The sequence below is a fragment of the Triturus cristatus genome, chromosome 4_2 (genome assembly GCF_964204655.1).
Source record: "Triturus cristatus chromosome 4_2, aTriCri1.1, whole genome shotgun sequence".
NCBI lineage: Eukaryota > Metazoa > Chordata > Amphibia > Caudata > Salamandridae > Triturus > Triturus cristatus.
Genome location: NC_140586.1, coordinates 381,563,213 through 381,707,391, shown reverse-complemented (window position 1 = coordinate 381,707,391; position 144,179 = coordinate 381,563,213). Strand labels below are relative to the sequence as shown.

The 144,179-nt window shown below is 44.0% G+C and overlaps 1 long non-coding RNA gene across 3 annotated transcripts; it reads right to left on the bottom strand.

The window, feature by feature from the left end:
* Positions 1 to 42,569: 42,569 nt before the first annotated feature.
* Positions 42,570 to 114,124, bottom strand: LOC146833924 (uncharacterized). Of its 3 annotated transcripts, XR_014960288.1 has the most exons (5): positions 114,047 to 114,124; positions 113,523 to 113,624; positions 110,179 to 110,282; positions 68,766 to 68,908; positions 42,570 to 44,035 (listed from the first exon to the last, which is right to left on the bottom strand). It is a non-coding gene; the product is annotated as an uncharacterized LOC146833924 (long non-coding RNA). The 3 variants fall into 3 exon arrangements; XR_014960289.1 differs by lacking the exon at positions 110,179 to 110,282 and having other exon boundaries at positions 113,391 to 113,624; XR_014960287.1 differs by lacking the exon at positions 110,179 to 110,282.
* Positions 114,125 to 144,179: the final 30,055 nt, after the last annotated feature.

Below are 144,179 nucleotides of genomic sequence, written 5' to 3'. Positions count from 1 at the left end.
GTGAGTGTCATGATACATACTTTATTGCAACAGGATGGGGATTCAAGGGAGGAGAGGATCCAGTTTTCCCGGGAGTGTATTATATTTGTGGGAATAAGGCTTATTACAGGTTGCCTGACCATTGGTATGGCACATGTTATGTTGGTCTGGTCTTTCGAAAGATTTTTCATATAGATAAGATAGAGGATGTAGAACAAATTAATTTACTAACACGCTTTAAGAGAGAAACCTGGTCGGAAATTGTAGGAGATATTTTTGGAGCTTTGATTCCAGCAGTGTGGATTTCATTAAATGCGTATGGAATTCGGAGGGTGTCAACAGTGGTGGATCGCTTATCGACAAGCACCGCTGGAGGGTTTCTATTGGTGAATACGGAGATGGTTGCCTTACGCGCCATGTCTATGCAAAATCGACTTGCCCTTGATATTCTATTGGCCAAAGAGGGTGGAGTCTGTGGAATGCTGAAGGTTCAACATTGTTGCACTTACGTTCCTGACGAAAGTAAAGATCTAAAGATCTATATCAAAAATATAACTGATTTGCATGAAGAACTAGTACCACTGGAAGCTGAAAGTATCTGGACTAAAATGGCTAATAAGATGATTGCTGTTAAGAACTTTATAGCTAAAATAGGTAATACCATAATTGGTAAGATATTGTTTCCTTTGACATGTGTGATTGTTGTTTTATTGATACTTAGATTAGGGTGTTTGTGTTGTAAAAACAGGGGAGGGAAAAATAAAATAATGAGAGGGATAATTGAAAAGAAGCAATAGAGGTCAAAGAGAGACCCACAAGAAATAGAATTAGAAGAATTTAGGGAGAGTGTATATCTGGATTCGAAGAGAGATGATGAAAGAGAGTCTGGTGTGTAATGTTGTGTATAAAAGACATTTCAATTTCTCCTAAGAAATGGGGACTACATTTTTTTTTTGGGGTTGGTTTTTGTGGTGATTATATATCACCAAAGGGGGGATTGCTGGAGCAGGGTTTTTTGTCAAAACCCGAACATCAGCTTATATTTTTAAATGTCATAATTAAAATTACTAATAAATAATTACTAGATATTAATTTTGTTGAAGTTTCTGACTAATCAACCTTACTAATGAAAGAATTACACGTGGGGATGCATTTGTGTTGCTTTATTAATACGTGAACTAAGTTGGTGAGCAAATTAATAAAATGAGTGTTGCTAAAGTGCTATTTGTTTCGTGTTTGCGCTTTAAAATAACCTGCTTTAATGCTTCTTTATGTCGCAGATGGCTAGATAATTACATACACATAAGGGTATTAGTGGGAATTAACACTGTATAATCATTACGATGTAGTAACGTTGTTTTGTGTTTAATTAAGATTGTCCATTCTGGCCTAGTCAAAGATGGCCGACATTTACAGCCTGCATTCGAGTAGCTGAAATACGAAGAGAGGCCTCGCTGAATATGGATGAAATCCTGACTTCGGCCTCTGTCTGTATTAAAAGTTTCCGTGAGGACAGCAGCTCCGGGCTTGTTGCCAGTTGTCACCAGATATCCTTGGAAGAGTAAAAGGCCACAATGAACTTTGATAAACTTGCGGTGGCTTCACTATGATTCCGAGGAAGAGCATTCATGGATGTTACATTTTTTAGTTTGAGCTTCCTTCTTCCGTGTTTTTATTTTTGAGATTTTCGAGAGCGGAGGTTTTTTCTAATGTTGCGAGTCAACATCCTTTCCTGCTCGCTCTGCTCAACGGCTCAACGGACGTCTAGAGTTTGTTTGTAACTTTTAATATGTTAGTTTTCCTATAAATATTGTTAGACTAGAGAGGGTCTAAGGCCACTTCTTCCCGAACCTATGCTCGAGAGGATCGACGCTGATTGAGAGGACGGCGACTCGGGAGACTTTACCGAGAGACCTGTCCTGACCTAATTACGACATTTAGCTAGAATAGGTAATTATGAGAATAATGATTTTGCTATTGATTGACTTTCCATTTGAACTAATTTAGATAAAATAACCTTTTGTTTGAATCACAGTGTCGGGTGGTTATTTCTTTGTCATTTATTGAATTTTCAAATATGTTTTATTGTTTAAATCATGACTCAAGACGTAACAATTAGGTCGCATTGACCTCAGTTTAGATGCAGATAGGTTTAGGAGTTCTCTCGTATATCCAGTGTGAATAGAGTAATAGAATGAATATTATTGTGATGGGCCCTAGCGTATGATGAGTGTATGTGCGTGTGACTGTGGAATTACTCTGTCCGTGGAAGTAGGGAGAATTTGTATGCTCTGATCTGCAGCAATAATTGATGTGCTTAGGTCTGGTGTTAAGATTTTTCCTAGTTGCAGAGTGGTAGGAAGAAGTGAGGAGTGATTAAAAAAACATTCTGGAATCCTCGTCTAGGCATTGAAGATCATCCATCCATCTTATCGGCCCACTCCTATGAATATCAGATAGGCCTATCATGCTAGAGCAACAGAAAGAACAGGTGTGGATCACTGGAAGTACTAACTTAAGGCATTGGGCTCACAAAACATTTTTGAGTGGTGCTAATACATGTCCTTGATGGTGAAAAAGACAGTGCTTGGTGCAATCCACTTTTGCCCCCGTATTTTGAAAGAAGATTTTTGGAGGGGGGTAATGTGTGACTATAATGTTTGTGCAGATTTGTTATGTTGTGTTTTGTTGTAAAGGCGATGCATTGCATTGCTTTTGTGCTGGATTATTGTATTGAACTGCTGTTGTGTTTAGTATGGCTGTTGTGCTCTGTTATGTTTATGTTGCATTCTTATTTCGTCATTGTACTGCATTGTGTTTTTTTTATTTTTGAACTATCAAGATATGTGCCACATTACTTTGAAGTTCTGGGGACAAACAACCATTTACCACTGCCTAAGCTGGTAAAATACCACTGCTAAAGCTCTTCAACTATTTCAGAATCTAGTCAATTCAAAACTGCAGCAGAGGCCTATCTTAAACTAGCATGACATAGGCTCTTGAGTAACAATTTAGAAGCTTCAGAGCTGCAGTTTTGAGTCTCATAGAAGAACGACCACCTTGGTTTCTATTCCACTCACCTGCATGGATCCCATGCACACAGACAAACAATGCCTCTGGAAATAGCATGGGTTCACTTTGGCAGGGTCTCGACCCTATGCGCTGTCCTGCAGGTTTCCTTACAGAACGGCCACTCAATACAAAGTCAGTATTTTTGCAGCATAAGCCACCCAATGTCAACTCGCAAGGCCTACAATTACTTAAAACCTAACAAGCATTGACACATTTTGATAAACAGCATGGTCAAAAGTAAAAAAACATCCAATTACATTGCCACAGCAGCCGTGTCATTTTCTATATGCACACATGCCTCATTTTGCAGGCAAGCCTACAAAATGACATGGGACATTTTTAGGTCTCGCCTAGCGATGCAGCACGTATGTGCTGCCATCGCTTTGCGAGGCATGTAGTATACACTGTAGTGTGGAAGCTTTGTGGAAGTTCCGCCCACTCTCTACCCATTGGCTTTTATCTTAAGTGCTGCCTTCCGATTGGTTTGAGGCTTGTTAGTCTCTCTTCAGTCATCATTTGTATCCTTCCACGGCTACTGGCCCCTTTACTCCTAACACTATTTTCTTTTAGGTCTCGCCTAGCGATGCAGCACGAATGCGAAGCCATCGCTTTGCGAGGCATGCAGTATACACTGTAGTGTGAAAGCTTCGTAGAAGCTCCGCCTACTTTCTGCCCATTGGCTTTTGTCTTAAATGCTGCCTTCCGATTGGTTTGAGACTTGTTAGTCCCTCCTCAGTCATCATTTGTTTCCTTTCCCGGCTACTGGCCCCTTTACTCCTAACACTACTTTCTTCCCTGTCTCCCCCACCAGATCCCTCCTCGCCCCCTCCCTCAGTCTGTGACTTCTCGCCCCCCGCACCCCTACTCCCGTTCGTGTCTTTTTGTGTCTTCAATGCAATAGGACTCATGTAAATCACGACCTGCTTTGTTTATGTTAAGCGTGCAGTGCGCACTTTCACTTTCTAAGCAGCCGGACAATCGAGCCGGTGCTGTTTGTGTCTTCAATGCAATAGGACTCGTGTAAAGGAACCGGGAGGGCAACCCATTGTTTAGCACCTTTGCCACCGCGCCCCACCATTGCAGTCAAAGGACGGCCCTGCTGAGAGACCGGAGGCAAAAGAGTCGACCTCCGAACAATCAGCCAGTGCCGCCGGTCCGCTGAGACAGCTGTGACCCAAAACGCCTGCTCCGAAAATCCTCACATGTTTAGTAACTCGAGGACTGGCTGCGGGAGAGGTTAGAGTGGTGGATTCACTTGGACACAATCTTGCCTGCATACTATGCCTCAGAGTAAAGTTGATTGATTGATTGAAACATAGACTAGGAATATGATGGAATTGAGAAATATGAAAGATAAAATACCAGTAACAACATCCATTGGTGCGCTGCGCATTGACTTTTCAATAGCACATTGTCAGCATTTTTGCTCACTGTTATCTTTGATATGCTTATGATGCTATGTCTGTGCCCTGGGATCTCTCCATATCACCAATCATTTTTACTTCTGGAACCCCAATTTTGTGAATCAACAAGATCTGAAATGATTTTTCATACGCGGTGATGTCTCCCTGCCAACAGAACACATTGGCTTTCTTGCAAAGGCAAGGTGTTTGAAAACAGCGCGAGGCCAGATGATTGTAGAGGGCCCCCTTGCAGTCCATGGGGGGGAGGGGTGGAGGCTAAGATTTTGTTACCTCACTGACGCATTGGTGTAACTTGGAGCAGCATGCATGCTGTGTTCATCGCACATTATTCCTCTGTGGTGTCACCCAACACAGACGGCAGAAGATTTACGGGCATATTTGAGTTAGCACTTATTCTATGACTTAATAACACACTCAGCAAAGACCTCCGCGTGTGATATTTAGCAGTATAAGCTCGCAATTTCCACGTCACTCATAACAAGATGTTTAGATTTCCGAATGCTTGGGGTGCTTTACTGTACAGAGCTACCAGTGCAAGTTTTAATTCTGAAGTTTGCAGAAAGGGTTCCATGACCCCACTGTGCAAAATGTAAGAGCATTTACAGGTTAGAACATTATTTTAACTGCGCAATTTCTCGTATGGCTTGGAGTTCAAGCCGCTCATGCATATAGATGCCTTAAATGTATACAAACAGAAAACTCTGGAGGTGTTTAAGCCAGACCTAATGTCGTTGCCAGTGCTTGTTCAACCTTGACATTCCAGCTAAGGTTAGCCCGATCTCAAACCATATCAAGTTTTGCAGATCATATTTGTTTCGCAGATCATGTTTCAAGTTCGGCTCGTGTATTTCTGGAGTACAGAACACGCTTCTGTTTCAGTCTAGCTATTGCTCATGATCAGTTTCAGTTTCATACCACACTGTTCATTACCTCCACATTCCGCTGCTGCTCCACGTCCCTGAAAAAGCAACACAAGCATTTGCAAAGCTAGCTGGTCCCACTTATGCTGCCAGCCTTTTGACTTTGTCAATGCATTAGCTTTGTCAAAGCATATTGGTTTTTCTAAAACTTTATTGTTTTGGACTAACAGTTACCTTAACCCCTTTCCACGGCGCCCCACTGAGAACAAATGCTCTCTTCATCGTCCCTGACAAAGCAACACAAGCATTTGCAAAGCTAGTTGGTCCGACTTATGCTGCCAGCCTTTTGACTTTGTCAATGCATTAGCTTTGTCAATGCATATTGGTTTTTGTAAAACTTTATTGTTTGGGACTAACAGTTACCTTAACCCCTTTCCATGGCGCCCCTCTGAGAACAAATGCTCCTTTCATCCGGTTATAGCAGTTGTGTAAGGCTAAATGAGAAGAGTTAATATAGCACCCAGGATAATGTGCTGCATGGCTAAATACTTTTAAGATCCTAAAGGCGAGACCATTGCATTGCAAATGCTTGTTTTACTTACCAATCTGAGTTGGTTGGATCATAAATATGAAAAAAATTGAAAATAAGTAGAGCTACTGTTCTTTTTTTAAGGAACAGAAGTCAGTGGAAATGTGCGGTAGTTCTCCCCCACTAAAGCAAAATGCTTCTGGGCGTGGAAGCAATGGAGGAGTGAGTGAACGAAACAACAGCGAGTGGGCTGATGGAAGGGAAAAGCAGCATAAATGTGAGCAGTAGAAGAACAGTAGCTAGACAATAGTGAAAGGTCAAAACCCTGGACAGAAGGGGCCTCCACGATCCCGAGGATCTGCTTGATGCAGCTGCAGTGGACCAAAGGTACCCAGGCATCCAGAACTACGGTGTAGGTCATCCATGGAATTGTTATCCAAGTGATGAACCGGAAGTGACTCGGTAATTACAGCCTCCCCCACATCCTTCCTCCCTCCACAGCCTGTGTGCCCGAAAGATACTACGAGGCCCGAATTGTAGTGAGGTGAAAACAAAAGAAGACTCTTTCTTAGAAAAATCGAAAACCGTTGATGTTGTGAATTTGAACGTGAGAAAAAAAGGCCTACAGGGAAGACAAAGCATTAGAACGCTCGAAATTAAATGACGGGAAATAAGACTCAAACAAAAGTAATTTTAAAAGACATATCTAGGATAGGGAAACAGGTACGGGGGAATAAAGAAAACAAGGGGGCATCTGAATCAGCGCAGAGAGAGCACTAGTAAAGGGCCTGCGCACGGCATGCCTTTCGGGGTGAACGAGAATCGAATTTTATGTAACATTGTTTTGAAATATTCTACTCTTCTCTCCCACTAGATCCATCCCAGCTGCTCTCTGTGGGAGATCTGTGATAAACCGTTCTGGTACATTGGCGTTTTCTTGCTTTAAATTACAGTGAATCAGATTGAAGCCATCAGAGTGGCAGCTCACAGCTTTCTTGCAGTAGCAGTAGCCTGACATAAGACAACAGTAAAGGACACACGGGTCTGACTTCGTGATAGACGAAGAATAACGGATGAGATGCCATCTTTTTTTTACATTTTCACTGAAATGTACCATGTTTGAGGAAACGTGCTCAGAAGGTTGATGTTCAGTCAGCTCTTATAGGATGTGTTGCAGTCTGGTCGTATGTATGTTTGTGGTGTTTGGGTTATACAATTGTGTGTTCAGTATCAGGTGGGTATTATTGCAATGTTGCTTCGGTATTTGATGCATTTATGCTATTTTGATGATTATTGTTCAGTCTATAGTTACTGACTTTTAAGGTTCGATCTTATGTTAATCTGTGTCCAGTTTCAAGTGGTGTTCTTTACCCCTTACACAGCTATCCGTGCACCCACATGTAACATTCTTATGAGCGCCTTGCGCCACTTTTGCCTCACTTTTCCCATGTTAAAAGTGACGCAAAAGTGGCGCAAGGGGCTCATAAATCTGCCCCATTGGACCCAACGTTGGCGAATTGCACTCTGATATACATACAAAAAAAAAAGTTATCAAACAGACAACCACCACACTAAAGACGAAAACCTTCACACAATGCAGTAAAGTATCCATGTACTGGGGAGAGAATATGGCCTAATGGCTAGGGCGTTGGATCTCGAAGCTGGGCAACCGGGTTCGATATCTCGAAGCTGGGCGACCGGGTTCGAGTCTCGGCAGGGACGCTCAACATTCTGTGATTCTAGACAAATCACTGAGGGGCACATCAGCAAGGTCTTTATCTCTGCTTTAAAAGCCAGAAGAGCGGAGATAAAACCATAGCCCTATCAGCAAGAGGGTGCTAACATGCATATTCGCATGTTAGCACCCTTTTTCACTACGCCTACCTTTGCATCTCTAATGAGATGCAAAGTGGGCGTTCCTGACATTCACTACATGTCAGAACATCCATAACGTGGCTTCGCGCTATCAGCAAGGATGCCCTAGCATTTTAGCAGACGTTAATTTTTGGAGAAAACTGCTGTTTTCTCCAAAAACTAACGTCTGCTAAAATCTTGACTTAGCCACCCCTAACATAGGGGGTGGATTCTGCTGATACGACCACAGGGTCGTATAAGCAAGTTTATCGCCGTTTTGCAGGGAACATCGCTGGAAAATCAACGATGTTCCCTGCAAAGCGGCGATTTCCCCGCTATTGCAGGAATTTTTATCGCCTTGCAGATACGCGTTGCTATTAACGCGATATCTCCGCGATAAAAACCTGCGATAGCGGGCATTAGGAAAAGGAGCGCTAAGCACGCTTTGCGATAGTTATCGCAAAGCGTTGCTAATATGCCCCTGAATCTCCCTGTGCCTAACAAGAATGAATGTGTCCCTCTGTAACATAACTGGTGCTCATGTAAAGCGCTCTGATGCCGCGCTATATAAAAGTCCACACACAATATCGCCAGCAAGTGCGCACAGTCTACCTCTCTCGCGAACCTGATTATTGTACATTAGGAATGCACTCAGGAAATATTCCCACCATATGCACTAATGCCCCTCTTTGAAGAACAAAATACAACTAAGAAGACAAGATAAAGTTCTATTCTTTAATTACACTAATACTCAAAGTACGGCCCACGGTCCGCATGTGGCCCTCCTGAGTTATACATGTGCCCCACAGGTCAACAGCAGCACTGGTTCTGCTAATTACTTGACTCAGCATTAATGTTCAGAAATGTGGTAAATAAACGTGCACTCATTTATTTACAGGTTAACTGAAGTTAAAGAAACAAAGAAACTAAGGTGCCCTGCACCACTTAACTTTCAGAACATCTTCATTTTTAAAGACATCTTGCAACAAGTGTGCAATAAAATGATAGTCTTTTCAAAATTCAAAAAGTGTATTTCATTAACATGCAGAAGCGTTTCACCTTAGTACATCAAATTATATCAGGGCATTGAGATATATTTTTAAAGTGATAAGTTTCAAACATAAATGTAAAAATATCCATGGTTCCTTCACTCCACCCTAACAACAATGCGAATAGAGAATAAGAGGCAAGTCAGTTATGTGCACACCCTGGCTGGCCTGCGTTGCTTTTATACATGGACTACATTACAGCGTAATAAATAAAACACAAAAGGTTATCTGTAGCGCACATCCCAAAGCCATGTATTTCTAGGTCCTCTTAAATGTTATAATGAAAAATAAAGATGAAAAGTGAAATTAAACAATTGCCCGGGAATCACACAATTTGGTCAAGTGGGGAAGCCAGCATTGAGACTAGGTTTTCTGGTTTCACATTTAGCAATTCATCCACTATATGTACATTCTTCATGTCCCCTATGCCCACCTTGCATACCCCCCCTGACTGCCAACATGCGGCGCCACCATCACAACACAGACCAAACATTTTGGCCCCTGGAAAAATGTTTGCGAGTACATATACTCTAACTTACGCTTAGTGATTCTTCCAGGTACACAATGATCAAATGACAGGTCCCGGGTGCAATTGTTGTTACAACACTGTAATTTTGCATAATCTCTGGAATTATGCATTTTGAAAATTATTTAAAAGCATCCAAGATGACACCATTATGCCACCTCACATACACAAATCATCCATTTGGGGGGAAAAAGCTATCATAGGAGCATGAGAACAACGCAACTGAGACACAGCAACAACATGATCAACCTGAAAGTGAGCAGCTTTTGTTTACCGCGGGCACAAATAAAATAAAGCCATCTTGTGTTATGTTAGACCTGTCATTCTTAAGGTGGTCTTTACCCCAACATTTTGCTTTTAGCCTCTCATTTTTGCTGATTCTATTTGTTGGCCTCAGGACTGCTAACCAGTACTAAAGTGCATGTGCTCTCCCCTAAACATAATGACATACCTGGCATATTTGTTGTACTGGTAAGTCCCTTCTAAAGGGGCATACCATATACTCAGGGCCTCTACTTCAAATGCTACTAGAAGGTCGGAGCCCTGATTGTGCCATCCACAGAAGCAGCCTTTCAAACCAGTCTCAGACGTGCCACTGCAGTGCCTGTGTGTGCAGTTTGCTGCCACTTCGACTTGGCATTTAAAACTACTTGCCAAGCCTTAAACTCCACTTTTATTACATATAGGTTGCCCCTAAGGTAGGCCCTAAGTAACCCTAAAGGCAGGGTGCTATGTGAGTAAAAGGTAGGGCATATACCTTTATGTTTTACATGTCCTGGGAGTGACAAACAGCCTATATTCTTTCATTGACCAACATTGGGAATTCCTTAATACACTTATAAGCTCAAATTCCTGATCAGAGAAGAGTGGCTTTTTCATGTTTCATATGTTTGGAATTGTAATGATAAATTCTCCTTACTTGTGAAGTTGGATTTAACATTACTGTTTTAGAAATACCACTTTTGGAAAGTGGACATTTCTCTGTACATACTGCTCTTTCTGCCTGACAGCCTGTCTCCAAAATACTTCTAAGTTGGGTGACAGATAAACTTTGTGCATTACCTCCAGACAGCCACAAACACAGGACGATGAGGCTCATCAGCATTCTGATGGGTCTTCCTGGGCAGGGAGGAATGAGAGGGGCTGACACATACACTTCAATAGATAGTGTGCTGTCCGCACACAAAGCACTGATTTACACCCCAGGGTTAGCCTGACAGGGAGAACTTGGTTGAAAGGGATCCTTGTGCACTTCAGAGAGTTATTTTGAAGTCACCCACAAATCAAAGGCACTATTGGGTATAAGTACTGGGTCTCTGACCCCCTAAAATCAGGCTATTCTGGATCTTGAACTGAACCTCTGTCAGAAGGACTGCTGTACTGCGTAAAGGGCTCAACTGGCCTGCTTTTCTGTTTGCTGGGCTGCTGCCTGCTGCTTCCTGACTCTGCCTCCCCTCCAAGTGATCTCCTAGGGTTTGCTGGATTGCCTCCTGTTTTCTGAAGTCTCAGGGAGACAAAAGACTTCCTACAATTCTGCTGATGCTGCTGGATTCTGCCTTCTGTGAGTCCTACCCTTGCTTGAGGTGCCCACTGCATGCTCTGGGTGTCAGAAGTGGGATCTGCAGCTGTTTTCCTTAAAACCCGACGCATTGCATCAGATGCGTAAGATATTCCGGCGCACGGTCCTTTGACGCAGAGGCGGCCCAACGACAGAGGATTTGCAGCCTGTGCGGCTCAATGACAACACTCTGTACTGCTCGGCGACAATGCATTGCATTCACTTCAAGGGAGCTCAGCACTGATGCAGGACCCACTTTGCACGGCTCGAAAATGACACAGTAGACTCTCGACATCGACAAAAGCTCCATCCAAGGTATTTTTTCAGCACAACCTGTATGAGTCCTGTAGCCAGCCTGCCATCAATCGGGGTTGACCTGAACATTGGATTTGCACCGGTCCCTCATGACGTCAAGTAACCTTTTGACTGCTAGTGACTTATAAGCACATTTTTGCATTTCATCCATAACAAAATCATATCTCAACTTCTACTGATTGGAGTTTTGTTGTTTTAGTCTTATTTTGCTCAGATACATATACATTTTTTTCTCAACCTTTGTGGAGTCTGTTTTGTGTGTATTCATTGTGTTACTCTTTGTGTGTGTGTGTGTTGCACAAATACTTTACACATTACCTTTACAAATAAGCCTGACTGCTTTATGCCAAGCTACCAGAGGGTGAGCACAGGTTATCTTATCATGTATGTAGCTTACCCTGATTAGAGTATTGGTTCCTGCCTGAGTACCTACCTCAACTAACCAGGAATCCCATGTCTAACACTGGTGATCAGATATGAATATAGGACTTGCGTTTGTGCAATACCATATAGTAACTAATTGTTCACTACAACTCTATACTGAGACCAATTTGAGCCTTTTTCAATTCTCCCTTTTCTGACATCTGTTGTTTTTTTTCCCCAAGTCCTTTTGCCTAAGTACCATTTTTCTCTGCAACATCAGTGGTTCTACCTGCAAGATAGAATTTGAGCTGGCTAACCTGGAAGCATGCATAGCGGTTCAGCTCAAGGGGTTCTGCCAGGAGAGAGAGGCATGCCAAGACATTTCCGGGCAATCGTTGTGCGTTATAAGTCACTTCATTCATTCATCCATTCATTCATTCATTCATTCCACAAGGGAAGCGCTAAGAAGGCAGACCTTCTGAAAGCCTACAGAGCATGGGCAGAGTCTCACCAAGAAGGATTCGTGTCTGAGGAAAGATCAGAGCAGGACCCTACAGTGGGTCTTGACATGCAGCCTCTGGTGGGGAGGAGAAATTTTCTCCCAGTACTGGCAGTCCACTCTAGAGCAGGCAGTAATGTGTCTTCAAGGAGCCTTTCCTCTGAGGAGCTGGTGGACAGGAGGGAGGAAACTAAGGCTAGAGCTTGCCAAGATGGAGGAGGACAAGGAGCAGACCCTTGCCCTTGGAAGCTTGAGAAGTACCAAGCCCTTGAGGGGAAGAGGCTAGCCATAGAGGTAAAAAAGATGGCCCATGAGATAAGCCTCAGAAAGCTGGATATTAGAGCCTTCCAAGTGGGGTCCAGCAACAGCAATATTGGTGGCATCATACCTGCAGTGTCTGCACATGAGTCCAAATTCCATATCCCAAAAGATGGTGCCTGGTTACAATGTGGTTGACAGCCTACGAAGTGGCTTTGAAACTGCACTGGGCCCCAGAGGTGTCCTTGGGTTATAGTCTTTTGCAGTACATGCCCACGTTGGGTAGGGACACACTGCTTACACTAGAGGTGGGGGACCAGACCAACTACACTGCCAGGACCATTTTAGTCAGGAAGTTCGGGTTGACACCTGAGAAGTACAGAATGGTTCAGGCTTGTCACAAGCTCTCTACCCAAACATGGGTGGATTGTCTGGATTATGCTCATAAAGCACAGACGGGCGGGGTGAGGGGCACCAAAGTAAATGATTGTGAAGGGATGTACAACTTGTTTCTGAAGGAGCACGTTCTTGATACTTGTTTTCCAGAGCTGTGCCAACACTTACTACACATCAAGCTTCCTAATGCCAGGAAGCTTGCTGAGGAGGCGGATATCTGGGTCAGCACCAGAGTGTCCAAAAAGGTATCTGAGGGAGACCCTCAAAAGAGTGGTCAGGGTCCCAGCCAGAAGGAGGGGGGGGAGATAAAAAGACTGAAGGATGAAGGAAGTGGAGCTTAAGGCTCATGTGGAGATGATAGAGTTACCTGATTGGACCTGTGCCACAACAAGGCCCATGGCTGCCCTGGAAAGGAATCAAGAATGGCTGGAGCCTGGAATAATAGCCTAGCCAGCTGCTAAGAAAGGGAAAGGCAAAGGGTGTGGTAAACCAACCCCTAAATGTACCTCAAGTGAGATGGGTAGGGCACCTGTGTTGGCTGCCTCGGAGTCCATTGAAGAGGACATTGTATCCCTTGGTGACCGGCCTGAGCTTGCTGGATGACTTGTGGAAGGAGGACCCACCAAGGAGGAGTACTGTAGGGCACAGAGGGAGTGCCCAACCCTAGTGGGCATGAGGCAACAGGCTGAAGCCCAAGCAGCAAGTGATGCATTTGGTAGCCACCACATACACTGGGAAGACAACTTCCTGTACAATGAACCTAAGGCTCCTGGGCATGGGACCTCAAGGGCCCTAGTGGTCCACCAATGCTCTAGGGTCTTTCTATTGGAGCTGGCTCAAGAAATTCGCTGGGCAGGGCACCTAGGCCAAGACAAGACCATTGCAAGGGTTGTCCTCCACCTCTATTGGCATTGGATCAATAATTCCTCAGATGTGTTCTGTAGGACTTGTGTTACCTGCCAGGCCAGCGGAATGACAGGGCAGAGGCTTAAAGCCCCCCTCAAACTCTTGCCTGTTGCAAGCACCCCCTTTGATAGGGTGGGCATCCACATTGTAGGGCCTATGGATCCCCAGACTGCATCAGGCAATAGGTTCATCCTGGTTCTGGTGGATCATGCCCCTGGTGGGGATTTTTACCTAAGTGGGTTTCCAAAAGGAGGTTGAGTCTGACAGGGGCACAAACTTTATGTTTGTGTATATGCAGTCGATGTGGAAGGAGTGTGCGGTTGACATACAGGTTCTCCACCGCTTACCATCCATAAATATCAATGGGTTTGTTGTGATGTTCAACAAGACCCTGAAAGGCATGATCAGAGGTCTGCCTGAGGCATTGACAAAAAAGTGAGATTTCCTCCTACTATGCCTGTTGTTCACTTAAAGAGAGGTGCTACAGAGAACATTGGGTTTCAGCCAATTTGAGCTGTTGTATGGGCACCCAGTAAGATGGATTCTGAGTCTGGTGAATGAAGGGTGGGAGCAAGCTCCCATAAAGGTACCACAGGATGTTGTGAGCTACATGCCAGCCTTCAGAAGCCAGATGTGTAAGTTATGGAAGCATGCTTCCAGTAACCTTGAAGCTACCCAGGAAGGCATGAAGTAGTGGTATAACAAAGATTCTGCCACAGTGGAATTTTAATCTGATCAAAAAGTTTGGGGGATGGAGCCGGTAGAACCCAGGGCCCTTCAAGACTGCTGGAATACACCATATGAAATGACTGAAAGAAGGTATGAGGCCACTTACCTGGTGGTCCTCAAGACCCCTAGCCCATAGGGTGCTGCATGTAAATCACCTCACACCTCACTTGGAGAGGTCTGAGCCCACCATGCTGTTGATGACTGATGGAAAAGAGAAAAGAGGAGAGTCAACCTCTCTCTGACCACTTGGACTTGAAGGCAAAAGATGGGCAGAGAAGGAGTAATCCTTTTCCCCACTCTAACTCCTGACCAACAGTGAGACTGCAACCAAGTATTTGGACAATACTCTTCTCCGTTCTCCCTTGTCCTTGGGACTACCCACCTGTGTACCCATGATATAGACACAGGGGACAATCTCAATCAATCAATCAATCACATAATTTGTAAAGCGCACTACATTCCCATGAGGGTTTCAAGGCGCTGAGGGGGGAGCTGCTGCTATTGGTCGAAGAGCCAGGTCTTGAGTTATCTCCTGTAGGTCAGAAGGTCTTCGGTTAGTCGCAGGTAGAGGGGGAGGGTGTTCCCGGTCTTGGCGGCGCAATGGGAGAAGGACCTACCTCCGGAAGAAGTTCTCTGGATGCGTGGGACCGTGGCCAGGGCGTGGTCAGCGGAGCGGAGTTTCCTGTTGGGTACGTAGAAGGAGAGTCGACTGTTGAGATAGGCTGGGCCGGTTTTGTCGAGTGTCTTGTGTGCGTGGATCAGGAGCTTGAAGGAGATTCTTTTGTCGACGGGGAGCCAGTGCAGGCTCCTCAGGTGGGGGGTGATGTGGTCGCGGCGTGGGATGTCGAAGATCAGGCGTGCCGAGGCGTTCTGGATTCTCTGTAGTCTGTTGATGAGCTTGGACGAGGCTCCGGCGTAGAGGGCATCTCCGTAGTCAGTCTGTCTCCCTGTTAAGAATAAACCTTACATGTTGTCAGATAAAGTGAGGTCCAACATTAAGGCTGATGTGCCCAAAATGCTGGAGTTGCAAGTAAAAGAATCCTCCAGTAGCCACTGGTTCAGTCCTGTGGTTCTGGTACCAAAAGCTGCCCCAGCGGGCACCACACCTGAATTGAGGTTCTGTGTGGATTACAGGATGCTATATTCTGTACACTTCAATAGGTAGTGTCCTTTCCACACACAAAACACTGATTTACCCCCAGAGTTAGCCTGGCAGATAAGACTGGGTTAAAAGGGATCATTGTACACTTCTGAGAGGTCTTTTGAAGTCACCCTCTAGATCACAGGCACTTCTGGGTGTAAGTACTGGGTCTCTGACACCCTAAAATCAGACACTTCTGGATCTTGAACTGAACTTCTGTCAGAAGGACTGCTGTGCTTCCTAAAGGACTCAACTGGACTGCTTTTTCTGGAAGGACTGCTTTTCTGCATGTTGCCCTACTGCCAGCTTCTCTCTACCTCTGCTGGATGGACTCTGCCTCCCCTCCAAGTGATCTCCAAAGGCTTTCTGGCTTGCCACTTGTTTTCTGAAGTTTCAGGGACACAAAATACATCCTACAATTCTGCTGGTGCTCTTGGACTCTGCCTTCTGTGAAACCTACCCACGCCTGAGGTGCCCCTCAAAGCTCTGGGCCTCAAAAGTGGATTCTGCAGCTATCTTATTCGAAATTGTATCTACTGTGTGATAAATTCTTCTGCATCACACTTAGACGCCGACACGGAGGCTGCGCGACAAAAGTGGTTCCACAACCTGTGCGGCTCAACAACGACACTCTGCACGGCGTGACAATGACATATTACATTAATTACAAGGGAGCTCGACTCTGTACCCCCTTTCTCCGGCTTGGCGGCGATGAAACAGTGGACTCTTGATGTCGACAAAAGTTCCATCAAAGCTATTTCTTCAGCGGGACCTGACTGGGGTCCTGTTGCCAGCCTCTTATCGAATAGGGTCAGCCTGAATTTTTGATTTGCACTTCTCCCTCATGACCTCAAGGAACCTTTTGACTGCTAGTCACTCATAAGCACTATTTTTGCATTTAATCTTTAAAAATTCATATCTCAACTTCTACTGATTGGATGTTTGCCTTTTTGGCCCTATATTGCTCAGATAAATATTCTCTATTTTACTAAACTTTGGTGTATTCATTGTTACTGTGTCTTTGTGTTACACAAACTATTTACACATTGCCTTTGTAGATAAGCCTGCCTGCTCTGTGCCAAGCATCCAGAGGGTGAGCAAAGGCTATCATATTGTGTATCTAGATAACCCTGACTAGTGCGGTGGTTCCTGCCTTGCCTGGGTGCATATCTCAGCTAACCAAGAATCCCATTTCTAACATGCTAACTATCTTATTCACGCAGACTGTTCTGGGAAATTTTGAGTGTGAAATGCATCCTTTTTGTATTAATTTATTTTCTTGGGTTAAACAGAGGAAGTGCGGTAGAGAGTGAGGCTACTTTACATAGAGTATGAACTTCTTCTGCTTGTTCTGAAGACTCCTCCCTGTGCTTTGTCCAGCCCTTGGATTTTTGGGATTAGGATCCTGGGGGAAAATCATTACTCTGCCTTTATATGTTGTCTCCAGGCCTTGGAAGTTGGAATAATAAAAACAAATTTAAAAATGAAGTAAGCTCAGTGCCATTCTTTGCAAAATATTTGTGTTGGCAGGCAGCACATTTTATGTTCCTTTTTTGTTTTGTTTTTCATTTTGTTTGTGTCCTATAGCCTGGATTTCAAGTTAGGGGGCTGCAGGCAAATCCATGTGAGATTAATGGAAAAATGATATTTTTGGATGGTGGAAGCCTGAACAATTTTGTCTTCTTACTGTGTGTATTTACTTTTTGGAGATTAGCCTGCTGTGGGCCTTGAATGCACTTTTAAGGTATATTTCACATTCCCACTGCTTGTGTGCTAAAGACATTTTTATCATTTTAGTGTCCTGTGGATGTCCTTGTACTCCTGCCAAGTTTAGATTGTGGTTTTTTTGCCTAAATGTGCCTGTGATGGCTAGGTTTGGGATGACTTCTGGGGTCCAGGGCCATGCAGCCAGACATTTTTATATGTTCTTCCCAATGTGCATGCCCACCATTTTCTCTGTGTGTGTCTGTCTGTTTGTGTCAGGCAGTTGATTAACTGTTTTTCTTCAACTTTTAAAATTATTTTTGCAGTTATAGTTGTTGCCTTGTGCTGTTTGTGTCTGGGGCATTTTAAAGTTGATTACATTTGTTTCTCACTATTTCTATTTTCCATTGCTGTTATTTTATTTATGGTTTTGTTTGGATTTTCTTTTACATCATTGATGCTGCTTTACTGGTGGTTTTACTAAAGCCCACCGATTGGCCCATTCACATTTCAGGTGTATAATTATGTAATCCTTTCTTTTCCTTGCAATCCTACAAGTTTTTGATTGAGGAGGGGGCTGTAGTGGTCTCAGGACCCACCATTTTGTGGGACCAATGTGTTTCTTGTGGTTGGCCATTTCCTCTTTGTTCTTCATACCTTCTTCTTTGTTGGCCACGTGGTGTGAACACCATTGTTTGGAGCCAGTTGTGTGTGTGTGTGTGTGTGTGTGTTTGTGTGTGTTTGAGAGAGAGAGAGAGAGAGAGAGAGAGAGAGAGAGTGGAAAGAAGAAAACATGAAAGAAAGAGACCAGAAAGGAGCAGGGCTTTTTTGCCAGAACTGCTTTTCGTTTCTAGTCTTGTCTAGACTGGCTATATGCATACGTTAGTTTACTCGAAAACAAGGTTGTTGTAGCTGTGGCTTGCTTTTGAAATGCTTCTCTCTCAAGAAAGCATTTCATTTGCCCTTCTGCAGCATAGGCATACTTTTAAAGATTTGTGAAATCACTTAAACTGCAACAAGACTATGAACTCCGTAACAGAAGGCAATGCATGTGAAAAGCTGCAAAAATGTGTTTTCAATTTGCTGCCTCATAAAGACAACCCATCCCCACTAAACCTCACTACCATTGCTGAGAAGAGGATACCAATGACAGCAAACAAAATATTACATCAAAAAAATTAAATCGCCTGTACTAGCCGAAAGCTATTTAAACACTGGGCGCATAGCTACCGTGTTAGTCCACCAGGAGAAGCTTTCATACATCTTCTGGAAAATAATCAAATTTCATGTAATGCATCAAGCATTTTCAAAACTGTTGACATCCTCCTTTTATCACTTCTCTTCTACTTTGTTGTCCTAGTCAACTTTCTTCAAAAGGACCTGGGGGCATTCTTACTATTAGTTCACACAACGCAGCACAGCAAAGACTCTTTCTGCACTGCGTTGCATGAAATGGATGGAGTAGAAACTTTCCACATTTAGAATGATATGAAGATTTTCTGCTCTCTCCTTGCTATGGCACACTGTGCACTGCTTAGCGTTAGCGCAGGAACCCTTGCCCCATAGTGCAAGGGTGTCTGTGGTACAGGCAGGATAGTGTTTGTGCAGGAAGAAAAACCATCCAACAGAAAACAATCCAAAGAAGAAGTAATGAGAAGATATAAAGATATTTTGGCACAAACCCAGGTTTACAGCATTTGCAAATCTGGGTTTGCATCAAAATACATGGGTGGAAGCTCCACCCATGTAGTGCCTAAGCCAACACAAAGTAACACATGGTAGTGCAGCATGTGGCTTTGAGTGGCTTAGTATTTGCCAAAATTGATTTTGCTTAGTGGCGACAACTTAAAAGTGATACAAAATCAAAGTAAATCTGGGCCCTGATGTTTAGTTGCAGAAAAGTACGGATGCCCACCTACTCTGTTCCTGCAATTGATTATAGCAGAACAGCACCTAGAGACATCCAGCTTAATCTGGAAGCTACATATGCTTTCTTGTTATTTTTATATGATAAGATGAGGAGAGATGCTAAAGGTCTCGCCTTCATTAAAACTACATAAACAAGAGGGACCCTAAAAGTCTCATCTTCATTTAGATTAGGCTCCCTGGGTATCTGTACACATAGCTGAGTTTGCATCAAAATTCCTTTAAAACAAATATGTTTTTTTTAAAAATGTTAAGTATGATAATTTCAGTTGTTTTAATAGTTCTTTGTGTGTTCCAAAAGGTACATGATTCTCATCTACCACCATGAAATTATGAAACTGTGAGTTTTGTAAACCATACCTTTTGTCTGCATGATTTGGAACCATCATACACGTGTTCTGACATCTGGAAGACACACTGCAGCAAGGGATCTAATGTTGATTGGTCTGCAGCTCCCTTTCAGAATTTACACTGTGGATTGAACAAGATGGCTTCTCCAATTTACCGTCAGTTGAACGGTGGCAAGACAGTACCAGCTCTAAAATGACCCTTGCCCAAGGTTAAGATGACAGAAACAGTAGAGTTTATTGTATTTTAGTCCATTATTACATTTGTGCAGCACTATATGATATTAGCGCGGGCTCAAAGCTTGGTCCTGCATGGTGAGATAAGATGTGCCCTTTTTTGTAACTCATGACTGGGAGATTGTATGTTTACGATATAACCTATGTTGGAAGCATTGTGTATCACGCATTAGGGATGAAGGAATGTTCCAGTTGTGTTTCTGCACACTTGGTGCTGCACTGAAGTAAATCAGTGAAGCAGAAAGGTAAAGTGAGGTGCCTTTATAAACACATAGGTGGATATTCTCAAGGACTTCTCGCCGAGTTAGCGGCACTTTATCGCAGCCAAAGTGGCAATAAATGTATCGCCCTATTCACAAGCTGGTGCTAACAGCCGATATCACCAGTTTTCCTGTGATAGCAGCCGCAAAAAACATCGCCACGGACGACACCGGCAACTAATGCTAATGATATGCAGAGTAGGCATTCCCGTGCAAAAAGCTGCAACAACACCACTTCACAACATTCTCAACGATCAGCCAGATCAGCGATAAGATCCCAAAACATGCGTTAAGGCACAGTAGCAGCAGGGATTTAACACCTGCTCTTACCTGGTGTTAAGTCGGACGACAACCTGCACCATAAAAGGGAACCCAGCCCAGAGTCACACCTGAATAACAACAGATGCCATGGAGCTACTGATCATGCAGCTCGGAGCCCCAAGAGGGCCACAACACCCACCACCACCACCCCCAGGCCCACCCCCCCCAGATACCCCCCACCCCCCGTACTACCACAGAGGCAGCGCAGACAAAGACAACGGACCTTCAGAAAACGCACCAGCCCCACAGACTTAACACCAGAGAATGTCATTGCCCACTACAGGCTCAAAAGGACAACCATCCTCCGCATTTTGACCATCATTGCCCACAGACTGACGGTATCAATACAGCGGACAACCAACATCCCTCCGCAGACAAAGCTGCTGGCTGTGCTGCACCTCTGGTACCTTCCAACCAACAATCGCCAGAGTCGGAGGAGTCTCACAGCCAGCCCTATCAAAGTTCCTCACACATGTCTTGGATGCCATCATCAGCTTGATACCCCAGCACCTTCACTTCCCCCACACTGCACAGGAACAGCTGGAGACCAAGCAAGGCTTCTATGCCATAGCTGGCTTCCCACACGTTTTGGGGGGGCAATTGACTGCACACAAGTACTCCTCGTGCCCCCTGCCGCCACTGCACACAATTACCGCAACAGGAAGCACACGCATTCCATCAATGTGCAGGCAAGTGTGGACCACCTGGGACTCTTCACCAATGTCGTCGCCAACTGCCCAGGCAGTGTGCATGATTCCTTCATCTTCCGACAGTCCATCATCAACCAGCGCTTTCAGGATGGCACCTATGGGAATGCATTGCTCATTGGTAAGTACCAAATGAACACACCACACACCTCAACTCCACAATCATGCAACTCACAACTCTTGGAATGCACATTTTACAAACTCACATACAACATGCCAAACAACATGCCCACCTACCACACACGACAGCACAACTTACTGTGGTAACCTGGGCTAGCCATGTACACAAGCCATCAACAGCATGGCACCTCAGCCACACAATAGCAGAATGTGGGGAGAGGGGGGAACCAGGCATGTGCGAAGGAGGCAAGTGATCCATGAATGAGAATGTACACAATGCCAAGTGTGGTGTGGATTTGCTGGCCAGACTGCAGTACGCAGACCACAGACATGTCCATGTCCATGTTTTTGGAGTATAGTGGACAGTGGACACAACCATGTCACCTCAGCCAGTGGGGAAGATCGCAGAAATGTAGCTTGTTACGTACCCCCCCCGTAAGCGTGAGCGGGGTGGGCTGGCCCACTCCGCTCACGCGTGGTAGGGGTGTGAATAAAAAGCACGTTGCTCTGGGCATGGTTCTCTTCCGGAATGGCCAACGTGTCTGCCAGGGCAGCGCCTCTCACCCCGCCAGAAGGCCGACGCCGTGAGCTGTGGTGCCGGCGATCCTGTGCGTCTGCTGCACCCCAGGCCACTGGTCCCCAGACCCGTCTTGGCCGCCCCTGGGCACCCAGGCCTCACTGCTCACCTGCCGACACCGGCGTGTGTCAAAGAGGGCCCACCACATGCCGGTGCAAGCTCTAAGCCCGAGGCCCATGACCTTGGCAACCTCCTCAGACCATCGCTGGCCTCTGCGACACAGGCCCGCAGCACTCCTTTCTCGTTGACGTATTCCACTGCTGCCTTTGGCCTACACTGCGGTCTAGTAGGTCACACATTTGAAACTGAGTCTTGATATCATGATGGCCGAGTTCATATGTTAATGAGATGTTTGATATCACTGTACTCCCTTCGATGTTGGTCCAGCAACTCTGTGCATAGCATTCCAACGACACGTGTCTGTGGTCTCTTGCTGACTACTTCCTTCGACCTACACTGCAGTCAAGTAGGTCACACATTTGGAACTGAGTCTTGATTTTTCAATGGCCAAGTTCATATCATTGTACACAATGAGAGGAGTAAGAGGAAGATGTGGTTCAGTCCGGAGGAAAAAAGGATCATCGTTATGGAGGTGATCGTACACTACCAACAAATGCTCTGGTGCCACTAACTTTGTGCATCGCAAGTCAACGACATGTGGCTGTGGGACCCTGCTGACCGCTGCCTCCGGCCTACACTGCGGTCAAGTAGGTCACACATTTGGAACGGAGCCTTGCTTTCTTTATGGCAGAATTTATATCATTGTACAGGCCTCGTCGCAGACTGTATCCCCTTTCAGCTCTGGTGCCACTAACTCTGTGCCCCAAAATTCATGGACACTCTCTGGTTGAACTTTGGTGACAACTGAGTATATGGCCAGGGGGTTGTCTTCATCATCATGTAGCTGATACTGACTTGGTGTTAAGAATGAGTCCCTGGAAGAAAACAGTCCACTGTCCCCCGAAACACTCTGCGACATTCACCTTGGACATCGATGAGGACCCGCTCAGCTCTGGTGGCCCTACCTCGGTCGACCGCAAGTTACCGTCCCATGGTGGTATGCCTGTGCCGGCCGCAGTGCATCCCGGGCCACTAACTCTGTGCAGCTCAAGCAATGGACTCTTGCTGTTTGAACTTTGAACTTCTGATTGTCTGATCACTGTTGTAGTTGTTGCCAGCACCAACCACTCCCTGAGGGCTGGCTTACACTCACCCCACAACCATCCAGCAAAGGCGTCACTGGACATGTGACCCTGGCAATAAAAGGGGCCAGGTGCACGTGCCCATAGCCAGTTCCACAAACTATCTATCTCCATCCGTGTGGTCATTATGTATGCATGAGAACCCCGGGCCAAACCACATAACATTGTGCTGTGTATAGCGGAAGCAACCATGTCACCTCAGGCAGTGGGGTAGACCTGGGACATGTAGCTGTGTCGTACCCCCCTGTAAGCATAATCGGAGTGGACTGGCGTACGACAGTCCAGCATAGGGGTGTGGTTAATCAACCCTGGGCTCTGGGTGTGGTTAAGCTTTGGCCTTGCCAAGGAAGTAACTAATGCGTGTGTCTCTGTTGTATCGTCGGTGCCACCCGTCCCGCAATGGACAATGTTGCAATATAGCATGCCCCCGGAGTTCGTGCTCAGCCGAAGGGGTAAATGAGGGAGCGCAAGCCCGCTTGGGATCTGGGATCATACATGCCAACTGTTGTGTGTGTCGCTATTACTGCAGCATAAACCAAAAGTCTACCCTCAACCGCATCACGAGTTCAGCCAGCCAGGAACTCTACATCTGTGTCTGCCCTATCCTTACCATAGGCCTACACACGTGGCCGCCCACCTTCAATGCACAACATCAAAGTGTCGTTGTCAGGCTTGTGGACATCCGCAGACAGGCATGACAAGGGTGTGCCTTAGGAGTGCAAGTGATGCAACTGCGCTGGGCACACTAGTAAATAGGCTCAGGGGGAGGGAGGAGCAGCAGTGAAGCTACGTAATACACATTGATGCCGCTCATTTGCTACAAGCAGTACATGTCTAACAGGAAACACTAAGTCACACATATCACACACCAATGAACCAGTGAGCCTGCCAACACATCATGCAGAACCAACTATTGACTCATGTCTCTCTGCACTGTTACAGGTGACCAAGGATATGCACTCTGCCCTTGGATGATGACACCCCTCCGAGCCCCGAACACACAGGCCCAGAGGTACTACAATGTGGCCCACAAACGCACCAGGGGCATCGTGGAACGCACATTTGGCGTGTTAAAGTCACGTTTCAGGTGCCTGGACATTACAGGTGGAAGGCTCCTGTAAAGCCCATACATCGTGTGCAAGATGATCGTTGCATGTTGTGTGTTGCACAACATATGTGTACGCACCAATGTCCCATGGCTACAAGTGCCAGATGCACTGGATGATGATGAGGAAGATGAGGCAGGTGGACCACACCCCACTGCAGTTGCAGCAGGAATAGCCCGTTGGAACACCATCATTGACAATTTCTTAACATGAGCACGTCACATTGTCACAGTCCTTAGCAATCATGGGACAGTACAAAATTACCACAGGCACAGTATGTGCAAATAAATTCATTCTAACACACATTCCCTGAGTGCATGTCACTTCCCTGTACAAGCACATTACCCTGACAAGTGAAATTGCAACATGTAGTGCTAACAATCTCAAGAATTGAAAATAGATGGTGGGTGTGTCACCTCTGTACAGAGAGGCTGTTTGGGGTGTCACGTATTCGTAATGCCATTTCTGTGTGTCAAAAATAGTACGGAATCCCACTCATCAGCATTTCACATATGTCCCAAATCATTACATATAGGCTGTCATTTGTGACCTACAATTGAAAACAGGGCTTCTTTTGGGGTCAGATATGTACCACCATAATGCAGGGATGCACCCTGTGACTCACGTCCCACAACACGGGCAACATGGACGTAAGGGGGAATCACTGCCCCTACATTCATCCATGCTTTCATACTTGATTAATCATAGACATGACACATCTGTGTGTATTAGAATGTATTATTCACGTTCAGTGGAGTGTTGAAGCTGTCTTAGTACTGGGCCATGCAGACAACACTTTACAATGTTGCCCCGTGGAGGGCCAGCCAGAGTCCTTTAGGGATTGACAAGTTACTCGGAAGGGGAAGAGTCCAGTCAGCAGGCTGATTGCTGTGTCATTGCTTTGCAAACTACTTATGGCAGTCCATGTCGAGGTGCAAGGTTAGTGTTGCAGAGTGTAAAGGGGGACAGTGGAAGGTGTTATTCGAGGGCATGATGCAGAGGGCAGAACCAAGCAGAAGGAAGCCATATGGCAGATATGAATGCTACTGCTTCCTACTTACCACTAAGGCAGATTCATCCTCATCTCCGGCCTCTGACATTTCATGTGCCTCACATGTGGGTGGTGGTGTTTGGTCTGCAGCACTGTGTGACACTGACACATCAGGGGCCGGAGACGTGGATGTAGAAGTAGCAGAAGCATTCATCTGCGCAATGTCTTGTGGCATCACTCCCATGATGAGGATCTGCAGGGCATGGAAGATCCCATCTACAGCTTTCTCATGTGCAGCCGTGGTAGCCATTCTTTGCGCCTGTATCTGCACCATGTTCTCCATGACCCTCTTTATGTTTCTCAAATCAAGGATGACAACGCTGTAGCCACTCTGACTAGACAGTTGTTGTTGTCTCCGAGTCATGACTCCAGCAACAACAGCCATGGATTGTTGGAGGGCATGGGGCAGACTGTGGGTGTCCATTAGGGAGTGTAAGTGGTCCCTGATGGGACTTAGACACCCACATATGGCATCTAGTTTGGCTGCCATGAGTTCGAACCCCACCGCACCTGTTCAGCCAGCTCCTTCTGGCAGTCTAACACATGGCGTTGGAACGCCATGTGTTCTTCGGTGAGGTGCTGGGAGCCAGACGTGATGGTGTTTGCTTCCTGCTGTGTGGTCTGTGCAGGGGATGGGCTCACCTCGATGGTGCTGGGCTGACCTGCTACTGGAGGTGGGGTGCGGAGGCTGTCCATGAACCGTTGGAGTTTGTCTTGGTCAATGTTCTGGGTGTCATCTCCATCATCATTAACGTGATGTAGGGTCTGCTCTGCAGGAGGTGTTGATGGTCCCTCTGCAATGTGAAGGGGAGATACAGTTTCACAGTGTGTTCCAGGTATGTTGACGCTTTGGCGAAGCTTACATACAGACTGCAGGATGATGTACATTGTGAGTGTTTGTGGGGAGATGCCTATTTGATACGGGACAGTGGACATTTGTACTCATCAGGGATGTGAGGTTGTACTCGTACATTGTCATCTCACAGTTTCCTGTTATGCCAGATGTGATTGGCCATTTTGGACACACATGCGGCACCAGTTGTGTCCTGTGTTCTGTTGTGAAAGTGTTGCAGTTTGTACCAAATTGTTGTTAATGTTGATGTGCTCTTATTCTTATGTGTGTGTGCTGCATTGTGGGTGAGTCGCTCCTGCAGCTCTGATTTGGCTGCCCCTTATCCCTTTCAGGCAGTGTGCCTTTGACTTCTGTGCTTCTACAGTGCTGAGATGTAGCGGACTTGGATGAATTGGGCTCTTGGTCGAGTTGTGACTCTGGGGCATGGTTTGTCCGCAGATGTGTTGTTGACGTCAGGGGTTGTTTGTGCACGTGGATGTGTCAGAGTGTGACCTGCTCCTTTCCGGATGTGGTCCACACTCAGCCACCTCAGTGTCGTGGCATGCACAATGTCATGATGATTGGACTGCAGCCATGCTAATCATCATGTAGTGTCACTTGCAGTGTCAGTGTGGCTCACAAACACACATCTTTGCTGGGTTTCACACGTGTGCATGTGTTGGTGGTGGGATTGGTGATGTGTGGGGTGGGACCCCTTTGAGGACATGAGGTACGGGGCCTACTAGGTGTTTGTATGTGTGCTGCAGTGTGCCACGGGGATCAGGGATATGATCCAGAGTCAATGTGGGTGTCTAGTGTACTCTACTTAATCGTGCATGAGTGCCATTGTGCCCATCTTCCCCTGTCCCCCCAGTCCCTGGTCGGTACTCACCCTGTTGATGTTGTGTCACGTCATGTTGAGCAGTGTCTGGATCCACAACTCCTGGCACCATATCCCGACTGATGACTCTGGCCACCATTTTCTCCATGTCATCCAGCTCCTGGTGCCGCTGGATCCCCACCTCCAATGAGCGTTGCTGCTTTCATGTTGGTATCGAGTTTTTTCTTGGTTTTGCCCTTCACATCATTCCAGCGCCTCTTGACCTCTTCCATTGTCCTCCTCAATGCTGCAACTGCATTCACATGGTCCAAGATAGTCTGCCATATGTGCGTCTTTGTTGCCAATGACACGTTGGAGGTGACGAACAGTTGTTGGTAGTGTTCTATCACCTCTGTGACGATGATCCTGTTTTCCTGTGGACTGAACTGCGTCTTCCTCTTCCTCTTCTCCTTGGCCTTTCCCGACCCCGAGGTTCCTTGCTAGTCATCTGGGGGGCATGGTGCTACGCAGTTTATTTTTTTTTGCCTTTTATGTTGTTCTGCTTTTATAGTGCATTTTCCCCCATGACGCGTGGGAATTGCAGGCCTGTCGCTGGTTATCGCTGATTTTTGTATCACAATTGGCCACATCAAAACTTTCGTGTTTCGCGCTTTTTCGGCGTCGCGTGAATTTTAACACGGCCATTTGGCACGTTATCATGAGACTATCGCATGGTGCCGCCAGGTTGAGAATACAACGTTATCACTGCGTAATTTTCCCATGATAGACTGCGATGTGCAAAGTTGCGTTAAGCTAATTTTGGAATAATTATCACACATTATTGAGAATATCCCCCATATTGTATCCCACATTGGTTCTATTCTTGGATCAATCATTGTCAGTTTATTTGCACTGTCTATGTTCAGGGGTACTCTTGGTTTGGAGAGAGTTTTAGGCATGCAACATGGAGGCCATCTTGGAAGTACAAAAAACACACTTACATGATGACTGCCTTTTTCCATTACACCATATAGTGTAACACAATGTGGCAGTTTTGGCGAAAGTATTATAAGTAGACGTCCAAGATGGCTAGGCCCCATTATTGGCTTTGCCAATTCTGACTCAATTAAAGAAGCATTGGCAAAGCACGGCATTTTGGCTTTGACAATGCTTGTGTTTGTGGCAAAGTGAGGTAGATTGGCTTTGCCAATGTTTGTATTTATATACAGTCACTATTTGGCCGCTCCTTATTGGTGTGTCCCGATAGAACACTAAATAACAACCAACTCCTGCTCCTACTTACATTGCCTACAACTATTCTTTTCCTTTTCGGCCCCTTTCTTATTCAAGTCTTTATACTGCTGTCCCACAAGCATTGTAATCCCCAAAAAGTGCATTCACTACCCCTCTGTGTCAGACTTACACGTTTCTCTTTCACACCGCATCTTCTCTTGAGTTTTTCCAGACAATTGTCACACGTTTGTTTATGTTCTAATACCCACTGTACAAATATTAATTAGAAATTCAGTATGTATCGGTACCCTGTGCTTAATTTGTAAATGAATGAGTGCCAGTAGCCCAAAGCTCTGCTCAGAAGCCCACGGCAAGTGATATTAAATGCTGTGCGCCGAATACCAAGGTGGCATAGTCTAGAATCCACCTCAGGCCTCTCTAATCCCCTACCAGATGTTCACTCCCCCTTTAACTCACTCTTGCAGGTTCCTGCTTTTTGTGACGGAATTCCATCTTTCTCTTCCTCCTTTTTTCCACTTTGTGTGCTTTCCCCTCACTTGCTCCGGCAAATGTCTGATGAGAAAACAAACATAAGTGCTGGGTCCCCACAAATGAGTGCTGGTGGCCCCCACCGGCTCAAATTAAGCATGGACTGTACCAAAACTGGGATGCTAATTACAGTACTGGATCATAAAAATATAATTTTAAAAATGCAATCAAATAAAAAAGTGGAATGACTCTGGTGCTGCCAGTAAGACGACCGAGGCATTTTTGTTAGATGCGTTTGTTAATCTACTGAATTTGTATAAAATCAGCCAGTGTAAGTGGATATGTCTGCTGACGCATTAAACAAAGAGCCCTGAGATCTCTGGCCAGCCGTTTTACTGTATCTCTCCATGTGGCCGATGCGCGGCACTCGGAGCCTGTACAGACAGCTTCCAATAAAGAGCACTGGAAGAGGCTCCTCGGTCGCTCTTGGACATGCAGAGACACCCCCAGAGGTCGGCCATCTGATTGTGAGGAGTGTTTTTTTTTAGCACGGCCACACAGCTCCTCACCAAGGGTTCCATTGTCATAGGACGAGCATTATACAAAGAGGCAGAATAAAAATGCCTTCACCTTTTGAAAGGGTAAGAATACACTGGGACTCCTTTGTGGCCAGCATGAAGGTCATTTTCCAAATACATTATGAGTTTGTACATCCCGCATTTTTTTTTTACTGCTTGACATTATTGACAGACTATTTGTCGCCTAACCCTCATACACCATAATGTTTGAATGCTTCTTCATGCGTGTTTTCGCTAACGTTACCAATAAGTCAGAGTTCTGATTCTGGATACTTTTGTTGATGCTCAGTGATTTGAGAAGATCATGTGTCATCAAGTGACTATACTTATTGCACTTGTGTTGGAGGAGGTGTTGCTGAACATTGATGTACCTCAAACATGGAGGATGGTAAAGTTCTCAGAACAAAATCGCTTTAAAATATTTAATTTATAGGGTTTGCTGTCACCTGTCTCCTCCCTTTAAAGCCTTTAGTGCTCCCAAAGGGCTCGGAATGCTGCCGCTTGAAGTCACCATGCAACCTCAAAATGCCTCTGTTTGAAAAGTTGACAGACAACAGGTATCTGTGGAACCATGGGAAGTGTTATTTCTTTAGTCCACACGCACCTTGTTCCGAACAAACCCTTACATGGATGTTCCATGCATCTGCTGATTGCATCTCCTGTTTGCACTAGTTTCTTTACTAGGTGCAAACTAAAAAAAAACAACAAGGAATGGCAAAACCTTTAGGGTTTATTGGCTTTGCCAATGTTTTAGCCATTATGTACAGCATCCCCTATATTCTGCCCCATTGGCTAAAACAAACAAGCATTGGCATAGTCAATAGGTCTCGCCTTTGGGACCTTATAAGTATTTAGTTATGCAGCACAATATCCTTGGTGCAACAACATCAACTGTTGCATGGCTAAACACTTATAAGGTCCCAAAGGCGAGACCTATTGGCTATGCCAATACTTGTTTAATTGGGTCAAGAGTACGAGGGACACCTGCGCTAAACCACTCACTATAGGGAGGCACTGCACAATGTTTTGGGCTTTGCAGGAAGTGGATCACTTGGTTGTTTCAGAAATGTTCGTATCTTGGTGGGGCAGATAGGTTTGTTAAATTTTGTTGTCCTTCCCTCAGTCCGTTACCACCAACACAGCACCTGAAGTCAAATTATTTGCATACAAATTATGGTTCCAGGAGATGTTCTCCAATACTACACCTGGAAGTTTTCCTGACTTGCAACAGTATAACCAAACTTGAGGGTTTTGTTTGGATAAAGTGGAACAAGGTTCTGTATTTTAAGTTCAAGCATCGCATTTTACATTTCAAATGTTTTACTTTTCAGCGGGGTGCTTTGTCTAGTCACAGAAAACAAGGGTGCAGTTGCCAAAATTGGGTTGAAGACGAGATACACTTATTGTCCCTTTGTCCAATTTATGCCTTCCAGATGTCAAAATGGCTCCGGCAACTGTGGAGAGCCCTAGGCATCCAGAACCTGAGGTTGGAACTGGACCTAGAAAAAAACTTACATTTTAAGAACTTTGATGTTCGCAGTGTCACATTATCTGATATCTCCAAGGACAATCAGATGCTGTTTTATTGATCAATGACAACTATGTTTTTATAAAGTGTGTGTGTCTATAAATTTTCTTCACATTGTGTTTTATTGTATTTTAAAGTTTTATGGGTTGTAGCCTATACCGACTTACCACATTTGGATTTAGGGGAGAGGAGTTGGCCTAACAGCTAGGGCGCTCAACCTCGGACCTGGGAAGCTAGGTTCGAGTCTCAGTAATGACGCTGAACATCCTGTGATTCTGGGCAAATCACTTAATCTCCCCGTGCCTAACAAAAACTGAATGTGTGTCCTCATGTAACGTAACTGGTGCTATGTAAAGCACTCTGATACCTGATTCAGGTCAATTTTGCGCTATATAAAACTCTGCGCTGCGTAGGCGAGACCTAAAAAAGGAGCTATTACACAGCGAGCAATTCATTTTATAGGTGGATGCACCATTCGTGTGCGTGCCTACTAAATGATGCAAGTTTTTTTTTTATTACTAAGCTGGATTGGTAAATAGAAGAAATAAGCAGTGCAAAATAATTTTTCTAAAAGTTCAGGTAGGACTAGCAACACTGATGGCATGGGCGGGGGAAACAACAAGGAGGGTATGGGTGGCAGGAAGCAGTACTAAGGGAGCAGATGGGCTAAGCAACACAAAGCAGAGGACAGAAGTAACATGGAGAGGGTGGGTGGAGAAGCAACAGAGAGAGAGTGAAACGTGGAGGGGCGGGGAGCAGCATACAGGCAAGAATACAATATGGGAGGAGCAATACACAAGGGTGTATGCTACATGGAGGGGGTGGGGAAAGAAACATGGGTGGTAGAGAGTAACACAAAAGTTATGCAGCGCAGTGCTACAAGCCATCTTGCTGTGCTTAGCTGAGTCATTAAGAAAGTACAAGGATGCATTGTATTTACAGCAATACAACAGATCCATATGCTTTACTCTCAGCAAGCGCACAGTTGGCTGCCTAGCACTAACATAGGCACCCTTGCACCATGGTGCAAGGGTGCCTGCATTGCAGGGATGATTGCTTTTGTACAGCAAGGGACACCTTCCTGTACAAAAAAAATAACTGATGGCATTTTGCTCCTTCTAAGTGTGCAGCAGAATGCAGCACACATTGAAAGAGGAAGTAACAAGGATAAATAAAGATATTTCTCCTCGCTGCACCACTTACGAAACCTTCTTATTCTGGTAATGCGTCAGTTTCTGAGGGTTTCGAGCGGGAATACCCACAGCAAAACCCATGGAACGCCGCTTTTATGCAGAGTAATGCGTGAAAGAGGGCCATATTTACAAGGCCATGGAAAGCCTTTATGTGGCCTTGTAAATATGGGCCATCACACTGCGCCTCCTGAGTGTCACAAAAATGATACTCCGGCGGTATAAAAGCACTGCAGGGGCATTGTAAATATGCTCCATAGTGTGGCTGGGGCAATAAGTACACGTGGGAAACCGATGGAAAACACATTCACTCTCATTGAATGCTTAACTCAAAAGAAAAAAATAGTTCTTGAAAAGCAAACAGTGGAAGTAAACAAGTAATGCATCCATCCTCCATGGGAGAGACAAATACTAGAAGAGGAAGGAAAAGAGCACATAAGCTAATGAATGAAAAGCAAGCAATTTAGAGGGACAGTAAAGCCAACCAATGGTAACCAATGGGTGGACTCAAAGCCCACTATAAGCTGGCAATAGGTCTTTTTACCAGCCCAGCAGTCAGCTTGCTCGAGACCTAAACGGTGACAGTAGAATCCTTTTTATAAAAGTTATTTTGTTTTTCAGATTTCTTTAAGCAGGAAATTACAATCAACTGTGATGCACAATACCATAGTGGAGATTCAGCCAGGGTTAAAAACAATTCATGACACCATATTAAAGTGTGTAAATAGGCCCATTAAATGTATCTTTACTGCCAGGCAAAGATTCATATTTTATAAAAGCAAGAAAGAAGTAATAATTTCTACATACAAATGTCAACATTATACACCACTAGTTTGCATATTGAAGTCAACCATCATAGTAAGCAATTTTTTTTCATTAGCTTCAAAGCAGAGATTGATGCCATATTCTTTCAAAAGCTTTGATTCAGTAAAACTGCAGAAGATCTTCTCAGTTTCAGCTCTTTACGCCCTACTACTCTGCTCAGGGAGATTTGGAATGGTAATGTGCCAATCCTGAGTCCCAGAATCAGAAATGGTGAACAATTTCTACACTTCCACATGAAATTTACTCATACAGAAATGATGCAAAGATGATGGCCTATTCACAGTCCAAATTCTGGGTTAGGGGTCAGTTTTTGGGCATTCCTGGGTGCACTTGCTTGTAAAATGTGGTGCACTTGTATGTTTGTGGGGATTCACCAGTAAATTTGCAGGTAGTATCTTACCTTGGAAATGTTTGCAGATTAACTCCTATCTAAGACATTATTAAGTGTCTGCGCAGGATAGGAACTTTTGTATATGACCATATTTTGTGTGGTATTCTCATAGATGTTTGCCTTCTTAAACTGTACTTGTTTTTGTTGTCCATAGAACTCTGCACATTTTACTCCTGCCAACCAGTGGTAAAATGCTTGCGCTCTTTCTTTTAACTATGGTAACATTAGCATACACCTAATTGGCACATGTAATTTGCTTATAAATACCTAATATATGGTACTGCAGGTACTTAGGACCTGAAAATTACATGTTACAAGTGATCGTCAACACTCATTGTTCCACCAACTAAGTAGCACTGTTTCACATGTCTGCAGGCCTGCTCTGTGCATTTAGTTTTAAAATGCCATTTCGACCTGGCAAACTAAACCTTTTGCCAGGCCTAAACCATCCTTTATAGTACTTATTGGTTGCACCTAAGGTGGACCCTAAATGCCCATAGGGGAGTGTATATGGTATTTAAAAAGTAGGACATGTATATTTCATGGTTTACATGTTCTAGCAGTAAAAAACAAAAACGTTTTCCACTGAAGTATGGATGGCTCTTCCACTGGTTTACATTACAACATCTTATAATGCTTAAATTCAATCTAGAAGCAGCTAGAAAAATGATTCAATGACACTTTTTAATAGTAACTTAAAATCCAAATGAATGATAAAGTCGGATTTTAAATTACTATTTTGAAAATGACACTTTTAGAAAGTTATCATTTTCCAGCCTTCACCAAATGTGCCTTTCTGCCAGTGTCCATGGTCTCTGGACTGATGAATGGTTCCCCTGTTGCGAGATGTGAATTGCTCCCAGACAGTGGACAAAAGGCTTGGGTGTGGAGAGGTGTTTCCTACTTAAGAAGGATGGCACGGAGAGCCGTGCCCAGCCCCTTTCTGAGCTTTAAATGATGCCTACCTTATCACTGGCAGATATAGCTCACACCTGACCTGCCTTCCTTTGCCTTCCTTGTCAGCTTGGCTCCAGACCCAGTGATAAGGGGAGCTGTCCCTGTACTGGTTTGGAATGGCCACAATGAAGGGTTTGTCCATTTCCATAGCCACACCTCTGGGAGGGCACAGGGAGTTCTTGCCAGGGGAAGAAGGGTTCTGCCATGTAGGTTTTAGAGACAGAGGGGTATTGTGGGATAGCTTACAGTAAAATGCACAGGAAGTGCTACTAAAGTGGGTAGGGTGACTACTGAGAACGTGTACTGTATTGGCTAAGGAGTGGCCAGTTTCCCTCACCCACAAGCTGGCACTGGGCATAAGAACAGCAACCCCAGTACCCTCCTGAGAACACTCAGGGAGCTGTGAAGAATCAGAATGACTGATCTGCTGTCTGAAGAATCTGAAGGAAGACTGGACCTGCTTGCCCTGAAACCAGGACCTCAGAAGTGACAACAAGTTTCAGTTGGCCAACCTGTTTGAGCTATAGTGACACAACACGCTTCCAGAGGACTTTCCTGAAACTGCAGAATTCCAATTAGACCTGCATTTGACCATGCTGCTGGCCTCTAGTGGAGTGTGTCTTGAACCCTAAGTGCTGTGCCAAGGTACTGGACCCCTGGCTGAAATACAAGCCAATATTTTAGAAGAGGAAAGAGAGAGATTATAAAAAAATAATCAAATAAAGTATTTTCCTCACTAACTTATATGGAAGCAGAGGCAATTTCAGGTGGCAGACAGTCAAAATGGAGCTCTTTTTTGCTTAAAGAATCAGGAGTCCCCCACCTGAATTGAGTCTATTGGCATGTATGAGCTGGTGTCAAAGTGTGATCCTCCTGAGGTTACCTGGAACCTGGGATTTAACAACGTTTTGCAAACTTTCTGCTCTGAGAACCAACGGGGGACTGGCACCAACCTGTGAAGCCGATCCAACGAAGGTGCATTGCTGTTGTGCAAAAGATTCAGGTCACTCCCTCTGCAGTCCTGCTCCCAGCAGCAAATCTGACCCAGTGGCACTTTGTGGAAAAAGTGTCCAACTCATGGGGCCCTCTTCAGCCACAGCCTACAGCTTTGCCCATTGGAAAAATCCAAGTTTCAAAAAAGTGACTAAGTCCGAAGGTAGGAATCTTCACCAGACAAAGAAGGGAAAAGTATCTGGCTGGCAGGGGACCTTGTCTGGGTGTAAATTTCAAAATTCTACCCTTTGGAGCTTTCCCGCCAAAAGCCAACAGCTTCACCGGGACCTCGTCCAGAGACTATCCGGTGACATAGAGCCCTCTTCGGCCATTGCCTGTTGCCTAGCCCTGCGGAGGATTTTTGACGAGCATTCCAGGTAAAACATTTCACCAGGGCAAGCATGGTCCTTGTACCCAAACCATCTTCCATCGCGGTGGGTCTTAAAAGTTATCAAGCCTCAGGCACAAGCAGATGAGTGTGGCTCACACATATTGGTTTTTGGTGCTTTTTTAAACCTTAACCTTTAAACATTCTTAACTCTGGCTTTACCTATTGGAATTTTGCAGTTTGGTGTCTTTTATTGTTTAAAATATTCAATTTTTTTGTAAATTGGCTTGGGATTTTTCTTCTGTTGTGTTTTCATGTTATTATTGTTTGAGTACTGCATAAATACTTTACACATTACGTCGAAGGCAAGCCTGACTCCTTTTGTGCCAAGTTACTCTAGGGTTAAGCACATATTTTTTTAAGGACTTGTCTAGTTTACCCTGACAAAGAATATGATTATTGTTTGAGGTGGGTCCTCACCCCCACCTCAACTAATACTCCAATTTCTAACAGGAATGGAATACTGTAAATAGCTGGTGTCAGAGGGAGGTAGAGCTGCATGCTGCGAACTTGGAACTAATGTACGGCTAAACCATCCTACTACAATAAATAATGGATTCCACGTAGATATGTAGAAGGAAGTGGTGACTATTGAAGCTGTGTAAATTTGACAGGATTTATGGGGCAGTGAAAAGTGTGAAGCTGGTCCTTTAGGTGATAGAAACTAGGGTGGCTGTGTCTGTGATTGAGCTAATGAAACTATATTATCGCAGAATTGGATACTTTCAAGAGCTGTGCATTTTTAAAAGTTGGACCCACAACTGTAACTCCTGCACAATCTTTGAAGAAGCAATTCTTTAGTTCTTAGGGGTGCCTTTGGTGTTGTCCACAGATTCCCTACTAGACAAAATGGAGGGAAATTGGAGAGAGCCTGGCAGAGCCGGCACAGTGTTCAAAGCAACATGGAGAAAACAATTCTGGGTGGAATACAGCTGGTGTGACAGAGAGCTGACTGTTGGACTTGGCCCTTTTTTCAGGGTTATCCCCAAATGTTATGCCTTCCTCCTGTAATTCTTCTGATCTGTTTTTGGTGGCTTGAGGGTTCTCGGCACTTTACCATTGCTAATCAGTGCTAAAGTGCATGTGCTCTCTCCTTGAAAATTGGTATGATTGGTTTACACCTGTTTGACATATTTAATCTACCTGTAAGTCCCTTGTACAGTGGTATCCCACATACCCAAGGACTGAAAATTAAACGCTATTGGTGGGCCTGCAGCATTGCTTGCGCCAACCACAAAAGTAGCCTTTCAAACCAGTCTCAGGCCTGCCACTGCAGGGTGTGTGCGCGCAGTTTACTGCCACATTGACCTGGCATTTAGAGGTACTTGCCAAGCCTGAAAGTCCCTTTTTACTACATATAGGTCACCCCTGAGGTAGGCCCTAGGTAGCCCTATGGGCAAGGTGCTGTGTAGGTAAAAGGTAGGACATTTGCCTTTATTGTGTGTGTGGCATGTCCTGGTAGTGACAAACACCCAATTTAATTTTCACTACAGTGAGTGCTACTTCTCTCATAGGTTAGCATTGGAAATTCCCTTATGTGTCTGTAAGTGGTAATTTCTGATCTGAAAGGTTTAGTGTTGCCATGTTTTGTATGTTTGGAATAGTGGTGATAATTCTTGGTTATTGGTGTGGGCGTAGTTTTCATTGCTATTGTATAAATGCCCTGTTTTAGAAAGTGGGCATTTCTATGTGCTTGTGACTCTTTGTGCTTTGCAGCTTGACTCCACTCAACGTCTAGGACAGAGTGACAGCTAGGCATTGTGCATACTTTCCAGACAGCTATCACACAGGGGGGTTGGGTTGTAACAGGGTTACATCTGCATACTAAATGGTCTTCCTTGGCTAGGAGAGAGGGAGGCGTGGTGAATCTAAACATTTGTATAGGCTGTGTCCTGACTTCACACAAAGGGCTTGTTTATTGTTTACCCCTACTCTATGTCTGGAGCAAGAGCTGGGTTGAAAGGTGGTGTTGTGCACTTCTAAGGTTCTTTTGAAGTTACCTCCACATCAAAGACATTTTGAGCATAAATACAGGGGCTCTGACGCCATGATTTTAGACACTGCGTGGGACTTGTAACCAGATGTTGCTGGCTGTACATGCTGCACCAAAGGGCTGCTGTGCTGTCAGAAAAGATCATAACTTGGACTATTTTTGTTCTGTTGTGCTGACCTGCTTGCTTGTTTGGCTGCTATAGATTCTGCCACTTTGCTAATCCCAGTGTGCAGGTCTGCTGCCTGCCTGTGCCTCGTGCTCCACAGTGTTCTCAAGGGACTGGTGGCTGCCCCTCCCTGCTCCCGTGGAGTCTGGAAGACATCCAGTGGTAGCCAAAACTGGCCATGAGACGCCAAGCCCAGCTGCCTATTACCTTCAAGTTCAGCACATGGTAAGTGCCTCGTAAGGCCCTGTGTTTTCTCCCAGCATGTGGGGAGAGCCTGACTAGGGAAACTGGCACCCTTTGTTGAATGGTGGCATTAGTGCATGTTGAGTGCTTCTCCTTCGGTGCCCCAGAATCTTTGGTAGACTCATTGTTTCCCGGCACCATCTCTCTCTCTCTCTCCCCCTCTTTCTCTCCCTCTCTCTCTCTGCAGAGAGAGAGATAGGCAGCCGCCCACAGCGAGGGTAGACCCCAGAAAGGAGTGCCTTCGTGAAGACTGAAGCGCAGTGCAGTGACCCTAGTTCCCCCCCCTGAGAACCATATAGTAGTGTGACAACCCTGCTACCAGCATGGCTTTTAAATGGGGTATGGACTCTGTAGGGGCAGTGCAACTGACTCGTGGCCAAGGCAGGGACATGTTGAGCTTCCCTGCCCCATTGACCGCACACTCGCTAGCGCTGCTAGCTCTGGGTCCACAGTTGTTATACCTAGGACGTGTTAGGTGGCAACACGCATACTCGTGAGATTAATCGCACCCATTCCAGAGGGGCAAGTCTTGAATCTCCCGCCATTCCTTCACTGGGGTAGGCGGCAGTGACTTTATTAGTACACAGAGAGCGACCTGACAAGGTTGCCCAGCCGAATCTTGCTGTGTGGTGCACCTGTCTCCCCGTGTTTACTCCTACCTTGGGGGCATTTGTCCTGCAGACTTGGGAGTAAATTCTCTGGAGAGGACCCCGAAACAATGCAGGCAGTGGTACAAGCAAAGTGTTACAGACCTTACCGTATATTGATAATAAGAGTGCAGGTGCTCCTGCACTCTATGTTGGTAATCTGAGATTTCTGCATAATACCTAATAGGAGCATTGTGTCCTGTAGCCTGATGGATGAGGTTGTCGGTATTTATATGTAGAATGTGTTGTTTTGGTGGCTCATTTATGTTCTGCATCTACCCACTGCATTTTGGTGCCCCAATGTATTGATGTGTGTCATTTTAGGCCTGGTACTGTTCAGGATAGAGAATACTATTTAAGGTGACTGCCTAATAAGCAGTGATTTTTTTTCATGATGCTTGCAACGTATAAGCTTTTTGTTCACATATTGCACGCATTGGGCTGTTTTGACAATTGCCAATTGGCAAAGTAATCACTGACTTCTGATATTTTGGTCAATGGTTTATGTATAATATATTTTATATACTATTGTGTGGAGTCTTTTTAATGGTGTATTTATTGTGTCACTGCTGTGAGTGGGTTGCACAAACGCTTTACACATTGCTTCTGGGATACACCTGACTGCTGTGGCCAAGCTGCCAAGGCGGTGATCAGGGGTTAGCTTAGGTGTGTAGCTCCCTTACCCTGACTAAGAGTGGTGGGTTCTGCCTAGCTTAGCGGCATACCCTAGCCAACCAGAAACCCAATTTCTAACATTCCTTTATCTGTGAGGATTTTAGGGATAATATATTAAATAGGCCAATCCATACAAAGTCGATGATATTAGGTGAGAGCCAGGGTAAGTAGTGTGGATCAGGGAGTTTATCTATGATTGGTGCTTTACTTAATGGGCTTTGAATTTATTCTATTCATATGGCTGCAAAGTCTTTATGCAATATTTAGTCAATTTAAATTTTGAGCTTCCCGTCTGGTAGGAAGCATAGGTCTAAGAAATAGCTATATAGTGGTTATTAATTTTACTTCACATTGTTTGTCTTACTTGAATAAACAAATTCAGAACTAAATGTGTACTTGCATGAAATTTATGCATGTGGAATAGGTATTTGTTGAATTCATTAAGCAAAAAAATGCCTACAACTTTGAGTACTCCTGGAAAATTTGTGGCTATCACAGATTGTAAATATCATGAAAGGCAGAAGTTTAATCCAAACATATATGTCGCTGCTGTGTTGCAGCAAATACTGTAAACTGTGAACTTAAGAGTTTATTATCTTCCTCTAAAATTGCTGCATCATAAGTGAGAGGCTGATGAAATATTTAAATATTAAAATTGTGCATCACTAAAAGCTCATCGGTCTCCAAGTGTTCAAGACAAAGGGACTAGATAAACATTAAGGATGAACTTAGAGATGCACTTTGAGGTGCACTGAATCTGCAATACCTTCTTCATGCAGATTGAGTGTTGAGTGTATTCCAATTCAGAGCTCCAAGAAATGAGAAGTATTTTCAGCCAAGAAATATAATTTTTTTCCAGCTGCCTCTTATAGAATGTTAAAGGACTGGGTGACTGGTACTTTCGGATTTTGATAGTTGTGCTCCAAAGTTAATATTTTGTTCTCTAGAAGGTAAGCAGGGAAGCTTAGAATGCATTTGCTTGCAAGGGCCCATGTTGAGGTGTGTGAAATGGGTTATGGAATTGTTGAACCTGCTGGTGAACTTCCTGTGCACTCTTCCCTAACATTCATGGCTGTACTCTTCCTTCACAGCTGGCATAGTTGAGGATAGTTGTGGCCAGGTGGGATTAATTTAGGATGGGATCTCATTTTCAAAATTATCTGATGTAAAATTGGCTGGGAAATCTCAGTTGTGTCCAATGAAGATGGAAGTGAGAAACAGAGAGCTTACCTTAGATGAAGAGAGTGTTCTAAGGTTGTGTGTTGCACCTTCCAGATGTAGTTTTCAGTCATTTGTAAATGTCAGTCTGTTGAGGTGCACCAAGTTCCGTTGAACTTACACGAGTGTGTCAGTGTTTAGACCACTGTGGTTACAAATTGAGTCAGTGATTTAACAATTTTGTCATTTGTGGTTTCCCTTTTAGTAGATCCCTCTGATCCTGTGCAGCAAAAATAATGGAAGTGTTTCAGGACCAAAATATGCATTTTGACTTCAGTGTGTATCTAGGAAATACTGAATGCTTCTGTTGTGAGTGCATCGGGGGACTGAGTAGTAGATTTATGAGCAATCGTCTGCCGCTCTGGTCTCAACTTATGATCTTCTTACTAGCTTCAACTCATCTCACCTTGTCTACTTCTATTTGGACACATTCCAATTCTAGTTCCTTCTAACTCAAAGCACTGGAACACTCATCCGCTCTCTGTCCATTCTGTTTCTGCTCTACACTCCTTGTTTTCTCATCTAAAATTACACTTCACTATAATTCTTCTAGCTCCTATGGAAATACTATTGTCTTTTGAATTGGCTTGTACTTTTCACCTACCATAAATCCCTTTGGTAAAGGTTCTTTATAAATCAATTCAATGAAAAAATAATATTGAGTACATCCCAGCATGGTGCTTAAATTCAGAAGTGCTCTGGTGTGATACCTCACATCATGTACAGAAACAGGTTAAGAATATTACCTGATTTTCATGGCCATGAGTAGCAGAACTAGTAAAGGAGTGGTTCACATGTGAAGTGTGGTGGTAATAGGTAATCAGATAATCGATTCACAAACCTATTCACAAAATGAGCTTTAAAATGAAATAGTCGATGTAAAAATTCACAGATAAATAGCATTATCACAACAATCTACCAGCAAATTTATTTTTGGGGATCCATTAAAATCCATACCAAAATGTAGGTATTGCATTAAAAATGTGTTGGAGAACAAAGTATCTAAAGAAGATAGAGAAAGTTGGAAATTATGCAAATATTTTACTAAGCTTTCAGCAATGCAGGAAAGGAAGAAAAACAAACCAATCCTACACAAGAATACAGTTATACCTACTTTCTTAAGGGGCCCTATAAGTCTGTGGAAGTACAAATTGTTTATGCTGAGTGGGGACCCAGACATCAGGCAGTGGTGAATGGTCCTGTAAACAAAACAACGTTGTGGAGCAAACCTGCACAAATGCAAAGCCTCGATATGCTGTTTTGGCTAGCAAGTACTCAGGGTAAAGAGATATTGGGGTGAAATAATGCTTTACGTGCCAGCTGCTACTGTTGGCAGCCCCGGTATGACGTGGTGTCTACAGATCAGTACTCTTTCCAGTTCACTGTTTATACGCTTTCAATGGTCTTCAAAATGTTTTTTTTATAGGTAACACTCCCCAAATACATCCTCATGTGAGATGTGCAGCTTATACATCCATCATGCAGGAACCACTTGCCCATGTCATGACCCTTACTGTGGTCTACAGCATAAGAGGACTCAGCCCCTGGCTCAAAGGAGGGTCTGCATCCAACAGCCTTCAAGTCATTGTTTTTCTATATCAGTTCTACTCCTCCAGTGGGCTGGAGCTGTTCCTCAGTCTATTTGTGAAGATAGTATCTCTGATGCCCTCCATATGTTCCCCTCAGTCTTTGATCCCACTCACATAGCTTCATTGGTGTCTTGAGATATTGCAGGGATCCCAGCCTCAGTGATGTCTTCCCCCTCAATCCTTGATCCCCCTCATATCACTTCTCTCAACATCCTGGTTTCTCGTCTAATCCAGATTCAAGCAGCATCTTCTTGTGAATTGCCCTGGATTTCCTCTCCCAAAGGCGTATACAATTTTTGACTTCCTGTCATTATCCCACCATGATTGTGGAAAGAACTCATTGAATCTCTCTTATGGATCAATCATGCTTCCCATTCTTACTAGCTCACCAGTGGAAGGAGCAATCACAAATCCACTGATTGGCCCTTATGTCTTGGATAGAGTATTAAAGCATATTCCTACCAGTTTTAGTAGGATACAACAAATGTGTTGCAACAAAAGCAAAAGTGTTTGACCATGGTTTACAAGACAACACAATGGACCTTTAAAATGTCAATTCCACCTCCACTATCAAGTTTTGACTTGCAGTTATGTTTTTTCACTGTTTAACCACTAGCCTGCCATCTAACACAACATATCAATGATTGTAAGAAATTAAATTATTGTTGAGAGGGGTGGAATCCCTCTTCAAGCAATGGCCATAATTCTTGCCAGGGTGAACCACAAAATGTCACTAAGCTAACCTTTGCTTAAACCTCTGGTAGCTTGGCACAAAAGCAGTCTCGCTTAACTTAGAGGCAATGTGTAAAGTTTTTTATGCAACACACAAACAGTAAGAAAGTAAAAACAAAACACAAGACATATCCCACATACATTCAGAAAAAATGAGCACATTTTAACAATTAAAATGACATCAAAACAAATTACATTTAATCAGTAGAACCAGTGTTATGAATTAGGAAAGCTTTTTGCTACAAACAGCTCCAAAAAAAAACAAAGAGCCACCATCAGATTTCTGGTCACACGGACTGGGGTCAAGTCACAAGAAGGCCAACCTCCATGCAGCACTGCTCGGATACAGTCACTATGATTGCCCTGGTCAAGAGTTATCCTAAGACTTAGAAGAAATTCAGAAGATTTATTGGAGAAGGTAGAAGCCTCAGCAGGGCCAAGCAGCAGGCTGTAGCCAAGAGGAGCTACTGGAAGTAGTCTCTGTAAAGTGATCGGCCATGGTGGAAAAAGCTCTGGGCAGAAAAAGCTGGATTCTAAGGCTTAGAGATTGTTGTCGTTGTCGATAGACTGCTGGTTGTTTTTGAACCCAATGAAGATTTCTACCTTCGAACATAGAGGTTTTTCAGGAGCTCAGAGTCACCTAGCCGGACAAGGCTGCAAGCTGTAGCCGAAGAGAGCTCCATGAGGATGAATATTGTTGTCTCGAAGTACAGCTGATGAGGGTTTGCTGCTGCTGAAGAGAAGAACGTAGCTGGAGCTGTGGCAAAGTCAATCAGACCAGCAATGCACCTTTGTCAGATCATCTTGAGGTAGGTTGTGGTCTCCTGTCAGTTCTCAGAGCAGTTTTTGCAGAAAGATGCTCTAAGTCTCAGGCTCTGATTTTGGGTAGGACAAGACCACTCTAGCACCATGCCAAGGGTCTAGGACCTGGGAGGGAGCACAAGTTGGGACTTGGATTCACACTAGCAGGCACCAGAAGCAGCAGGAAGGTAGATTGCAGGTCACTTTGGCTTGTTGTATCCCTGTAGCTCACACAAGAGGCTAGGCTGTGAGTCCTTGGAGTACTCTAATGTTCTAGGTTTCAAGCAGCAAGTCCAGTCTTCCTTCCTCAAGCTTCCTCAGGCACCAGGGAAGCAGCACAGTCCTTCCAGCACCAGGGCAGCAGGACAGTCCCCCCAGCAGCAGGGTGGCAGGACTTTCCTTCTTCTGAGTCTTTCACAGGTCCAGAAGTGTTCTGATTTGGGGTCTGAGAATGCCTGAACTTATCCCCAGTGCCAGACTTTGTGTGGGGGGCAGCACCTGGCCCATCCCCTTCCTAAGTTTGGCTCCCAAATGTCTAGGGGCACAAAAGGCTATTGTCTGTTTACTTTGGCTGTGCAGGAGACAAAGCCCTTTGAAGTGTAAGCTGGGCTGGGTAAAGCTCCACCCCAGCCATCCTGGCCAGATGGCCCAGCATGTCCACGCCTATTCTTCTTTGTGTCACTATCTTGGAGGAGTACACAACCCAGAACAGCAGATTCATATGACCTGGGCTACTGGCAGAAAGTGAAAGTGGATTAGGGCACAAAAATTCCAACTTTCTAGAAGTCTCATTTTACAATTGTAACTTAACAACCAACCAATTAAAGAAGATTACAAAATACAATTCAGTAGAGACCAAGTATTTTTTCCCAAGCCGAAGTTAGCACTTATTAAATGTAAATCTTTCAGAGAGGTAGGTCTTAAGATAGTGAAAAACATAATTAAGAGTTTTTCACTACCAGAATAACTTAAAGCCTCATTTTTGAATTCCATAGACCACCATTCACCAGATACTTACAGGTAAATTAAATGTGCCAATTAGGTGTAGGCCAATTTTGCCACGTGTTATGGAGAAGGCACAAGCACGTGATCATTTGTTAGCAGTGGTAAAGTGCACAGGGTCCAAAAGCACAAAAAAATTAATTCAGCAAAATAGGAGGGGTGAAGGCAAAATGTTTGGGGGACTACCAACCAAGGGTGTGGGGTCTCACTCTGATCATTACTAAGCCCGTATTTTCGCTATGTTTCTGTTCACAGCCTTGATAAAGTTACTTTACAGTAACGAAACACGTGTCGGCTGTCTTTTGCTACCTTACAACCGGGCTGTCCTTGATTGTTCTCAACCGTCAACGTTCGATAAGTTCCAGGACTGGGACTTCGTCTTTGACCTATGCATCGGCTTACAGTGTGCTCAGTGAAAAACACTATCAATTAATACAGAAAATGTGTTTTGTACTGGGAAATTAATACTGAAAATTCATTTTGTACTTGGAATCAAATACACTGTATTTGGTTGTGTTTGGAGTGGTTCCACAAAAAGTAATACTGAAAATTCATTTTGTACTTGGAATCGAATACGCTGTTTTTAGTTATGTTTGGAGTGGTTCCACAAAAGGAAAATCAGTCTTTGGATTGCTTAACATTAAACACCTTGTACAAGAATATATGTGCTAGTGATGTTCTCTCTTTCTGAACAAATTGTACTTTACCTTTGCTTTTTTGTCTAATTGACAAAATAAGAAAATTACTTAATATATATGACTTAAAATAGCCATTCCTGTCATACTTACCTTGAAATTATCATATTCCTTTTTGACCATCAGAGTGCCGAGGTACAATTCTCTTTAAAATCTAACTCTGATCATGTTGTCTTGTCTAGCCATGGTCTCATTTTACACTCTGTAAGCCAGACAGTGAAATGCTTGTTTGAGCAGTGTCACATACTTTATGTTATTTCTAAAACATTTATATTTAGCACATTTACAAATCATGAAACCTAATTAAATATAAAGCTATAAACAGGGTTAGCAGTTTCGACTGATAACTTATTGTGAAATTTGGTGGTGTTGTCCTGTGTTTTCCTAACATTTTCACAGTTGGGGCATATTTACAATTAAATGGCGGAGCGCGGTGTTACTCCAAAGTTGGTAATGCCGTGCTTCGACAGTGTCAAAACGCAGGGATGCACCGTATTTACACAAATACGGCACACCCCTAAATTTCCGTTAGCATTGGCAATGAAAAAGCTACTAGCACTAGGATACCTGTGCTGCAAGAGCGATTGTTTATAAGCAGGAAGGGACACGTTCCTGTTCATAAACAATCTTAACAGGCGATTTGCTTTACACATGTGTGCTGCAGAATGCAGCACACATGGAAAGAGCAATACATGAGGAGAAATGAAACATTTCTCCTTGTATCACCTGTTTAAGACCAGGTATTTCCTGGTCTTATTTCTGGCTCTGCCTCATACCTTGTAAATATGGGGCAGTGTTAAAAAGGAATGGGTGTTGCGGCAGAACCCCCACTGCAACACCCATTGCACACCCCTTTCATGCTAAGTGCTGCATGAATAAGGACATTATTTTCAAGGCGGTGTTAAGCCACATTAAGTGGCTTAACTCTGCCTTATAAATAAGGCAAAATACTTAACACCACCAGAAGATGTCAAAAAGTTATGTTCTGGTGACGCTAACTCCTTGTAAATATGCCCCTCAGTATCATACAGCCACCCACCCACCCACCAACAATATATGCAAACTAACCTTGATTGTCTAGTATTTACAAAATACACAGTTATTGATGTTGTTGCAGTGCATGTACAACCTGAATGTATCATTTAAAGGAACAATGTTGGAGGGTGAATTGTCTCCCTTTAGGCAGAATGTATGGTGGAGTTCTGCTTCACTTTGCTAAACACGTCTGTATTTTGCATTGATTTTATCTACCTCTGTTAAGCTCTGTCTGTTTTTCAGTCTCTCTCTCTTTCTCGCATATATGCTCACTGCCGCTCATACCCTTTCTGTACTCTGCCTGATTTCAAGATAAATAATGGCCCAAGTCTTCATCCAACTAGAATTTTGGTACAACACAATACCTGCTCACATTTCATGATAATTCACATATTCCCTTTGTTGGACTTGGCCCTTCTGGCAGGTTCACCCCTGAACTTTTTTTGCTTTTTATTGGTGACTTGGTGTGGTGATTTTTGGTTTCTGCGCACTTTCCCTGTGTCCCAGGGTAAAGTGCGTGCGCACTCTGAGTGCATGTGGTGAGATAGGCCTGCACTCCCATAGGAATGCATGGGGAATGTATGTGTCCCTAGTAGTTCCTGATGCGTGGGGTGTGCAGGCCCGAGTTTGGTATGTGCGGACTCGTGTGATTGAATGCTGCGCGATGATGTGTGCGGCGTGCATGTACCTAGTATGGAAGTGCCACTTCTAGAAGTGGGCACTTCGGTGTGAAGTGTAAAATGTGTGGCTTGTCTGGCGATTGGCTGGTGGAGGTCATGTGACGGACTAGGGAAATCCCCAGGGTCAGGAGGAGTCACCCAGTGGTGAATGGGGAGTTTAGCATACTGATGGCTGGGGAGGAGTACACCTGGGTCCTGAATAGGACAGGGCTTTCCCCACACAATGCTGGCTCCGGCCCCTGTGGTGCGTCTGATGACCCTGGCCTGCCCAGTGAATAGGGAGAGGGGCTGAGCAAAACAAAGTGCTCAGGAACCTGTTGTAACTGGTTCGCCCCTTCCTCGCACCTTCAGACAAAGACTTTTACTGTATAAAAAGGGGCTGTGTCCCCTTACAATTGGTTCTCTTCCAGGATCCTGAGGGGGGCTGCTGCTGCTGGAGGCCAGGAGGAACCGCCACTTTGGACTGCCTTCCTGCCTGGAGGGCCCAGTGTGCTGGCCCCTGGCCCAGCCTTGCCCCCTGCCCACCTTCCTAAGGACTTTGCTGGACTTTGTGGTAATTCTCCCCTAAAGCGCTGGGAGCGCTTTATTTGTGTCCCCAAGTGCCTGGAGGCGCCTTTATTTTACATATAGCGCTAGGAGCGCTTTATTGGATGCCCCAGCGCGTTTAGAGCGCTCCTGTGTCGCCTCTTTCCAAACGAGGGAATCCCCGGCGTAGGGATTCCCCCCCTCGTGCTATTTAAATCGGCGGGTGCCCACCCCGCATTGTGGTGTGCCCGTGGGTGTCCACCCCGCTAATTTGTTTATTTTACGGCGGGTGCCCACCCCGCCGTATATCGCATCTACAGAGGGAGCCTACCCCTCGTTGCCGCTGAGAAAGTCACCGCCGCGGCCCTTGTGCAAACAGGAAGCCAGGCAAGTCTTGTGGTGACGTGGGCGGGGCCTCGTCTCAACCCAGAAGCAGACGGGAGGCCACCCCGCGCTCCGGTGCCGCCAGAAGAGGTGCCCCGGTGAAGACTGCAGGGAGTGAGCCCCGCAGACCGAGTTCCGCCTGCGCCACCTCTCCCCCAGCCGGTGAGTAAATACAGGGAGTCCGGGTGGGGAGAGGCGGGTGCAGAGCGGCCCCGCTTCCAGAGGCTGCTCCAACGGGACCACAGCGTTGGTCCCCGAGCGCGAGTGGCGCTCCTACGAAGATGGCCTAAATTGTTTCAGAGTCCGTAGGGACTCTAGTTTCTGGGGGCAAGGATTCGTCACAGAGCCTCACAAGCTCCCATGGGCCCGCATTAGTTTCCTTGAGCGCTGGTGCGCTCCAACGGTCCCACATTGCCGGTAGAGCCTGCGAGGCTCCAACGTTCCTGGGGGCATGATTATTTGAGAGCCCGCGAGGCTCCAACCTATGCGGGGGCAGATCATTGAGCGCAGAGGTCGCTCCAACGTCGGGGGCAATACGTTAATAGAGCCCTGACAGGCTCTAGGGGGCATATTTGTTTCAGAGCCTAGAAGGCTCCAACGGCTGAAATACTTGTGAAGAAGGGCACAGTGGTGCCCACGCTCCTTCTCCCAGTTGCCCAGCACTTAGTGGGCAACTGCTACGTGTAGGTTGTGCTTTGTGCGCCCTGGTTTGCGCAGCCTGCGCAGGCGCGCCCTGACTTTTCTGGACACAGGGCGTCCTTGCCCCTTCAAGGCCAGTTGGCCTAGGGACTGCCACAGGTTGTGGCTAATGTGAGTTTGGCGCTATTCTTCCTAACCTGCACCTCTGAATGTGTTTATGCGTCATGTGCCTTGCTCTACACCTCTGAATGTGATGCATCATGTGTAATGTGCGTTTACCCCTATAGGTATTGTGATACTTAGGTGGTTGTTTTCTTCCTAGTACAGGTGGTACTAGTGAGGTCCTGATTCCCTGCGCAATATTTTCCTAAGGTGGTTAGGGTTGCGTAGGTGGTACTTACCTAATACCAGTAGTTACTGGTTGTGTGCTATATATGTTATTTTGTGCTACAGTAATTTTATATCCTATGTTCTAAGTGCTAATTTCTACAAAGTGCTAATTCCTGACAGTGGTCCATGTGGCCCTGTCCCCTGTATATATAATCCCTTGTAAATTCTGCCCGTGCCTGTTGGCACATTGTAAAGTGTGTGTTTTTAACTAATGTGTTTGGTATAATACAAAGGTAATTTTTATATAATACCTTGTGTGGAGTTTCTTTTGTGGTGGGCCTTGGGTGTTGTTGCTGGGTGCGCGCGCAAACGCTTTACACATCGCCTCAGAGATAAGCCTGACTGCTCGTGCCAAGCTACCAAGGGGGTGAGCAGGGGTTATCTTTGGCATGTAACTCCCCAGCCCTGACTAGAGTGGTGGTTTCTGCCTGGCTTTGGCGCAAGCCTCAGCCAACCAGAAATCCCATTTCTAACATTGGTGATCAGCGGTGGGATGTGGACTTGCGTTTGCGCTGTACCGCAGCAGCAGCTGGCTGCACTGCAAAACTCTGCATTTAGATAAATCACATGGTATAGGGATTATTGTTTTAAGTTTGTTTTTAATTGCCATTTCTTTGGAAATGTGTTTTTGTGCACTGTGAGTTAGGTGTCCCTAGCTCGGGAGGGTAGATCATCCCCCCCCAAGTGCATTGTGTTTTCTGGATTCACCAGAGGGTGGGATCCAGTGGTGGCAGCGTAATAGTGTCCAGTACATTTGTCCCCCGCCCTGCGCCCAGAGTTGGTACCTGTGTCACGTGGTGGTCAGGTTGAGGAATCAGGGGTGGTAGAAACTGCCTTACCAGTCCGAGGGGAGGGTTGTGTGTGGATGAATGGTGTGTGGCACTAGGCAAGTGAGTGTGAGTTCTCTGGGATAGAGAGCTTGCTGAATCCTTTGTGAATTGTGTACTCCTGTTAAGCTCAGACCCCTAGGTTCCCTGTGTGATCTTTTCTCTAGAACGTCTGCCAGAATGGAGCCTGCTTTTGATCCCAGTGATCTAGTTTATTACAGTATGCAGGAGTTGGAAAGGTTCTGTAGAGAGAGAAACATAGGGGTGAGAGAGTCAGACACTGTGTACGAACTGAGGAACCACATGATTGGATGGCAAGCAGGTGAATGGGAACGTGAGCGCAGTGAGGAAGAAAGGGCCCGGGCCTCACACCTGGAGGGTGGTGGGTCTGTGGGGAGCCCTGAAGATTCAGAAGAAGATGACAGTACCTGGACGCCAGTAGAGAGTGAGGACCCGATAGGTAGGGAGTCCCTTGCTGGGTCCAGCATAGGAGATAGCACCTCATCCCTTTCCCTGTCCCCTGAGCATAGTGGTAGTTTTCTGGATTCCCAAGTGAGGGTGGAGTCCAGTGGTGGCAGCGATATAAAGTGCAGTACAGAGAGTCCCAGTCCCAGTTCCCCGAGTGTGGTACCTTGTTCCCGAGAGGAGGAATGTAGGTTGAAGTTCAGGGGCAGTAAGAAGCTGTCTCACCAGTCTTTGGAGGAGGCTGTGGAGGAATGTCATGATGCCCTGGTGGACTGGCTGGTGTTTAACCCGGAGCAGGATTTGGATGGAGTACTCAATATGATTATCAAAGAGCAGATGCTCAGTAGTTGTTATCCCGGGTTGCGCCAACACCTGTTGAGGTATGGCTCTTTTTGTCCATGGAAACTTGCAGAGGAAGCAGAGCGCTGGGAAAGGGCCAGAGGTCCTCTAGAGTCATTAGTGAGTGATTCCAACAATAGTGGGTCAGAGATCCTCCAGCCCAGCGTGGTGGAGGAGGCTCAGTGTAGCCCAGCTAGGTCCCAGGATAGCGAGGAGGGTGTAGGGGCTTACTGCCTGGCTCAGTGGAGCGGGAGTAAGGGGGTGACCGAGGGTCCCCAGATGCCCGAAACCCTGCCTCAGGACTTGGATGGTTTCATGAGGGAACACTAAGTTGGGGACCTAGGCTGTCCTGTTAGTCCACTTGAGGAAGATCTCTTAGTGAGTAGAGGACCTGGAGCGCCTGTAAACAGGGCTCCTGTGGTTCTGGAGTCTGGCAGTACCGCTCCAGTAGGGAGGGTACAGGAGTCCAGCGTGAGGAGTGATCGGGGGATGAGTTCCCCAGTGGAAGAGCCTGTGGGTCAGGGACTACCCAGTTGGGCTAGGATCCTGTGTAGTGACCAGGGTGGCACCACTTCTGTTCTGGGGGATCTCCGCGCACTGTCAGGTGGACAGGGGACAGAAGATCAGCGCCAGACAGACAGTCGCTCGACATATGTGTCATTTGATAGCCTCAGGGGGATGGAGTGTAAATCCCCCAAAGTCCTGGAGTGCCAGGCAATTATTCCACCAAAGGTTCTAGGCCGGAGGTTGGAAGGCCAGGTTCGGGGTCAGCCTGACCTGAAGGGTGGGACGTCTGTAACCAGCGTCCCGACCGGTTCTTCTTCCAGAGGGGTATAAAGATAGAATATCGACGGGAAAATATCGACTAGCATTAATATCGTGGTAAGAATATCGACTGTGAAAAATATCGTAATAGAAAATATCTTTTTAAAAAATATTGTTTCGTGAGAATGACAAAAATATCGTCATAAAAAAATATCGATGAACAGAATATCGTTTATCAAAATGTCGTTTCATATAATATCGACAGAAAAATATAAGTTGTTATAAAATTTATAAAAAAATATGTATTATGTTTTTAAAAAACTTACAAAACTCCTACTAGTAATAATATGTGTTAAAAAATATTTTCTACAAAAGAATTGTTAAAATTTTAGTAGCGGGTTATTGGTATTATAGGGGATAAGGGTGGGTAGTAATTTAAAATTTGGTTTTTAAAAAATGTATAAAATATAAACAAATTAGAAAATATTTAAGAAATCCAAATTTTAATTTGAAATTTCGAATTCTTCACGAAATTAAATTTGTAATTAAATTTTATAATTTCAAATAAAAATTTTAGGAGCGGGTTTTTGGTATTATAGGGGATTAGGGTGGGTAGTAATTTAAAAATGTAGTGTTTAAAAATTGTATAAAATATTAATAAATTAGAAATTTATAATGAAATCAAATGTTAACCTCGAAATTTAAAATTTTACACGAAATTTATTTTTTAATATTAATAAAAAATATTAAATTAATATTGAAGAAGCGTTATTTTGGTATTATAGGGGAATAGGGTCTAAAAAATAATTTAGATAGAAAAATTTATTTTGTTTACTAACCTGCACATTTCCTGACTTATGTTGGATTGGAGTTAGAATAGTAATTTATTATAGTTTACTATCCAGCACTTTCCCTGAGTTATGTTATGTTTGGAGTTAGAATAGTAATTTATTATGGTTTACTATCCAGCACTTTCCCTGACTTATGTTGGATTGGAGTTAGAATAGTAATTTATTATGGTTTACTATCCAGCACTTTCCCTGACTTATGTTGGATTGGAGTTAGAATAGCAATTTATTATGGTTTACTATCCAGCACTTTCCCTGACTTATGTTGGATTGGAGTTAGAATAGTAATTTGTTATGGTTTACTATCCAGCACTTTCCCTGACTTATGTTGGATTGGAGTTAGAATAGTAATTTGTTATGGTTTACTATCCAGCACTTTCCCTGAGTTATGTTATGTTTGGAGTTAGAATAGTAATTTATTATGGTTTACTATCCAGCACTTTCCCTGACTTATGTTGGATTGGAGTTAGAATAGTAATTTATTATGGTTTACTATCCAGCACTTTCCCTGACTTATGTTGGATTGGAGTTAGAATAGTAATTTATTATGGTTTACTATCCAGCACTTTCCCTGACTTATGTTATGTTTGGAGTTAGAATCGTAATTTATTATGGTTTACTATCCAGCACTTTCCCTGACTTATGTTGGATTGGAGTTAGAATAGTAATTTATTATGGTTTACTATCGAGCACTTTCCCTGAGTTATGTTATGTTTGGAGTTAGAATAGTAATTTATTATGGTTTACTATCCAGCACTTTCCCTGACTTATGTTGGATTGGAGTTAGAATAGTAATTTATTATGGTTTACTATCCAGAACTTTCCCTGACTTATGTTGGATTGGAGTTAGATTAGTAAGTTATTATGGTTTACTATCCAGCACTTTCCCTGAGTTATGTTATGTTTGGAGTTAGAATAGTAATTTATTATGGTTTACTATCCAGCACTTTCCCTGACTTATGTTGGATTGGAGTTAGAATAGTAATTTATTATGGTTTACTATCCAGAACTTTCCCTGAGTTTACAATTTATTTTTGATCAAAAGGGTATTTAGTCCTCTGTAACGCGTAGACCCTCGGTTTGAGTCGTCACATACTGTAACTACATATTCTGTGGGAAAGTTATGTCAATCCTGGCTGCGATATTCCACCTTAGCATCTGTCAAAGTTCATTTATCGAAGTTACATGACAAAATAGATTTGAATTATTTTGTTAAAGGTCCTGTGGGTGGCAGAACCAAAAGGTGGGCGTATGCTATTTACAACGAAGTGTGGAAATTTTCGCAAATTGAGGCGGCTTCAAGATTGAGAGCTATTGACCAAGCAAACATGGAAAAGGTTTTAGCCGTTATAGATAACAGCATTAGCACTCTCTCTTCCAGAATTTATACATTAGATAATATTGTTTCGTCAGTTGTTGATATTGTGCATGATGATATGTCTGTGTTATATAATGGTCAAAACCAGTTGCGTTCTGTTATGCAGTTTGCATGGACATTGCAGACGTTAAAGGCAGGGAGGGTCCTTGGGTTGTCTGCTGCAATAATGTTCTCTTTTCACCCCCGCACGGGCGGCTGGATGTTTCCATCTGGCCTTCGATTTCAACCTTGAAAGCAGAGTTCAACAAGTTGAGCAGAATAAGAGCTGTATTGTCCCAAAAAGAGGTGTCATTGACTTCCTCTCGTGAAACATTTGTCCTTCACGTTGCTAATACGCGCACTGAGGTACAGGCGGTTTTGAATACTGACCTCCCCCTACATTTCGGAGCTTTGATCCTAACTATTTTCAATGCCTCGTCCACGACCGGCCTGGCTCATTTTTTTAAACTTGTAGGCTCAGGCCTCGTGACCTCTTTCCAAACTATTTTTGGTGTGATTCCGGCATTTTTTCATTCGATTTTCTCGAGCATCTTTGGAGGTGTTCCGCTGCTTCTGGCGCTGGTGGCAGGTGTGCTGCTTTTACTTTTCATACTACGGAATGGCTGCTGTTTCTGTGCCACACGAGCACCTGTCCCGTCTGCATCTTCTTCGTGATAGGATGCTTGACTTTTATGGTACTCTGCCATTGGCGACTTTAAGCCTGGCATATGGATTATCCTTCAGGTATTCCTACTTCACCTGCGTGCAACCTGTATTTCACTGCCTGGATTGTCCCTTTGAATGGCCTCTGGATTTGTGCTTGACCAACACGGTGTCTCCGGTGCCGGATTTCGATCGACTGATGAGGCCCTTAGTGTCTCACGAGTTGGCCTGTTCTGGTGTCCGGATTATGGCTTGTGGTGTGGCGCATGGTATCCTGGGTAATTGGGACATATCAACGGCTGCCTACGACTTCTTGGCTATGAGCTATTTAGAGGAACATTCCGGTTGCCCTCTGATTGTGCTAGAGGCTCCGATGGTTGAAGAACACGTATGTTCCTTTTCTTTAATTAATTGGATGGCTGAGACTTTTAGTGGCCCTGCAAACGATTTTTTGTTGGAAGCAGTTGCCACGTATGCTGCCTATACATTCATGGATTAACTGAACTATCCTCCTTTGCGCCTGTGCTACTGGACAGCAACCTAGCGCAGCATTCATTTTTTTTTTCTAATCATTGTGTTACTTATAGTATTTGGATGATAGTAGTTGTTAATATATGAAGTAAATTGTACATTTACTTAGCAAGTTTAAATAATTTTTGTCAGCTATCTAAGTAGACATGGATAAGGTAGTTAATAAATGTTTTTACATGTAAGTTTCTGGTCGTTGTTGATAAGTTCAACATGTTCTTTTTTCACTCTAAAGAAGAACACTTTTTAATTTAGGGAGTTTATCTACTTTATGCTAAGTTCGAATGAAAAAAGCAATGGGATTTTACTTACTTCAAGTGTAGTATGACGTTTTGTAGTTGTAGTCGTAGGTTTGTATTTTCTTCTCTCAGCAAGGTAACCGTTTTTCTCCAAGTTTGGCCCAAAAATGGTAAATTACGTTAAGTGTATAATTGTTTTTATATTAGTGAGTTAATTAATGGTAGCTTTTGATTGGTTCAATTAGTGAAATTTCAAAATCATTGGTCGAGAACGTTATTTTGAATTAGAAAACCGTTAAATAATTATATGTGTGAATAGTTTTGTAAAGTAAAATAGTTAAAAAAGTGTGTAAAATAAAAGAATAGTGCATATCGAGTTGGTAATAAAAAGACGATATTTTTTGTATATTTCTATAAGCAGATAGGTCGTCGATGTTAGTGTAGTCGATATATATGTCTAAGGTCATGTTATTTAAAATAAAGTCGATCATGTAGTAGTCGATATTTATGTTGTCGATATTAGTGTGAACGATATTAGGGTTGTCGATAAAAAAAAATCGATATTTGTGTGAATCCTTGATTAAGTATAGGATGACGATATTAATGTAAGCGATATTTTTGTGACGATATTTATTTCTGACGATATTTATGTTAACGATATTCCATCATGGAACCTTCCAGAGGTACCACCCCAGTTGGTAGGGAGCAGGGCTCTGGAAGGGGGTGCAGAGGGTGGGAGAGCCCACCTCTGGCCCCGGTACAACCTAAGGGGTTAAACCCTGGGTTGGAATGGCGTTCTAGGTGTACCCCTCGCCAGAGGAGGAGGAACCCTAGGAGAAGAGGTAGGGGGAGGAGAGCCTTCCCTGAGACTCCTGGTCCGCCTGAGGGTGTAGACCCTAGGCTGGAGAACCAGTGGCAGTCTAGTCCTGTCTTGCAGAGAGGAAGAGTGGAGAATGGCCGCTATGTGCCAGGGGTTACTACCCCCCACTCTGTGAGTAGGCAAGGACCGGTGGCACCTGGGTGGCCTAGGGCCTGGTCCTGGCCGCGGACAGCTTGGGAGTACCAGTGGGGTAGCCCAGTTGGTCCAGACAGTGGTGTTAGAAAAAATTCCATGGGTTCACCGTGGCGTAGAACCGGAGGGTATCCCTGCAGTTGCGGGCCCGCGTCCGTGTTCTATCGCCCCAAGCAGGGAAGTCCATCACGGTGGTGATTGGTCTGCCCTGCGTTTTGGCTGGAAGGGGGTTGTGTTGGACTTGGCCCTTCTGGCAGGTTCACCCCTGGACTTTTTGGCTTTTTATTGGTGACTTGGTGTGGTAATTTTTTTGGTTTCTGCGCACTTTCCCTGTGTCCCAGGGTAAAGCGCGTGCGCACTCTGAGTGCATGTGGTGAGATAGGCCTGCCCTCCCATAGGAATGCATGGGGAATGTATGTGTCCCTAGTAGTTCCTGATGCGTGGGGTGTGCAGGCCCGAGTTTGGTATGTGCGGACTCGTGTGATTGAATGCTGCGCGATGATGTGTGCGACGTGCATGTACCTAGTATGGAAGTGCCACTTCTAGAAGTGGGCACTTCGGTGTGCAGTGTAAAATGTGTGGCTTGTCTGGCGATTGGCTGGTGGAGGTCATGTGACGGACTAGGGAAATCCCCAGGGTCAGGAGGAGTCACCCAGTGGTGAATGGGGAGTTTAGCATACTGATGGCTGGGGAGGAGTACACCTGGGTCCTGAATAGGACAGGGCTTTCCCCACACAATGCTGGCTCCGGCCCCTGTGGTCTGATGACCCTGGCCTGCCCAGTGAATAGGGAGAGGGGCTGAGCAAAACAAAGTGCTCAGGAACCTGTTGTAACTGGTTCGCCACTTCCCTGCACCTTCAGACAAAGACTTTTACTGTATAAAAAGGGGCTGTGTCCCCTTACAATTGGTTCTCTTCCAGGATCCTGAGGGGGGCTGCTGCTGCTGGAGGCCAGGAGGTACCGCCACTTTGGACTGCCTTCCTGCCTGGAGGGCCCAGTGAGCTGGCCCCTGGCCCAGCCTTGCCTCCTGCCCACCTTCCTAAGGACTTTGCTGGACTTTGTGGTAATTCTCCCCTAAAGCGCTGGGAGCGCTTTATTTGTGTCCCCAAGTGCCTGGAGGCGCCTTTATTTTACATATAGCGCTAGGAGCGCTTTATTGGATGCCCCAGCGCGTTTAAAGCGCTCCTGTGTCGCCTCTTTCCAAACGAGGGAATCCCCGGCATAGGGATTCCCCCCCCCTCGTGTTATTTAAATCGGCGGGTGCCCACCCCGCATTGTGGTGTGCCCGTGGGTGTCCACCCCGCTAATTTGTTTATTTTACGGCGGGTGCCCACCCCGCCGTATATCGCATCTACAGAGGGAGCCTACCCCTCGTTGCCGCTGAGAAAGTCACCGCCGCGGCCCTTGTGCAAACAGGAAGCCAGGCAAGTCTTGTGGTGACGTGGGCGGGGCCTCGTCTCAACCCGGAAGCAGACGGGAGGCCACCCCGCGCTCCAGTGCCGCCAGAAGAGGTGCCCCGGTGAAGACTGCAGGGAGCGAGCCCCGCAGACCGAGTTCCGCCTGCGCCACCTCTCCCCCAGCCGGTTAGTAAATACAGGGAGTCCGGGTGGGGAGAGGCGGGTGCAGAGCGGCCCCGCTTCCAGAGGCCGCTCCAACGGGACCACAGCGTTGGTCCCCGAGCGCGAGTGCCGCTCCTACGAAGACGGCCTAAATTGTTTCAGAGTCCGTAGGGACTCTAGTTTCTGGGGGCAAGGATTCGTCACAGAGCCTCACAAGCTCCCACGGGGCCCGCATTGCCGGTAGAGCCTGTGAGGCTCCAACGTTCCTGGGGGCATGATTATTTGAGAGCCCGCGAGGCTCCAACCTATGCGGGGGCAGATCATTGAGCGCAGAGGTCGCTCCAACGCCGGGGGCAATACGTTAATAGAGCCCTGACAGGCTCTAGGGGGCATATTTGTTTCAGAGCCTAGAAGGCTCCAACGGCTGAAATACTTGTGAAAAAGGGCACAGTGGTGCCCACGCTCCTTCTCCCAGTTGCCCAGCACTTAGTGGGCAACTGCTACGTGTAGGTTGTGCTTTGTGCGCCCTGGTTTGCGCAGCCTGCGCAGGCGCGCCCTGACTTTTCTGGACACAGGGCGTCCTTGCCCCTTCAAGGCCAGTTGGCCTAGGGACTGCCACAGGTTGTGGCTAATGTGAGTTTGGCGCTATTCTTCCTAACCTGCAACTCTGAATGTGTTTATGCGTCATGTGCCTTGCTCTACACCTCTGAATGTGATGCATCATGTGTAATGTGCGTTTACCCCTATAGGTATTGTGATACTTAGGTGGTTGTTTTCTTCCTAGTACAGGTGGTACTAGTGAGGTCCTGATTCCCTGCGCAATATTTTCCTAAGGTGGTTAGGGTTGCGTAGGTGGTACTTACCTAATACCAGTAGTTACTGGTTGTGTGCTATATATGTTATTTTGTGCTACAGTAATTTTATATCCTATGTTCTAAGTGCTAATTTCTACAAAGTGCTAATTCCTGACAGTGGTCCATGTGGCCCTGTCCCCTGTATATATAATCCCTTGTAAATTCTGCCCGTGCCTGTTGGCACATTGTAAAGTGTGTGTTTTTATCTAATGTGTTTGGTATAATACAAAGGTTATTTTTATATAATACCTTGTGTGGAGTTTCTTTTGTGGTGGGCCTTGGGTGTTGTTGCTGGGTGCGCGCGCAAACGCTTTACGCATCGCCTCAGAGATAAGCCTGACTGCTCGTGCCAAGCTACCAAGGGGGTGAGCATGGGTTATCTTTGGCGTGTAACTCCCCAGCCCTGACTAGAGTGGTGGTTTCTGCCTGGCTTTGGCGCAAGCCTCAGCCAACCAGAAATCCCATTTCTAACATTGGTGATCAGCGGTGGGATGTGGACTTGCGTTTGCGCTGTACCGCAACAGCAGCTGGCTGCACTGCAAAACTCTGCATTTAGATAAATCACATGGTATAGGGATTATTGTTTTAAGTTTGTTTTTAATTGCCATTTCTTTGGAAATGTGTTTTTGTGCACTGTGAGTTAGGTGTCCCTAGCTCGGGAGGGTAGATCATCCCCCCCAAGTGCATTGTGTTTTCTGGATTCACCAGAGGGTGGGATCCAGTGGTGGCAGCGTAATAGTGTCCAGTACATTTGTCCCCCGCCCGGCGCCCAGAGTTGGTACCTGTGTCACGTGGTGGTCAGGTTGAGGAATCAGGGGTGGTAGAAACTGCCTTACCAGTCCGAGGGGAGGGTTGTGTGTGGATGAATGGTGTGTGGCACTAGGCAAGTGAGTGTGAGTTCTCTGGGATAGAGAGCTTGCTGAATCCTTTGTGAATTGTGTACTCCTGTTAAGCTCAGACCCCTAGGTTCCCTGTGTGATCTTTTCTCTAGAACGTCTGCCAGAATGGAGCCTGCTTTTGATCCCAGTGATCTAGTTTATTACAGTATGCAGGAGTTGGAAAGGTTCTGTAGAGAGAGAAACATAGGGGTGAGAGAGTCAGACACTGTGTACGAACTGAGGAACCACATGATTGGATGGCAAGCAGGTGAATGGGAACGTGAGCGCAGTGAGGAAGAAAGGGCCCGGGCCTCACACCTGGAGGGTGGTGGGTCTGTGGGGAGCCCTGAAGATTCAGAAGAAGATGACAGTACCTGGACGCCAGTAGAGAGTGAGGACCCCATAGGTAGGGAGTCCCTTGCTGGGTCCAGCGTAGGAGATAGCGCCTCATCCCTTTCCCTGTCCCCTGAGCATAGTGGTAGTTTTCTGGATTCCCCAGTGAGGGTGGAGTCCAGTGGTGGCAGCGATATAAAGTGCAGTACAGAGAGTCCCAGTCCCAGTTCCCCGAGTGTGGTACCTTGTTCCCGAGAGGAGGAATGTAGGTTGAAGTTCAGGGGCAGTAAGAAGCTGTCTCACCAGTCTTTGGAGGAGGCTGTGGAGGAATGTCATGATGCCCTGGTGGACTGGCTGGTGTTTAACCCGGAGCAGGATTTGGATGGAGTACTCAATATGATTATCAAAGAGCAGATGCTCAGTAGTTGTTATCCCGGGTTGCGCCAACACCTGTTGAGGTATGGCTCTTTTTGTCCATGGAAACTTGCAGAGGAAGCAGAGCGCTGGGAAAGGGCCAGAGGTCCTCTAGAGTCATTAGTGAGTGATTCCAACAATAGTGGGTCAGAGATCCTCCAGCCCAGCGTGGTGGAGGAGGCTCAGTGTAGCCCAGCTAGGTCCCAGGATAGCGAGGAGGGTGTAGGGGCTTACTGCCTGGCTCAGTGGAGCGGGAGTAAGGGGGTGACCGAGGGTCCCCAGATGCCCGAAACCCTGCCTCAGGACTTGGATGGTTTCATGAGGGAACACTAAGTTGGGGACCTAGGCTGTCCTGTTAGTCCACTTGAGGAAGATCTCTTAGTGAGTAGAGGACCTGGAGCGCCTGTAAACAGGGCTCCTGTGGTTCTGGAGTCTGGCAGTACCGCTCCGGTAGGGAGGGTACAGGAGTCCAGCGTGAGGAGTGATTGGGGGATGAGTTCCCCAGTGGAAGAGCCTGTGGGTCAGGGACTACCCAGTTGGGCTAGGATCCTGTGTAGTGACCAGGGTGGCACCACTTCTGTTCTGGGGGATCTCCGCGCACTGTCAGGTGGACAGGGGACGGGAGATCAGCGCCAGGCAGACAGTCACTCGACATATGTGTCATTTGATAGCCTCAGGGGGATGGAGTGTAAATCCCCCAAAGTCCTGGAGTGCCAGGCAATTATTCCACCAAAGGTTCTAGGCCGGAGGTTGGAAGGCCAGGTTCGGGGTCAGCCTGACCTGAAGGGTGGGACGTCTGTAACCAGCGTCCCGACCGGTTCTTCTTCCAGAGGTACCGCCGCAGTTGGTAGGGAGCAGGGCTCTGGAAGGGGGTGCAGAGGGTGGGAGAGCCCACCTCTGGCCCCGGTACAACCTGAGGGTTAAATCCCTGGGTTGGAATGGCGTTCTAGGTGTACCCCTCGCCAGAGGAGGAGGAACCCTAGGAGAAGAGGTAGGGGGAGGAGAGCCTTCCCTGAGACTCCTGGTTCGCCTGAGGGTGTAGACCCTAGGCTGGAGAACCAGTGGCAGTCTAGTCCTGTCTTGCAGAGAGGAAGAGTGGAGAATGGCCGCTATGTGCCAGGGGTTACTACCCCCCTCTCTGTGATTAGGCAAGGACCGGTGGCACCTGGGTGGCTTAGGGCCTGGTCCTGGCCGCGGACAGCTTGGGAGTACCAGTGGGGTAGCCCAGTTGGTCCAGACAGTGGTGTTAGAAAAAATTCCATGGGTTCACCGTGGCGTAGAACCGGAGGGTGTCCCTGCAGTTGCGGGCCCGCGTCCGTGTTCTATCGCCCCAAGCAGGGAAGTCCATCAGGTGCCCCGGTGAAGACTGCAGGGAGCGAGCCCCGCAGACCGAGTTCCGCCTGCGCCACCTCTCCCCCAGCCGGTGAGTAAATACAGGGAGTCCGGGTGGGGAGAGGCGGGTGCAGAGCGGCCCCGCTTCCAGAGGCCGCTCCAACGGGACCACAGCGTTGGTCCCCGAGTGCAAGTGGCGCTCCTACGAAGACGGCCTAAATTGTTTCAGAGTCCGTAGGGACTCTAGTTTCTGGGGGCAAGGATTCGTCACAGAGCCTCACAAGCTCCCACGGGGCCCGCATTGCCGGTAGAGCCTGCGAGGCTCCAACGTTCCTGGGGGCATGATTATTTGAGAGCCCGCGAGGCTCCAACCTATGCGGGGGCAGATCATTGAGCGCAGAGGTCGCTCCAACGTCGGGGGCAATACGTTAATAGAGCCCTGACAGGCTCTAGGGGGCATATTTGTTTCAGAGCCTAGAAGGCTCCAACGGCTGAAATACTTGTGAAAAAGGGCACAGTGGTGCCCACGCTCCTTCTCCCAGTTGCCCAGTACTTAGTGGGCAACTGCTACATGTAGGTTGTGCTTTGTGCGCCCTGGTTTGCGCAGCCTGCGCAGGCGCGCCCTGACTTTTCTGGACACAGGGCGTCCTTGCCCCTTCAAGGCCAGTTGGCCTAGGGACTGCCACAGGTTGTGGCTAATGTGAGTTTGGCGCTATTCTTCCTAACCTGCACCTCTGAATGTGTTTATGCGTCATGTGCCTTGCTCTACACCTCTGAATGTGATGCATCATGTGTAATGTGCGTTTACCCCTATAGGTATTGTGATACTTAGGTGGTTGTTTTCTTCCTAGTACAGGTGGTACTAGTGAGGTCCTGATTCCCTGCGCAATATTTTCCTAAGGTGGTTAGGGTTGCGTAGGTGGTACTTACCTAATACCAGTAGTTACTGGTTGTGTGCTATATATGTTATTTTGTGCTACAGTAATTTTATATCCTATGTTCTAAGTGCTAATTTCTACAAAGTGCTAATTCCTGACAGTGGTCCATGTGGCCCTGTCCCCTGTATATATAATCCCTTGTAAATTCTGCCCGTGCCTGTTGGCACATTGTAAAGTGTGTGTTTTCATCTAATGTGTTTGGTATAATACAAAGGTTATTTTTATATAATACCTTGTGTGGAGTTTCTTTTATGGTGGGCCTTGGGTGTTGTTGCTGGGTGCGCGCGCAAACGCTTTACACATCGCCTCAGAGATAAGCGTGACTGCTCGTGCCAAGCTACCAAGGGGGTGAGCAGGGGTTATCTTTGGCGTGTAACTCCCCAGCCCTGACTAGAGTGGTGGTTTCTGCCTGGCTTTGGTGCAAGCCTCAGCCAACCAGAAATCCCATTTCTAACACCCTTCTAAATGTTGCATAAATTGTCAAGCTTGTCCCTCCTGCTTACAAGATTATACCTTGTGAACCTTACTTTCTTTAAGTTTAATAACTTTTTTATGACAAGCATACAATAGTATTACACAGCAAATAGGCACACAGTAAAACTGTTGACGCAAGTTTTATTCACTAACAAAATGCTTTTATTAATAATGTGTAAAGCTTACATTTAAGTAACACACATGCTAAATGCAAATTTATAGTGGGTAATTATCCTTAAATATTATAGGCCCGTAAATTCATAAAAGTGTTGATTTAAGTTAGCCTAACTGTTGTGTCATGTTAACTGAAAAATAATACATTAAGACTGAAAGATCTGTTTTTCACATTGAATAGTTTGCACACAATATTTTTCTCTATGTTTTAAATGTTGTATTTTAACTGTTAGTAAATAGACACTTGTTTTGTATTAGACAACTGATAGTGAGTTCTCAACGGGGGAAGAGGAGGTAACCAGAAAAATGATTCATGGAAAGAGCTGCCTGGACCGCAAAATTTCAACGATGTAACTTTTCAAAGTTTAATGTCTGAAAGTCTATTGTGACTGTATGGCAACGTGCGGGGTGTGTCTGTTCCCAGGAGTTTACTGAAATTCTATGTGAAAAATGTAATGTTGCAACATAGAATATTGTGTGTTTATATTAGTGTGTGTTCCTAGAGTAGCAGCTAGATTCCTAGATTCCTTGATTCCATCCCCAATTTTCTGTCTGTAGACACAGTTTTGAGTTTCTGATGCCTTTCTTCATGAGAGGTTGCCTTACTTAGATTTTGATGAATTGTCTGCTAAAATTTTATTTGAGTTGAGAATACTTTCCAGCTTATTATGCAAAGGCTTTATGCTTGCACATTGATTCTCTCTTCAGTACTTTTGATTGGGTTTCTGAACTGACACCTTTTCCTTTACTCATTATTTCAATTTAGTTTAGGCTAGGGAATTTTCGTTTATGGAACATGCTAAATGTATTTTACTATATTAACTGTGAGTCTAAAGAAAATGCTGTTCTATTTTTTTATCAAATATCGATTGATGGATGATATTACGTTTTAATGCTGAAATCAGAAGATTAATACCTAATAAAGAAACAGATGAAAGACTAAAATAATTCAAAATAAAACCCTTTAACTCACACTAATTCTCTTTATTGACTGAACTAAAATACTTGTATGATTTATGGATATGAAGATGATTGCTCCTTACCTCTCCTTGTTGACGAACAAAGGTCCATATGGCCAGTGGCAGAGGTGATTTAATGAATATACGTGAAGACTTAGATATATTGAAAACCCCGCTCCCTCAAAAGGAGCAAATTTAGTACCAGCAAATGATAACCTCAGTGATGTCAAAATACAAACTATAGTTCAAGAGTATAAGAACCAAGAAGAAAGGATGAAAAGGGAAAGTAAGAAAGGAAAAGGCAGAGAGGAGAATATAGATAATGGGTTGAACTGGTCAATGTAATAACTTAATAGAAATGTAATAAAAGGCATGCATAATATGTTATTCCTAACCTTATTTAAGTTATTTACAGCACAATGAGTTTCAACTCTATGGTTATCACATATATGCTTCCACCAAGCCTGAAAGGAAATTTAGTAGCATTTTTCCAAGAAGATGTTATTTGTCTAAATGCAATGAAAGTGAGAGGATCCAACAATTTTACATTATATGTACTATTATCACGATAAGATGGTATATGGAACTTAAGAAAATATTTTCAAAGGAAAATGGTAAATTAATATGAAGAATCTTGGAGCATTGAAATTATACTAATTTCCAAAATGCATTAAAATACTTACAATGAAATAACATGTGACGAATTGCATCTTCCTCATTTCTTTTATGTTTGAAAAGCTTTATTGGCATTTAATAGAGTACCAACATATCAGCAGCATAAGAAGAAATAACCATAGAAATAAAATAAGTAAGTTTGCTGATATCTATAAAAGAAGCATAAAAGCCCTTTTTTGGGGGGTTTATATGTACGAGGGAAGGAAAAGAAGGAGTGGAAGGGAAAGCAGTGGGAGGAGGGAAGGAGAGAATAGGGAGTACTAACATTATGAAATAGAAAAATAAAGCAAAAGAAGGCATACTAGGTTACATACCATACATAAGCAAAAATAATTTGTCAAGGAAATCAAAATGTATAGCAATTTAACAACCTAGAACATAAAGAAACAGAGATAATATCATTCAAGGAGGTTTGAAATTTTCAGAGGTTAAGCATGAGACGTTCTTTAGTGCAATTCGGTCTAAATAGATGGTGAGAGGCAACCAGAATAAATCTCTATTAAATACTGGCTTATACAGGGAGGCGAAAGCAACGTCCCGTCTGTGGAAATGACATAGGGTATTCCACCAATGTTGTATGGACAGTTTTGTGAGGGTTTTCCAGTTGAGTGAGATGTGCTGAAAGGCGAGAGCAAGCATGAGATCAAAAAGACCATGAGTATATGGGGGAAGCTCTAAAGAGTCAGAAAGACTACCAGCAAAGAGTAGTGAAATAGAATAAGGAATGGAAATAGTGAACATACGAGAAATGTATAACCAGACTTTCTCCCAAAAGTCAGAAACCGAAGGGCAGAGAAAGAGAGGATGTAGGAGATCAGCATTAGAAGAGCCACAAGTCCAACAGTTAGAGTTAGTAGAAGAAGAAAAACGAGCTAAAGAAACAGGGGAGAGTTTAAGTCTGTGGTTAAGAAAAAACATAGATTGAGTAAGAGAGGCAGAGCGAGAAATCTTTAAAGATCTGGTCCAAAGTTTATCCCAAAAGGCAATAGACCATTCGCATCCCAGATCCAATTCCCAAGAAAGTTCCAGTTCAGATTTAACGCGATCTGGATTAGGAGCTAAAAAGAATTTGTATATAAGAGAAGGTTTGTGAAAAGTATGGAGTATTTTAAGGAGAGAGTTTTGGACAACAGATAAGGGAGAGGTGGGAAGAGAATAATAAATGTCAATGATGATTGTCATAAGTGTAGTGAACTTTTGAATAAAGGAACGAGGGCAATGGAATAAGGATTGAAATTGAGGAAAAGAGTAAGGAGAGACACCGTCGAAAAGATGGTTAACCCATATAATACCTTTTAATCTCCATGCCTTCCAGAAAATGGGCCTGTTATTTAAGAGGATAAGCGATTTATGCCAAATAGGGGACTCTAAGAAAGATTCGCGAGAAATAACAATAGGGCGGACCAAAGGTTTCAATAAGGAACAGGTATGTCTAAATAAGGGAAGAGAGGTTTGAGAGGTTTTGGTAGAAAAGCGAATAACTTCATTGAAAGAATGGGGGAGTAATAAGATTTGTTCAATGAGGAGCCAAAGAGGAGTAAAGGGGGAGGGGTCCGATATAAGCCATTTTGAGGCTTGGCGAAGTGAGAAGGATTTATGTTAAATGCGAAAATTCGGGAAGTTCATGCCACCGTTGGACTTTGGTTTGCGAAGATAGGATAAAGCAATTCTGGATTTTTTATTCTTCCAAAGAAATCTATAAAGACATGAGTCAATACGCTTGAAATAGAGAGCAGGAATGTGAACAGGAAGCATGGAGAGGATGTAAATTAAAATTGGAGCAATCATCATTTTAATCGAATCTAAACGACCCCACCAAGAGAGAAAAAGAGGGTTCCAGGAAGAGGTTAGTGTCTCGATACGAGATAAGGCTGAAGACATATTCAATTTGATGGAAGAGGTGATGGAATTAGAAAACCGAATGCCTAGGTATTTAATCTTTGAACTATTCCACGCAAATCCAGTAGAAGAGAAGGAGTGGGGGAAACAGAATTTTGTGAGAGGAAGAATTTCAGTCTTGTCTGAGGCAATTTAATAACCAGAAACTTGTGAAAAGGATTCGAATTCAGATAATAAAGGGGGAATAGAGGTTTCAGGGGAAGAAATAAATAAAAGAATATCGTCTGCATATGCAGAAAGTTTCAGCTGATGATCGCCATAAGGAAAGCCGGAAATGGAATCATTGTTATGGATAGAAGTCAAAAAGGGTTCAAGGGCTAAAACGAAAAGAAGAGGGGATAAAGGACAGCCTTGTCGAACGCCACGTAGAAGAGGAAAATAGGAAGAGACATGACCATTAACTAAAACCGAAGCTTTCGGAGCAGAGTATAGTAAGGAAATGAGTGATATAAATTTAGGACCAAAACCATGCCAATGTAACGATGCAAACAAAAAAGACCAATCTACTCTATCAAAAGCTTTCTCTGCATCGACTGAGATAGCGGCCAAAGCAGTGTAGAGGGAAGGAGCTTTATTTAAGACATTGAGAAAAAGCCGAGAATTGTCGGAAGTTAATCTACCCTTAACAAAACCACATTGTTCTTTACCAATAAGATGGGGCATGAGGGGATCTAAACGCATTGCCAGCAGCTTAGCAAATAATTTATAATCAACATTAACAAGGGAGATCGGATGGTAAGTTTTTACAGTAGTGAGAATCACGACCATCTTTAGGAATGAGGCAAATAGTGGCTTCCTGAAAGGTACCCTCCGTCATCCCAGTTGAGTAAAATGATTAGAAAAGTGATAAAAGTTTGGGGAGTAATAGATCAGAAAAATGTAAATAAAATTCAGCAGAAAATCCATCTGGACCAGGCGTTTTCCCTTTAGTAAGGGAGCTTAAGGCAGTGGAGAGTTCTTTGAGTGAAAGATCTTTTTCAAGATCAAAAAAATTAAGATGGGAAGTAGAAGGAATAGGAAGTTTATCAAGATAAGTCTGAATGAGAGAAGAGGAAGGAGGAGAGTCTGGTGTATAGAGGTTCTGATAAAAAAGTTTACATTTATTAAGTATTTCCTGATCTTTATGCAGAAGGGAGTTATTGGAAGAGTAAATAGAATCTATAAGCGTACGCTCTTTACGAGATTTGAGATAATTTGCTAAGAGTTTCCCTGTCTTGTTACAACCACCATAAAAACGAGCACTACTGCGGAGGAGCACTGATGAAGCATTGTCAGTAGTAGATTTGTTGAACTCAATCTTAGCTCATAGCAATTCAGGTGAAATAGAGTTTTTTGAGGAAGTATAAAATTCATGCTCCAAATGCTTAATATGTGCTAAAGTGGATTTCTGCTTTTGAAGAAAACGTCTCTTTTTCCTAGAAACAAAATCTATGATGAATCCTCTTGCCGTAGCCTTAAAGGAATCTCAGATGATATGGGGGGAGGAATTTGAGTCGGAATTGAGCTCGAAGAATTCCTTAGCAAAAGAGCGAAAGGAGGAGGAGAAAAGAGGATCAGTAAGTAGGGAATCATTAAAACACCAGCGAGAGGACTTTAGACGGGGAGGAAGTAAATCAATGTCTGTAACAACTGGGGCATAATCAGAAATAACTATGGGTTCAATAGAGGAAGACAGCAAATTTTGATACAAGGATTGAGAAAGAAAGATATAATCTAGGCGAGAAAAGGGAAGCATGAGGAGGAGAAAAGAAAGAATAATCAAGAGTGTCAGGGTGAGAAAGTCTCCAGGAGTCCATGAGATGTGTTTGAGAGATGGTATCCATAAATTCTTTGTGAGTTTTATGCGGAGTGAAACGGACTGTGGATTTACGGTCAAGAAACGGGTCAACAATTTGGTTGCAGTCACCACCTAGAATGAAGAAGTCATCTCGAAATTGAATACATTTTTGTGTGATCAAAGGCCAAAAGGTACAATCAGGTTGTGTAGGACCATAAATGTTGTAAACAGTTAAAGGAACAGAATTAATTAACATCTTCGCTGGAACCCATCTACCTGCTGTGTCATTTTCTTGTGATAAAACTTTACATTTCAATTTTTTATGACATAGAATGACAACACCATTTTTTTTATTGGTAGACGGAGAGAATAAGACCGTACCCACCCAGCTTCTTTTTAACTTAAGTGATTCAATTTCTGTAAGATGATTTTCCTGCAAGAGAACTATATCGGGGTTATACGAGGCAAGGTGGGAAAGGATTCTCTGTCTTTTAATAGGATTGATAAAACCCTTTACATTCCAGGAGATAACTTTGAATGTAAAACATTAAAAATGTAAAAGATTTATACAAAACCAAGTAAGCAATATTATAGAGATATAATGATAGAAGAAAAAGAAGCAAATACCAGTAGGGAAAGAAAAAACAAGGAGGGGAGAGGAGGGGGACAATTAGATGAGTAGAAAAGGATGGTAGAGCCAATAACGGATAGGAAAAAGGAAGGAGGAGAGGAGAAATGGAGAGGAAAAAGAAAACCAAGGAGAGACAGTACATATCCAATAAGGATGACTGAAGGAACATACCTGAAGGGGACAAAAAGAAACACAACTGGGGCAAGGACGACACACGAAAAGATGAACCAGCCGAAACCTGGAGAGTCCGGACCACTTCAGGACTAGGAAGGGAAGGAAAACAAACCCTATGCATTGGGAATAGGTGGACAAACCTATAAGGATGTATAAAAGGGATACATTAAACATCAAATATACAAAGGGAGTTGCATAATACAGACCAACAGACATATAAAAGCAATGAAGAGTAATAATTAAGCAACAATGGACTAACATTAAACTAACAGAGATATAAAAGCAATGAAGAGTAATATTTAAGCAACCTTGGACTAACATTAAACTAACAGAGAGAGAAGAGAAAAAAAAATTAAATAATTAAATATGAGGATGGAAGAGCATTAAATAGACAATTAATAAACCATTAGAATGAACGACTAAAGCTAAGTCATACTGGAAACATTTTAGAAATTTTCTTCACCAAAACAACAGAAGGAATAAGAAAAATCTTAACATGAACCCTGTAAAGGAGAAAGACCAATGTGATTAGCCGTTAGAAGAGCCAGCAGTATCCACAACGTTGGTAGTGTGGATGTGAATAAAATTCTTAAGTTCCGCAGGATCTTGAAAAGACCAGGTTTGGTTTTGAAAAGTCACCTTAAAAATGCACGGATGGAAAAGGCCATAACGAGCGCCAAAAGAGCGGAGAGGTTGACGAAGATTAAGGAATTCCTTTCTTCTGGTTGCTGTAGCATTAGAAACATCCTGAGAAAGGAACACCCTCTGACCGAGCCAGGAAATTTGTCGTTTGGCTCTAGCTGCAGACAGAACTGAAAGTAAATCAGTAAACATCAAAAATAGAATGATGACACCTCTCGGTTTAACTGTAGAAGCAGAAAGTGAAGGCCGAGGACCAAGTCTGTGAGCTCTCTGGATACTGAGGGACATAGAAGAGGGCATGTCCAAGAGTTTCGGCAAAAAAGAGGAAAAAAAGGAGACAGGATCATCACCTTCTAAAGCTTCAGGAAGCCCATAAATGCGTAGGTTATTCCTCCTATTTCTATTTTCTAAATCCTCAGTGTGTTGTTGGAGGTTACGAACCTCTTTTTCTAAAGAAGAAAGTCTCTGAGAATCTCCTTGAACTACTGAAAATCGTTGTTCCATAGAGGATATTCTACTTTCCATTGTAGACCATTTTTCCTCAAGTAATTGCATTTTGTTGTTTGTTTCTACTACAAATAAGCGCAAAGCGTGAATTTCTTCCAGCGGCAGTTCCCTGGAAATAGGAGATGATGATTTGTCAGGAGAGAGAGGATCGTGTTTCAGACGTTTAGAAGACACAGATGGTGACAACAGTTTATTAGTGGTAGATTGTGAAGCAGAATTGCGATTGGAAGCTACTCCAGGCAAATTACTGTGCACAGAACCGCATTGCCGGTGCGCGTCTAAAATGGCGGACGCAGCTGAGGGGAAAGCATCTGCGGCATAAAAAGATACAAGCGGAGCGCGCTTTGCAGAAGAAAGCAGCTCACCAGAACCCTCACATATTCTGGTGACAGCAGGGAACGTTTCCGACAATTATTGGTGTGAGAAAACACACCTCCGAGTCATGAACAGGTCCCGATGTGACGGAGCTACTCCGTCAGGCGGCCATCTTGATTGGCGCCGTAGTCACGCCCCCATCTTCCTCATTTCTATATGACCAGCAAAAAATTTGGAACAGATTATCAAATGTTGAAATATTCACTGAAGTAAACAGCAATCTGTTATAAATGAAAAAAGTGATTGGGTGATATTGGCTGATTTAGAGCTCTTGATTACCTTAAACTAAATCTTGTCCAAGTCTTTGGGTCAAATTCAGGCTGAAGGTCTTGTTGCCATAAGAACCTTAAGTTCATCAGGGCTTGTGAAGATTCATATAGAGCGTAACAACCCTTGGCATATTGCCATTCCACAGTAAGGGCCAAAATGTATATTTTGGCGAAAAGGGTACTCCACTGCAACGGCAAAAGAGTACCCTTTCTGTCAACATAATGGTCCACCCACCCAATTTAAATGTGAGCAGGCATCTGGTGTGGTTACATCCCTCTGATGGCCTGGCAGAGTAAGGGCTGTCGGAGGTTGGCCTGTATGTCCACCCACCTAATTTTCATGGGCTGATATAGAGCTCAGTTTTCACTGCCCGTCACTGCCAGGAAATCCCTGAGGGAGGGCAGTGAAAATTGCAAAAATGCCCCCCTTGGCATGGGCAATACCTCCCATGGCAATAGGAACCTCTTTTTTTTTTTCAAATGCAAAATCCCACTTTGGGGTTCTGTTTATGAAAATAAAATAAACATTCTACCTTTACCATACTGCAAAGTTACAATACATTGGCAGGGACCACCTTGATGGTGTTTCCTGTCAATGGTTGAAATGTACGCTAGCCTGCCGGACATTTCAAAATTTGATCTTTAGGATCTCGGCCAGGTTAGTGGAGTAATTTACAATGTCACCTTGGGAGAACACCGCCTGGCCTCCAAAATATAAACGGGGTCCTAAATGAGGAAGGCTTCTTAGTAATACATTATTTGAAGAAGATACACCAAATGACCTAGCTAGATCAGCAGAGAGGTATTCTCTCATCAATAAATACTCTCACAGAAACATCTCAGGCAACATATAAGTTATCTCTTAATTTTTCTTGAGCGAGGAACCATCCCATATTTTATGTACCCAGGAAATGCCCTTTTCTTTCCAATGTTTCTAACAGAAGGAGTTGTTATGGATTTGTAAGTATATGATAATCCAAACTAGAGAAGAGTGAAAGTAACTAACCAGGGAGTTATCAATAAAAATATATATACAGTTATTATAATGTGTATATTTTAATGAAAGACATTTTTGATGACGTTGCCAATTAGCCATATGAACAATTTCCTTTAAAATAAAATGAGGGAAGAACACATGCTGACTCTTTCCCCATGTGGGTACTGGAGAATCATCATGGTGAAATAATATTATACCTGTTTGTCTAATAATAAAGGAAGTGTGATATGATGAAAAACAAGGGTGTCTAACCTCACCTTCAGTGTTAGGTTTCCTAAGATTTATTAAAGAATTTCGAGGAAATCAGTTGTTCCATAAAACGTTTGAACAAACACTATCCAACAGTCTAAAAACATACTTTGGAATTTTAAAAGACAGCATTAAAAGAGAAAAAAGTATATTTGGAAAAACCATCATGATGATCAAGTCTACCCCGCCACGAAAGTGAGAGTGGGGGCCAAACTGATAATAAATCGTGTAGTTTGGATTTTAGATATAAAGCATTTAGCTGAAGCGTTTTCTTGAGTGTAGGTGCTGGGTATTTAATCTAATTTAAATGGAAACATTTCCTGAAATACGTTAAAAAAATCCATTTAGCGATCCCTGAAGAGACTGAAAAGAGAACACTTGCCCGTTAATCTCAGAATGAAGAATCCATTCAGGAAAAGGGTAACTTTGGAATGGGTGAGTGAAATGCTTAAATGATGCCCACAAGTGTTTAAATGGGTGGAAATGCCAGCAAACTGCACACATTTGGAAGTAAAACTTGGGCTACAGGTTGAGGGCTCACATAATCAATGCACTCACCGGCAGCGGACTCCCCTCCAAATGCAGGCAGGAGCAGAGTGGAGGACGTACTGTCAGACAGCTAAAAGCTTGAAATTGCGGATTCTACCTTGATATAGTAGTTTAATGGCACAGAGCAGAGGTGCGTAGGCCCTGGCTGGAATGGACTGAGTATCATGATACCGAGAAGGGCTCAAATAAAGAAAATGGGAACTTAAAACAATATCTTTTAAGATAATTATTGATTAGTAATGTCAAGGTGAGTAAAGGACTTTGGCTGTGAGCATCAAGAAAAGAGGAACTGTTCCTACTGAATGATAATATAAGGTTTATAGCATAATGACTGACTGACTACAAAATGCTTTCCATCAGCCCATTTCTTGCAGGCCTGAAGACAACCCTAGATGCGTGTCTTTTTCATGTTTGGCTGCTGTTAATTAAGGATAGAAAGGATTTGCCTAATAGGAGCCTCCAGTCTTGCAATACAGATCTAAACATCAAAAAATAGATGCATATGAAGAGGCTTATCTAGTCATTAATTATTTTTTTTCTCTAATTTTTTTTTTCTCTAAATCAAACGTTTTGAAATAAACCCTCTTCTTTACATTTAAACTGTGTACTTATCTCTTCAAATCAAGAACGACGGGCATTAGAACAATGCATTTCTGCATGATTGTATTTTAATTGTTGTCCAACCTGTCTGCCTTTATATGCCCTCCCAAGTGACACCGAGGTGTATTAAAGAGGTATGAAGGTGACCCAGATTCTGCTTAACAGATGTTTGCTAACATTTTAGAGTTGTAGAAGCTATTCCCATTTATCATAAAATGTTATCATTCTTAGATTTCTACGTAAAGGCCGGATTCTAGGGTGTTTTAGGGTGAGTGCATATACAGGAATGTATTCAAAAAAGTTTGATGCAGTGGCACTTCAGCACCACAAGAGAAACACTAGCGGAGCGGTGTAAACAGGAATGGGACTATATGACAGGAATGATCTTGATGCATGACATATCACTGTATTGCCAATGAGGCCTGTCTGTTGCTCTGCGTGGACAGTTATTCATCCATTTTTGCGTACTAATGGCACATTAACCTTCTAAATGCTTATGTTGCTTCACTATCTTTAATCCCTTTACTGCTGATGCTTTTCCACCTCAGTGCTGAGGCCTTTTTTGGCTATTTGGGGTTCTTCACACTTGTTACTCAATAACTTTTTTCCACATGAGGAGTCCATGCAAAATTTGCGTCCTTTTGTCCACCATCTTCGGGATTCTAAACGTGCACAGATTTTGTGTGTTCCTCTGGAGGGGACCTAAAAAAAGCCTAAATATAGCAAACGTTTGGAGAAAATGGGAAAAAGTGTTCTGCATAAAGTGCCTGATTTTTCCTAAAAATGGCATCAATTAAAGATTTGCTGTGCTAAAATCAACATCTTTCAGGAAAGCTATTTTTTACCACAGTTTTGGCATTTTTCTAAGAGGTAGTCCATTTTTTCGAATTTTTCTGCTTTCATCCTACTTCCAGTTCGTGGTGGAAATAGATCTGAAACCAAAAGGTGATGGTGGAAAGCTATACCTTTCAGAAAAGTTGACAAAATTCTCAATTTAGCAAGGGGTAATTTGTGTAGATCCCTCAAGGTGGTGTTAAAGAAATTAACTGTTGAAATGTAAATATATTGAAAATGAGTAGGGAAAAACTCATTTGTGACAACATTCTCCTCTGTAACTTCTTGTCACAATGGCCATTTTACATTAGCTATAAGCCATTACATCTGCTAGACCCTTCTGGTTGCGGGCTATATAGGGTTTGAAGGTTCTCTAAGAACTCGAGGTACCCAGAGCCAGCAAATGAGCTGCACCTTTCAGTGGTTTTTCATTGAGTACATAGTATATTGCAATTCATATTGTAAAATATAAAAAGTGAAAAATGGCTATGAATGAAAACTATGTATTTCTGAAATGTACACCAGATGCTTAGCTTCGAAGCAATAGTTATTTGCACATCACTGAATTTGTGGGTACATCTGCTAGCATGTGATCTAAAGGGCTTTTTGCAAAATGTCTTCTTTCTTACATACTGCAAATGCAAATGTTCTACTATTCTGTGTTTCCACATGTCTCCCAGTAATAATGGTATCCCACTTGTGTGGCTGGACAACAAAATATACCTCAAAACTCAACCTAGAAACATCATATTTTACCCAGCAGAATATATGCTTTTTGTGCAATGTGAGTAGTTGCAGATTTTAGGCACTAGTTCACCTGCCACCCAGGCAAACCTACAACACTGAGACATTTTGGGAAACTAGACACCTGGTGACGCCAGGGTGGTTTGATATGCATGGCTCTCACCAGTTTTCTTTTACTCAAGAGTCTTTGCAAACCTCAAACTTTGGCTAAAACACACATTTTCCTCACATTTATGTGAGGAAAATTCCTAGAGCCAGCAGGGAGCCACAAATTTCCTACCACCCAGCATTCCCCAAAGTCTCATGATGAAATTGTACCTGGCTTGTGTGGGTAGGCCTAGTGCCCATGACAGGAAAGTGCCTAAAACGCAACATGGTCACATGATATGGCCACAAACAAACTAGGGAAAATGGGAGTCCCTAGGGGTGGATTGAGGGTGTTTACCCAAAATCAACCCATATGAGACAGAATGGGCACTAGACAGGGGGAAAAATTGGCCTATAATAAAGAAAGTGTTAATTGTGCTAAGGATCAGATTGTCGATAAACACACCAACCCTTTTTTATATGGCATATAAAAAACTCTCTAGTGTCTAGTGGCCTCTCTGCCCCCCTATGGGCAGATTGTAAGTAAAGACCTACTGTCTATTCCTGGGGGAGCAGAAAGACTGGTAGGATCATTTTGGAGGTGGCAGCTCAGCCAGAAACCTAGGTGGACTGCCCCCACCCCTTGCAGAAATAAAAAAATCTCTCTGGTATCAAATGGGCTTTCTGTACCACTCGAGGGACAGATTGGAGGTAAGGGCCTCCAGTCTGCCCCAGGGGGAAGAACGTTTGTTGGGGTCATTTTGCATGTGGGGGGGCTCGGTCTGATTTGAGCCTAGCCGCTCTACCACTTGATATAGTCAACAACAAAAAATCCCTGACGTCTAGTGGCATTTCTGCCCCTGTGCCAGCAGATTAAGGAGTAAAAACCCACAAATTGACCCCCTAGTCTGTTTATGCATTCTATGCGGCATGGGGGCGAGCATGTGTGGGTTGGTGCCCCCACCACTAAGTATATGAGTGAACACCTCCATTCGGCCCCAGAGTGGGCAGAAAGACAAATGAGGCTTGGGGCAGGGGGACCATAGGCCCATGGCTGGGGCGGCTCTCTCCCCACATAAAAACTGCAAAGAAAAATACCATGGTGCCTAGTGGTCTTTCTGCCCCCCTGAGGTGGCATATTGGGGGTGAACACCACCATCTGTCCCCCAGGGAGTCAGATAGTTTAATGAGGTAGGGTGACAGGAGCACAGACCCATACCCAGGCGGGGCACTCGCCCCACAAAAAATGGTACAAAGGAAAATACCCTGGTGTCTAGTGGGCCTTTTGCCGCCAGGGGACAGATGAGGGTGAACCCTCCACCAGCCCCCCAGGGATGGCAGAAAGACTAATGTGGCTTGGGGAAAAGGGGGAACACAGGCCCATGTCCATGGGGGCCGCTACACCTCGCAATCCTATTCCTTGGTGCCTAGTGGGTGGGCCCCATCTTGGGGATCGCCCTCCTGTGGTAACCCCAAACAGGGGTCCACTAGGGAGAGTTATCATTGGAAAAGGGAGATTCTCCCCTTTGCAATGATTCTGAAATATGCCCCCCGAGCACCGACTCAGTGAAAGTGAACTAAGCTCATTTCACTTTCACTTTGAGTGGAAATTATGCCACTGTGCATTTTGACAAAAATAAAGACTGCTCTTTCCCAGCACCTCAACCTGAAGAATAAAAAGAAACTCTTGGATGCAAGCACCAGAGGGTCCTTTAGAGCCTACAGCAGCATCTGCGAATGACTGACTGATGCACTAAGGGGGAGCGTGGGCATCAGCCATTGGGCAACACCCACACTTAAAAGTTTAACAACAGCCTCTCTGTTGCCCAACACAGGTGATAAAACAGCATTCATCATTCTAGTATTTGTTTTATTTTACAAGTGGTGCCGTCACATGTAGATCAACCACAAAACCTTAGCAAGCAGCATGAGCTGAGCGACAGCATCATGATCCTCTCCTACCTCACCCTGATAACATTACTCCTCCTGGTGACCCATTCCTGCCATAAAACATGACTCTTGGACTGAGCGAGGCTTTCTATTTCTCATGCTTCCATGCTTCGTTAAAACCCTGCATTGAAAAGTAATACTGACCTATTCATTCGGATTTGTCAAAGTCCTTCCACATACTGCACAGCTCCATGCCCAAAAAACAGTACTCCAGACTTCATCCAACTCCATGCTCCAGATTGTGCCAGGCAGCCAAAATAGTCTAGTCCTGGTTGCATTCTGACTGGATGTTGGAAATCTTTTGTGTGGTATTCCCCAGATTTTTACCTTCTGTAACTAAACCCCTTTTTGTGGGCACAAGGATTCTGAGCACTTGCTAACCAGTGCGTGTGCTTTACCTTACTGACATTGTAAAATTGGCATCCACCTAATTGGCACATGTATTCACTTGTACATCGCTAGTGTATGGTGCTGTATATACACAGGGTCTGTAAATGAAATCTACAAGTAGACTGTAGCACTCATTGTGCCACCCACTAAAGTAGCACTGAAAACCATGTTTCGGACCTGCCATTGGAGCCAGTAGTGCTGTTCAGTCACCCCAAGGATAGGCAATAAATGTCAATAGGGCAGAGTGCATTGTATTTAAAAAGTAGGACGTGTACTTAAGTTTTACAAGTCCTAGCAGTGAAAATCCTCCAAAGTTGGTTCTCCCATAAAAAAGCATTAGGTTGCATTATAACTCCTTATAATGCATAATTACTGTTTGGCACAGTTGCAGGGATTCAGCAGAGAAACAGAATTATGCCAGGACCACAGGACTTCTGAATGGGAGGACTATTTCAATACACCACATTAGCCCCTGTGAGCCCAAATACTGACTAGCTCATAATACCTCACTTACTGGCACATGCATCAACAATGCCATTTGCGATTCCTTATTAGCGAAAAATAAGGATTCGCTAATAAGGAATAGCAAAAGGCTATGCATGTAGAAATCGCTTACAAAATAGCGATTTCTAAACATTCCTTAATTGCGACTCGCGAATTGCGAGTCGTAATTAAGGAATACCTCCCCATTTATTCCTATGGGCCTAGAGGCCCATAGGAATGAATAGGAAGACTTTCTCGATTTGCGATTCTCAATTAGAGAATCGCAAATTGCTCATGCAATTTCAAGGGTGTCAAAAGGACACCCTGTTACACCCCTGAAATCTGCATATGAGTACATCTTGCACACACACATGCCCTAAGGGCATGTGTGTGTGTGAAATGGAACTTTGAAAAATGCACTTTAGTGCATTTTTTAAAGTTTAAACAAATTACCATGAAGTTCAACTTCATGGTAATTTGCTCCCCCTATTAGCGAAATCGCTAATATTTTTACTTTAATGCATTGCATTTAAGGAATCTCAATTTGAGATTCCTTCAATGCAATCGCAATTTAATTAATCGCAATTTAGAGATTACTTAAATTGCGATTTTTGCATTTGGGATGATGCATCCCGAATGCAAAAATACCGGTCGCAATGGGGCAGATTCTGAGAATCTGCCCGTTTGCGACCGGTTTTTGCTTTGATGCATGTGGGCCTTACTCTCCTAACTTTCCAGAGAGGCAAGTGAATTGGCATCTCAGAACACAATGCCAGTCCTCACTGGAACGCAGGAAAATAGTTCAGTCCCTTTCGTGTTTCGGATTCCTGCATCATCCACAATAAAACAAAGAGAGGCGCGTGGAAAGTTTATAAGATTTATTAATTCTGTTGTGCTATAAATCAACAGAATACTGAACAGGGCCAGCAGGCTGTATGGAATGAAAAACCCTTCATTGATAAAACAAATCGTTTGCTACTCTAATCTCCCTATGTTTAAATAATACGTGAGCTCAGTAATTAACTAAAAAGATCTGTGGAATTAAAGCCCGGCCAAGTACCTTGTAATGATTCGGTGTTCTGCATCTCAGAGTGTGCAATGCAGAGGTGCAAGGTGCACGGCCTTCATTCTCGGCAAAAAATCCTCCTCTGACTTTCAAAGGGCAACTCCCGTGTATATGATTTATAGGTGCTCTGAGAAAAACAGCATCTGAATTCTAGTGGTGTGTCTATCAAGCGTTAAGTAGCTAACCGATCACCGGGAAAATGAAAGCACAGTGTTTGTTTGACCTTGTATGATTTGTGCAGGTTGAGTCTCATGCAGCTGAACTAAATAACAAACATGCACCCATTATTAATGAAATAAAATCCCAGTGAAGAAATAAAATGTGCAACGTGTGCAAACGAAAGGCAGCTAGTTACCTGCACCAAAGTTAACATAAGGAAACATCTGTGGGACCTGAAAATGTTTAGGGACTCATTGGAATACAAAATTAAAATCCAAACTAATGATCAAGTCAGATTTTAAAATGCTATTTTGAAAATGCCACTTTTAGAAAGTTGGCATTTCCCTTGCCTAAGCCAAATGTACCGTTCTGCCAGTGCCCAGGGTCACCTGTTAATGGCTCACCAGGTGCATGATGTGCAGTCCTCCCAGACAGTGGACAAAAAGCCATGGTGTGAAGAGGTGAGGGTCTTACTGATAGGATGGCTAGGTGGGAGCTGTGCCTCTGCCCTGGTTGCACACCAAAGGGTAGCCTGGGGCCTCTACCCTGCCCATTCTGACTACAGAAAAGGCCTGTCCTGTCCCTAGCAGATGCAACTCACACCTGGGCCTGCCTGCCCTTTGTTTTACTAGCCAAGCTGGAGTAATAATCAGGGGAAAAGGAAGAACTAATCAGAACTATTTTTAGAGTTAGACAAAGGGATGTCCCCCACCTATAGGCTGTCACTTGACATAAAAATGTCATCCCAAGAATCCAAAATCAGAACACTCCTGGACGTTTGAAGACTCAGAAGAATTACATTCTAAACAAAAACTGACTGCCTCACACGGCTAGCTAACTAAAGGATATCTCATTAAAGATCTAAGACAGTGGTTCCCAAACTTTTGACTCCCGAGGACCCCATTGAGTCACTACTGGAAGCCGGGGACCCCCAAGCAATCTGTACTATTTAAATTTCAAACATTTACACAGTCATTCACAAAAAATACACAAAGAAGTGCACACCAAACAAATACTTGAATTACTAAAGATGTTATTATTTTATATTGAGAATGTTTGCAAAAATCAAACATTTTTAATGGTATGGGAAGGTTGGTGCTACATCTTGGCGACTAACTTTTCAATGTTTGGTTTTATTTCGCGGTGTGAGGCTCCTACTCCTGCCATGGCCAGACTGGAAACCCAAAGCAGGCCTGGTAAATGTTGTCAGACCAGTCCCGGTACGGTGCACACCAAGTGCAGTGAGTGAGCCTGACCATTACAAAAGGGGATTTGGAGGCCTCTCCCCCAAGAACATTAGGGAAAAAAGGTGCATTCTACAACACATTTGTCATTATATATTGAATTGTATTACATACTGTGCACCAGGATATTACAATCTGTGTTGGGGCTCTTCAATGATTCCCTCACTATCACCCTCCAACGGTGACTCTTATCTCTTCATAGACCGTCTGTCAAATGTATTTCATTTGTTTCATAGCACCTCTCACACCAGTGTAGGGTGTCATAGCACTTTTCACCACATACATAAAGAAACAATGAATCATACGTGTGTAAATCGCTGTATAGAGAATGTTACATTAGATAATGAGGACTTCAAGGTGTAGGATTCACATGTCATACATACTGGTAGGCTTTCCTTAAGAGCGCTTGGTCTGGAGAAGCACAAACTCAGGATTCAGAACATAACACAGTGTTTAGCATTGACTTTAATAATAAGGATATATTTATACCCAAACGACTGGGAAAAAAAACATAACTTGCTGACTTGTGCCATACAGTTTGCATGCAGCTCTTTGATGACAGTTTACAGCACACTATGCTAGATTACGATTGTAACTTATTAACTTCACAGTGCCAACAGACTCTCAATGACAAAAGCAGTTAATCACTGAGCTATGCACATAAAATAATGTTTTTGAAATGCATGGTACACGTTCTTTGCAGCAGTCATATTCACCCTCTGCGCTACCTTAGATGACTCAAAGATTCCACTGGACAAAACTCCCATCTCTCTCTAAAAAGTACATTAATCACCAGAGTATTCTTGACACTTTTATTGTTGCCATAAAACTGCTGATTGTATAATTAACTTTGCAGTCCTTTTACAGCTGCTGCCTGCGGACTCCCTGGGAATGTGTCACAGACCCCTGGGGGTCTGCAGACCACAGTTTGGGTACCACTGATCTAAGGCACTAATGAGTCACAATTGATCCTTGTGATTCAAAGAGAGATAATACACTTCAGAAACTTTTATATAAAAAAACCATTTTTATTATCATTTGTAATTTAAAGAGCACAGCGTTACCTAGCAGGCATCTTGGTGCTATTTGCGAACCACAGAGGAAAAACCTGGGGTCATTCTTGACCACTTATAACTACTTTGGGAGCAGACAAGTTTTTAGGCTTCTCCTAAAACTGAGTAGATTATCATCCAATCTGAGGAGGGTGGGCAGCTTGTTCCAAAGTTGTGCTGCCCTAACTTTAAAGGCTCCCCATTCTATCATGGTTTTCTTAAACCTTTGTATACAGACAAGATTAGCTGAGGCAGACCTCAGTTTCCTTGCAGGTTTGTCGTGGATGAATGTGTCCTGTAGGGGTTTCGGCCCTATGCCATTCAAGGCTTTGTGAACTAAGCACATAGCCTTGAAGATGCTCCTTTCCCTCACTGGCAACCAGTGGAGTTCTTTTAAGGTATTTTTGTTTGCGCTAGTTTGGCGGCCATCACCTGTATTCTGTACAGTTTTTTAAACTGATAGTCTGGAATTCCCAGTAGGTGGGTATTGCAATACTCAACCCTGCTTAATATCGTGCTCTGTACAATCAGCTTTCTTGCTGGCTGTGGGAGTAGAGGTACAATATTTCTCAGGTTTCTCAAAAGTCAGCGGCAAGTAGCCATTGACCTATTGACCTGAGCTTCCACACAAAATGTATTGTCTACTATTACTCCCAACTTTCGCACTGAATGGGCTGTAGTCAGATCCTTGTCTTTCGTCCATGGCCAGAAATGGTTTGGAAGTTGACCTAGAACCTTGCTGTTTGAACAGCATAGGAATTCTGTTTTACTTCCATTACATTTTAATATGTTACTATAAAGCCATTTTGCCATCCCTATTAGACAGGCGTGAAATGTGCCCATCTGGCCCATCTGGCCAGCGTCATCTTTATCTATTGATATTATCAATTGGGTGTTATCCGCATAGTTGATGAAAGGCCACCCAAATGAATTGATCGATGTTAGCAGTGGGCGTGAATACACATTGAATAGAATGGGGCTTAGCGCAGAGCCCTGTGGCACCCCGTTCAAGGTTTCTTTAAACTTTGATTTAAAAGGTCAGAGGACAACTGCTTGATATCTCTCTGACAGGAAGGATTCAATCCACTTTAGGAATAAACATTCTACCCCTGTCGCCTTTAGTATATTGAGTAGTATCTCATGGTAGTATCTCATGGTTGATGGTGTCGAACGTTGCAGATAGGTCTAACAGAATTAGGATAACCGTCTGTCCCCCGTCAACCCGCCTCCGCAATTCATCTGTTGCTAAAATTAGGGCTAATTCTGTGCCATGTGCTGGGCTAAAAGCCATCTGCTTAGATTTGAGAAGGTTGTTTGCTTCCAAGAAATTCAACAGTATTTTACTCACCAATCTTGATTGCATATGGAAGCTGGGAGATTGGGCGAAAGTTACTAGGGTCCTGAGCATCCGCTTGCGGTTTCTTCAGTAAGAGAGTGATCAATGCCTTCCTCCAGGCAGATGGTACCGACCCTATTGCTACGAATTGGTTGCCGATTTTCCATATCCTGTGTGGTATTGGGTATAGGATTTGTGAAGTGGACTAAAGGCCACTGTAAATCACCTCTAAGGGATTTGGGTTGACATTGTTTTTTGTTTGCAATGCGGCTATTTGTTTTTAACTCTTGATACGCTGCATATATGTTCCAGGCTTAAGGTCTACTGGGAACATGTTTTTTCACTTCAGAATTGGATTCTTCTGTATATTCGGCCACCATAAGTACAGGCATTGCGACTCTTGCACTATTGAGCCGATTTACATGGTTGTGTCACAGTTTTTGAGCACTAAAGCTTTTGTATATGTTCGTAAATAGATCAAATGCTGAGTCTGGCGGCCTGTTAATCATACGTTTCGAGGTTCCACTGTATACAGGCGGTTTCCCTGCCGAATTAGCATTAGAACAACAGAACACTAATTGGTTCTATAGAGGTGACTTCATATCTACATATGACTTTGACTTGAAATACTAAGCACTGTAAAGCACTATATGGTGATCGTAATACTCTCTGAGCTATGGGTCATATGTTAACACTGCCTTTCTTCATTACTTTCTTATTTTTCATATATATACTTACCTCTTCTGCGGATTGTTTGAAGATATAGGTATGATCAAGTGAAACGTTTAGTTTTTTATGCTTCTACAATACTTAGCCTAGTGCCTATAGCATTGTTAACTCATGATCTATCTCTTATGATTAGGTTTGGATAATAGAACAAGGAATAATCTGCTCTTGGAATTGTTGTAAAAACTTTTTTCTACATATTATTGGTGAGTTTTCAATACACATGGGCACCCCTAGGGTGGTGGGTTCTGGTTCCTTGTTAAAAAAGTTCCAATGACTTTTCACAGTTTTACCTCTTGTCAGGTCAGTAGGGACTCTTTAACCTTTGCACTTAGCCTATCTCACTCTAGTGGCACAAGTAAATCACAATCTCTTCTCTTACATTGTCTATTTCCCCGTCCACTTTTTTCTCACCTCCTAAAATATCAGTTTCTAAAGAACAACAGAAAATTCACGGTTCTCATTTCTCGAGGGTTTTTCCTGACACCCTAACTAGACTAAGGCTTGAAAATCATGATATCATAAATAGCTACAAGGTTTATTTTGTTCTTGTTGTTGTAGCCCTGGAGAAGTCGAAGGGTGATGACCCAATGACGAAACACGTGTTGGCTATGGCGACATCTATCACCAGGTTGTGACTGTATCAACCACCAACAAAACTGCAATGATTGTATTACTGAATGTGATTATCATGAGACATAAAGTTAAAACTTGGAATTAAAGAAGATTTTCAACCACTACACATTTTCGAACTCCTGGACATTATTGTTGTTGCTCAGGATAAAGACTGATTGTTACTTATAATTTTTGGGCCTTATCAGTCACAACATTTTTTGGAGGAACGTGGGTGGCTGTTTCTTCTTTATCCATGTGAGCATTTAAAGGAATACAAGAAATTCTGCTTTCTTTATGGTTGTTCGCAGAATTTAACCCAGCCACGCTCTTCTTTTAGATAAGTTTGATATCAGGTCTAAAAGGGTTTGGAGCCCAGTTGCCTGGCTCCCTAGGGGTCTATAGCAGAGGATTCCTGACATAACTACCCCTCCTTTTCTTTTTAGAGAGAATCCAAATATTTCCATGCAAAGGATTTCCTCCACTGGCAATGTTACCATTTCACATCTATCTTTAAAGATGATTGCAACACCCCACTTCTTTTATGTGTTCTAGGTTGATTTATCACCTTTTAACCTGGCAGGCAGGTGAATCTTAGGTCCACTTCTATGTCCTTAGGGATCCAGGTCTCGGTTATAAACATTACATCCCATTCATTAGTTTCAAGTAGGAGGTATAGCTCTTATGCATGCTTTACCAGCGAGTGTGCATTGATAAGACCGCACTGAAGGGTTCTCTCTTTAGACCCGAAATCCTGGGAGCTCATCTCCCTTCTGTAATCTTTGCTCTGATAACTTACTACCCTTATCCCCTTATCTGCATACTCAGCCATAGGGTTTGATTCCCTTAATTCCTTAGCAGAGTATGCTAATCTTGGATGAGGTAGCAGGATTTCTGGCATGAAACCAGCAGCATGGCTGGCGCTGGTCACTTGATGCTGGATGCTGACGGGTGCCTTTGGCACGCCTTCAGCGCAAATCAATTTACAGAACAAATGTTGGTAATGTCCCTTGGGATTACAAAAGTATACATGAAAAGCAATAAAGAAAAATAGGCAATGCTTTTACATAATAGTAGACATGGACAATCACTGAAAAATTCCAATACTCACACCCCAAGTGCATTCATGCTTTCAGTCAGACTCATACATCACACTCAACTGCATTCATATCCCATCACATCAACTAGCATATAATAAAAAATAATAAAATCAACAGCAGTTTTGGGACTACCAAGGACCGACAAGCAAGTACCATTTCATATTCAGTTTTTTACATAGTATGACCTTGTCAGAAGTGACCAGATACCCACAGTTGCCACTTCACGCATTTTGGCACGATTTTTATCAAAAACATTTAAATCTCATATTTCTGGTTTTAGCGTTTGGATTTTTGTTGCTTTGGTATCATTTTATTAATTAAAATGTATTTTTCTAGACGTGTTTGGGATTCCTCTTGTATTGAGTTTTCACTTTATTACTTTTTGAGAACTGCATGAATACTTTACAAATTGCCTCAAGTGTTAAGCCTGAATGCTTTGGTGCCAAGCTACTGGAAGTTTAAGCACAGGTTTATGTAGTGAATTTTGTAGTTTGTCCTGACAAGGATTGTGATTATTATTTGAGGTGGGTTCTTCATCCCCTCAACTAATATTCCAATTTCTTACACTGTGCCTTCGCATGGATTGCAGCGTTGTGATTGGTCAGGGGAACCTGGGTGCCTACCAATCACAACGCTGCATTGCAGAGTTGTGATTGGTCAGGGGAGCCTTGCTGTTGTTCCTGGCTTCCTGTCCCATGAGGAGAGAGCAGGGTCAAGGAACAGAGATGCGGCCGAGGGAACGGCGGCAAGGTAAATGTGTATGTTTTGTTGTTGATTTTCCCTTATGCTACCTCTTGCCCATGGCACCTGCCTCCACCCCCCCCTGCTCCCGTCCCGCCACCTACGAGTAATGCTGGCCACTACTGCACGCATCAAAGAGCTCCACTGGCTCCCAATCCATGAATGAGAACTCTTCAAACTCCTCATGCACACATACAAAGCCATGCACAACAGTGGAACAACATAACGGCACACACTTCCACAAACCTACCAGAAACCTCAGCTCAGTCAGACACTTACTTGCACCGACGCCCTGCACATGCAGAATCAGATCTGGGCATCCTGCCTTCTCCTACTTCGCTTCTACTGCCTGGAGTGACCCGGCCCAGACATCAGAGCCTCCTCCCCAGTTCTTTAATTCCTCACAAAGAAAATACCTGGCTCTTCACCTAGCCCTGGCCCTGGCTTGGCCCATCCAGCTCCTGCTTCAATGCCAAGATACCCTTCCTGGTGCGTTGTGCACTATACAAATACACAAAACATAACATCTTCTTTGTTTTCCATACAATAAATATGATATTTCCAGACCACAGAGGCTATTGCAGCAAATCCATTGCTCCAGGCTCTTTCCCTACATGAAATCAACAGCTTTGTCGATCCATTCCCTTCCTTTCCAATGGAACACTCCGAGCTCTTTATAGTTCCAAACATCGTCATTCAAGAATGTATGGCTCATACAACTAGAGCGGACACAGCAGTGTCCCGGGGATGCCTCTTCCCCTAATTACAAAAGAAAGAGACAAAAGCCTTCTCGGCCCAATCAATGGCCGCTGTCCAGGCGGATCTGACCTCTCGTGGTGTCGATTGATATGTTGTAGTAATGAAAGCCTCCGTACCTGACAGGTTGCATACTGGCACTCAGATACTAATCCAGGTGACACATGCATGTTCCACCTGCAGCAGGCTGCTGGCGCTGCGGATTATTGATTGCTTCGGAAACATGCGCTTTGTTTGTTTCCATTGCACCTGCTTGTTTTGCTGTCGCGGGGAGGCAGAGCGGGCCTCCTGCCAAATGTTGTCTCCTTAAGCCTTTGATTACAGAAATATTTTGCTGACGTGTAAAGTTCAATTCATCAGTGTTCGACATGCGCAGGCCTAACAGCATTAGCAATCTGTTCTGCTGGTGACACAACTCTGAAACAGAAATGAATGTAAATCTTTTTTTCCACACAAGGGGGCTACATCGACAAACGGTAATTACTATTAAAACATTTAATGCAATTCTTCGGGAGATATATTTTTCTTAACCTGCTTTTAATAAACCACAACTTCTCCCTCCATCATTGCTTCTGTTCTGCTTCTAAACTCAGCGGTGCCACTTCTATTGCTCTTCTTACCACTGGAGTAGCGCTGCACTGTGTTTTCGGTAGTAGGGTGAGATGAGTCTATATGACACAGTACAGACTGGAGGCTATTGTACGTCGCAGGATGAGCCAGGCCACTGTAATGTTGGAGAGAATCAGTTTTTGCAGTCCGTTCTCCCTATTTCTGGAATCTCAGCTTCAAAAGATGTTCAAACAACTATTGTCAAGCCCAGTGTGTCTAATTTTTTTTTTAAACAATGAAACTGACATTATAATATCCATCAAAGGCTGCACTAAGCAGTTTCCCTATACAGGCTTCAGCACCTTGGATAGTTACTAGAGACCCCTCGAGTTAGTCACAAGTGTTTTCTGCAGGCTGCAGTACCATAAGCTGTTACTAGAGATCCATAGCATACCTTTTGGTTTTGACATAAAATTGCCACCTTAGGGCAGGCGTACAATATATGCGCTCCAAGGGTGAAGATAGGTTAAATATGGTATGTTAGGTGTGGTTGTTTATGTATGGCATGAGAGCGAGGCTTGGTATGGTAAGTTCAATATGATAGGTGTGGTATGTTAGGTGTGGTCAGTAGGTGACTATAGTTAGGTTAGGTATGTAGGAAGGTTAGGGAGGAAGGTATGGTTATGTGCGGTTAGGTATAGTAGGTAGATATGATGGGCTAGGCATGATAGTTAAGTTATGCTAGGGAATGTATTGTAGGTATGATATGTAGATAGATATAGAACCTATAGTATGTAGGCGTGATAGGTAAGCATGGCAGGTATGATAGCTAGGTAGGGATGGTAGGTAAGTAGGTATGGTAGGCTTCATAGGTGGGGGAGGTAGTTATGATAGGCTAGGTAAAATAGGCTAGACATACTAGTTAGGTTTGATAGGTATGAAAGGTATGGTGGGTTAGTCAGGGAAGGTTTTGTAGTTTAGGTTAAGTTGGTTAAATATGGTACGTAGCTGCTGATGACAGACAAAAATCCATCCTGATACATACATGTCCAGAGATACAAGCAGGTGTAGTGTGAACGTGATAAATGGTTTTCAACTGGGGAGTAAATTAATGTGACTGCAGGCCATATTTATGTACGGGTTGCTTCGCTTTTGCACTATGCAACGGGGTGCATGTGCGATGTTACCCTAAAATGCAATTTTTCAAGCTACGCAAGGCCACCTTGCGTGGCACTGAGTGGATTGATAAATACAGGGTAACGTAGTGCCATGCAAATTGATGCGTTGCGTTACTCTGCCCCAGGGAGGCGTTCCATGGGTGGTGTGTGGGAGTTCCTACGCAGCACCCATGGATTTTGACACATTCACAGATTTACTGTTACTGGTAGACCCGGGGAGGCGTGAAAATGCTATGCCTTCCCAGGAGAGGCATAGTGAGGAGAAATATCTTTGTTTCTTCTAATTGTTTCATCTTTCTGTGTGTGCTGCATTCTGCAAAAAAATAATACTACTTACAATGCAGGCACCCTTACACCATGCTGCAAGAGTGCCTACACTGTTGGTAGGCAGCACATTGTGAGCCAGTGCTGGAAATAGGCAGGAATACGCCATATTGTGTTAAAAATTGCCCATTATTGCCCTTTCTCTGTTCCGCACTGCAGCGCAGCAAGGTGACTGGTGCTCTGCGCTGCACTGTGCCATGCTACTTAGATATGCCCCTATTTTCATGTACCGTCTTTTGCATATTTCATCTGGGCAAACTGGTGCTGTTATGCCAAGGAGTGTACTTGCCTCTCCCTTTGACTGTGAGCTTCTTCTTGGAATCATTAGTCTGATGAGCCTATGTGGATGCACTGGCATTCTTGAGTGATACTTAACTTGAGAGACATTAATAAGCTTTTCAATAGGGCTGGGCAGAGCTCACAGAGTTTCACTCCATGTAATTCCACAGAGTTACCAAAAAACGTTGAAAAATTCCATGGAGTTCCGCGGAGTTCCACGAGCAGGCAGAGTATTACTTGTCCACCCCTAAGTTTAGTTTTTAGGGCTGGAAATGGCCTATGATTTTTTACAAGCTGTCAGAGGATTTAATTATGCTTGAAACACTTGGATAATTTGCAAGCCTGGAAGTTCAAACACATGAAACTGCAGAGGAGCCACTAATCCCAGTTTACGGTTACTGGAAAGAAAACCAGGAGGCGCGTACTACGCAAGATGTCTTATATGCATTACACTGTCCGTGTCAAAATGCCATGGCTCACTGCTCTCCACCTTACCAGGTGCAGCAGTACATTGGTGTCAGGCAGCAGGTAGTGCAGCTCAGGGAGCAGGCGGCTCTGCAAGGGTGGCTGGGGCTGGAGGACTATGCTGTCAGGGGCTTGGCAGATTTGGCAGTTGATACACCCACAGCCGATGTCCTATCTACAACACCCCACTCGAACAGGTTCTTCATAATAGTCAGTCCCAACATAGAGAAAGGACTACACTCTTCAGCGCCTGCGCCCACCTCCAGGGCTAATGAAGCAGCCATATTAGAGGTGTAACATTCCTGTTAAATATGGACCTACAGTAGTCCAAAAATTAAAATATTAGTCCTGCAGTCTGCAGGTGCCAGAGCCCAGAACGCCATATTGCAACAAACCTTGTGCTAAGAAGATCGCAGGGCATCTCACGACCTCTTCTGAGTGTGCATTTGAATCTCTCTGCTAACTAGCCCAAGTGCTCCCATGACCCTCGGTCAGTCGCTTCCCATGTGTGTTGCTGTGTTTACACTCCAGCGAACAGCTTTCTAGAGGGCAGCACGGTGAAGTGACTGCCGGAAAGGACTGGAGGACAGCCTTCGGGTTAAAGAAGAGATCTATTGCTGGGATAAGTTTTTGTGAAGATACTCCCTGCTGAGACAGGGTAGGTGTGGGAAGTGCACAGAACACACCAGGAAGAAGTCCTGCTAGGGTCTAGAGGAATGTTTGGCACCAGTTGCCTTCTCGCTGCAGGAAGCAGCAGAGAGGAGAGAAAGCCGAGGCAAAGCCGCCCTCCCTTCTCCACCACCGCACTGTGAGAGGGTGAACCTGGTGTCAAGGGTCTCTGGGGGAAGGCGACAGCTGGTGGGACCAAATGGCATTCTGGTTGCTTGGGTTCATTCTGTCTTGGGGGTGAGGGGCATCTGTTGAGGGCATGGCTGCCGCGAGCATTACTAGCCTCCCGGCGCTACCCGAGGATGGGAACAGCAGCACCTTCACAGTTTACACCCTGCGGAGCAAAAGAGCCCAAGAGTCTATACTGCAAGAACAGTGTTTTTTTTCACCGGATCAACTGTCACCACATCAACCCAGACAGCAGGGTGGATGGAGCCCAGAAGAGCGACCCCTACAGTAAATACAGGCCTGACAACAACTATCCCTACAGGTACCCTGCAGCACCAAAACCTTTATACCTGCATCAGCACCTATTCTCACTTGCACTGTGAGAAATTTGCCCTTCCAGCGCTGTCATTGCTAGGAGTGAGCAGCGTGCGCTGGATAACTCCTCTCCACCGGTGGTTGACTGAGATTTTGCTGAATTCCAGGCTCCTAGTGTAGTGCGGAGTTGCAAAACTCTGCAAACTCGACCGCCAGAGCAGAGTTTGTCACCCACCCCTACTCTTCAAGCACCCTAAACTAACCTACTATTCTCTGCTACAGATGGAAAAAATCCCAAAACCCGTGTCCAGAGATGCAAGTGCTGACTATGTTAACACGTGGCAAACACTCTTCAAATTGAGAATACATTAATGTGAATGTATTCATGTACTGCATCTACCTTAACGAATCGGGGCAAACAGGTGTTGATTTGCCAAGCAGTGTTCCTCCCTCCCCTGTTGACTGTGAGCTCCTCCTTGGAGTTTTTAGGCTGACATGCCTATGTGGAAATTGTGCTTGGGAGGTGGTACTTAACCTATGAGAAAGCGCGCAGCATTTCAAGCACTCAAACTAACGTATTACTCTGCTGAAGAAGGACAAAAATCCAGAAACTAATGTTTCCAGGGATACTCCTGCCCTTTGGGAGGGTAACTAACCCAAGACAATAAACAGCATTTAAAGCTCCGTCAAATTGACCTATTATCCTCTAAGAATGGCAGACAACCATCCAGAAAAACATGCACCCGAAAATATAATCACCAACTTGTGAGCAAATCAAAGTGATTGTATTAATATAACACAATGCATTGGGCAAACTGGTGCTGCTTTGTCAAGCATTGTGATTCCCTACTTCATTGAATACGGTGGATAGGCATGGCAGGTAAGTACTGTAAGTATGGCAAGTAAGTAGGCATGATAGGTTATTGATGTTTGGTAGGTTAGAATAAGTAGGAAGATATGGTAGGGTGGAAATTGTAGAATAGGTATGGTATAGTAGACATGGAAGCTAGGTATGGTGGTTAGGTATGGTAGGCAGGTTATGGTGGCTACAATATTGTAAGTATGTTAGATATAGAAGATAGGTATGATAGGTTGCATATGGTGAAATTGGCTTGGCATGTATGGTAAGTAGATATGATTGGTTAGGTATTTTAGGTTAAGTGATGTAGGGAGGATATGTGTGCTGGGTACGTTATTATTGATAAGTTATGCATGGTAGGAATGAAAGACAGGGTAGGCTAGTTATAGTAGAAATTGTGGGTTAGGTAACATATGGTAAGCATGGTAAGCATGGTACATAGGTAAGATAGGTCTTGTAGTTAGGTAAAGTAGCTAGGTATTATAGGTGGGTTTGGTAGGTAGGACAGGTTAGGTAAGGTAGGTAAGTATGGTAGGTAGGTTAGGTAGGTAGGTTAGGTATGGTATGTTATATATGGTGGCTAGGTAAGGTGGGTATGGCAAGTTGGTATTGTAAGTTAGGTATTGTATGTAGTATTGTATGTATCATAGTTTAGGTATGGGACCACATGATAACATGTTGCTTGATATTTAAAAGTTTGCAGTATTATACCATTATCCTTTCATCCACCTTAAGAAGCACAAGTACTGTTATTAATAAAGCACACTTTTTTGCCTACAAAACATGCATACATTATGTAAGTTCTATAAACTTGTTGTTCCATTAATCAATGTATAATATAACAATTCCAGTCTGGAAGGTGAATAAAAGAATGTTTTATTAGTACTAATCCATGTAGGTGCCTATTATTATTATTTTTGTTTTATTGTTATTATTATTATTAGTACTAATACTACTACTAATATTAATAATATTAATAATAATAATAATAATCTTCTTCATAACAATAATTCCTTTTGACGATCAGGCTACACTAGTAGAGATAAGTTGTACCCTTTGACGAAGAGTGTTATCACATCAAGACAGACGTTGAAGTTTATGTTAAACGTGATGATTGCCTCGTAAGCCCTTTTGACAATGGGCCATTATTCCTGCTGCAGCTTTAAGAAAGTCTGCAAGCACATATTTAGTTTGTGAGCAAAAGACTTGTAAATCCTGAAACAGTGTCATGATAGCTAAGTAAAACAAATTAGTACTCAGAGGCAATTATTGCATAGCACTGTACCTTTATTATATGATAGGCTCAGACAGCCAAACAGCAAGCAGTAAAGTCATAAACCAGAAGTTAAAATGTTGATGTGCCTCCAGAATAAATATGTCAAGGAGCACAAACTGGGCCTTAATTTATGGCTGAATATGATGGCCATCGGCAGTTTAGGAATAGATTAACTTGATTACGTCACCAAATGGGACGATGTAACCATTTCCAACATGTCATGGCCTTGATGGACACCTCATCCAAACAAAGGCTGGGAGGCCTGGCCCAAAGCCTGCATTCAACTTATACTTCTTCATACTTATTGTTTTTATTGTATATTTAATTGATTTTGCATATACAGCAATAAGGACCTTTATGTTTCTTTTCAATGTATCAAAGACAAGAGCTCTTACACAAGATGCTAAAGCTGTCTGCAGCAAGACCCAAAAGGGTGATAACCGTCACACACGTGGTTCGTAGTTGATTTTCTTCTCACCATCACCATGTGTGCTTGGTAGGCTCCCTTGAGCGTTATATGTGTCCCTAATTATTAGATCATACATTGTACAGGGCTGAAAGGATGTAATTACATTTTATACGCCTCATGAGTGAGATTGATCAAGGAGACATCATTGATTAACAATGTGTATGGGATGGTTAATGTGGTAAATAAAGTGGTCCAGACTCGGTGAGTAAAATAGAAGATCCTTTATTTTAGTGCGGAGGTAGGCGAGAGCGGACTCTTCCAAGCAGGAGACAGAAGTCCAACTGCCTTGGAACAGAACGTCAACTCTAGGAGAAACATAGAACAAGAATGTGAAAGGATTATTACATCAAAGCATTCTACAAAGACTAGACCATGTACTACACATCTTCTTCCTTTCCAATGACAAAAACTAGAAACTCATCAAAGAAGAAAAAAGGAAAAGGATGGGGTGAGGTGGGAATAAACAATAGAAAACAGGTTAACAAACAAAATCCTTAAGATACATGGGTGGCTTGCGGCACCTGAGAGAGCGGAACGAACCAATGCTCTCTGAGCTGGGAATAAAAGTTTAGTTACCACTTACAGGAATGAGAGAATCACCCCCACCCAGAGCAGTACCTGAAACTCCAGGGAGAGTGGCATCCACTGGATCCTGAGCTAACACATAGCCACTATTACTGAGTGACCCCACGTGCTTGCTTTGCTCATTATGGCGACTGTTCTTGTATAGAGCTACACTCACCATTGTTTAAGATGACGCAGTGCTCAAGGACTTTTTGGACAGTGAAAGGTCCTTTAAACTTGGAGAAGCCTCTCTCAATCCTGCCAGTTTTGATCTTAACTTGATCGCCTATGCTAAAGTGACAGCCATTATTCACCGGTTTCTGTGGTGCAAACTGTACCTCACGTAAGTTGACTAACGGTTTTATCCAAGGAGGAACTAATTTAGTACCAGGGGACCTGAACCTCATCAATTCAAAAGGAGATTTTTCACCATGAAGGTGTGGAGTGGAACGATAAGCCCAAAGCATCTCATTAACCATTTGTACAACACAACCATTAGCCAAGGCCATTTGAATGATCCTTTTGACCACCTTATTAGCCCTCTCGCTCAAGCCGTTCCCCTGAGGGAGGTGCGGTGGTGGGATATTCCACAACTTATTAAGAAGGTTTGCATTTCTTTAGAAACTAACTGTGTGCCATTGTCTGTAATGTGAACAGAGGGGATACCCGCATCTTTGAAAAGTTTTCTCAAAAACTTTATTGTGCTCTCGGTGGTAATGTTGTTGGTAAATTCAACCACCAGCCATTTGGAATAAACATCCACCAAGACAATACCAAACCTGTCAAACTCATGCAATTCACCCATGGGGCTGATGAAATCCAGGTGACCAGTTCGGTAATGTTGGGGAGTGGAAAAGTATCAGTAACAACACACTGGTTCAAGGAGCGCATGTCAACACAGAATCTCAACTTGCCATCTGCCATCTTAGTAATTACAACAGGAGAAATCCAAGGAGAAGCTTCTACCGGCTCTATCACTCCTGTGTCAAGCATCTCTTTGATGAGATTTTTAATCTCGTCTTTTACTACGATGGGTAAATGCCTGACTTTATGTTGAACAGGAATCGAGTCTTTTTTGAGTAGTATGCGATGAGCATACTGTTGAAGTTCAAGAAAGAAAAGCAGACTCCAGAGCCCTTTAAGTTGACCCAGTTCTTCTCTGAAGACTACATGTGCTTCTTCGAGAATGCTGTCCAGATGCTTATCTTATGACCATGATTTGTATGGGTGCCTCGGGTTGACTATGGTGTGTAGGTCATATTGGTGTACCCACCCTAAAATAGCTGGGCCAAGGTCAGGTACATATATTTTGCCAAGAATGTTTCTGTGAGAGAAAGAAATGTGAGCCTCAAAATACCCAAGTACGTCAATAGGCTCACCCTGATAACCACCAGGAGAAATGTCTTTGGGAAGAAGTGGTCTGTTGCCCCACTTCTCATTAAAGAGACATTTGGGAATGATGGTGAATTTAGGCCCAGTATCAACCATTAAAGAGACATTGCAACCATCAATGGAGAAAATAGCCTTGGGCCTATTTTTTCTCCTGTCATCTTCACTTTTTACATCATCAGAATTGATAACTAAAATCTTATCACCGTCACATTCATCACCCATCTCAACATCATGTACAGTAGCAATACTAGGGTGAAATTTGCTTCTACATACTCGAGCATAATGGCCGATACGGACGCATTTAAGACATTCCTGCTTGGAAGCGAAATAAAACTTGGAGTCAGAGGTGTGTGCGTTGCTGCCACACCTATTACACATTATATTAGTAACAAACATCTGGTTGGCGCTCACAGGTTTAGAGATAAAGGGTTTCTTCACAATTTTTTTTTTTTTTTTAATTACAGCAATGGTGCCAGAGACGTCAACATCATGGCAGAAGTCACGATGCTCCTGTGAAGAAATTTCATTCATGTCAGGGTTGGGATTTCTTTTCTCTAACTACTTCATGCAGCCTTCGGATTCCTCCACTACCTTAGCAGGGTCAATGGCAGTCTTGAGGTTGGGGTTCTTTGCCGCCGATAAATGCTCCTGGATTTTCTTTGTTGTTGCATTGGATGATGAGTTGATCTCTAATCAACTCATCAGTCATGGCTCCAAATTTGCACTTTATAGACATTTCTCTCAGTCTTGAGATAAACTCCTCAATAGACTCACCTGTTTTTTGATGTTGGGTGTAAAACTTGTACCTATTCATTACTACGTTCTCCTCTTTGGCATATCTCACTTCTAACCTACAAACAGCCTCTTTGTAGTCATCGGGCATGGCTTGGCCATTAGCTTGGAGTGCTTGGGGAAGGTAGCAAAAAAACGCTGTCCTTCTTTATCTAATGTGCTCAAAAGTAGGGCTTTCTTCCTCTTGGCTGAAAAGTCTTGAACATCTATGGCATCTAAATAATTTTCAAACATGAGGATCAAGTCCTCCCAAGGAATACTAGGTGGACCAGGATGTGCTAAGAAATTGGGGGGGTGAAACAACAGAAACATGAGAATCAGCCATAATGAGGAAGAGGTTCAAAAGGTTTGAAAGATTATAACCAGAGGTAAAAAATGCCAACATTTGTCTGTGATACAGTACACAGTAGGAGTCGAGAAGGCAACTGATTAGGGATACTTGAGGAAAATGCCCAAAATGAACTACAATGTATAGCATAGTAAGCGTATGTTTCGCTGTAGAAAGGGTGAAGAAACACTAAAAATTGTAGGAGTTCACAGAAGTAAACAAGCAGCAGGAGGCGTGTATATCACCGTGGAGGAGCAAATATATGTTCAAAAGATGTGCAACACAATATACAATAGGCGTGTATATCGATGAGGAGAAAAGACAGGGTGCCAAACAGTACCTTAAACAATCCTGAAGGAGGAGCGAGACACCACTCCAAGTTTATCGCTGTGACTCGTATGTCGGGTGGAATTTGCGCTCACGGTTGAGGAAGCTCGTCAGTTGCTATGGGGATGAAGAAACACAAGACCAAAGAGGATGTATGACGTTACAACGCATACTTTTACAACGCATGCACTTACAACGCAATTTTTACAACACAACATCCACTACAACGCATTCCATTACATCGCATGACACTACAACGCATCTTTAAAAACTACCTTTACAACGCATTCCATTACATCGCATACTACCTTTACAACGCATACCATTACAACGCATAATATTACATTGCATTTAAGGTAAGTATTGAATAGTATAGGGGTAAAAATTACTATTCTAACTCCAGGGGGTGCAACAGTAGGATAAGTGTTGGATAGTATAGGGGTAAAAATAACTATTCTAACTCCAGGGGGTTCAACAGTAGGGTAAGTGTTGGATAGTATAGGGGTAAAAATTACTATTCTAACTCCAGGGGGTGCAACAGTAGGGTAAGTGTTGGATAGTATAGGGGTAAAAATTACTATTCTAACTCCAGGGGGTGCAACAGTAGGGAAAGTGTTGGATAGTATAGTGGTAAAAATTACTATTCTAACTCCAGGGGGTGCAACAGTAGGGTAAGTGTTGGATAGTATAGGGGTAAAAATTACTATTCTAACTCCAGGGGGTGCAACAGTAGGGTAAGTGTTGGATAGTATAGGGGTAAAAATTACTATTCTAACTCCAGGGGGTGCAACAGTAGGGTAAGTGTTGGATAGTATAGGGGTAAAAATTACTATTCTAACTCCAGGGGGTGCAACAGTAGGGTAAGTGTTGGCTAGTATAGGGGTAAAAATTACTATTCTAACTCCAGGGGGTGCAACAGTAGGGTAAGTGTTGGATAGTGTAGTGTAATATTATGTGTTGTAATGGTATGCGTTGTAAAGGTAGTATGCGATGTAATGGAATGCGTTGTAAAGGTAGTTTTTAAAAATGCGTTGTAGTGTCATGCGATGTAATGGAATGCGTTGTAGTGGATGTTGCGTTGTAAAAATTGCGTTGTAAGTGTAGTGCGTTGTAAAAGTTGCATTGTAAAGGTTGTTCCCCGACCAAAGATGACCGCCGACGTCCTCAGCTGGCGTGTTGCGTCGCAGCGTAGTGCAAGTGAGGAAAGAGCACGCAAATACATTCTGCGCCGTACAGGGCATTGCCAGGATACAATTGTAGACATGGTCGTCAAGGAAACATGGACGCCGAAGCACTGAAGATGCGTCACGTAGCAAGGACTGGGTTGCGTTACGTTTGGTGAGTTGAGCCGATACGTCACAGGAGAGAAGTCGCAGGAATGAGGAACTGCACCAAAGCGATTTACCAGGCCATGGAGGAACCAAAACTGCTGTCCACTCTCGCCGAAGTCTTCGTGTACTGCTTACCTCTGCTCCGCTCTGCTCCCGGTACGCTGAACAGGGCTCAACCAGGAGAATGACGAAGGATCTGCACGCTGGGCTCGTTGAGGATCATTGCCAAGATGTGGTAAATAAGCAGGAGACAAGAGTCTAACTGTCTTGGAACAGAACATCAACTCGAAGAGAAACATAGAACAGAAATGTGAAAGGATTATTACATCAAAGCATTCTACAGAGACTAGACCATGTACTACAGTTAACATACTATTAATATTATTGTTACTGCCCTGCTACATGGTTAGAAGCCAATGGGATTATAAACAAATGTTTGCATGAGGTTAAGGGACAGTTTAGGAAATTCAATCACGTATGTCTGTCATCCCTTTGGCGTATCCCTCCAAGTAAAGCTATTTACCGCCATTATCTCTTAGGCAGGCCAATTGCCCCTGCACGGGGGTAAAAAGGGGACTAGGTTACATGAGCAAACTATCGGAATTCGGCACTTAAACTTGCCTGACCCTCCAGTTAGATGATCTGGAAACAAATATCTGGTCAGAACGGAATTTGTCAGTGTCAAATGTCAGCTATTGTTAGTTCACAAGCAAATAAACCGCATGGGCTTACCAGATACTGACCACTGTGCATGACTCAGACAGACACAAACTTCAATAGAGTTTGAAGAACAGCGTTCCATGCCTGTACTGCAGATTAATACTTTCCACACTTGTTCTCCATCCAGTTAATGTGAGTATGAAGCTCTGTTGCACTGCTGACATGTGAAGCAAACAGCAAACCTGCCACAACCTGTCAAACCTCGGCCTAGTGCTTCCTCCTTTATAAAGAAAAAATCACAGAGGCATCCATAAGAAGGAGACAAACTACAAATGTAGGATGTGATGCACATTTTTTTCTATGTATGGGAATTGTCTGCACACATAGATTTCCACCTACTTCTACGTAGAGATCTGGATGATGTTTACCAATTCCATCTCCACATTGTAAGAGAATTATGAGTCTCCCCCCTGACACGAGGGGGTGTAGTCTCCTACTACTGTAATTTTGACTGCCAATTTACTAATAGTAACTTTGCTGTCAGACTTTTTCATAATATATGTCAAAATCTCCGCTAGTGGGGTGCAGAACTCCAAATGGAAGAGAATATGTAAATACTCTATACTTGACCCAAATCACAGACATGCATCGATACATCCCATGCACTGGGACTATGTGAGCCTGTGGACAATAGGAACCATTTACATCCTCTAGGCCACAGACCACAAAACTCAAACAGAAGAGGCACTTCATTGAAACAAGCATTGGCATATCCAATAGGTCTCACCTTTTGGACCTAATAAGAGTTTAGCCATGCAGATCATTAACTTGGGTAGTTCAATTATAGATTAATTCCTAAATATGTGTAGGGCTGCTCAAGCCCAAATAGTATCCATTCACAAAAAACATATTGTACACAAAATAATGTGTATGCCACATTGCAGGCACATGTCTTGTATCCCTCAGTTTGCACTACTGTCAGTAGCCCCTGGGACATCAGAGCTATACTTCGTTTACATACATCTTTGTAGCACGAGAGACAGCAGAGCTACCCCACAAGTATCAAAGTTCTCATTGATGTTTGAGTCAACAGAGATCTACATCAGGTTGCACTGCTTGGATCAAAGCCTTAGACAGAAGAGCTACCTCATTGGTGCACATCTCCCAGTAATGTTTCAGGCAGCAGAGCAATCAATTGGGTTACATTGATTTGATTAATGCCTGAGCCAGTGCATACTGTAAGACCGTCCAGAGCTCTGATGAACATTTGGGACAGCAGAACTTCCTCTTAGGTCACACAGATGTGGGCAAAGTCATGGGTAGCACAGCTGTTTCTTAGCATGCATACGTCTAAGTAGTAATTATGATAACAGAGTCCGCCCCTCAGGTAACACACCTATGTAAGGCCTGTGACAAGAGAGCTACTCCTGGGGTCACAATGCACTCTGTGACTGCCAAGACTGAAGAGCTATCCCTCAGTTTCCATTGCCATCATGAACAACTGAGAGAGGAGAGCAATACTTAATTTACACACATGTAGGTAGTACGAGAGTCAGCAGAACTACCCTAAATGCGTCACAGCTCTCAATGTCTGCGTATCCACAGATCTACCTCAGGATACACTGCTCTCATCAAGGCCTTCGATAAAAGTGTATTCTATCGTTGCACATGTCTCAGCAATGCTAAAAACAGCAGAGCTATTGACTGTGCCACATCACTCTCATTAATGTCTGAGACAGGAGAGTTCTATCAGAGGCCCCAAAGCTGTCGTCAACAGTTGGGACAGCAAAGCTACTCCACAGGTTACATGGATTTATGGTTCCAGCGAGACCTGTCCTTCGCAGACAAGCATGCATATGCAAAGATAAGCGTCAGGGTACACAGCTCTCACTAGGCCATAAAACCTCAGTGCTATACCAATGATTACTCTCAGACTACACACCTATGAGTGAGGGTTGAGATAGCAAAGCAGTCCCTCAAGCAAAACAGTTCTCATATGTGAAGCGCTCAGAGACAGATAAAGCTTGTGTTTCTTCAGGTAACACACCACACGCTCAATGGTTAGATTCTAGAAGCCTTCACAAGGCGGTTACACACCTTGCACTCAATGGTTAGACTCTTGAAACATCCACAAGGTGACCCATTTGCCGTTAATGCCTAAGACAGCAGAGCTGCCTGTTAACCTTTGCCAGGACTATCGAAAGTAATCAATTTTGCATCCACAAATGTTTTCCACATAATTATGGAATTGGCCCATTCCTACATGATCTGCTGCATAATCTGCGGATTTTAACAAAACATATTTCTAGCTCAAAAGGAGTAAAAGTTTCTAAAATGTGGGGACACCAGAAGGGATGGCCCTTCACATAGGTTGACTGGTCACATCTCAATTTCTTATTGTTGTATTGAAGAGTTAAACTGGTACAAATTAGTTGAAATCTGTGTACTGGCATTGGTGCAAGTGTGCACAAATGACAAAATAATGAATTAAAGCTATCAAAAAATTCCTGCACAAATTACACATGATCTGGCCTCAGATGTCAGAGCTAGCCTGTGTTAGATTAACAATCTCTCAGTATCGAGTGAACAGCAAACCTAGCTACAGCACTCAGGCCTTAGACAGCAGAGCTATCTGTAATGTTCAGTGGCTCCAACTGACATCATCTTCGTCTCAACATTCAAAATGATTCCATTCAAGTCAATCAGACCTGCTTTGTCGACACTTAATATTGTTAATAACCTTTCGTCACTGCTTGAGGGAAGGCGGTTCTGAGCATTAAGCACCCTGTGAGAAAGAACAGTCCTATGCTGCTGCTCATGGAAACCTCTCACGTCTGGAGTATCAGCGCCTGTGAAGCACGTTAATGTTACCTCAGGAATTCAAGCCTCTTTGAAGTATGTTAATCTCACTTTTTGCATATCCCAGTACAGTGATGTTTGAGTGTGGAAACAGTAAGCACACGCACACACATTAAACAATCAGACACACACGTAAAGGCCCACACAAAACCCACACAGGCACACGCAAACATAAAGACCCCTGTCACAACTTACTCGATACAACTCCACTCAAAACATACATTTATTTTAACCTTTAAGATTGTAACCTTTAAGAGTACATCTGAAAAGGAAATCAACAGATAAAACTATTTTGACTTGGCAGAGGCTCAGAAAATACCCTTGACTATAGTGGCAGTGGATGCAGCCAAAGTCTTTGACCAGGTACACTGGCCTTATTTATGGGAGGCTTTGCGAAGCTTTGGTTTTCCACAGAATATGGTAACGGTGGTCTAGACTTTATATCATGGTCCTAAAGCCAGAGTTTTGATAAACGAGAGGCTGTCAGACTGGTTTGAAATTTTTAGAGGAACAAGGCATGGTTGCCCCCTTTCCCCGCTCCTCTTTAATATATAAATTGAGCCTTTAGCTAATTTGATCAGGGTGGATATGGCTATTCTTCCCTTTACATTCCACACTTTTGAAGCTAATGTAGGGCTCTATGCAGACGACCTGCTGCTCTAAACAAGTAATCCGCAAGACACAATCCCAAACTTGATGAGGAAGGCAGATGTCTTCGGCCACATTTCTGGGTACAAAGTGAACTCAGGGAAAACTGAGATTATGGATTGGAATCAGGAGGTGGCAAGTAGTGGGGCGAAGAACCAAATAAGATACTTGGGAGTCCAAATAACACAGAATATCGAAGATACTATAAAAGTAAATTGGAAGAAAGTTAGTCAAGAAGTTATAGGTTTGCTTTCTAAATGGGCAAATTTACCACTCAATAGTTACGGTAGGGTTAATCTCATAAAAATGATTCTTTTGCCAAAAGTGACATTTTTGTTTAATACTATCCCGTTGACCTTCCAAAAGAAAGATATAGCAAAACTTCAGGGAAGAATAGGAAGTTTTATTTGGGCAGCAAAAGGTCCAAGGATTTCCTGGAAAATATTACGTAGACGACTTGAAATTGGAGGACTGGCATTACCAGACATACTTGCATATTTTTATGCTTTTCAGTTTAAGAATGTTTGTACCCTTGCTAACAAAGTTGACAAATCAACGATAGGTGCACTCTTTGAAGCATTATTGAAAGATGTACCTCAAAGTCAAATTGGTTTTCTTTTTGAATATGGGGACCCTACATTGTTTTCAAAAGTGAGGCTTAAGATTTTAAAGTCAGCACTGAAAACATGGATGTCTGTGCGAAGGACTTTAAGACTCCCATTTTTCATCATGGGCATCAATTTGGGATTCTCCCAGTACGCCGGAGTGCTTGAGAGACCAATTAAGTCAACCTTTGAAAACTGGAGGCATCCGCTGTTGGGCAGACCTTAAGGTCGGTATTACCTTGATCAGTTGGGAAGCATTGAGAAATTGTACTAACGGTTTGCTTACAAGGTTCAAATACTATCAACTAAGCTCTTGGTGGGCAACGCAAGATTGGGCAGAGTTTGAGGATTCTAAATTTGACCAAGTAATGTGAGCCGGTCAGTGGAGTAAGGAAACATCGTTTTGGTATTGGGCCTTTGTGGAGACAGGTGGACAGATTAAGAACGAAATCTTGAAATTGTGGGGCGAAGAGTTAGAAAATCGGGACTTGATGCAAATGTAGAATAATTCATATATCACGTTACAAAAAGTAGTAAAATCAGCACCACTAAAACAAAATCACCTGTTCACCACATACAGGGTGTATTGGTTTCCTGTAAAACTCTCCAAGGTCACAGGTAACATATATACCTGTCCCAGGTGCATGCAAGTGGAGGCTGACGATACACATATGTTTATGTCATGTTCAAAAACAGTCCCTTTCTGGAATGCGATTAGTGTTTCTCTAGGAGAAATCATTGGGATATAACTAAAAGTAACAGTATGTTGAATTTTTTTGGGGCTAAGTTTGGATCAAGAATTGCAAATTTCTGTTGTCGAATCCAGATTTTTGTTTTATGTTGTTTTGCTGGCAAGACGGGAGATTTGTAAATTATGAAAATCCGAGAACCCTCCGGTCTTTTCAGAATGCCTTAGGAACATTATATATATTAGTGAATCTGATATGGCGTGTGATCAAAAAAGCAGAGAGAAAGTTTGGGTTCCGTTGATAAAGTGGAGAGAAAAGGTAACGTGAGTCCTATGATTATGCCATCTACTCTGTTGGCCATATTATCTCCTGTTTTCCAGCAGGCCCATTTAGTATTTGGAGATGGAATTGGAAACAGTTGTATACTTGTGGGCTATTACTCTTGGGTGTCGCTCTATGGTCCACGGTCAGGTTCCCCACGGCACGACCTAGAGGGACTAGAGTATAACCCATCAAGATATTTGGCAAAATGAGGACAAAAAAATAAAAACAGATAAAACTATTTAGAGGCAAGAGCTGGGAAGTGCCAATGCTTCTGTCTTCTGCCCAGTCTAAAATGCAAAGTGTTTTCATCTCATTCTTACACCAAGACTACGTGCTATCAAAGACAAGTCTGAATATGATCACAGCAACCTTGACGCAATACACTGAAAAATGACACTTTGTACTTAGGAGTGCTGTAAGCCCACACAGAGCAAATGGTTACAGAAATGTGTTAAAGATAGGTACATTTGGTCATTGTGTGACTTCAGCAAATACATTTATAGTTGGTCTTGATGTCAACAAGGCTTCAACCCAAAAATATATATTTTATAACACCATTAAAATTCGTTCACATGACATACTTTTTTTGTGAAGCAGGGGTCACATCACTTCATAAAACGTAAATTTGCATTTCATAATACTTCAAACCTACAAGCTGCCACATCAACACTATGTTGACTATAAGTAAATTAACACTTTGGCATGATGTCAACATTGCCCAAAAGATTACCTTTAAATTATGAGGTCGTATCAAGGTTTTATGCTGTCAGAAAAATTATTGTTTGACAACATTTATTGACAGTTGACCCTCTAGTCATACGTCCTGTGCTGTTTAAACGATGTTGTCACTTTCTACAAATACTGCAAACATGCACACATATGTAATATACGTCCGTGTGATGCCAAAGCTGTCCGAACTCATTAAACTTGTTTGTATATGCAGGATACAACGTTGCCACAACTCATAAACACACGTTTAGTCTTTGTCAGTGCATGAATATCCATCACAACCATAAAGTTTGCCCTTTTAATGACACTGAAAGTATGACCACATAGAAAAGTAATCTGTATTCTTTCACATCAGCATTTCTGCTCATTAAACAAGTTTGGAGGGTTGGGAAGGGAACAGAGGGGCATATCAGCAACAACCGGCGATAATTATCGCTAAGCGCACTTAGCGCTAGGATAATTATCGCCGGCTAGCGTGGATTTTTATCGCTGAGATAGCGTGCTATTAGCAACACTTATCTCAAAAGCGATAAAAATCCTAGCGCTAACTGCCAAACGTGTGATTATCTCTGGAAACCCAGCAATAATCCCACGAAATTTGGCGATAGGTTGCTGATAGGGCTTCACATACTTTGCCATGATATCCACCTTCTATAGGATATCATGGCTAAGTCAGTTTCAAAGCAGGCGTAAGGAAAGTAGCGATAACAGAGGTTATTGCTACTTTTCTTGACGCTATGCTGATTTGCGTGAGGCTTGATAATAGGAGAAATGACGCTTAGCGACATTTTTCCCGTTATCCTGGGAGGAACGCCCACATTGCATCTCATTAGAGATGCAAACATGGGCGTTAGGAATTCAGGCGCTAAGGCAAGATTTCACGCAATAGTGTGACCTTGCTGATATAGCTATGCACCATGGACAAATGTTGAATGGGAGGAGATTTAAAAAGCAGCAACACTGCCAGCTGTGCATCAGGGGAAAATGTTCGAGTCACGGCGTCGACTCAACAATCGATTTTGGCAAATCACTCAATTTACCCGTTCCTAATGTAAACAAATAACTGGCGCTCATGTAAAGCGCTCCAATACTTTACAGTTAGCGCTAATAAATCATTGTAAAACATACCGAAGACACAAGCAGGGGGCTCATGTGAGCCAGCCAACCCAGTTGCTGCTAACATTTAAGGAATTCAGGTGCTGCACTGAGTGCAGGCAAGAGTCAGCTATAAACAAACCAGATGGGAGGAGGGAGGAGAGGCCATAACAGCTGTAGTGTGATGGCCAACACAAACATCCTCTTAATGAAATCACAGGGAAGCACCTCAGCACATAGTGGAGGGGCATTTTCCACAAATGCACCAATAATAAGCAAGCATTTTAAAATGCCACACATAACAACTAATAGGAATTGGGAGGAGTGCTAAACACCCATACAGAGATACAACAGGTCGAGGCTCGACCTAAAAAGACAGATCTTGAAGTTATCTTTGTTATTTATCACTGCAAGAAACGACATGGTCTTCCTTCATACACCATCAGTGAAGCAGACACACCTAGCATGTAGCAGAGGCTAGTGAACTCTGTCATTGCATTGGGAGTGGAAGTATGCATTGTGGGGTAAGTCAAGAACAATTGACAGAATGAATGCCGGCGGATGAAGGAGTTTACCCTGGTTCAAGAAGAGAAGGCTCCCATCTCCATTCTTGCTTGCAACCCCCACTCCCGAGTCCACCCCACTGTTCAACTTGACCTGCTATGCGACCTGCCTGTTCCAGGGAAAATAATGAACTCCCATAGATTAAATGTATCACTTTAATCCACACTTGTCTCACGCTCTTTCCCCTTTAACGCCCCCACATATAGTTACATACCTTACACTTTTCACTCACACAGATTTTTACAATCCAAAATGTAGTTCAAGTTGTAATTAAATAGGCTAATCTTTATACCGTCTTTTCTTTTTAAACAGTCCTCATTTCAGTTCCATTGGTGCTACTTGCTGGAGCAACAGTGTCATCTACAGTTGAAGGGAAACAACCAGATTATACATCCAAATGTATCCCAACCACGCCTACCAGTTTACCTTACCTATGTCTATGATCTAGTCCTTTGTGTAATCTGTTTTTATATCCATCATCACTGATATGATTGTCTCTTTGTTATATATGTTTATGTTACATGTATCCAGCATATACTTTCGTTGATAATCAGTAGCCTTATAATGTGATGAATCTTATCATGACCGCTTATGTTTTGCAGGTCCTGTGTTCTGTCCATTCCTCCACTTACTCTTATGACCCAAAGGATACGCAGAGATCTGGATTTTCCAGACAATAGCTAGATGGCAAATTCTTGTAAGCCTTTAACAAGATAATTTACAATACTTTATACTCTGACTTAATTCCCTTAAACCACATATCTGGTTTGTTATTTTTGAAGTGCAGCTATATATGCCTGCAACCAATATATAAAGTTGCTAAATAAAACATTTCTGGTGAGTATAGATATGTTTTCATAACTATCCTCTTTTGGCATCCATTTCAATATTGCTAACATCAGTTCAATGTTTTTCAAATGTCTTAAAACCTTAATAATTTGCAGACTGTATTTGCTTGTGTCCAATAATAACAACTTCATCCAACTAGCTTTGATCCAAACATCATTATTCTATGTGCATTCCTGACGTTTTTATATACACTGACACTAAGCATGTATTCTAATATTTTATTTATGTAATGAATTCTATCTATACATCGTCATTGATCCAGTGCTCATCATGTGAACACCACAGACCACACATCAGACATTAGGGGTATCCTAGACAACTCCTATGGATTGCAGGGCATGGCCTAATCCTGTCCTTTGAGAAAATCTGTTTTTTCAGTAACAATACACTGTGAGGGGAGATATTCAACAAACGGGGGAGAAACTATGCAAAATCAGCCCTCAGCAGGAAGCCATACCAAGGTTGCTAGAAATATTGACCAGTGTCTTGGATAAGATTAAGCGACCTATTCAAGTCATGCTAGAGGGAACAGCCCACAACACACAAGTTCCTGTCATGATCTGAAGGGCCAAAACATATGCTTCCAGTCAACATGAGCACACCACCAACTTGTAAGGCCCACCATACCCCGAAAACCCAAAGAACAACCTTGGAATCCCCTAGCACAACAACAGCGTCCAGGGGGTCCAATATGGCATAGCCAGAGCCATTGAACCCACCCCTTCACCCTGACTCTCCCCAGGCCAGATCAGCAACCACCAAAATTATAAACATTTGTACCAAACCTTCACTACCTCATACTTATATAAAACCAAACACAAATGTTATACCCACCCATCCAAATCCTGTATATTGCTTTATTTGGTACCTTTGTAAATAAATATTACTTTTACCTACCATTCATAACAACATCAATAAACCGGTGTGTTTACTTGTGTTTCTATGTGTTTAAAAAGGTATTATATGAAAAATGTTACAATAATGTGCTTCACATTCTGCATTGTGGCACATTGTCCAGTACAGAAACACATACATCAACATGCATCACCACTCATTCAGGAAAGAATTTCAACACATCCTAGTTCCTCACAAGATATTTTATGGTGTTTTGTTAAAATTCAATAAATCTTCTTATTTGAAAATATGAAATATGGAATTCACCTTTGTGAATTGAGCACCAAGGGCCATATGTAGGTAGCCTAATACCGGTCGGTAACGGCCAATTTTCGGTAAAAATCCCGTTACCGACCGGTATTCAGGCTTTTGGTATGTAGGGGGGACATTTCAGGATTCGGTAATTTACAGAATCGGTAAAATTACCGAATCGGTAATTTTAGCGATTCGGTAAATACCGAATCCTGAAATGAGATGTAGGGGGAGTGTGTGGGTGTTGTGTGGATTCGTTATTTACCACCAACTAAAAGTTGGTGGTAAATGACGAATGGCTTAGAAAAAGCATTTTTTGGCACTTAGAAGTGTGCAATGTGGCAGACATACATGCCCTTAGGGCATGTATGTGTGCCACATGTGCACACATGCAGGAATCAGGGGTGCAACAGGGTGTCACTGTGACACCCTTCCACCCTTGATTGTGCTCCCCCCATTACCGAATCGGTATTTACCGATTCGGTAATGGTAACTGGCTTCCCATTGATTCCTATGGGCCTCCTGGCCCATAGGAATCAATAGGAAGCCAGTTACCATTACCGAATCGGTAAATACCGATTCTAAATTACCGACCAATTCCGATTCGGTAATTTTTACCGACTGATTACCTACATAGCATTTACCACTTCATAAATACCGAATCGGTAAAATTCGGTATTTATGAAGTGGTAAATGTTAGGCTACCTACATAAGGCCCTATGTAACAGGGATATTCATATCAGACCTGTTGGGAAAGCTCAATAGAATTAGCTCCTATTCGCCGCACTTAGGTCAGCTACAACTTTCTCACCTTGCCTATGCAGACAACATCGTCTTCTTTAGTCTAAGGTTGGTCTGATCAGATTACTAATCGAACTTTCTGAGTTTTGTTTGCCAACAAGTTGGAAATCAACATATCAAAATCAAAACCAATGCTTATTACAAACCGGTTAGCCCCACAATATCAAATCTGGCTAGAAGGCAAACTATTGGAGAACGTATCCAGCTATAAGTATTTGGGATAATATATAGATAACAAGTTATCCCATCGTGAGCAGACAAACTACATGACACAGCGAGCTGGTGCCTTAACATTTGCCATCATGTCGCTGGCAAAGGAACTGGGGGGACCATCACTAAGGCCGTTGCTCTTGGTGATAGCCGCCAAAACCCTGCTAACCCTAACTTACGCTAGCGCTGCTATGTATGGGAAATATTCAGTGATTCTTAATAACCTAATAACAAGCATTTATAAAAAGGTTCTTCAAGTTTCCACAACCGCCTCGCCAGGGCAAATGCGCCTAGAATTCGAGTTAATGAAAGAAATACTGGGTATACTATATACGTTTATTAAAGTCTGGTACCGGATAAAAAACCTAGAGTAAAATAGCCTCAACGAAGCACTATGGTCAGAACTGGAAATGGATCGCAGGTCAATCAATTCCGATACAGCGCACTTAAAGCAACCTGTACCAATGATCTCTGGAATAAAACATTCAAGTTAGCAATTAACAAAAATGTCATTCTTTGATATTGGATAAAAGCATTTTCTTCCGAAGATCTCACTCATGGACAGTGACTAACAAATATAAAGTCCTTAAATCGTCAGCCTACCTAGATTCTAAATTCTCTAGCCACATAAAAAGACAATTGATGGCATTGCGGTTTGGGATGTTCCCTACATTGGCAGACGCACTGCACTGGAAGCACACAGATGCCATCTTTGCTGCAGTCAAAAAGAAGACTTCATTCATCTTATATGTCACTGAAAGAAATTACAACCAGCATAACTCACTTTTTTAAGGAGAGCTTTCTTGGACAGAGGAATACGTTCCTGTAGAACTGCATTTATTAGAGGCATGGACTCATCCGCCCCCCCCCCCTCCCAATGAACTGCAAACTGATAACGCTTTTACGTGCTCACAATCAAGCTGTGAAAGCAGAAGTACCTCTATGAGGCAACCTTAACAGGGGGGAAATGTCATTCTACCCTCTTGTGTAAAATCGCTACTGCAAGGAGAAGGAGACTCCACAGTCGGTCAACACCGATTACTATTAAAACACTGGATTCCCTTTAGCGGTATTGCCAGGACAATTCTGTTAGTTAAAGGACTAAGAGACTCACAGATGTAACTCATAGCTGGCCAGAAAGTAATTAATCTGACTGACACCCCAAATGCTCAGTTTTTTAACAAATGCACTTTACTTGTATTTTAGCATGCTCAGCTAGTAAAACAAGGAATCAAGAGCAAAGTAAGTTAGACACGTGGTACACATTGATTTCAAAATCAAATTAGTTCACATCAGTTGCTTTTTATACACTGCATGATACATTTTTATTCTGTAAAATGTTGAAACTATTTTACATTGCTGAATGAAGGATGTTGATTTACGTAAAATTGTTATGGTTTTAAGTAACAAAAAAGAATGTTGATTTATGTAAAATTGTTATGGTTTTAAGTAACTAAACAATAAAATGTATTACTTACTTTATTACTTAAAAAAAAAACAGGGATACTCAGGAAGGAGGAAGCTGGGAACAAGCACTGACTGCAGCGGGATAAGCAATGCACTGGACTATGCAGTTCCAAATCTAGAAAAAAAGTGGCTGAGTTAGTACCAGTGTTTAGTTGGTAAAAAAATAAGGAGCATATTTACAAAGAAGTGGCGAAGAGTGTTGTTAAGCCAAGAAGGCTAACGACACGCTTTGTCACTATCGAAACGCAGGGCTGCACCATATTTACTGGAAAACTGTGTGGCCCTGCGTTTCCCCCTGCACTTTAGCTGCCTAGCGCCAATGCAGGCACACTTGCACCATAGTGCAAGGGTGCCTGTGTTGAGGGAAAGATTGTTTATGTGCAGGAAGGTCCCTTGCACATAAACAATCTTTAAATGCTGTTTTGTAACTTCTATGTGTGCTGCTTAATGCAGCACACATAGAAGTTGCAAAACTGCATTTTTTTTTCAAATGATTGTTTATGTGCAGGAAGGGAGACCTTCCTACACATAAACAATCATTGGCATGTTGCTGATTCTATGTGTGCTGCACAAAGCAGCACACACAGAAACAGCAAAAACGAGGAGAAATAAAGCATGTTTCCTCGTTTCACCTGTTTAAGACCAGGTTTTCCCTGCTCTTAATTTTAGTGCTGCCTCCTATTTACGCTGCCCTTGTAAATAGGGGGTAGCTTCAAATTCAATAGGTGACGCGGTGGAACACACACCATAACACCCATTGCCCGCCACTTGAACGTTAAGTGTAGTGTGAAAGGGGGCCTTATTCACAAGGCAGCATTAAGACACGTTAAGTGGCCATGTTAAGTGGCTTAACACTGAAAGGGACATTGTGGTGGTGATAGGGTATTGTAAATATGCTCCTAAGTGCCTGGGCTCTCGTCAGGATACCATTGTAGCTTGAACCACACATTGCCCCTGCCATGCTGCCAATGATAGTAACGACACAACATCTAACCATCACACTCCTGCAAGTGTGACAATTCGGATTATTTCAGGCATCCAAAACAATGAGAATGGCTCGGGCATTAAGTAATAGTTATTTTTAATGCATATTCAATCAATAATAAACTGTTGTTGAGGTCATCTCTAAATTAGCCATACACTGCCACTTTGCGGCAGACTGTCTCAGGTTTCTGTGTTGAAAATTATGTGTGGTTGTCGAGCACCGGAAACCACCAGCTCAAATTAAGCACTGGTTAGTGCACAGAGCTAATCATCCCTGCAAGAGCTGCCTTCTCACTCTAGGAAAGAAGGAATCACCACCTAAGTTCCTGCTAATGTATGTGCTCAGGGTCCTGCTTACACTCCGTCTTTGTACTATTCATAGAAAGAGTGAAAGTGCACAGAATGCAGAAGGCACTTGTCACTAGCCAGGTGGGTATTGCCATTATCTTCCCAACATCTGAAAGGGTTGTGGTAAGTCTAAATTGTATGACCTGAAACAACTCCCCTCATGCTGGTGGCAGTTGACAGGCCCAAAAAAGCTCAACTGAGGACAGTGGAGGAATGTCCTCTCTGGATGTATGAAGTTTAGTACCAGGATGGAGTGCTCCCAGCAGCAGACACTTCACTGCTGACCACATGTGGTTGGCTGGGAGATGGACCTGCTAACACACCCAGCTTTTAAGTGGATACAGGCAACAAATGTTTAATAAAATATTTAGTTATCATAACTTAATATAATTGTTTAACATTAATAACAGTACAATTGCCCACTTTCCAAAGTCCTGAGTTAAGTGCTGGAATGGCTGAATATGGTCCAGTCTCTTAACTTTCCACAGACTCAGGGGGGTGTGGTGGGATAAAGGTGGTGCCTGATCTTGTGCCGCCAACCTCAATTTCTGCTGTCAGCCTTGGGTTTGCGCAGCTATAGACCCACGTCTAATAGGAGAACATCAATCAATGCAGATACGGCTGCTTGTACTATGCTTTCTAATTGTGGGCAGAGAGTATGGCAGTCGGGAGGGAGGGTATCAAGAATGGGCATCTAATTATGCCAGGTATTTAAATTATTTGCAATTACTGGGCCAGAGAGGGGATCACCTTAGTTGGAAAGCAGCATAGATGCCAGGTACAATTTGTATTGGGGTGAAAGACATTTTTGTTAAGGTGATGGACAGCAAGTTAGAGCTAATGTGGAAACAGCTCAAGGATGGTGGAAGAGTGGTGTATTACTCCCCATGACTCCTCTACTGCAACTTTTTAGATACCCTATTCTGATAGTGAAAGTGTTTGAAGACAGGGGAAGAGGGATGCTATTTTTATGTATCTATATGGATGTATTGGTTGTACTTAACCCTACTTGTGGCCCAATCCAATATTTGTGTACTGTTGTCATCAAATTAGGCGTGGGGGGTGTGGGACGGGTAGGGAAAGGGCAGTGCCACTAGAACTACATGGAAGAGCTAAATTAGACTACAGGGTCATCTTAATAAATGATGTACAAGAAACGGAACACTATGTGGCATAATACTTAATATTCTGTGGTAATATAACTTTGCTATATGGTCTTTTTAACAAAGTTTAATGCAGTATGGGGAAATGTTTCACCACCCATTGAGATGAAAGGTTTGCACGTTGCACACCAGTTTCATTCAAATATTTATTCCACACTGTAGGTTGAAAAAGAACTTCAGATACTCATTAGACGCCTACATCAGGGCCTGTCAATTCAGGATTATTATGGCCCCTCAGGGGGATACTTCCCTCACATTAACTCTACCAGAGGCGTTGGGCAGGGGTGCATTTTGTCTACCTTCCTTTTTCTGCTCTACGTAAATGAGATAAACAAAAACATCAGGTGGATAAAGTGAAGGATATACCGCATATGGGAACACAATCGGTATGCAGACGATGTGTTACTTCTTGCCCACACCGCTAACTGCCTACAGGTCCTATTAGGTGACTCTTGTACTTATATAGATGAGTTGGACTTGCAGGTAAGTTGCGATAAATCCATTGCCCCATTCACAAGCTGGTGTTAATAGCCCACACAAAAAAGTAGCAGTTGCACACCATGATATATCCGTTTTTCATATTTCTCAATGTTTCTCATTTTATTCCTGTTTGCGTGCAGACTGGGTTAAACGTTCCTCGCCTCCTTGCATGTGCGTGAACTCAAATAACAATTTGCAGCTACGTTGTGCTGCAAGCCCAATTGCACAGATTTAAAGAGTCAACTTACAACTTTTTCATTTTCATCATGTTTATTCCATATTTATCCAATTTTTCCAATTTAACTTTCTTAATCACGATAACACTGTCCATAGTCCAATTTGTTTCACATAAGGCAGTTGTGCCAATCCTGGCCTCTTACCACATCACGTATGGACTTAAATTCATGTTTACAGCTTCAAATCTCATTCCCAATGCATTTCGGGCTCTTTTTATGCCCTTCATCAGGGGCAGCTGTTTGATTCTAAAAATAATATAAACCCATGTTAATCTTCTGTGTTTCAACTCTATCATGATTTTACATGAATACATTCAGCCATGGTACAATCGATACATTGAACATAACACTACCCAATTCCCACTGAAATGGTTTCAAAAATGAAAAAACAAAATAGTTTCAAAGATGAAAAAACGAAAAATCCCTCAGTGTTTTCATAATATGCTAACATCGCAAGAGTTTACTGCAAGCGGAGACCTCCCCCACTCCATCCTCGATGTTCAACCTGCCATTCTACCCGCATTGCTAAATAAACGCTCGACTTGCCTGGTGTTCTCAACATTAACCTTGTGCTGAAATAAACTCAAACCCCTGCTGAAAACTAAAGTTAATTACAAATTAACATCGTGACCTCTCTCAATTCCGTTTCTGGTTAAAAAAGGGGTTACCTGTTTGTAATTCAAAAATCGTTCTAACTGCTCAGTGTTCTCCTTTTTTAATATCTGCCGTTAAACCCAGACTTCTCCTGAATGCGCAGTTTAAACATTGCCTTGATGCAAATTCAACCAATAGCGGTGATTCAATCTAATTGGATTACTTCCAGCTGAACATTGCGAGATATGATTCACCCTAGACATCAAAACCAGGTTCCTCCCTCATAACCTCCATAACTACATCTCCCACAAGTCTTTACGACGGAAACAGCCATATCATAAAATAAAACCATGCAATGAAAACCAAATAGTGAAACCAAAATCATGTCGTCAACCCTTCTGTCTTTTATAATAATGTGTCAGCACATTGTGTAACATGCCCGATCTTAAAGTACAGTCATTTGTACCAATGCAATAAATTAAAACATTATGCATCTTTGTTTGGTTCAATTTTACGAGTGTTCATGTAGTATCTCCGTTAAACTAGATGCTTGTTGAAACTCAAGAAAACAGTCCATAGATCCATATTTTTATCTCCATTTCCATGAATTGAGGCAGCGTTATTCGTGAAGGTGTTACATGATAAGTTCGTCTTCCTATTTGTCAATTGTTAGTGTTGGATGCAACACTGCTGTTGAGGCAAGAAATTCATTGACACTACACAAAAAAGTAGCAGTTGCACACCATGATATATCCGTTTTTCATATTTCTCAATGTTTCTCAATTTATTCCTGTTTGCGTGCAGACTGGGTTAAACGTTCCTCGCCTCCTTGCATGTGCGTAAACTCAAATAACAATTTGCAGCTACGTTGTGCTGCAAGCCCAATTGCACAGCTTTAAAGAGTCAAATTACAACTTTTTCATTTTCATCATGTTTATTCCATATTTATCCAATTTTTCCAATTTAACTTTCTTAATCACGATAACACTGTCCATAGTCCAATTTGTTTCACATAAGGCAGTTGTGCCAATCCAGGCCTCTTACCACATCACGTATGGACTTAAATTCATGTTTACAGCTTAAAATCTCATTCCCAATGCATTTCGGGCTATTTTTATGCCCTTCGTCAGGGTGAGCTGTTTGAATCTAAAAATAACATAAACCCATGTTAATCTTCTGTGTTTCAACGCTATCATGATTTTACATGAATACATTCAGCCATGGTACAATCGATACGTTGAACATAACACTACCCAATTCCCACTGAAATGGTTTCAAAAATGAAAAAACAAAATAGTTTCAAAAATGAAAAAACAAAAAATCCCTCAGTGTTTTCATAATATGCTAACATCGCAAGAGTTTACTGCAAGCGGAGACCTCCCCCACTCCATCCTCGATGTTCAACCTGCCATTCTACCCGCATTGCTAAATAAACGCTCGACTTGCCTGGTGATCTCAACATTAACCTAGTGCTGAAATAAACTCAAACCCCTGTTGAAAACTAAAGTTAATTACAAATTAACATCGTGTCCTCTCTCAATTCCATTTCTGGTTAAAAAAGGGGTTACCTGTTTGCAATTCAAAAATCGTTCTAACTGCTCAGTGTTCTCCTTTTTTAATATCTGCTGTTAAACCCAGACTTCTCCTGAATGCACAGTTTCAACATTGCCTCGATGCTGATTCAACCAATAGCGGTGATTCAGTCTAATTGCATTACTTCCAGCTGAACATTGCGAGATCTGATTTGCCCTAGACATCAAAACCAGGTTTCACTGGAGCCACTCTGAGCAGACAGCAGTTCTACTCTCCGCGTCATGACTCCAGCGATGTCAGTCAGGGCTTGTTGGAGACAATGGGGCGGACATAGACACCCAAGGATGGCATTCAGTTTGGCAGCCGTGAGTTTGAACCCAACTTGCACCTGCTCAGCCATCTCCCTCTGGCCCTCCAGCACACGGCATTGGAAGGCCATTTGTTGTTCCTGGGGGACTTGGGATGGTGCCGGGGCTGTGGGTGCCTCCTGCTGGGTGGTTTGGGTGGTGGGTGGGGTCTCCTCGATGTAGCTGGGCTGCCCTGATCCTGGAGGTGAGTCGTGGATGAGGTCAATTATGTCTAGGAGGGCTTGTGCATCAATGCTGGTGTTGTCCTCCTCATCATCAGTGAAGAGTGGCTGGAACTGCTGTGCAGTTCGTGTTGTTGATGCCCCTGCAATGTGAAGGGGAGATGGTGTATTACAATGTGTCCACATGTATGTAGCCGCATGGTACAGGTTGACATTCTGACAGCATGGCATTGTACATTGTGACAGTCTGTGGGTCTGGGCGAGGTGCCAGGGTCATTGTGGGTGTTTACTATTCCCTGCTTGATTGTGCATGTGTGCCATCGTGGCCATCTCCACCCATCCCCCCAGTACCTCACTCACCCTGTTGCAGTTGTGTTGTGTCCTGTCGAGCAGTGTCCGGTCCCCCGACTCTAGCCACAGTATCCACACTGATGACTGTCGACACCAGCTCCTCCATATCATCCAGCACCAGCTGTGGTGCTGGACCCCCACCTCCGGTCTGCATTGCTGCCTTCTGGTTGGCGGAGAGTTTCTCCTTGTCTTCCGCTTGATGTCATTCCATCGCCTCTTGACCTCGTCCACTGTCCGCTTGTGCTCTCTGACGGCATTCACCTTGTCGACGATGTCCCGCCAAATTGCAGTTTTGGTGCCCAATGACACGTTGGAGTTGACGAAGAGTTGTTGGTGGTGTTCCATCACCTCCGTGACTATGATCCTGTTCGCCTGCGGACTGAACTTCGTCTTCCTCATCTTCTTGTTCTTGCCCTTCCCTGTCCCTGATGTCCCGGGCTGGTCGTCCGGGGTACTTGTGGGGTTGCGCTCGTCCTCTGCACCTGCTCCGGCTGCCTCCATGGTGCTTGGGTGTAGGACAGTTTGGGTGTGGGTGTTTTTTCTACTTTTATGGTGAATTTTTTGGCCTGTCAGGTGTTTGTTGCAGGCTTGGCGCTGCTTATCGCTGATTTCCTCATCGCGCTTTGGCCCATCGCATGTTTTTTGGTGTTGTGGTTTGTGTTTTTATCTCTGTCGTGGTGATTGTATTGCGGACATTGTCCATGGTGTTGGCGGACTATCGCATGGTACCGCCTTGGTGTGAATTCCACGTTGACACAGGGTTATTTTCCCGCGATGGGCTGCAATATTGGAAGTTGTGTTACACTACTCTTGCGGTAGTTATCACACGTTCTTGTGAATATCCCCCTAAAACTTTTAACTATTTAGGAATTTTTTTTAGGTCATCCTTTAACTGGACTTCATATTTACTTAAGATGCCAACAATTGAAAAGGAACTTTGAGGTCATTTTTAGATTGAAACACAAAGTAAGGTATAAACTGATTAAAGAGATGCTGTGCCTATATAAACGTTAATGCCGGAGTCTATGGCGCCGGGCTTTGGGGTTATAGCAATGAGGGAGTGCTATAGCTTGTGGAAAATCATTTAACTCACAGATTGTTGTCACCTACTGGTGGAACTTCCACTTTTATATGTCATGAGGAGCTAGGATTACCATATCTGGAGAATCAAATTGGGCTTGTCCTCTATTACTCTGGATCAAGTGCTGGGGATCCGTGGAGGCGGGTCTCGTAAGAACCTGCATTTCCAACTACTTGTCTCTTGATAGGGCAGATAAGATTCCTTGGTGCACATATATGGGGAAAATCTTTCAGATCATAGGTCTTATAGATCGATATAGTGACCCACTTAAGATCATGCTCAAACATAAAGATGTAGCCGAGCAGAAGTATCTACATTTCTGCTTGAATAAGAGATTGGAGTTGGCTGAGAAAAAGGAGTCAATAGTAAGATATGCGTAGGTATCACACTAGGAATATGGAACCCTATTTAGTTTGGTTTCAGAATCCTTCTGGCCATTTTTATCTTACCCTTTTTAGATTAGGCACATTGCACTTTAAGTTAGCCTTTCCCCATCAAGACCATTGGTAGCACAACTTACCTCCTTGCCACTGTGATAATGCCACTTAGCAAAGCACAAGTCATCTCATCCTGTTTTTCACTCAGTACGCAGCACCCCAGTCCATCTTTCTTGTCCCTCTTTTGAGTAACACCAATTTGAGACAGTACAAGGAGGGGATTAGCTTTTTGCAGTGCCTTGGCTCAATAGAGATCTGCATTGCTATTTTAAACTCTGACACAGGCTGCGATGTCAGGCACTGTCATCCTCCCAATCTGGAGGCTGAAGGTAATCTCAGCTCCTGGCTCAGGTTCCCCCAACACCCCTCGGACACCACACACTATGTAGCGCAAGCACAGGTCTCCTTGGTTGCAAGCACGGGTCCCTCGGACTCTGCATTCTTCCCCCGCACTCTTCGAACTTCTCACGTCCCTGCACCTCAGATGGCCGGTGATCTTCGTGCACACACTTCTCTTCCACAGCAAGATGATGGTGTATGTCAGTACGGTCCTTGTCCCAACACGATCACTTCAACCTCCCATGGCCTTTGAAGATACGATCAGTCCAAAAGGCCACCGTTGAAATGCACAGGCCCTCTCTAAATGTTGCCCTGTCTGCCATCCTACCCCAGGAGGTTTGATCACAATATTTAGTGGGGCCAAGATCCTGCCTCTTGGAATAAAGGTGCCAATTCCACCCCTTTGTAACCACCACAGAAAGGCCCTTCGGAGTCAGAGGTCCACAGTTTTCCGTGAACTCCTATTTAATGGCCTTCTGTCAGGAATGCACAGATGCAACTATCCTCCAAAGCACCCAGTTGTGAATTATTAGACAGGCCACCAGGCACACATAGAAATGCCCACTTTCCCAAAGTGACATTTTGTTCTGCTTGGGTTTTCGGATCAGATAGAACCCGCTCATCAGAGCCTCACTAACCCAGCCAGAACGTTACCCCCTCCCTAGAACCTATTTACAATCCTGCAACCACATATATCTATCACCTAAGGACAGGGGATTCCTACTATGCATACCAAGACCTCACAATCGGCGGCCTCGCGATCCCATACGGATCCAGACCTTTCTGCCCATACGACAGTATCACAAGTGGCGGCCTCACGGTCCCATACGAACCCAGACCTCTCTACCCAGACGGCAGTCTCAACACAATCGGCGGCCTCGCGATCCCATACGGATCCAGACCTCTCTGCCCATACGACAGTATCACAAGTGGCGGCCTCGCGGTCCCATACGAACCCAGACCTCTCTGCCCATACGACAGTATCACAAGTGGCGGCCTCGCGGTCCCATACGAACCCAGACCTCTCTGCCCATACGACAGTATCAGCACAATCGGCGGCCTCGCGCTCCCCTACGAATCCAGACCTCTCTGCCCATACGACAGTATCACAAGTGGCGGCCTCGCGGTCCCATACGAACCCAGACCTCTCTGCCCATACGACAGTATCAGCACAATCGGCGGCCTCGCGATCCCATACGAATCCAGACCTCTCTGCCCATACGACAGTATCACAAGTGGCGGCCTCACGGTCCCATACGAACCCAGACCTCTCTGCCCATACGACAGTATCAGCACAATCGGCGGCCTCGCGATCCCCTACGAATCCAGACCTCTCTGCCCATACGACAGTATCACAAGTGGCGGCCTCGCGGTCCCATACGAACCCAGACCTCTCTGCCCATACGACAGTATCAGCACAATCGGCGGCCTCGCGATCCCCTACGAATCCAGACCTCTCTACCTAGACGGCAGTCTCATACGACAGTTCATCCTATGATCACCATAACATACAAAAAGGGAATCAGTCGCACTATTCATCAGATCACACAAGGATTGCCAGTTCGGGCATAGCCTGTTCTCAGGTTCGAGGGGCTCCTCTTTCCTTTATTCAGTTACCACTTACCTGATCAGGGTTAACATCTGTTCATGTAGCCACAGCTGACTAGAAGTATAGGCTACCCTCTTATACAAGAACACGCATCACATGTTGGTTCACTACAAACTGGATACTTTATTACTCATTACATACACAATCACATAACATTACGATATAACACATAACCTGCAAAGAAAAGTGAAAGATTAAGTTGTACACTCTAATAAGAAAGGGTCGACATCACCTTAGTGGAATGTAGCCTGCACTCAGTGGTCATCTAGGCTCCCCTCTCGTCTGTGCCTCGGCTCGCCTGGAATCACCCTTCTCCGAGTCACTGGGACCTCTTCCTTATCGGCTACTCTCTCCTCTCTGGCTATTCTGTTAGGAAAGCATCTGTCTCTCGGTTCTTCTCCGCCTTCAAGATGGCGTCTGTCTTCCCTGGAATAAGTAGTAGCTTTACTGCTAACGGCTAGATGCCGCCTACGGACTGAACATGTAACTGCCTCAGACTTTCACTAATATAGAGGTGCATTTCCTCATGGAAAATTCCGGCCCGTAACCTGCCGCCCACCAAATTCTTGTACCTCCCCGTACCAAGGACACGTTCCCAGCCGGCCGGCCTGATGTAGTGTCTTCGGCATGAAGAAAAATACAATCCTTCGATAAGGGCCGGCCTGAACCGGTTCTCTCCAAGCGAATAACACCTCATAACTAAAACATTACTCTTGACCTAGAAGAATCCCAAGCTGCCGGAGCAGAAAGAAAGATGGAGTCTCTCGCGTTTGAGGCCTACCAGGCCTGAATTCAGCACAGCTCCATGAAATACCCTCACTACAGGACAGGTTATCCCTAATACTAACAAATCTATCCCCTAGGCTATGTGTGCAAGCCCTGATCTATGGGGAAGAGCACAGAATCATGTCGAAGTGCCTAGTAAATAGGCTCCATTCACTACTCTAACCCTTAGGCTTGAATGGTAAGAGACTGAAGTCACATTCAATCACTTGTTAACACAAGAAGGCCGGGAAAATCGAGCAGAACATTTCACCCTTGACTTCAGTCTATTATACATTCATTAAACAGAACTAATATCTGTGGAAGAATAATATGAAACAAGACTAACTGATCTATGTCTAGTACCAGGTGTGCAGAATTGAAGTAGTGAAGGAATACACTGAATAAAGCAACAGATAGAAATCAAAATGGCGATAGCAATCAGAATACCTCCTAATATTTGACGTAACAAATGCAAATCAGGTAACCAATTAAAGAGCCAGTCAAACCAGCCCTGGTCAATGTGTTTTCTAACTTCTTCTGTCAAGTCATGTAATTTGTCAATGTGAACCTGAATGGATTTTGTATGATCCGACAAGTTAAAACAACAAAGACCCTCAAAATCAGAACAATTGTGTCCATGTTTAAGCAAAAGATAATCAATGGCCGCTCGATTTTGTAAGATAGCCCTTCGTTCACCCTGGGCGTCTAATAGCATGTCAGACAGGATTGTAGAAGTATGATTGATGGATTTTACCATCCAGCAGGCCATTTTCCCAATAGATTTGGCATTATAAACTGCCAAAGCAGGAACACCAACAATTGAAACAGCCAGGCTAAGGTATTCAGACTTGGAATATAAATGCAAAGATGAGTCACAATCCTCCGGTAACCTCACTGTATCTCGGATCACACGAGAGTTGGCATTTGGATGTGACGAGAACATGAGTAAGCTCAGTCTAGTAATGGCACAAGGGCCTCCAGAAATATTTGCGGGGATATATGGCCAGGAAGTATTACCACATGAGAAAAGCCATCCGGCAGGTAATAACATCGTGCGATAGTGACTGGGGGTAACTACCATACTCTTGCAAGTCATGTTATTCTGAACAGAAGTACATGTTTTCGGTGTCCTTTGAAAGCACAAAGTTCGTTCATGAGCGGTTAATGAAGTGGCACCTTTCAATTTTAAACGCATACATTCAGAAATCGCACTAGGATCACAAGTAAGGAAAAACATAAATCACCTTGTGTGATATTATAGGTAACTATTTGGGACTGGACAAGCGGTATCGGTCTGACAGTACAGTACACAAGGGGCAATACTCATGGGCAGCGAAATCGCCCAGAAGAACATTGGGGCGAGCATTTGTTATATTAAAAATATGAGTCAGAGTCTCCAATGAAGCAGGGACAGCAACCAAACAAGTTGCCAATATATCAGTTACCGATCTCATCGGTGTCAAGCAGAAATGAGGGGTCTTCGTCACTTGCTTGGCCAATGTAACCCAAAAGTTTGGCGACGAATCCCACGCAGCGAAGGAACGCAACACTCGGGTTCTCAACTCAGCCCGGGTTGATGGGATCCCTCCTCTCTCGTCGTACCATCCCAAAAGGAGTCCAACGCCGACACATCCTGCAGCAACAGTCCAAAGAATGATCTGAAAAAGAATCAAATACAGGCATTATTCATTCTCGTAAGTAACATTTGTCAGCCGGGACTGCTTCCCAGCTATCTTTCCCTGGTCTCATAACTAAAATGGTGTTGTCTTGACCGGTTGCAATCACTTCTGCTTGTTCAGGGGGATTCTTAGGCGACTGCACCCAAACTCTGGCCCCAGGATTATCTGTGGAGCCAAAACCTTTCTGGCCTCGTACAGTTAGCAACGTTGGGGCAGTGCCTTTTGTAATCTCACCACTGAAAACAGGCATTATCAGCAATTGAGCCACTCGGTCAGTTTTATGTATCAGTAAGTCAATCTCACTGCTATTCAGCAGGAGCACCTTAATCTCTCCCTGATAATCACTATCAATTATTCCTCCAAGCACCTGAATGCCTTTTACAGCCAGCCCCGATCTAGGGGCAATTAATCCGAAATTTCCAGGTGGTATCTGAACACCAACACCTGTTTCAATGATGACTCGATCTTTACTTTTTATAATGGTGTCATCCATGGCATGCAAGTCTAAACCTGCCGACCCTGGGGTCGCTCTGCATGGAGCCAAAGCTCCGGGAGTAATCTCCCAGTACATCACAGTCTCTCTGATCTCATTGGGTTTAGCATTAACATTCGGAGGAAACAAACGCATAAGTGGGGATTCAGCATTTAGAAAAGGACGGTTATTCAAAATCAATAGCGCTTGAGGCAAAAAATCTCGCCAATTCTTATACTTGTCATCTGTTAATTTGCGCAGTTGGTCTTTTAGCAGGCCATTCAACCTCTCCACAAGACCCGAGGCCTGTGGATAATATGGTATATGAAACACCCATTCAATATTGTTTTCCACACAGAATTCCTGTACCAATCTTCCACGAAAATGGGATGCATTATCAGATTGAATTTGGAATGGCACACCATAATACATCATAATCAATTCCAATGTTTTAATAGTATTCAATTGGCTAGCTTGCTTACAGGGAAGGGCCACCAACAGGCCACTGTATGTATCAACAATGGTGCAAACATATTGACAATTCCTACTCATAGGAAGTGGACCAATGTAATCAATCTGCCAAATCTGAGCGGGCAATTTCCCGCGATGTAAATGACCTTTAACAATTTGGGGCACTTTGCGCTGCCTGATATGCTGACAAATGGGACAATGTAGAATAACATTTTTAATTAAATCTAGGGGAATATAAATTCCTCGATCAGCAGCCCACCTGCTAGTGGCTTTTTCTCCAAAGTGTCCTGCTTTCTGGTGGGCCCATTTCGCCAATCCCGCAATATCAGAATCTTGCGTGTCCACCACTGCCTCAGCAATTTTAGATTTCTCATCTGCAATGTTATGAAAGAATTTGTCAAGAGAGTCTATTGGGGTATGAGCATCCACATGGAAGATTGTAACAGTATTCTGCGGGAGCATTTCCCAAATCTCCTGCCATAATTATTTTCCCCACAATTCTTTAGAATGGATTTTCCAACTATGGGAATGCCAAGTCGGTAACCAAACTGCCAGTCCATTGGCAGTAGACCAAGAATCGGTAAAAATATGACATGAGCCAGGTAACTCTTGTTTCAGAACTTGATAAACAGCATAGAGTTCAGCAAATTGACTGCTCTTACCCTCACCAGTTGTACTCAGCAATTTTTGTGTGATCGGATTATAGGACACTGCCTTCCAATGCCGTTTCGTCCCTATGAACCTTGCTGAACCATCCGTAAACCAGACATGGTTTCTGTCCTCTGCGGACAAATCATCAAAAGGTTTACCCCACTTAACAGGAGATTCCTGTACTAAAGGTACGGAACATTCACTCTCAGTTTCAGTTGATGGCGCCCGTGCCACCTGCTCATGCAAAGATGCAACTCCTTTTTGTCCCACACGTGCCCTGTCTTGTATATACCATTTCCATTTAATCACACTCGCCTCTTGAGCGTGTCCAATTCGGTGAGTTTTCGGCGAACTCATAACCCACTGCATGATAGGAATTTCAGGTCGCAAAACTATATCATGTCCCAAAGTCAATTGCTCGGTATCCACCAGAGCCCAATAACATGCAAGTAGCTGTTTCTCAAAAGGTGTATAACGCTCACCAGCATCAGGTAACTTTTTGGTCCAGAAACCTAACGGTACTCTACTCTTGCCTTGTTTCTGCCACAAACTCCAATTCGCATAAAGGCCTTGTACAGACACATTCAAATCCACATCACCATCACATACAGGCCATAAATCCAGAGCATGCTGAATTGCTTCTTTTGCCAGACTGAACGCATCTTGCTGTGGTTTACCCCATTCAAATGCATTCTTTTTACGAGTGACCTGGTACAAAGGGGCCAATATTTGACTCAAATGAGGAATATGCTGGCACCAAAATCCAAACAAACCAATGAAGCTTTGGGCTTCTTTCCTATTTCTCGGAACTGCAAAATCAAGAATTTTCTGTTTAACCTGAGGGATCACTTCTCGGTGCCCTTCATGCCAATTAATACCCCAAAATTTCACAGCCTGGGACGGACCTTGTAATTTATCCGGGTTGATTTCCCAACCTTTCTCACGCAAGCACTCAATGACTCTATCCATTTGGGTCTGAACTTCCTCTTGTGATTCACCTTGGATCAAAATATCATCAATATAGTGACATATCTGAATTTGTGGATGAACTGGTACCTCAGCCAGATGCTCTGCCACCAGCCGGTGACATATCGTAGGACTATGCACATAGCCCTGAGGAAGACTTCTAAACGTCATCTGACGCCCGTTCCACGTAAAACTGAATTGTTCCTGACACTCAGGGGCAATCGGAATCGAAAAGAAAGCATTAGCAATATCAATGGACGCATACCATGTACCTGGATGTTTCTGGATTCTTTCAATTAGGGTAATAACATCCGGTACTGCAACAGTCAAAGAGGGTGTGTGTCTATTCAATTCTCGATAATCAACAGTCATGCGCCAAGAATTATCACTCTTACGTACAGGCCAAACAGGATTATTCCAAGCAGAAGTAACTGGGGTTATAACTCCTGCATCCACCAACTCCTGAATAGTGGTACTAATCTCTTCATGACCACCTGGAATACGATACTGCTTCTGACGAACCACTTTTGTCGCCTGGGGAACTTTTATGGGGGGCATTCTTAAACGACCAACCCGTACAGGCCTGGACGATATATAATGTTTAGTTCCAAATTGGTAACATCCATCATCTAAGTGCAAAGTCATTCCTTTCAAAATATCAATTCCAATTATGAATTCTAAGAGTGGCACCACTAATACAGAGTATTCTTTTCTAGGAATTCTACCTATTCTCATTTCAAGTAAGGTTTGAACTGCGGGAGTTTCCTTTCCACCTAATCCGGTAATTGTAAAAGGCTGACCTTTAAACTTCTTTGATTTTCCATGAATAAGAGTGGCCTCCGCTCCTGTATCTACCAATGCTCGGGCCCTTTGGATATTACGATGTCTCCAATAAATATCAATATCTACATAGGGTCTATTATCTCTGTGAGCCCATCTGTGTACTGGAGCTTGACCTATTTCCTAGTCCTTTTTATTATGTTCTGTGTACCAGGATAAATCAGGATAAAGACTCTCACGGTTCCTAGGTATCGATACCTCCTGTTCATATCCATCTCCATTACGAAATGGATTACTGTTCCCTGCATTGTACTGCGGGTTTCGATCGGCCAATATGTGTCGATCCTCTCTCCTTCTCAACTCAGGGGATTGATCCCTATCATCTCTACGTCTGCTGTTAACATAATCATCTCTCCCCCTCTCTCTTTCCCCCTCTCTCTCCCTGTCTCTCTCACGACGGGGGGACAAATCACGCGCATAACGTCGATCATCACGACGATCAGAGCGCCCACGGCGGTCGTCATCACCGCTACCGTCAGAAAAACCACGATCACACTCAGTTGTTCGAACATGCCGGGCACCCTCCTTTCGATCCAAGCCACGTTTGCGAAACATTTCCCACAAACGAGAAGTAGTCTCACCATCAATGTCCTCCTTTCGCACACCATCGGCCTTAAGACCAAAAAACATATCACGTCTAGTAAGTTTATTGTCACCAGGAGTACGAGTGTCAGGCCGGGATTGCCGTTCAGGTTTAAACCACTCACCCAACTCACCGAGTTGGCGTACCGATTCCAGCACCACAGATAACATGTTACCAGTCTGATTAATCAATAAAGTCATCATGACCTGCGTATAAGCAACAGGGGAAGAACGAATAATACGATTCCGCACAGAAGATGTCAAGAAACCATCAAGCAACCGGTCAGCAGTATTCAGAAAAATTGCCGTTTTCATCACCTCCTCTTTGAGACGTTGCGCAGCATCGCGCAAAGTATACCACGGTTTGTCATTCAGAGGCCAGTCAGACTCAGTAGGATATTTTTGATTACAACCCTCAGTCGCCAATTGAAGCAAAGAAATTTGACCACCACCATTAAAGTTACGAAAATGATCCTGTACAGTAGAATCCGAACTCAAGGAACAAAACTTCAAACAATCGCCAGCATCCAACATAATGCCAGCAGCGCCCAGTTCATAAAGGCGCACCATCCATGTGAGCAAGGGCTCACCAACTCGCTGCCGAAATCGCTGCAAAATATCACTAATTTCTTGTTGAGTAAAATCCTCCAAAGAGTCTAAAGCAATACCATTCGGAGCACCGGGAGCCTGCTGCACCTTCCGTCGAAAAACTGTATGCGCCGAGACCGCGGGATGAGCATCACAAGGAGCTCGACCAGTACACGTAGAGGAACAATCAGTGGAAGAAGCATCGACCCCGCTCGAAGGACGAGCGCAATCACGGGGTGCACCATCAGAGGCGCAAGAAGCAGATTTACAAGCACGGCCGGAGCGAGAGGACTCGCGCTTGGCAGACTCCTCACCCGAGGAAGGAGAATCATTCGAGTTCCAGATATTACCATCCCATTCATCAGGATTCCAATCCAGTCCGGCTTTCGCCACGACCAGACGGACCTTCCGCGTCGAAACCCGACCACGCCGATTCTTGTATTTATAACGAGCAATCCGCACAGCCGCCCTCTCGGCAATAGTTTGGTACGTCTCAAGTTTATCAGCAAGCAACTTATTTTGACACCGCAACAAAGTATGAGCATTCTGAATCTCAACAAAGTTCGCTTCCAAATCCTTATGCAAGTTCTGCAACTTCAACAACCTCTCATGGAGAATCCTGTACGCAGACAGAACAATCCAACCTCTGCGCCCTAAAACGGGAAGCTCATCACCCTTAGATACCGGCGCCTTCTGTAATCACATTAGCCGGCTCCGCCAGCTCCAAAAAAGAATTCCAATTCTCATTCAAACCAGTAGAATCAGCCCACTCACGGGCTAAGGCTTCATAAGGCGTTGAATCCCAGCCGGGAATATCAACGGGCAACTTAAAAGTAGATTTCGTCTTTCTAGAAAACATCTTTGAAAAGAAAGAAAAAGAAAAAGAGAAAAAGAAAAAGAAGAAAGAGAAAAGAAAACTACACGCAGGTAGATACAAATAATATACAAACAAAACCACGCACGCGCCGAAGGCAAACACGATACAACCACAACGCACACAGGTTTCGTAAACGGTTCGTGACGCCAAATGTTCTGCTTGGGTTTTCGGATCAGATAGAACCCGCTCATCAGAGCCTCACTAACCCAGCCAGAACGTTACCCCCTCCCTAGAACCTATTTACAATCCTGCAACCACATATATCTATCACCTAAGGACAGGGGATTCCTACTATGCATACCAAGTCCTCACAATCGGCGGCCTCGCGATCCCATACGGATCCAGACCTTTCTGCCCACACGACAGTATCACAAGTGGCGGCCTCACGGTCCCATACGAACCCAGACCTCTCTACCCAGACGGCAGTCTCAACACAATCGGCGGCCTCGCGATCCCATACGGATCCAGACCTCTCTGCCCATACGACAGTATCACAAGTGGCGGCCTCGCGGTCCCATATGAACCCAGACCTCTCTGCCCATACGACAGTATCACAAGTGGCGGCCTCGCGGTCCCATACGAACCCAGACCTCTCTGCCCATACGACAGTATCAGCACAATCGGCGGCCTCGCGATCCCCTACGAATCCAGACCTCTCTGCCCATACGACAGTATCACAAGTGGCGGCCTCGCGGTCCCATACGAACCCAGACCTCTCTGCCCATACGACAGTATCAGCACAATCGGCGGCCTCGCGATCCCATACGAATCCAGACCTCTCTGCCCATACGACAGTATCACAAGTGGCGGCCTCTCGGTCCCATACGAACCCAGACCTCTCTGCCCATACGACAGTATCAGCACAATCGGCGGCCTCACGATCCCCTACGAATCCAGACCTCTCTGCCCATACGACAGTATCACAAGTGGCGGCCTCGCGGTCCCATACGAACCCAGACCTCTCTGCCCATACGACAGTATCAGCACAATCGGCGGCCTCGCGATCCCCTACGAATCCAGACCTCTCTACCTAGACGGCAGTCTCATACGACAGTTCATCCTATGATCACCATAACATACAAAAAGGGAATCAGTCGCACTATTCATCAGATCACACAAGGATTGCCAGTTCGGGCATAGCCTGTTCTCAGGTTCGAGGGGCTCCTCTTTCCTTTATTCAGTTACCACTTACCTGATCAGGGTTAACATCTGTTCATGTAGCCACAGCTGACTAGAAGAATAGGCTACCCTCTTATACAAGAACACGCATCACATTTTGGTTCACTACAAACTGGATACTTTATTACTCATTACATACACAATCACATAACATTACGATATAACACATAACCTGCAAAGAAAAGTGAAAGATTAAGTTGTACACTCTAATAAGAAAGGGTCGACATCACCTTAGTGGTATGTAGCCTGCACTCAGAGGTCATCTAGGCTCCCCTCTCGTCTGTGCCTCGGCTTGCCTGGAATCACCCTTCTCCGAGTCACTGGGACCTCTTCCTTATCGGCTACTCTCTCCTCTCTGGCTATTCTGTTAGGAAAGCATCTGTCTCTCGGTTCTTCTCCGCCTTCAAGATGGCGTCTGTCTTCCCTGGAATAAGTAGTAGCTTTACTGCTAACGGCTAGATGCCGCCTACGGACTGAACATGTAACTGCCTCAGACTTTCACTAATATAGAGGTGCATTTCCTCATGGAAAATTCCGGCCCGTAACCTGCCGCCCACCAAATTCTTGTACCTCCCCGTACCAAGGACACGTTCCCAGCCGGCCGGCCTGATGTAGTGTCTTCGGCATGAAGAAAAATACAATCCTTCGATAAGGGCTGGCCTGAACCGGTTCTCTCCAAGCGAATAACACCTCATAACTAAAACATTACTCTTGACCTAGAAGAATCCCAAGCTGCCGGAGCAGAAAGAAAGATGGAGTCTCTCGCGTTTGAGGCCTACCAGGCCTGAATTCAGCACAGCTCCATGAAATACCCTCACTACAGGACAGGTTATCCCTAATACTAACAAATCTATCCCCTAGGCTATGTGTGCAAGCCCTGATCTATGGGGAAGAGCACAGAATCATGTCGAAGTGCCTAGTAAATAGGCTCCATTCACTACTCTAACCCTTAGGCTTGAATGGTAAGAGACTGAAGTCACATTCAATCACTTGTTAACACAAGAAGGCCGGGAAAATCGAGCAGAACACATTTCCATCACCATAATGTTGCACCCACTACCCGAGAGGATTCAACATCACAAACTCATCAATACCAAACACTATTCTATTATATTCTGCCCATAAGAAATAATGCTAGACAGACTTTCCCTACATCCCCTCATGCTAATTCAATACAAAAAAACAGGCCCCAATCGTACCGAACACAATATCTGTTGTCATTCATGACTATTGCAGGTAACACATACACACACCTGCCAAACCTCTTACTAACACCGCATCCTGTCACCTGGGAGAACTCCTATACAGAAGGAGACATGCAGATCCTTGGCATGTTGCTCTCTAAATGCCAAACCAAGTAACAGTAACCCATGCACACAGGCACCACCAAGGCACCATTGATCAGCTACATCTAAGGATAGCACCATCAGTATGGCTTGTCCACAGAGGCACATTTCAGATACATCCTTGGCAAAGGCCTTACCACATGACAAGGGGCCTGCAGCTAACATGAATCAGCCAATCATATATACACTGATTCACACTACTCTATGACGAGCTCAGTGCTTTGACACTCCATGGCAGTACCAAATGCACTCGTGTCCTAAGGCTAGTATCCAGAGTAATGGAAAACTTGGAAGAAGAAAAGCAATAAGTCGAAGGAAAGCACCCTAGAAAGGGCCATTTCCAACACTACCCCCTTCCAGCCAAAAGCCAAGGGAGTTTAATCAATACCGTGGCAAACTTTCCTGCATCGAGCAATAGATCCTGGACACTGGCCAACCTCCCCTAGTGGAACCTGCCAGTCCTACACCCCTTCCTGGAACCTCGTTGGATCTGTTCTGCCTACTCCCAGGGCCGACTAAGCCTTCCCTGGGAACCCCCACCAGGCTCACCCCAATGGCTCTGTTAGCCCAGGATGTCTGAATTTCTGTCCTTGCCCCGGGCAACCTTAGTTCACTGGTACAGAACCCAGGAAAGGGTACTGACAGCTGCCAGAACCTCGTCCCTGCCCACTCCAAGTCCTCTGACTTGGGTGGTTCTCCAGAGGGGAGGTTGATCATCCCAGGGAGCCACACCCCCAATATCCACTTCCCCTCTCACCAGATCAGGAACCTGAATCCTCCAGCGTAGGGTTACCACCCTGGCCCTGGATAGGGGCTAGGAATGATCACTTTGGCCCCTGTCCCCTTTCTCAGGAGTTCCACACCCCCATTGAAGAGAGGTAGCCCTAAATCCTGAATGGGGGAAAACGTGTGTCAGACCACCCTCGTTATCCCTCCACTAGGGAAGCCCCTTTTTTGATGACCTCCTGGTACTGCCCTGGCTCTTTCCCAGATGCTCTTTCCTGGAGTACACCACATCCTTGAGCTTGGTCTACCATACCCTCCCTTCTCTGCTGAGAAGAGATAGAGGGGCCCCTGAACACCCAACTGCATGGGGAATTGCCCACTCTTATCCATACTACTCCCACCCCTGATGAGGTATCACCAGAGCCATTCATATTAGGTTCCTCTCCTAGCACCTGTCCAGCCACCGCACTGGACCCAGTTGAAATGTGGCCGCCACCTGGGCCGGACGGGAAACAGCGTTTACAACGCTGTCTCCACAATGTGGTTCCTTTACAACACGGTTGTGACAAGAATCGCTTTGTTGCCACTTGTACCATTACATCGCAAGTCTTTTCAACAATTTTATGTAGGGGGCGCGCTGGTGTTGGATTTAGAATCTAACACCTTCCCTGCTGTTGCACAAACTGGAGTAAGAATAGTAAATAATACTATTCCTAATTCCGTTGAAACGACTTGCGATGTAATGGTTCGCGCTGAAACAACGCGGTTGTTGTAACGATCGTGTTGCAATGGAATGAGTGAACAACACATTCGTTGTTAAGAGCCATAGTTGGGCCGGACCTAGACCTCTTGGCTTGAAAGTCCACACTGCATTCAACCTCAGAGCCAACAGCCCTTTTCTCACCTCTATACCCTGCCTTCTCTCTGCCCTTGACCTTCTATGTTTCAATTGGAATCTACTTGGTTCATTACAAAGCCCCTTTCTCCCTGTCTGCCCCCCGGTTCCATGAAGGACACTGCTTCCTTCCCGGGGTGGGGCGCCACACCCCATCCCTGCAACTCTTTATTCTGGAAAGCCACAAGGGTCAGACCCTGTCCCTCATTATCCACAACCTCACTCTCCTCTGAATCCCCAGCGGTACTCCTGTCCTACACCTAGGTCCTCCGTGACTTTTGCAGCACCCCCTACCCTGGCAGCCTTTAAAAGAAGACCTTGGGTCTGTGAGGTCTTTCCCCGGTTTCCCATTCCTGCCCAACTTCCCCCACAGCAAGTAGCCCTGCTGGCTCTTCAGACTTAGCCACGACTGGTGTGAACACCGAAAGGTTTCCTAAGTAGAATAGCAAACCACAGTAAAAAACTGTTGCTAGAATTTGTGCCAACCAACATCCTTTCCACACCACTGGTCATCAAATGTTACACCCAGTTGTTTTGGGCTGGCTAAGACGCAACCGAGACAGTCAGAATCTACCGTTCCAAATAGGATGAATACGATAGACTTGTCCGATAGCCTGTGCTCACCCTCTGGTAGCTTGGCACCAAGCAATCAGGTTTATCCTCAGGGCTCGAGTGTAAAGTATTTGTGCAACACCTCCCCCGCCCGGCAACACACTGCATTTGCTACAAAAAGACTCCACACCGCAAGTATAAAAACACTAGTCTGGATTTGTTCCGACTTCCCTTGTGGATGGGGACGTAGGTCTTTACAACCGCTAGGGGTCCTAATGATTTGAATTTTAATAGTGAAGGGCACATACCGGCATGGCTAGAAGAAGCTATAGGAGAGACGAAAACTGAAACTGTAGAATGACCAGAGAAACCAGAGACAGAAAAGAAGAGACCTTTATATATATCAAATTTAAAGGTAGTACTGGAAGAGATGATAAGGAGATGTTCAGAATTGGAACATTCAAATACATACAAGAGGAAAGAATTAAGTTACCTGTGTAAGGAGGTTACACAAAGAGCAGCTTTGGTGCAGATTGATTGACAGAATTAGCTAGAAAATACAAGATAGATTTTACCAATAACCTAAATTTACACTGAAGTTAAAGGATAGAACTAGATGATCCAGCAATAGAAGACATGAGCATTACAGGAATGAGCTTGCTTATTGGGAAATTGATTAAATGCGTTCACAGGTGGAAGGATAAAGAACATTTTAAAGTTAAATGGGCAGGAGAGCATGAAAAGTAAAAGAAGGAATCAGCTAGTGGGGAAGGACATTGTGAAGAACAGGCGAATGAAGTGACAGTATATCCACTTAGAAAAATAGCAGGAAGAACCTTTGTGCATGTTTCTTGGAGAAGAGGTGATCTGGCAGCATTTACGAACAATTTTCCAAAATTGCGAGACAAGCCTGTCCAATAGTATGCACAAGTAGAAAGATTCATAAACATTTTTAAAGTATTGTGGACTGATTTAAATGCATTCTTTGAAATTGTGGTGCCTGCTGATTTATGAGCTGAATGTAAGACAACGGTGCAATGGCCAAAGGGAGAACCACCTAGGGAGAGAGGGACAAATGCACCATCACCTGTAGTAATTGAAAAATATGAATCTGTTCAAAATTAAAAGAACCAAACAAGAGTCAAAGGAGACAGTTCATTAGTATTATGAGAAATGATTGCAGGCGTTTCAGCAGCACAGTGGTTGTGAATATCCTTAGGAAAGGGTCATGGGGATTTCTGTATGCCAGTTTGTTTGAGGACTGAAGCCTGAGATCTATGCACACATAACACAAAGTGTGGTCTGTTGGCAAAATACATCTCTTGATAAGATCCTGCGATTCACAAAATATTGTAGTGATGAATTAAACTGAAGCAGAATTTTTTTTTTTTAAGAGAATGTCATGTTGGCCTAAACTAAGCGAGCTCAGTAAGGATTTCAGAATCTTTTTTTCATAGGAAGTCAGGTAAACATGCAAGTGGTCAGTACCTCATCACCTGGGTTTCAGGGAAACCAAGGAGACATGATATGTCTCAGGGTAGAGGTAGAGATGCTCCTGTAAGCATGAAATCAGGATCAGAAGTTGCTGCTATGTCATAGAATTGGACACTGGAAGCGAGAATATCAATTTAATCCTGAAAATATGCAAACACCGCAAGGGGTGCAGGTTCCAAAAATACTTATACAACAGATACAAATGCCAATGCAGGGACAGGTCCCAATGATAACTCCTGTGTCCACACAGATGGGGAATCCTAGATTAAACTTAAACCAAATGCCAAAAATGATGAATCCATTTCAAAGTGCCATGCCAACATTTTGAAATCAAATACTACAATTTCAGAAAGCTGCACAGCAATTTCAAAATCCAAAACTCATGGCAACAATTCCTCTTATTAGAAACTGATGGCTCCAGTTCTGATGATTGGCAATTACGGTGCCTGAGAGTGGAGGAAGATTGTGTATTTGGCGCAGTCTCAAAGATAGACCAAAGTGGCCTATATGTATATGCTGAGGTTTATGGTCACCCCATATTGTTTCTCACACAGTGGAAGTCCCAGACCTACCTCTCTTCTCTCTTGGGGAAAACTATCCAAGTAATAGGAGTTACAAAGGAGCAGAAACTGTATCCAATATCAGAGAATGTCCCTGTAAAAATAGGTAAGTTTAGAGAAAAGCAACAATTTGTTGTGAGGACCACCAGTCCTGTGAATTTATTAGGGAGAAATATCCTGTGTAAGTTAAATTGCACCATTTATTGTACACCAATGGTGTTGTGTTTCAAACACACAATGAGGATGCCGATTTCAAATTAATTAAAAAGCAAGCCGAAGTAGACGTTCCCTTATTGACAATTGATGCATTGCCTGAGGAGTTGAGAGAAACCATGAATGCAGAAGTATGGGATTTCACAGGAAAAGATATCGGACCTATCAGAGGTGTAGAACCTGTCCGAGTAAATGGGAAGCCAAATGCCCTCTATCCCAGAACGCCACCATATCATTAGACTCCAGAGACCAGTGCAGGAATAAAATCAGTGATAGAGGATATGTTACAGAAAATGATTTTGTGGGAAATAATTGGGAGTCCATGTAATTCCCCAATTATGGGTTCACAGAACCCCAATGGTAAATATAGGATAGTTCAGGATTTGAGGAAGGTGAATGAGATAGTGATGCCCTGTTTTCCAGTGGTAACAAATCCAGCCAATCTATTGTTTCAAATACCATGCACTGCAGAATGGTTTGCTGACATTGATTTATGCCAAGCTTTCTTCTCAGTGACTTTGCATGAAGAAAGTCAGTAAATTATTTCCTTTGTGTTCCAGCAGAAGGTATTAACATGGTGCATGTCCCACAAGGTTATACTGAGAGCCAATCCATAATGTAATCAGATCTTGAAAAGAAATCTGGAAAGCCTACAGATGCTTTGTAAATCGACCCTTGTTCAGTATATAGATGACATGCTTCTGGCATCAGGGGCACATGATGCATGTAAACATGACACCATTGCACTCTTGAATAATCACCTGGCTGGGAATAGACATAAAATGTCTCCAGGTAAACTGCAGTACTGTCGAAAAGAAGTTCAATATCTGGGACATATCACTATGAAGAGAACTAGAAAGGTGTCTCCGGAAAGGGTGGAAGTCATCTCACAAATGAATCTTCCGCTACTCAAAAGGAAGTCAGAATGTTCTTAAAAAGGGTTGGCTACTGTAGGCAGTGGATACCAAACTTTTCCTTGATGGAACAACCTCTACTGAGGCTGACGCACAGAGAAGTGTCGGATCCAATTCCATGGGACAACAAATGTAAAAGCATTCCTGGAACTGAAAAACAAATTGTGTCGTGCCCCGGCACTAGGAATGCCTGATTAATCAAAAGAATTCCCTTTAATTTGCAGCTAGAGAAATGGGTGCACTCTCTCAGTTTTGACCCAAATGACTATGAACACTGCTGTTAAACTTTGCTGGAGTTGCAAACTGGATTCATGCCTCTCATACCAAAAGAGGGAACAATCCAGAAGAAGTACCTTTGGTCTTTGATCATTAAAGAACAGTTTTGGTGGTCACACTGCCAAAAGAGAGACCACTCAGACAAGCATCACCAGTGCCAATCCAGCCACAAGAAGTGGATAGGGGTGAAGATCTGCAAAGCGAAAAGACAAATGCAAGTGCCAGAAGTGACACAAAGTGGTATTGAGATCTCTAAAGAAATTGAAGCAGAAATCAAAGCCCAAGTTGAAAGTACTCAAGGAGTGGTAGGAGGAGATAAAAACGACCCAAGAGAAGAAATAAGTACCGGGGTAAGGAGAATAAATTGAGAATCAGAATGGCCAATGAGTTATGAAAACAAAAAACCAAGAAGAAGTATTTCATTAGCTCGGATTCCAGAGCTCATACATGAAGAAGACAAACCAGACAGCGAAAGTGGTATAGATCCAAATCAACAAGTAATACGGAGATCCAAAAGAGCATTAATACCTTGTCGCAGATACTTTGCACCTGAATGGTCCTATTTTGTGAACACTGCTCTGAACGTTACACCAGAAGGCTTGTGCAATGTGAATGCTGAACTATTAGAGCCACCCAGAAAGGAAACACATATTGCAAACAAAATTGAACAAGTCTTAAAGCAAAAAGAAATTGGAAAGACAGTAAGAAGAAACTCTGAACAAAAAATGATAGGTTTTCTATTTTAGTTATTTGTTTTACAGAAGATTATCCTAGGCCCAAGAAAAACCTACAGAAGAGTTAGGGACAACATTTTAGAAGAACGTGGAGTAGGTTTAAGTATTGTCGATTTAGAAATCTGAACTGCAAAGAAAAAAAAAAAAACTAACTGTATCAGAGAAGCCATTCCCTAAAAGCATTGAAATAAGGTTTGTTTGTCTCATGGCGACCGTGCGACGCAGGTGAGTGTGACCCACTTGTGGGACACCCCCGCGCCGCACGGCCACCAGCTGCTGCGTGTGCCCCTTGCCTGCCCTCTGCCTCGCTGCCTGCCTCGTTGCCGGCTGCCGGCTGCCTCCGCTGTTGTTGTTTTTGCCTTGTTTTTACTGTAATTTGTGCCTGTTTTTATTTATTTCGTTGTGCCTGTGTTTTGGTTTTCCTTCCTTGTTGTCCGCCTACCTCGCCGCCCTCCGCTCTCCCTTCCCACCACCGCCGCTTTTCCCCGCCCCTTTTTCTATTCTGTACCCACCCCGCTCCCGCCTCCCAGCTGCTCCGCCCACCCGCGCACTTCGCCTTAAATGGCGACCGTGCGAACGCGCAGCGGCCACGCGCAGCGGGCGCGCCGATTGTGCGCCGAAGGCGCGCCAAAGGTAAGCCCGTCTGCGCCCGTCCGCGTCTGGACCGCGCCCAGTGCCAGGACCCCTGGCCCACGAGGACCCCGACCGACCCGCCTGACGTACTCCGCCGCCACCCTCACCGCACTCAACACCGGCCGACTCCCAGAATGCCATCAAGCCACTCCACGACGTACCCACGGACCTTTCAGCTGCCACGCCTGCAAGTTCTCCTGCATCCGGACCAGCCTCGCACCAGCACCCGCCAAGTCGAACACCAGCAGCACCCACCTCAAGTGCATCCTGCTCAACACCCGCTCCGTCCACAGACACGCCATCGAACTCTGGAACCTTCTAGACACCACAGCCCCTGACGTTGCCTTCCTCACGGAGACCTGGATGAACGCCTCTTCAGCTCCCGACATCGCCATCGCTATCCCAGAGGGCTACAAGATCGTCCGGAGGGACCGAAACGCCAACCAGATGGGAGGAGGCATCGCCATCATCCACAGGAACACCATCCGTCTCACGACCAGCACCGACAACACCCTGACCAGCGCCGAACACCTGCATTTCCAGATCCACACCAACCCGAACACCACCCTCAGAGGCACCCTGATCTACCGACCCCCTGGACCACGCACACAATTCAGCGAGGACATCGCCGACTTCGTCAGCCCGCATGCCCTCCCCTCCGCTGACTACATCCTCCTGGGAGACCTCAACTTCCATCTGGAGAACAACAACGACCGCAACACCAGCACCCTGCTCGACAACCTCGCCAACCTTGGACTCAAGCAACTGGTGTCCACCCCCACCCACCTCGCCGGACACACACTCGACGCAGTCTTCTCTTCCAGCACAGACATCGACTTCAGCCACGCCACAGAGCTTCAATGGACGGACCACAGCTGCGTCCACTTCACCTTCAAGAGAACAACGACCCACCAACACCAGCAACAGGCCGCCCGCAGAAGCTGGAACAAGATCACAGCAGACCAGCTCGCCACCTCCCTGAGCCAGCACCCTCCTGCCAGCTCAGCGAACCCCAGCCAGGCCGCCGACAACCTCACGAAGTGGATCAGCAACTGCGCGGACGAACTCGCCCCACTGAGGACCCCGCCTAGCAGACCCGGCAGCAAGAAGGCCCCATGGTTCACCGACGAACTCAAGAGCTCCAAGAAGAACTGCCGAGCCCTCGAGAAAGTCTGGAGAAGGGAACCGACACCGGACAACAGGACCTCCTTCAAACTTGCCACCCGGAAACACCACCAGCTGATCCGCGCCGCCAAGAAAACAGCATTCAAGGACCGGTTGGACAACAACGCACACAACTGCAAGGAACTCTTCAACATCGTGAAAGAGCTTTCCAACCCCAGCGCAGGAAACAACGACATCACCCCATCGCAAGACCTCTGCAACTCCCTCGCTTCATACTTCCACAACAAGATCGCGGACATACACAACAGCTTCAACAACCAACCAACGCACACCATGACCGAACAACCACCACCACCCTCCACGCCTGGACCCCGATCAGCACCGAAGACACCATCCGCACGATGAACTCCATCCACTCCGGATCACCGACCGACCCCTGCCCTCACCACGTCTTCAACAAGGCCGATGCTGTCATCGCACCCCACTTGCGAGACATCATCAACACATCCTTCGACACCACCATCTTCCCTGAGAGCTGGAAACACGCCGAACTCAGCGCTGTACTCAAGAAACCAACAGCGGACCCCACCGACCTCAAGAACTACCGCCCCATCTCGCTCCTCCCGTTTCCAGCCAAAGTCATCGAGAAGACCGTCAACAAGCAGATGGCCGCCTTCCTCGAGACGAATGGATCCCTCGACCCCTCACAGTCCGGCTTCCGAGCCAATCACAGCACCGAGACCGCCCTCATCGCCGCCACCGATGACATCCGAGCCCTGATGGACAATGGAGAAACAGCGGCCCTCATCCTCCTAGACCTCTCCGCGGCATTCGACACGGTTTGCCACCGCACCCTAGTACGGCGCCTCAGCAACATCGGAATCCAGGACAAGGCGCTGGAATGGATCATCTCCTTCCTCGACGGAAGAACACAGAGAGTCCGCCTACCACCGTACAAGTCAGAGGCCTCCGAAGTCATCTGCGGCGTCCCTCAAGGATCATCTCTGAGCCCCACCCTCTTCAACGTCTACATGAGCCCCCTCGCGGCCATCGTACGCAAACACAACCTCAGCATAATCTCCTACGCCGACGACACCCAGCTGATCCTCTCCCTGACCAACGACCCCGCCGCCGCCAGAGCCAACCTGCACGAAGGGATGAAAGAGGTAGCCGAGTGGATGACGACCAGCCGCTTGAAACTGAACTCGGACAAGACGGAGGTCCTCATCCTGGGCTCCTCACCCTCCGCCTGGGACGACTCCTGGTGGCCTCCCGCCCTGGGCACCGCACCCAAACCGACAGACCATGCACGCAACCTGGGCTTCATCCTGGACTCCTCCCTCTCCATGACCATTCAAGTCAACAACGTCTCCTCGGCGTGCTTCAACATCCTACGCATGCTACGGAAGCTCTTCTGGTGGATCCCCACCGAGACTAGGAAGACCGTCACCCAGGCCCTCGTCACCAGCCGACTGGACTACGGCAACGCCCTCTACGCCGGTACCACCGCCAAGCTCCAGAAGAGACTCCAGCGGATCCAGAACGCCTCAGCCAGACTCATCCTCGACATCCCACGAACCAGCCACATCTCCGGACATCTGAGAGACCTTCACTGGCTCCCCGTCAACAAAAGAATCACCTTCCGCCTCCTCACCCACGCACACAAAGCCCTACACGACCAAGGCCCGAGCTACCTCAACAGCCGAGTCAACTTCTACGCTCCCAAACGCCACCTCCGATCAGCCAACCACGCCCTCGCCGCCGTCCCCCGCATCCGAAGAGCGACTACAGGAGGAAGGTCCTTCTCCTACCTGGCCGCCAAGACCTGGAACTCCCTCCCTCCCGACCTGCGCCTGACCCAAGACCATCTCTCCTTCAGGAAGAAGCTGAAGACCTGGCTGTTCGAGCAGTAGCGGCACCCCCCCCCCCCCCAGCGCCTTGAGACCCTACGGGTAGGTAGCGCGCTTTATAAGTGTCACTGATTGATTCACTGATTGATCATAGAGAAATGCGTTGCATTAGAAATAAGTGTAAGTGTATCATGGAATCGTTTTTTGTAATAACAATGATAATGATCTCTATAATACTAGTAGGGTTTTATTTAACACCTCAGACAGAACTTAAGGTAATACATTTTACTAATACACACACACCTGACCTTAGAGGAAATTATTTTAGTCATGCATTGTAAGCTATAAAAAAGATTAATAATCAGCTAATATTTATTCTAGGTTAGTCCAAGAGTACACTAATGCTAGGGATGCAAAGGGATGCTATATCTGTGCCCATTTACCCACTTCTGCTTCTAAAGAGGTTGTGTACTACGATATTCCTTTGCCCTATGCCTTTTCCTGTAGTATTTTACTATTGTTAGTTTATAGATGAGTACATTTTGAATACTTTTATTCTAATCTTGATTTAGTACTTTCTAGAGTACCCTTGATAAAAAGCATGAATTTACACCCACAAGCATAAGAGATGGACGCAGCTTCGTATTATTTCTTTCCACATACACCTATAGATAGCGTAGAGGCTTATAAAAATAACTTAACATGTCCAATGCGACCTGTAGAAAAGGCATACATAACGGCTTTAGAAGAAAGGTACATGAACATGACAAAACTTTCAGACAAAAAGGGTGATGTTCTAGACAATGCATGGAAGAAAGAAGAAAACACACTTAGAAAGAAGATGGTTTACCCTAAACTCAGACTAGACAAACCACACAAAGAAAAGAAAGGAAAAATTTGCATTTACAAGAAGAGAACACCGAAAAGGATGAGAGATGTAGGGATTAGAAGCTGTGAACACATATTCAAATTGACAGGGAGATTTAGGTAGATATTACATGAAGATGAGAGTGCAATTCCAGGGGTTTGCAACATTTCTGGACAAAAACGCTTATTTCCTGTTGCCAGCTGATTGGGAAGGAACTTGCTATTTAGGCATATTAGTGATGTATCATGTTACACACTTAGATGCACTAACCTTAATACCAGCACATAGACAGAAATGTAGTGTACAAACTGGGACTGGATTAGTAGGAGATAAATTTAGAGCAATAATTCCACCTATAGGTGTCATCGTAAACGATAAAAAGATTATGACGTTAGCCACAGCAGTCAACAAAATGGTGACCAGTACATCTGGAGCCTTGTCTGTAATTGACACAGAATTAGTTGCTTTTGCAGGACTGTCTTGCTTTATACATACTACTCGCAGAGAAGGGGGGAGTTTTCTGAATGCTTAAGTTAACTCACTGCTGTTCATACATACCTGACAAAAGTAAAGAAATCTGAAGTTATGCAAACATCATTTCAGGTTTAGAACCAGAATTACATGAATTGGAGACACCAAGTCTATATGAACATTTTGGGAAGTGATTGACCACCATTGGGAACTGGTTTTCAACAGCAGGGAAAGGTATATTGAAAGCTACATTAAGGGTAATAGTGGGTCTTTGCCTAATATTTTTTTATGCTTTATTACTGAGTTGTAAATACTTCTTACGGAAAAGAAGAAATTATATATAAGGGATATGGGAATGCATGGTATTATAAATGATGACTACATAAAATCTCTCAAATTTAGGGGGATACAACGAAAATAACAGGACTCAACTGATGACAAAATGCATTCTGAAACAAATTTGCATGTGAAACCTTATGGAATGATGATTTAAAAATTATCAGAAGGGAGAAACTGTCAAAGTCTGCATTTTTCATAAACATTTCATTGGTTGACAATGAAGAAAATGTGCCTGGTATTAGAAAATGTGTTTAACTTTATTGTATCTGTAAAAGAGAAAGCAGGGACATAGAAAAAATTCTTTATATTGTGATAAATAAATCATGAAGCTTTAGCTACAGAAGAAGATGCTTACTTGACCATGTGAAAAATAAACGTACAGCTTAAATAAGCAGTAGGCTGACATACCTAATGTGCTTCTATGACGACGCCTGAAAGATATTATGTTGACTTCTGCTTGACATTAAAATAAAATGTCTCTCAGAAACTGCTGATCTAATCCTCTAACTAAAAAATCGTTCATCACTTTAAAATGTGCTGCTCTAAGAGAAATGTATTTCTTTGCTTCCTCACACCATATTATTTCCTCATTTCACTAAACAATGTATTTATGCTATATTTTATGATGAATAGAGTATTAGCGATGTTGAACGTATTAAAAATATTTTTTTGTTAGATCTCATCAAGACTTACTGATAGAAATGTCTCATTGCTTTAGACTGCCCCTTTGTCCACACAATGGGTACTGACAACAGCTAACAGAACAGGCTTGCAAGGATTCTCATGAGAACCTTCCCTCATGTATCGAGTGCAAGACATATTAGAAACTTTTAGATATCTGCTCACCGGCGTAAATGTTTACCATGGGAAATGGGAGGAGAGACGACAGACCATCAGAAGACCCATTTCCATTGGACAAACCGTTCTGAATGTTGCAAATGTTTTATGTTTTCATAAATACATGTTCCAAGTTAGAGAGAGTCAAGTCATTCTTCCTTTTTCCATGCCATCTCACCTGCGATGCTTTATGCATTATTTTTTCCTTATTCTTGCCCAGATGGCTGTCTGCTACTGTTAACATCTATTTCCTATTATCCTGATCTTTTTGCAGGGAGACTTTCATTTTCAGCTGATCATAGACACTGCTGTGATTAATTCTCTTTGATTTATTTAACTGTTGCTACTGCAACTTATTGGAGAACTAAAGAGTTTCCTGAACTACTCTTTATGGGGAGTTCATTCTTTGACTAACTAGATGCTCCAGAATATTGCTCTTTTCCAAGAAAACTTTTTCTGGGTTTTCTATTTAGGTTAGGACTCTTAGACTTAGATAGAGACTATTGCCTTTATGAAACATACTGTTTATATTTTGCTGAACAGAGAGCAGAAGGTCAGGGCACAAAAGACCTGCACTAGTCAGTCTAGTTTTCTATAGTTTTAAGAAAATGTGGTGCAAGGAGCCAGGGACATTAACTCTGACGATATCCTTTCCTTTCAAGAATTCGGATCACGCTATCACACGATACAACATCTATTCTGGACTACTATGTTCCCTTGCACATATCTTTGCCTCGTACAGTAGATGAACGTACCTTCTTTATAGAGCTCTTTAAATTATTGAATATCCGTCTACATTCCACAATATATAGCAGTTGTGCGCTTACCCTTTCTGTCGAGCCTTGAGGAAAACCCTTTGGGACGAAACGCGCCGCGTCAGCTATAATCTTGTGCTGTGTTTTTAACGAAAGAATTTTGAAAAAAGAATAAAGGAAGGACACACCATTAAGCAACCGAAGTCTTATTTTATTCATTTGGGAGACTAAATGTCATTTCTTGAACACTGACTATTTCTTACTATTGATAGATACTATTGTTGATTCCGAAATTGTAATTAACTATAGGTGTGTGCTCAGCCACTTCTTGTCTTTTATATTATGCTGATTCTAATGAAACCTTTTCTTGATATTTCTGTAAATTGACTTTTCTGAATGAAACCAGCAAAACAATACTAATCTCTTAATGAGAAATAAAGCTTTAAAAATATTCCGTACCGCTCATCATTAATTGGAAATTAAGTTACTGAAAGTTGCTGATTATACTTGAAATGCAATTTATTACAGCTCCATTCTGCCACGGTGGCCAAGATCCATTGGCCTTAAGACAGAGGAATGTGAAACATAGGAGGCTTTTTTTGTAAGTGCTTTGAGTTTGCACTGGTCATCAAATTGCGGTCCCAAATTTTGGGCACTAACATACTTTATC